Source organism: Dendrobates tinctorius, unplaced genomic scaffold, assembly GCF_039654945.1.
Source record: "Dendrobates tinctorius isolate UK_male_01 unplaced genomic scaffold, ASM3965494v1 ptg000104l, whole genome shotgun sequence".
Classification (NCBI taxonomy): domain Eukaryota; kingdom Metazoa; phylum Chordata; class Amphibia; order Anura; family Dendrobatidae; genus Dendrobates; species Dendrobates tinctorius.
Genome location: NW_027361772.1, coordinates 13620120 through 13764298, shown reverse-complemented (window position 1 = coordinate 13764298; position 144179 = coordinate 13620120). Strand labels below are relative to the sequence as shown.

Here is a 144179-nt window from a genome sequence, read left to right as displayed (position 1 = left end):
AGACATGTAACTTATTTTTAGATTTAACAAGTGTCCTTCAGTCCAGCATCAAGATAAGGGAAACAGTGGTGATGAGATCAATTAGCATTACTTGATTATTTATTCTATTTGCATATTTTTTCCCTCTCTGCTTTCGTAGTCAACAAACTGGCTCCATAATACAATGCATAATTAGCATATCTGCAAACATCACTTGTCATCAAAGATAAGCGCACACTATGTTATATGGAATTTCAACTTGCAAGTCACCATTACAGGCTTACACAAGCAAAAGTGTAGATAACAGCATATTCTTCTTGGTTTGCTAAAAATAATCATCTGGGTAATTAAGATATAATCCGGCTTTTGGTAGGACTCTGGGGGCCATGTCAACCTACTGATCCCAACAATCACTTAGCGGGAGCGGGATGATGGGCATCTAAATGAAACATGTTCTGGACCGCAACAGTTAAATGAGGCTGTCAGAGGCAGCTGGTGGTGGTAAAATGCAGCCGACACCTGCCTTGTAAGGGGTGAGCTCAGCTCCTTGACCCCCTCCATATCATCACACATGTATAGAGCATGTCAAAAAAGTGCTAAAGAAGCTGTCCAGTATGGAAAAGCATGGCTACTTTTTCCAGAAACAGCATCACACAAGTACATGTCATATTTGTGTCTGATATTGCAGCTTAGTTGAAACAATGAAGGCTCACCACAGTACCACTCACAACCTATGGCAAGGGCATATCTAGGGAAGGGTGCGAGCATGGCATTTGCCCTGAGCGCAGCCGGCAGCGGTGCGCTGTTGTGTCACCTGATGCTGCAGTCCACAGAACCGCTGTGAATGTCGGTCTGGTAATATACAGAAAGATTTAAGGAGACTCTTCCCGGAGTCGGTGCAGGCCAAACATCTGCCAGCACTCAGGAGCCTGATGGCGCTACTACTGTACAGCAGAGATGGCAATGGGAAAGAAAGGAGCGACACACGATACATGCCATTGAACTTTGTTAATAAAATAAATATATAAGTATTAATCAGCCTGGAAAGGAGTTGTGCACGTTGCACCATGTTTGATATGGGACTGTTGCACATCCCCACAGGGCAGGGATCCCTGTCATGCTCGACAAATTAAAGAGCTACACGGCCTTTGCAGCCTTTAACAACGCTGAAAGTGAAGCATTGTCTGTGTTTTTTGTGTTTGTGTGTGTTCGGCCTAGAGGACTGCGAGCAAGGTGGATTATATGGAGCTTATGGACTCTTTTTATTTTTGTTGCGCCCATTGCGCCCATTCTGCTGCAAAAGGAGAGACTGTCTTCTTAACCAGAGACCACTGGAAAGACTGTACTTCCCTCAAAGGAAGGGGGGAGCTTGTCCTTAGAACTACTGTCCTATGCGTAGGACACGAACTTCGGTGCGTACCCGATACGGCTTAAATTAAGCCAAATGACTTGCATTTTCTATGTTAAAAAAATTATTAGTAAAGTTTGAATCATGCCTTGGTCGAGGATGACCAAGTTCAAGGAAAAGAGGAGTGTAAGGGGGTGAGATAGAATTAGTTCCTTGTTTCCCTTCCTCTAATTGTTCTCAGTGTGTTGATGTTTACGTGTGCTAATGTTGGTAATGTCTATGTTAATATTTGTGGTACTGCTACATACTAATATGTATTACCGCTTACATTTATGGTACTGCCACATTCATGTATGTTTTACCATTCTCTGTAGGACTATTTATATAATGTGTTCCTTTTGTCATGCCCGCCTTGTCTGTTATGCCGCATGAACCCTAGAGCAGTGTGCACGCGCACCGAACTATCATGCCCGCCATGTCTGTTATGCCGCATGACCCCCTGGAGCAGTGTGCACACCCACCGAACTATCATGCCCACCATGTCTGGTATGCCACATGACTCCTGGAGCAGTGTGCACGTGCACTGAACTATCATGCCCGTTATGTCTTATGCTGCAAGGTCCCTGGAAGCAGTGTGCACACGCACCTCGTGACTGTTGTGCTGCAAGATGCCTGGAGCAGTGTGCACGTGCGCCTCATCTCATGGCTGCCTGCCACTGCCAGTGCGCATGTGTGTCTTTACCTCATGGCTACATGCCGTTACTGTGTGACCAGCCATCTCTGCTGTGCCTGCAGCAATCCTCTCTGTGTTCCTGGAGACCCTGATCATGTGACCTTTCCTATGTTCCAGCACAGTCTTATCCAGCTATCCTCTCTGTGATCCTGGAGACCCTGACCATGTGACCTTTCCTATGGTCCTCTTTATGGTCTTGGAGGACTCGACCATATGATCCTCTCTATGATCCTGAAGGACTGAACCGGAAGTCCTCTCCTGGTCCTGACCCAGAAGTGCAGGTGCTAATGCCCTATATCAGACCGCCCCTTCCTATGGTCGGGGCCTGAGTATTGTGTTACTTCCCTGCATGGCTACTTGGTCTGCTTGGTCGCTCTCTGTATTCTGTGCCCCTGCACTCTGCCCTGTAGTGCTTCTCTGCACACACTCTGTGCTTGTATTCTGCCTCTTGTCTCGTGCCATGCCTTGTGTTGTCTTTTGTGCCATGTCTTGTCTTGCTATGCTTTGACTTGTAGTACTTCCTATGTTCTCTGCCTTTGCCTGTTTTCGCCATGTTGTGTCCTTGCTATGCTTTGCCTTGTAGTACTTCCTATGTTCTCTGCCTTGCCTGTTTCGCCATGTCTAGTCTTTGCTATTCTGAGCCTTGTTGTACTTCTCATGTTCCCTGTCTTTGCCTGATTTTCCTTACTCTGTCTTCTGGTGCTCTCTAGCACATTTCCTGGTTAGTCTCAAGGTTCTCCCTTGACCCAGCTCTGGGCTTCGGCCTACGCTACGCTGCTAGCCCTTTACTCTCGCTGACCCCGCTCCGTGCTTCTGCCTATATTCCGCTCCTTGTTCTGAACTTTGCCTAGCCTTGCCTTGTTTCTTGCCTTATCTTGCCTTGTTTCTTCCTGTGCTCTTTGCATGCGCCTGGCCTTCCCTAGCCTCCTGTTCTTGCTTCAGCCATGCCACGCTATATGTGCCCGCCTGTTTGTGTCACAGCCGTCCTCGTCGGCCAGTGACTAAGCTGTGTCCGCCTGTTGTACTTCAGCCATGCTCGCCTCAGTCTTGCCTGCCGGTTTGAGCCTCAGCCCGACCAGCTAGCCAGTGCCCCTGCCATGCTCTCTGTGCTTCCTTGCACCCAGGCTGTCTCTGCACTGTGCTTTGCCTGCTTCTCTAATAGCACGCGCAGGCCCTAGCTTGCTCCTTGGCATACCTCCCCGTGCTTCTGTAAAAGTACGCGCAGGTCTTGCCATGTACCCTGTCATGCCCTCTACCACGCATAAGCCCTAGCCTGTACCCTGTCGTGTCTCCTAGCACGCGCATGCCCCTGACTTGAACCTGACCCTGGCGTTCCCCACTGCACACACAGGACTATGTCTTGTACCCTGATCCTGGCGTGTCCCTCGGCACACGCAGGACCTTGCCTTGGATCTTGAACCCTGGCGTCTCCCTACACACGCACCATGTCTAGTACTTTGAACTTTGAACCCTGGCGCATCCCCTACACACGCACCGTGTTTTGTACTTTGAACCTGGCATGTCCCCTACACACGCACCTTGCCTTGCACCTTGCCCTGGTGTGCCCCTAGCATGCACCCTGCCTGGAACTTTGCCTTGGACCTTGGCGTGTTCCCTAACATGCACCATGTCTGGAGATCTGTCGTGCCTCCTTGCCTGAACCCTGTTTTGCCTGCCGGATGCCCGGAACCTGCCGATCGCTGCAAGAGATTGTAAGCCTGACGACTGCGGCCTGATGTCCGCAGCCTGATGCCCTGATCCTGTCGATCGATGCCAGCTGTCCGGAGTCTGATGCCATCGAGCCTTGCTTTTACCTAGGCGTGCCATCTAGCACGTACCATGCCATGGACCTTGGTGTGCCCTCGCACGCACCTTGCTGTGTTTTTCCTGTTATCACGTTTTGCACCTGATGTAACCCTGAGTTTGCCTTAATGAAGATACCTTGAATTCACGTCTTGTCTTGTTTCCTGCATGTCCTTTGTCGTCAGACACTCGTGTCTTCCTTGAGCTGTCTGGTTCCAGCAGTCGTGGTGGCTCACCCCCTTGGTCTTGCCCCTGACACTCCCTGTATAGGGGGTGTTTCCTCACAAGGTTAGCTCGCCCTAGGTGGGTGGGTGCCACGGCCCAGAAGGTCCACTCCAAAGAAAACGACTCAGCGTAAGCTGAGTCCGTCACACCTTTAATGTAATATAATAAAGTGTTGTCATGCTCTTCACTGTATATAATGTTTACTACCGTTTAGGGAAAGTGAAGTGCACCCTTCGGACAATAGTGGGGACATTATAGTGTTTGCAGTTCTTTATTACTAAGGGTAATTGTAGTACTCGGGGGAACCACTAGATGGGGGCATACTAGTGTGCATTGTAGGTATAGTTCATAGTATGGTTATAGGGGGTTAAGTGAAGGAGGGGCTTACTGGGTGGTAAGACAGGAGTTTTCAGGAAGTTAGTTCAGACGGGCCAGGGTGCCCGAAGTGTCCACATGGGCTATAGGCCCAGGACCACTCGGCAGCCACGCAACGTTTAATAGCTGCAGACCATGTTATCCATGACCACTGGGCATCTCAGCAGTAGGTCAGTACAGGAACAGAAAGATGTGGCGACTCATAGACTGGGCGGACGCCTTTAGGGCAGGAGTCGGTTGGAGTGAGGAGTTGAAGGAAGTTGGAGCTTTGACGAGAACAGTACAGACAGGCCGGATGCTTTACCAGAGGCAACCAAACCGGGTGACTGATGATTTTGAGTCTGGGGCGAAACAGGCAGAAGGAATTGTCATCACGGCGAGGTTAGGCCAGGAAGGAAGTGGGGAGCAGTCTAAGACGGTCCAGTCCGGACGTATGCCGCACAGAAGCGACAGCAAATCAGGGAAAGATGACGAGACAAGTGAATTTCATGATGTGCCAACTGTGGAAGAAACGTATGAAGTATTATGTAAAGAGAAGGTTCAAGTTATCCTGGACTGTGTCTCCTTTAGTGGTGGTCTCCTGGAAGAGGAACTGTCGCCGCCTGGGAAGTGCCTGGGGGGACCTGAATCTGGAGATTCAGGTACACTGAGAAGAGGAATACAGTTTTCTGTGAGGGAAGGTCGGGACACAGATGCTTCAGTTTCTCTGGTGACGACTACAGTCCTGGCCTCCCCTTACAGTATCTGGACAAGAGGAAGAAGAAAAGAAAGAGAACCACTCCAATAAGAGACAATGTTGTCTATGAGGTACCTGGATGTAAATGTTTATTTGCGATGCTGCCTGCATATGGGCAACAGTTTTCTTTTTTTTTTAAACCTTCTTTATTGAGTGTAATACAAAGTATACATATAATGTCCAATAACATAACAGAAGAACATTTATGCAATATTATTAACATTAGACGGCATTTTTTCAACTATAACATAGATATGGGAGCAGAACCGAGCTTACTCCAGAGATATGGGAGCAGAAAAGAGCTTACTCCAGAGATATGGGAGCAGAACGGAGCTTACTCCTGATAAATGGGAGCAGAACAGAGCTTACTCCAGAAATATGGGAGCAGAACAGAGTTTACTTCAGAGGTATGGGAGCAGAACAGAGCTTACTACGGAGAAATGGGAGCAGAACTGAGCTTACTCCAGCAATATGGGAGCAGAACAGAGCTTACTCCAGAGATATGGGAGCAGAACTGAGCTTACTACAAATATATGGGAGCAGAACTGCGCTTACTCCAGAGATTTGGGAGCAGAACTGAGCTTACTCCAGAAATATGGGAGAACAGAGCTTACCACAGAGATATGGGAGCAGAACCGAGCTTACTACAAAGATAAGGGAGCAGAACTGCGCTTACTCCAGAGATTTGGAGCATAACTGAGCATACTCCAGAAATATAGGAGCAGAACAGAGCTTACCACAGAGTTATGGGAGCAGAACCAAGCTTACTATAGAGATATGGGATATATATAGTATATATAGTACGATGGCCCCAGTTCCCACCATAAAGTGCGATGGCCCCAGTTGCCCACATATGTATTATGATGGCCCCAGTTCTCCCCACATATCTATTATATGGCCCCAGTTCTCCCCACATATCTAGTATGATGGCCCCAGTTCTCACATAAATATAGTATGATGGCCCCAGTTCTCCCCATATATATAGTATGACGGGCCCAGATCTCCCCATATATATAGTATGATGGCCCCAGTTATCCCGATATACATAGTATAATAGCCCCAGTTCTCTCAGTATATATAGTAGGATGGCCCCAGTTCTACATATTAAAAATATTGAAGTTTATATATATAAGTTTATATATTCATTATATAAACTAGGGGGGCAGGTTAGTGATCTGTCAAGTCATACTGATGAATACCCAATCAGAGCACCACATGAAGACCCCCCCCAACCACAGGCCGCTCCGGAGCACAAGCATATCATTAACTAAACACTGAAAATGAAGATTAAACAACAACCACAAGACGGATTTCATCACGAGGTATCATTGCAATCAGTATAATGGCGCCGACCTGACACTGTGTGTAGATTACTGAGCAAAATCCTGCTGACAGGTTCCCTTTAAGTATTGTTGGGAAATTGAGAAATTGCTGATCAACTTTAAACCCTTCTAACTTCCGAACAAAAAATACTATGTTTCAAAAATTGTGCTGATGTAAAGTAGACATGTGGAAAATGTAATTTATTAACTATTTTGTGTGACATAACTCTCTGGTTTAAGGGCATAAGAATTATAAGTTTGAAAATTGTGAAATTTTCAGTTTTCGACTAACTTTTGATATTTTTACAAATAAACGCAAGTCGTATTGAACACATATTACCACTATCTTGAAGTACAATAGGTCACAAAAAACGATCTCAGAATCAGTGGGATCTGTCGAAGTGCTCCAGAGCTATTACCTCGTAAAGTGACACTGGTCAGATTTAAAAAGTGAGGCCCAATCATTAACATACAAAGTGGCTCATCCTTTAAGGGGCTAAGTTTGTAATGAAAGGCACTCTTTGCTACTGTAGATTTCTCAATCCTTACAGCAAGCAGATTCTCCATAGGAATTAAAAAAAAAATAATAAAATGTGTCTAAATGAAACATAATGCCACCCAAACACAAGTTAAAAAAAAATGGCATTTTATACAGGCCAATAAAAAAGGGCAAAAAACACAAATATGCTTTGTGCGCTTTGATGAATCAGAGGCCCCAGGGAAGAGGGGAGCTATCATTACTATGGAACTGGAATACAAGCCAAAACAACATTAATCATAAATCTGGCAGAGAGTGTTTTATCAGGAATGTGGAGTAAGAGCGCAGTGGTAGGTTAGGGAGTGTCTCAGATTTTATGCAGACTTTGGCCAAGAACTCCTGGAGGGTTTTTATGTTTTATGTACTTACATAGATATTTCTATTATTCTTCTCATCTATCAGTTTAGAAATTGGACATTAGGGACCTATGAATTAGTGAGACGTGATAGAGGCAAATTTCTTTGGATTTTTTTCTTCTGCAGGGTGGATCTACTTTGAGGATACTCTCCTAAACTGTGGATTTTCCTCGTTCTTCCTCTAGAAATTAACATTTCTCTCAATTTATAATTGTGTTTCAATTTTTCAATTGCGCACTGCTTTTAACATTGCCCTCTGTCTGTGAATCATAATTTCATTCAATGCTAGCAAACCAGGGGCAGAACAAGTAAATGTGGCGCCCCTGAAGGTTCAGTCGCCACAGAGGTACTGCACCTCCTCCTGAGGTGTAGTATCCCACTTCCCAGGTAAGATGGAACACCTGACCAGACTCCACCACTCACATCCCACACGCACACAAGTAGTGTAGGAGGGCAACCTTTGTGGCTCCCTGCTTGGAACACGAAGAGTGCTGGGAGGTGGGTGGAACTTAGATGACACAAGAGAGCGGGAGAATGTTAGGAAGTAGTCAGTTGGTGAGAGAAGATTCCAAGAGAGGGATGGAGTGAAGGGAGGTGCTGCAGCAGACTTCAGTGACCTGGAGATGCTGGCATGGGAAACAGCAATAGAAGGCTTGATTCTTCTGAGGGAAGAGAGATTAGTATGGAACGTAAGGAGAAGAGAACTAAGGACTAGGGTCAGGGCAGAGCCCTTCCTCAAGTTTGAAGCGCATGGCCGGAGTCCGGTCTCCGAGGCTGTTTGTGAAACTAACGTTCCTGCAGCAGAAACCGGAGGAATAGGAGTTGTGACCACTCTATTCCCCCAAAAGACTCGAAGACACGGTGGCAACCTAAGTGTGAGCCGGGACATGATGGATGGAGTCCCCGAAGCAGGCTACAGTCACTTGTCATATGAGTGGAGTTTGAGTAACATCAAGCAAGAGGAACTTCAGTGTAACTCAGTACTGCAAGTACCTCAGATAAGCGCTAGAAAGGATACGTTCAGAACAGGCACACGAAAGGGAGTGCTGGAGAGGTTGATTCCATCTGCCTGGGAATTGGCTGAGCCCCTTGTCTGGAGACAGCGGCATTGAAGCAGACACATGTCTGTGCCAAGAACGTGAGTAAAAGAACTGGAACTGCACTCAGCTGTCTCATTGCCTTCTTCCTGCACCAACCCACTCAGCGCTGCTACATCCCCGTGCCTAACACTGCACCCTTTCCCTCAACACCGATTACAACTGCCCTGGGACTACAGCTCCACCTGTGGGGAGCTTCAACATCATTGCTACACCACACCATCTGTCCCAGAGAAGCAACCCTGCAGCGCTGGTCACACTGACCAGAAACCACAGGTGGCGTCACGAATCATCTCAATAACTTTATCCCATCACTCTACCCCTTTTACATTGACCGCCTGAGGCCACGGACCGGGTCACTGCCACTGTGACATCTCCCATTGAAATCAACAGGCCTGGCATCGAGTACCCCACGGTCTCTGGGGGCGAGTCATAACATAGATGTCCTAACAAAACTTGGAATTGGGCCCACCATGACCTCTTTCGGCAAGGGTTTGTTTTCTTGCGGGTAGAGTTGTAAATCTGAATGACACCAGGTAAAAAGGTAAAATAAAAACCAAAAACAAGTTGAGTAAAATGTGAAAAAAATCCCTCCAAAAAATGAAAGAAAAAGGCAACCAGCAAATGTTTCGCCATTTAAAACACTTGTTTCATGTTAAAAAAAAAAAAATTACACATATTTGGTACTGCTGCATCCAGAACATCCCGAGCTATAAAATGATCACATTACTTTACCAATACAATGAACACCGTATTAAAAAAAGTCAATAATGTGTTTGTATTTTTTATCAGACCACCATACAAAAAGTGGAATGAAATCTGATCAAAATTTCGTAGGTAAAGAGCAAAGGTATCATTGAAAATGTCCAGTCCTGCTGCAATAAAAGGTCTGATTTAGTTAGCTTTGGCCCCATCATTTGCTCAGCCTTTCTTTCTATCTGTGGGAGTGTTTTTTCATCTTGCTTCACCGTCATTATATGTTGGGGGCTGCCTATTGCTTTGGGGTCTGCTCTGGGGCAGTTTAGATTTCCCTTTCTGTCTTTAGGCTATTTAGTTATCCGGCTGTGATCGAGGGGTCTAGGGCACCGTAGGAACCCCCCACGGCTACTGCTAGTTGTTGTTGATAGGTTCAGGGGTCTGCAATCCGATAGCTGCCAACTTCTCTGGTTTTCTGGACTTAGCTAGTATTTCTGTTTTTGCCTCCTACGGTGACTCATTCATAACACCCGACGCTCCGGACTGTAGGCCTCAGCTCCTCCTCTTCTCGCGCTGTCCTCTCTTCCTGCGCGGCACTTCACTTCTTCGTGCTCTGTGGCAGGCTCCGCCCACGAAGGCCTGCCTTTTCTTCATCCCGTGCGCGCCAAGCAGCGCGGTAATGGCGGCAATTGGCGCCAATTTCACACAGTCTTTTACACAAACACAGTCTATGGCACACAGGACCTGGGGATACCGGGCTCCGTAATCCTGTTTGTGATACCAAATTGGGTCTGTGGGGTTCTCGGTACCAGGCCGGTGTCAGGGGAATGTGTCACAGCAGCGGTGACCTGGTCCGTGGCCCTGGGCGCATAAGTAATGGGGGAATGTAGTTAACGGAAAGGAATAGTTTGTGACGCCACCTGTGGTGTTCGGCAAGTGAGATGTTAAGCCGATGCTGCAGACAGATCCACTGGGAATGAAGGTAGGGTGCAGCAAAGGTGTAAAAGCTCCCCACAGGTGAAGCTGTAGTCCCAGGGCAGAGTAGAAGTGGTTGGCACGGGGATGTAGCAGTGCCGTAAGGGTAAGAAGCAGACAAGACACAGCGGGGTGCAATTTCTGTACTTTTACTTGATAACTGCAGTCCAGGGTCCTGATTACAGATGGTAACGGAGCAGGCTAGCCTGGAAGCAATTCAGGAATTCTCTCTCAGCAGATGGGCTGTGCAGTCTCCTTCCTAGCGCTTGTTTGAATGAAGTACTCCAAGTACTAAGATACCCTGAAGTTCCTCCTGTCAGATGTTCCCAAGAACCTTACTTGCATGGTAGACAGCTGTAGCTTTTCTCGGGGCTCCTTTCTCCTGAGTCCCGGCTCCCCGGCTCTCTATCCAAGCTGCTGTTGTGCCCTCAAGTCTTAGATGGGAGTAGGGCATTTACAGCCTCCTACTCCTCTGGTATCTGTTGCAGGACCGTTAGTATCCGTACAACTGTGGAGACTAGGCTCCAGTTCATGCGCTCTCACTGTGAGGGAGCTCTCCTTTCCTAGCTCAACCTCCAGCTTCTCTCTACACGTCTGCACACTTCACCCTCCGCAGACTAACTGACCACTCCTTCCTCTTGGCCCTCAGAGAGCACTCCTCCCCTTAATCCTGGTTCAGAGTTCCCCCTGCTGGCCTGGAGTGGAACTGTGTTGCATGTATGGATTGACTGCGAGAAAGACCCATCATTGCCTCCAAGCCTGGCATTCCCTCCCCTGGAGGAAGGCAAAGCCACTGTGGCGACCATACTCCTGGGGGCGCCACAGATGCAGTAGAAATTATGACGTTTTGGGGGCCCGTTCCTTCACATGGGGTTAGTGAAGAAGCCAGAACTTTGGCAATATTGGAATGTTGACGTTGTGTATAACTGTTGGAATATGTTTGATGCAACAACTCCATTCCTGTCTATGAGTGTTTAGTTGCTACATTTGTATGCTGCAGATAGAGACACACACATTATTTATTCCTGATCTATTAAGCTTATCATATATTGTTCCTGTTTGTTCCTGAATAAAGAAGCTCTGTTGTCACAAGCAAATGGGGGTTAAGGGGTTAAAGCGGCATTGGGTTCCAGGCGGGGGGCAACATAGGTGCCTAGGATAGGGACATTAAAGGCGGCTGTGACGCTTCAGGGGTTTAGTGCGTCCGAGAGTGGACCCTCTGGGTCGCGGAACTGAGGCCCCCGGGACGAGCGCACCAGGTGGAACCGACCCCTATACAGGGACCGTTAGGGGCAGGCCCGCGGGGGATCAGACACCGCGACAGCTGGAACCAAGAGGGACGGCTCGAAGGACCGGGGAGAATACAGGCAGGACTGAGAGGCCGCACCGGAACTAAGGTACGGGGCTCCGTGAGGAGCGGCGAGGGGAAATACAGAGCAGTTAGTGCCAGAGGCAACGAGTAAGACAGACAGACAGCCGGAAAAGGGACAGGACAGGGAAATGACCAGACACTAGGGCACGGGAAAGTAGGAGGGAGGAGGGAGCGCACGAGCCGCAGGGTAAGTGACTGCCGCGGGGGAACCCGGTGCCCGTTGGACGGCGTCGCCCACGGCCGCTGCTGTTAGACCGGCAAAGATGGGGACATTAAATAAAGGGTCTCAGGATCTGGGACCTTATTCAATAAAGGGGTGACATAATTACTGCATAGAGGTCAGTGTTATGATTGAGTCACCGTAGGAGGCAAAAACAGAAATACAAGCTAAGTCCAGAAAACCAGAGAAGTTGGCAACTATCAGATTGCAGACCCCTGAACCTATCAACACAACTAGCAGTAGCCGTGGGGGGTTCCTACGATGCCCTAGACCCCTCGATCACAGCCGGAGAATTAAATAGGCCTAAAGAAAGAAAGGGGAAATCTAAACTGCCCCAGAGCAGACCCCAAAGCAATAGGCAGCCCCCAACATATAATGACGGTGAAGCAAGATGAAAACACTAACACAGACAGAAAGATAGACTGAGCAAAGCCGGGGCCCAAAACTACCTAGATAGGAAAGGACAGGAAGGCTGCTGTCTGCAATCTGCCAAAACCCTATCAAAGACATAAGCCAACAAGCTGATATGAAAAAGACCCTGAAGCAGCTAGGCTTCAAAAACTAAATCAGCACTCAGGTATTTTCAGAAGACAGAGCTAAAGGAATTCAGCACACCCCAGCAGGGAATGGCAGAAATCCAGAAAAACAAAGCAAAACAAAGTCAAAGCACAAATGCAAAAAGCCGAGCAGCAAACTTAGCTTCAGAGGAGCAGGAATTCAGACTGGTCTCCAAGGATCCCACAGAGAAATCACCCGCAGGGCAGAAGGGCGTCGGCAGCCTTATATCCAGTCAGTAACTCCGCTCAGCCAGTCATCATCATCAGCCTCAGGTGTTTGATAATCAGGCTCACTACCTTTCTTTACCAGAAGAGGGAGTTCCTCAGGCCTCAGTAGTGAAGGGGAAAATGAACTCACAACAGGTCAGTATGAGGAACATACATTATTAATTTATGGTGGCAAATGGTAACATTATTACTGTTATTATTAATCAGAGAACATTATTGCTGCTGTAATTTAATTTACTTTTGAGGATACTATCTTTTATGGGTGGGAATAAAAAGGGGATCCTGTTACTGTGCAGAGCGGCACTATGTCGCTTTTTTCTTAATCTGATATAATGTAGAAGTCAGGGTAATAGTGAGGAATGTGCTCTAGAACTGATCAGCTATAGATAACTGTCTGATGGCAGTCTGCACCGGATGAAGAAGAAAAGCGAAGATGAAGTACTTCAACTACAGATGTCACTGGTGAGTCAGTGTGTTAATTATACACTAACACTAGACACTGTATATGTTCAGAGCTTCTGTGTATTATGTCACTGGTGGACACAGTATTACCTGTACACTGACACTATATGCAGAGCTTCTGTGTATAATGTCACTGGTGATTCCTGTCTTACCTTTACACTATATACAGAGCTCCTGTGTATAATGCCAACCGGGATTCCTGTATTACCTATATGTTATGCACTATACACAGAGTTCCAGTGAGCAATGTCACGGTGATCACTGTATTACCTGTATATTGACACTATATACAGAGCTCCTATGTATAATGTCACTGATGATCCCTCTAATACCTGCACACTGACACTATAAACAGAGATCCTGTGTATTATGTCACTGTATTGCCTGTACACTGACACTACATACAGAGGTCCTGTGTATAATTTAATTAGTGATCACTGTATTACCTGTACACTGATACTATATACATAGCTCCTGTGTGTCACGTCGGCGGTGGTAGCCGCTGCCGTCCCAGCAACGGCGGGGCCCGCCGCCGCCTATACTCACCGGCGCGCGCCTCACCGCACTGTGCCCGCCTCCTCCTCATTCCCATCAGTCCGGCGCGTGCCTGCTTCGTGCGGGCGCCTTAGGCCGCGGGCGCTCGCTCTGCAGGTCTCTTAACCCTGCAGCGCCCAGAAGCCTGAGCGCCCAATCAGCCAGCAGCACGAGGTATATCAGGCGTCTCCAACATGGTGGAGACGCCTGATTATCGAGTGCCTTTCCTTACGGTATCCTGGCCAAGTGTTTAGGGGTTTCCCTCTCCTTTGTCCTGTACTCCGTGTCTCCGTCCTGCACTCCAGTGCCCAGTCCTGTACTCCGTGTCTCCGTCCTGCACCCCAGTGCCCAGTCCTGTACTCCGTGTCTCCGTCCTGCACTCCAGTGCCCAGTCTTGTACTCCGTGTCTCCGTCCTGCACCCCAGTGCCCAGTCCTGTACTCCGTGTCTCCGTCCTGCACTCCAGTGCCCAGTCCTGTACTCCATTTCTCCGTCCTGCACCCCAGTACCCAGTCCTGTACTTCGTGTCTCCGTCCTGTACTCCAGTGCCCAGTCCTGTACTCCGTGTCTCCGTCCCGTACTCCGCTCTCTGTGCCTGGTCCTGTACCCCGTGTTTCCGTCCTGCACTCCACTCTGTACTTCCTACTCCGCTCTGCATTCCGTTCTCAGTCCTGTACCCCTCACTCAGTCCTTTGAGCCGCCCCTCTTGGTTCTAGCAGTCGCGGCATCTGTCTTCTGAGGGCCTGCCCCTAACGGCCCCTGTATAGGGGTCGGCACCACCTGGCGCGCTCATGCCCGGGAGCTCCAGTGCCGCGATCCAGAGGGTCCACTCTCGGACGTAACCTACCTGCCGTCACAGTATAATCAGGCCATGGACCCTGGTAGCGCCTCGGCGGCCACCCAGAAGGAATTGCTCTTTTTGCGTGAAAATTAAACTAGAATAATGTCCTTTATGAAATCCATAGACACCCGCCTTTCCGCCTTACAAACTACCGATCCGGGGAACGCCCCGTTACTAGCGGGACTCCAGCAGGAGCTCGCACAGCAGCGTGACGCCCAGTCCCATATTCTGAGCTACATGGCGTCCGTGGACGACCGACTCCAGTCCCTACAGTCCTCTGCTGCCGCTTCAGCTCTACCTCGGGACCCCCTATCCCATCCGCCACCACGCTTGGGGAAACCTCCCAGGTTTAGTGGCGACCCCAAGTTGTGTCGGGGGGTTTTAAACCAGTGCCGCTTGCACTTCGAGCTCCTGCCTCAGCAATACCCCTCTGATCGGGCCAAGGTAGCTTTCATTGTGTCCCATCTTGAGGGGGAGGCCTTAGCGTGGGTAAATCCCCTGTGGGAGAGAGATGACCCGGTGGTATCAAGCATCCACAACTTCTTGGATACTTTTCGCAGGGTCTTTGATGAGCCTGGCCTTGTGGCCTCCACCACTGAGGCTCTTTTCAATCTTCGCCAAGGCTCTCTCACTGTAGGACAGTATGCCATCCGCTTACCGACACTGTCCTCTGAACTGGGGTGGAATAATGAGGCTTTTGTTGGGGCTTTTTGGAGGGGACTCTCCGGTAAAATAAAGGATGAGCTTGCCGGCTGAGACACTCCTACCACTCTGGAGGATCTTATATCCCTAGCTACCCGTATAGATTTACGGTTTCAGGAACGCACCCGGGAGTCAGATAGGGAAAAGAGATCTTTTAGGCTATACCAAGCGCCCATTCCCCGCTCTCCGGCATCTTCTAGTAATTCCAGTCCTGAGCCCATGCAAGTAGACCGAGTAAGGTTGTCCGAGCAAGAACGCAGGGAGAGAAGGACACAGGGCCTATGCCTTTATTGTGGTGGGGCTAATCATTTTGTGCATACTTGCCCAGTGCGGCCAGGAAACGCCTCCGCCTAGGCCAGGTAAGAGAGGCCTTCCTAGGTGACACCGATTTCTCTCTGCCCCTTACTATTTCGGCTTTGATTGTTTTAGGTCGGGAGCATAGATCTGTGGAGGCGTATGTGGACTCGGGTGCGGCTGATAACTTCATCCGGCTCAAAGAAGTGGACCAGCTCCGGATTCCGGTTGTTACGTTAGAGAATCCACGCTCCATCGCCTCCATGGATGGCAAACCACTACCTGAACCCATCACCATGGTCACTGTCGAGGTGGAGATACAAGTTGGAGCTCTTCATCGAGAAAAAAAATCGCCTTTTATGTTTTGCCCAGTTTGTTCCACGCCGTGCTCCTCGGCTTACCCTGGCTTCGTCTACATGAGCCCGTTCTAGACTGGCGTTCCGGGGAGATCCTCCGCTGGGGACACTTCTGCCATGAACGCTGTCTGTTGCCGGTATCTCGCCCAAGTCCGCAGCAAGCTCCTATCGATCTTCCTGGGCTTCCTACGGCTTACCACTTGTACACCGACGTCTTCAGTAAGAAGGAGGCTGAGACACTACCGCCGCATCGTGCCTACGACTGCCCAATTGAGCTGTTGCCAGGAGCGATTCCTCCCAGGGGAAGAATTTATTCTCTGTCTCCGGCAGAAACCGCGGCCATGTCTGAATATGTCCAGGAAAACTTGGCTCAGGGTTTTATTCGGAAGTCATCTTGGAAGTCATCAAACAGAGGCTGGACAGACATCTGACTGGGATGATTTAGCGAATCCTGCTTTGAGCAGGGGGTTGGACCAGATGGCCCAGGAGGTCCCTTCCAACTCTACGATTCTATGATTCTATGACAGTTAGAGTGATCAATGAGTGGAACAGGCTGCCACGAGAAGTGGTGAGTTCTCCTTCAATGGAAGTCTTCAAACAGAGGCTGGACAGTCACCTGACTGGGATGATTTAGCGAATCCTGCTTTGAGCAGGGGGTTGGACCAGATGGCCCAGGAGGTCCCTTCCAAATCTACGATTCTATGATTCTATGATTCAGGGTTCTTTTTCGTCCGGAAGAAAGACGGATCCCTTCGGCCATGTATTGACTACCGAGGCCTGAACGGTATCACGGTCAAAAATAGGTATCCCCTTCCCCTGATCCCAGAACTCTTTGACCGCTTGAGAGGGGCCCGGATCTTTACCAAATTGGATCTGCGGGGAGCCTATAACTTGATCCGAATCCGTGCCGGGGATGAATGGAAGACGGCCTTCAATACTCGGGACGGCCATTACGAGTATTTGGTTATGCCTTTTGGTCTCTGTAATGCCCCGGCGGTTTTCCAGGAGTTCGTTAATGAGATCTTTCGAAACCTACTCTACTCATGTCTCGTCGTGTACCTAGATGACATACTCATCTTTTCCCCTGACTTATCCACTCACAGAAGGAGTGTTCGGCTGGTTCTGCAACGTCTATGGGAGAACTGACTCAACGCTAAACTAGAAAAATGTCTGCTCGAGCAAACATCATTGCCCTTCCTAGGGTATATCATCACAGACTCCGGAGTAAAGATGGACCCTGAAAAATTGTCTGCTGCGCTCAAATGGCCACGTCCGGTTGGAGTAAAAGCCATCCAACGGTTCCTGGGTTTCACGAACTATTACAGACAGTTCGTTCCCTTCTTTTCCTCGGTGACCAAGCCCATCTCTGCTTTGACCCGGAAAGGGACCAAACCAAATGCCTGGACTCCAGAGGCTGAAGAGGCCTTTCTCGCCTTGAAACAGTCCTTTGCTACCGCTCCGATTTTACATCAGCAGTTAGTCAATAGGCCCTTCATCCTAGAGGTGGATGCCTCCTCTACTGGTGCGGGAGCGGTCCTTTCTCAGCGGACAACTTCTGGTCAAGTGGTGCCTTGTGGGTACTTCTCTAAATCATTCTCTCCCGCAGAATGCAATTATGCAATTGGAGACCGGGAATTACTGGCCATTAAGATGGCTTTGGAGGAGTGGCGGTATCTTTTAGAGGGGGCAGTTCATCCATTCATAATCTTCACGGACCACAAGAATTTGGCATATCTTCAGTCTGCGCAAAGGCTCAACTCCAGGCAAGCCAGGTGGTCGCTATATTTCTCCTGGTTGACTTCAAACTTCATTTTCGACCTGGGGACAGAAACATCAAGGCAGATGCTCTGTCCAGGTCCCTACAGTCACCTGAGGTTGAGGAGGGTTTGTCTCACATCATTGAGCCTGCCAAAGTTATCACCGTGGCGCCCGTGACGCTCTCCCCCATTCCGCCAGGCAAGACCTTCGTCCCACAGAATAAGAGGTCGGAAGTCCTGGATTGGGGGCATTCCTCCAAGGTTGTGGGTCACGTCGGGGTCAAGAAGACCCTCAGCCTTCTTTCGCGCTACAACTGGTGGACTTCCCTTCGCCAAGATGTGACTGATTTTATAGCCTTCTGCACGACTTGTGCTCTGAACAAGGTACCAAGAAGTCTACCGTCCGGTCTGCTCCACCCTCTGCCTCCTCCTGAAGCCCCTTGGCGACAGATTGGTATTGATTTCATTACCGATCTACTACGCTTTTCCGGGTGTACTACCATCTTAGTAGTGGTCGATCGCTTCTCCAAAATGGCCCATTTCATCCCGCTGCCCGGGTTACCTACGGCATCTGAGCTGACCAAGGTCTTCATACACCAGATCTTTAGGCTTCACAGACTCCCTCAACGAATTGTCTCCGATCGAGGGGTCCAGTTTACCTCCCGTTTTTGGAGGGCACTCAGCAAGCTCATGGGTATATCTCTGGACTTCTCCTCTGCTTATCACCCTCAGTCCAATGGGCAAGTGGAACGGATCAATCAGGTATTAACAGCCTACCTGCGTCACTTCTCTAACGCCCATCAAGACAACTGGGTGTCTCTTCTGCCGTGGGCAGAGGTCGCCCACAACAACCATCCTAATGAGTCCACCACCAAAACGCCGTTCTTCGTGGTTTCTGGCCAGAACCCTGGTGTTCCATTACCTCTCTCTATGCCTTCTGGTGTTCCCGCAGCAGATGCCCTCGCTACCGAATTTTCTCAAGTCTGGAAGGAGACCAGAGAGGCACTAGAAAGATCCAGTATCCGGATTAAGAGACATGCAGACAAGAGGAGCAGGGATCTTCCGCCATACCAACCTGGCGACAAAGTTTGGCTGTCAACTAAGCATATCCGCTTGAAGATACCTTCTTACAAACTGGGTCCTCGGTACATCGGCCCGTTCGAGGTTCTGGGACGCATTAACAACGTGGCTTATAAATTGAGGTTGCCGGCTTCGCTTCGGGTCCCTAACGCCTTCCATGTCTCGCTCCTCAAACCTGTTGTTCTGAATCGGTATCGCTCAGTCCCACCTCCTTCCCCTTAGCCAGTAGGGGCCGATAACGACTTTGAGGTGAAAGAAATTCTTGCCATGAAAAAAGTTTGGGGGCGTACCCTCTTCCTCACTAATTGGAAGGGTTTTGGTCCCGAAGAGAGGTCCTGGGAACCCAAGCAGAATGTTAATGCTCCTCTTCTTTTAAGGAGGTTTTTGTCCAACCTCAGGAGAGGGAGACGTAATGGGGGGGTACTGTCAAGTCGGCGGTGGTAACCGCCACCGTCCCAGCAGCGGCGGGACCCACCGCCGCCTATACTCACCGGCGCTCGCCACGCCGCACTGTGCCCGCCTCCTCCTCGTTCCCATCAGTCCGGCGCGTGCCTGCTTCGTGCGGGCGCCTTAGGCCGCGGGCGCGCGCTCTGCAGGTCTCGTAACCCTGTAGCGCCCGCCCAGAAGCCTGAGCGCCCAATCAGCCAGCAGCACGAGGTATATCAGGCGTCTCCAACATGGTGGAGACGCCTGATTATCGTGTGCCTTTCCTTACGGTATCCTGGCCAAGTGTTTAGGGGTTTCCCCTTCTCACTCTCTCTCCTTTGTCCTGTACTCCGTGTCTTCGTCCTGCATTCCAGTGCCCAGTCCTGTACTCCGTGTCTCCGTCCTGCACCCCAGTGCCCAGTCCTGTACTCCGTGTCTCTGTCCCGTACTCCGCTCTCTGTGCCTCGTCCTGTACCCCGTGTATCCTTCCTGCACTCCACTCTGTACTTCCTACTCCGTTCTGCATTCCGTTCTCAGTCCTGTACCCCTCACTCAGTCCTTTGAGCCGCCCCTCTTTGTTCTAGCAGTCGCGGCATCTGTCTTCCGAGGGCCTGCCCCTAACGGCCCCTGTATAGGGGTCGGCACCACCTGGCGCGCTCACCCCCGGGAGCTCCTGTGCCGCGATCCAGAGGGTCCACTCTCGGACGTAACCTACCTGCCGTCACACTGTGTATAATGTCACCAATGGCATTTCCTGTACACTGACACTATATACTGTATACTATGTATCGAGCTATGTATAATGTCACTGGTGAGCACTGTATTATCTGTACACTATACACAGAGCTCCTGTGTATAATGTCACTGGTAATCCCTGTATTACCTGTACACTATACACAATATACAGAGCTCCTGTGTATAACGTCACTGATGATCCCTGTATTACATGTACACCGATGCTATATCCATAGTTCCTGTGCATAATGGGAGGCACTTGGCTTTTTCTGAAAGCCCCCATCCCACCTGCCACTCCATTTTAAAATGAGGATAAAATCTGGGAAAAAGTTCCCTGTCAGGGATAAAAGTTCCCCATTCTTCCGATCAATGCAGTTTCCAATGGTTGGATTCCACTGATCAATAAGTTATCACCTATTTAACCTGTGGATCGGTGATAGCTTGTTTTCACCAAGTAATTGTACATCCCAGTTATATAGTGTACGCATAGTAGATGTGCAGGAGCCTCCTGTGTTTTACAGTCGACGTTCCACTCTAACAGGGATAACGGCTAACAGATGTTTGCAAATAGCTGTGGGGTGGGTCCCTAGAGTCAATTCTCCCTGTGGTCCCCAGACACCCCAGCCCGATCTTGACTATATCAATATAGTTTTGTCAAAGTCAAATACTATATTAGGAAGCATCAAAAACAAAGCTGCTTTGTTTAAAACATGACATACCAACAAGAGAGAAATCTGCAGAATGAAAAACAGGTTAAAAAAACGCATATTAAAGACGTACACAAAAATGCAATGAAAAAAAACGCAAGTAACCTAATTTACATAATAGGTGCAGAAAATCTGCAACGTCAAAATCTTACCAAAAGCTCATAGCGGGAACGTAGCCTTAGAAATAGTTTTCTTCTACATTTATGCTATGTCGATAAATTAATGTCAGTCCATATTCAATTTTGAAAAATATAATTCCTTTCTTAAGTGGTTACCTGGGCCTTTTTTTTCCTTATGGGGCTAAGAACTGCAGATACTTGTTAACTACTTCCTTGTGCAGCCTTGCGGTGACCTCTGCAGGCTCAGAGTGATCACTGACGTCTCCTCACAGCCATTCTCCACTGATGTCACGTTGACTCAGCAGCTTCTTCTCTTATGCTCTATTGATGAGTCATCACTGCCAACATCATGTAGATTGATAGCGGGCTTAGTTTAATGCAATGGTGAGCTGGCCGGCGCTCTTTTTTCAATAACTGTAATTTTTATTAAATTTTATAATCAGAAATAAGACAAAACCATCACAAGTTGGCTTACAAATTAGAAGATCAGAAAGAATGGAGTACAATTAGGGCCCCGTTACACTTAGCAATGCACCAGCGATCCCGACCACGATATGACCCGGTCTGGATCACTGGTGCATCGCTAAATGGTCGCTAGTGAGCTGCCAAACAGGCCGATCTCACTAGCGATGCAGCAGCGGTCGGCGGTCGATACTTACCGTCAGACGCAGCGATGATGACTTCTTCCGCCCGCGTCCATGGCTCGCTCGTCGGCGCCAGCAGGAAGCCGATGACGAGAAATGGACCAGGCCAATCTCGCGCGATCACAGATAACCAGCGAGGGAGCCGGTCGGAGGTGAGTATCACATGTAGCGATATCGCTGCTGCGTCACAAAATCGGTGACGCTTTAGTGATATCACTAGCGATATCGCTATGTGTAAAAGGCCCTTTAGAATGAACTCTTGGAAGATGTTTCCACCTAATGGCATCAAAACATATTGTGCAATGGAACTGAAAAAGACAAAGTCCAACAGCAGTTCTAAATGATGCCAAGTTAAGATTACTCCACCCCCATACACCTTTTACAATTCTTAAATACACAATCTTTGGAGTTATATATTGAAAATTAGCCGAAAAAATTGAAGAGATTCAAAAAACAATAAAAAATCATATTTTATTAATGAATATAAAAGTTAATTAAAAAGATAAACAATAATGCCCAGTTGGAGGCACTCAACCGCCTAACTATAATCAAATGTCACATGAAGGTACAGTAAGCACTAAATTCTGAAGTAAATTACTGGAATACCAACAATTTGTGCAAATAATACAATATTTCTTAAAAAACGTGCAAAAAGTGCCAAAGATTCAGTGAAAAATGTGCCAAATTACTTAATCACAGCAGTAACATGACAAAAGAATGTCTAAGGCCGGTTTCACATTAGCGCTTTTTAAGCGCACGCACGGCCGGGGGTAGCTCCGCCCCCGAGCCGGCTCTCTGCCCGGCGTGCCCGCCCCTTGCTTGTAGCGCCGCCTACTAGCGGACAGCGGCGCCTGTGATCGGCGCACCCTATCTTTAGCATAGGGTGCGCAGATCGTGCGCAGGCCGTGCGCTAGTTGCGCTTTGACCTGCGCTGCGCACTTTTGACGGTGCGCCGTGCGCGCCAAAATCAAACTTTTCGGATTTTGGCGCGCACGGCGCACCGTCAAAAGTGCGCAGCGCAGGTCAAAGCGCAACTAGCGCACGGCCTGCGCACGATCTGCGCACCCTATGCTAAAGATAGGGTGCGCCGATCGCAGGCGCCGCTGTCCGCTAGTAGGCGGCGCTACAAGCAAGGGGCGGGCACGCCGGGCAGAGAGCCGGCTCGGGGGCGGAGCTACCCCCGGCCGTGCGTGCGCTTAAAAAGCGCTAATGTGAAACCGGCCTAAGTACCTGTGGCAATCAGAGCCTGAAACTAAAGGGGGTTTTACACTAAGCAATATCGCTAGCAATATAGCTAAAACGTCACTGGTTTTGTGACGTTATAGCGATATTGCTAGCGATATCGCTATGTGTGATACTTACCAGCGACCGGCTCCCCCGCTGTCCATCGCTGATCGCGCGAGAATGTCCGGCTCCATTTCTCGTCGTTAGCTTCCTGCTGAGACTTCCTGCTGTGACGTCCAGCGTCGCGTGGAGGCGGGCGGGAGGACGCAGGATCGCTGTGTGTGAAAGGTGAGTATCGTGCGCTGCGTCGCTGCTGCATCGCTGTGAGATCTTTCTGTATGAAAGCTCACTAGCGATCATTTAGAGATGCACCAGCGATCCTGACCGGGTCGGATCGCTGGTTGGATCGCTGGTGCATCGCTAAATGTAAAAGGGCCTTAAGGGTACCGCTACACCTAGCGATGCACCAGCGATCCCGACCAGCGATATGACGCGGTCAGGATCGCTGGTGCATCGCTAGGTGGTCGCTAGTGAGCTGCCACACAGGCAGATCTCACCAGCGACATCGCAGGGGACGGGGATCGCTACTTACCTGTCAGACGAGGCGATCCTGACGTCCTCCCGCCCGGCTCCACGCGTCGCTCGTCGGCGCCACAGGAAGCGCCACAGGAAGTGACCGACGAGGAATGGTCCAGCAGCTTCTCGCGCGATCAGCGATAACCAGCGGGGGAGCCGGTCGGAGGTAAGTATCACATGCAGCGATATCGCTAGCAATATCGCTGCAACGTCACAAAATCGGTGACATTACAGCGATATTGCTAGCGATATCGCAGTGTGTAACGGGGGCTTAAGCTGAAAAATAGGCTACAGATGAAAAAAAGAAGTAAAGAAATAAAACGCAATCAAATGGTAACTGTACCTAAAGCGTATATGAGTGACAAAGATGGCGCGGCCTCCTCACCCCAACGCGTGTTTCGCACCTAGCTTCTTCCGAAAATTGTTTACGAAGGAAACCAGCGTGCACGCTGGTATCTAGGGTAAACAGCGGGTATCTAAGAGCCGCGCGGCTCTTGGTTACCCGCTGTTTACATTGGAAACCAGCTTGCTCGCTGGTCCTGATCGCTGGAGGGGCTGTCTATGTGACAGCTCACCAGCGATCAGCCTAACGATGTCCCAGCGATCCCATCCATGTCGGATCGTTGGTGGGATCGCTGGGACATCGTTATGTGTAACGGGGCCTTAAGTCTACGAGAGCCAGAACGAGGTTCTGGTAGACTTTCATTGAGAGCATGTGACAGGTATAATAATTTTTATAGCTCTATCATATTCCGCAACACTTTACAATTTTAGCGGTGACTTGTACAGACAATAAAGACATTACAGAGTAACACATTAACTCAGATATCAAAAGGAGTGAGGCTCCTGCTCACAAGCTTACATTTATGAGGAAATAGGGTAGCCTCAAAAGGTAAATGGTAAAATGTGCTTATATTGCACAATACAGCCATAATATAATAAATCGATTCATGCAGCGTTTTGTGCATACCCTGTCACCAGCCATTATGTGTACAGACCAGACATAGAGGGCTATTAAGTGCATGGAGGGTGTGAACAAGATGCTACGGGGGGTCATGATTTTGAAGAAAATTTTGTATGGGCCAAATGGGGATAGTTAGATAAGTAAGGTGGGGTGATAGGCCAGTCTAAATAAATGCGTTTTTAGGCCACACTTAAAACTGTGCGTACTGTGAATTAATTGAATTGTCATGGGTAGTGCATTCCAAAGAACTGGCGCAGCACACGAGTAGTCTTGGAGACGGGAATGGGAGGTTCGGATTATTGAGTATTTTAGTTTTAAGTCATTAGTGGAAGGGAGGCCACTGGAAGGGTGATAGACTGAGATGAGGTAGGAGATGTAGCGTGGTGTGCTGAACCGTGGACTGCTTTGTGGGTGAGAGAGAGGAGTTCATATTGGATTCTGTAGCGAATGGGCAACCAGTGCAATGACTGGCACAGGGTAGAGACATCGGTGTAGCGGTTGGAAAGGAATATTACCCTGGCTGATGCATTCATGATGGATTGAAAGGGGGGGCGGGGGAGATTAGAATGAATAAAGGGCCTGTCACACTAAGCGATATCGCTAGCAATATCGCTATAACGTTACTGGTTTTTGTGACATTATAGCGATATTGCTAGCGATATCGCTATGTGTGATGCTTACCTCCGACCGCTCCCCCACTGGTTATCGCTGATCGCGCGAGAACGTCCTGGACTGTTTCTCGTCATCAGCTTCCTGCTGGGCTTCCTGTGGCGCCGACGAGCGACGCGTGGACGCGGGTGGGAGGACGTCAGGATCGCCTCGTCTGACAGGTAAGTAACGACCTCCGACCGCTGCTATGTCGCTGGTGAGATCTGCCTGTGTGGCAGCTCACTAGCGACCACTTAGCGATGCACCAGCGATCCTGACCGCGTCATATCGCTGGTCGGAATCGCTGGTGCATCGCTAAGTGTGACACTACCTTAAGAGCTACAGTAAGAGTTTTTGCCGAGTTAAAGATAAGAAAAGATCTAATTATAGAGACGTTTTTGAGGTGTAGGTGACATGAGCTAGCGAATTATCAGATGTGGGGAGTGAATGAAAGATGTGAATTAAATCAGACATGACACCAAGATAGCGGGCATGTTGCTGGGGAGTAATGGTAGAGCCACACATAGAAATGGCAATAATCGGGCATAGGTAGGTTAGTGGAGGGGGAAACATGAGTTCAATTTTTGACAGATTCAGTTTTAGATAGAGGGAGGACATAAAGTTGGAGACAGCGGAAAGACAATCACTGGTATTTTGTAGTAACACAGAGTTAATGTCAGGAGACCAGGTATATAATTGGGTGTCGTCAGCATAGATTGTACTGAAAACCAAATCTACTGATTGTTCGTCCAATAGGGGCGATGTACAAAAGAGAAAAGGACGAGGTCTAGGACTGAACCTTGAGGAACTCCAACAGTAAGGGGAGAAAAAGAGGAGCCAGAAAAAGAAACAGTGAAGGAGAAGTCAGAGATGTAGGAGGAGAACCAGAAGAGAAGAATGTCCTTGAGGCTGTTGGAGAAAAGCATAGTGAGGAGAAGCTGGTGATCCACTGTGTCAAATGCTGCAGAGATTCAGGAGAATCATCAAGGAGTAGTGACTATTAGATTTAGTAGATTATATGAGACTTTAGTGAGGGCATTTTCAGTAGAATTTAAAAGAGGTCATTAAGAAAGTGATCTGAGAGATAGGGATTAGAGTTGACCAAGTTTTCCAGGAGTTTAGAGATGAAGATAAGATTGGAGACAGGTCTGTAGTTAGCTGCACAATTTTGGTTGAGGGATTTTTTTAAGTAATGGATGTATGCTGGAGTTAGGGTACCGTTACACCTAGCGATGCACCAGCGATCCCGACTAGCGATATGACGCAGTCAGGATCGCTGGTGCATCGCTAGGTGGTCGCTAGTGAGCTGCCACTCAGGCAGATCTCACCAGCGACATCGCTGGGGACGGGGATCGCTACTTACCTGTCAGACGCGGCGATCCTGTGTCCCCCGCCCGGCTCCACGCGTCGCTCGTCGTCACAGCAGGAAGCGCCGCAGGAAGTGACCGACGAGGAATGGTCCAGCAGCTTCTCGCGCGATCAGCGATAACCAGCGGGGGAGCCGGTCGGAGGTAAGTATCACAAGCAGTGATATCGCTAGCAATATCGCTGCAACGTCACAAAATCGGTGACTTTACAGCGATATTGCTAGCGATATCGCAGTGTGTAACGGGGGCTTTAAATGAGAACAAAATACCAGATGAGAGGGAGAGATTAAATCTTTTAGTTAGGTGAGTGGTGACCGCCAGGGAAAGGGACTGGAGGAGAGGTTAGGGAATAGTGTCACTGGTGCAGGTAGTAGGGCGAGAAGATGCAAGGAGCCTGGTCAATTTTTCTTGCGTGACTGATTCAATGACAGAAAATGAGCTAGATGCAGTGCAAGAGGGAGAAGAATGCATAACCTTAGGGGATTGGGAGAAAATTTCCTGTCGGATATGGTCAATTTTTTCTTTGAAATAACTGGTCGTATCATCAGCATTGAGGACAGTGATGGGAGTCTATACTCTTTGATTGAGTAGAGAGTTAAAAGTATCAAAGAGTTGTTTAGGATTACTGGATAGTGAGGTAATGAGGTTGCTGGAGTAGGTTTGCTTGGAGAGGTGAAGGGCAGAGTTGTAAGTTTTAAGCATTAACTTATAATTATTATTATTATTATTATGCATTTATATAGCGCCATTTATTCCATGGCGCTTTACATGTGAAAAGGGGAAATATAGACAAGTATAATAAACATGTGTAAGACAAGGGACACACAAGTACATAAGGAGAGGGGACCCTGCCCGCGAGGGCTCACAGTCTACAGGGATGGGTGAGGATAGAGTAGGAGAGGGTAGAACAGGTCGTGCGGTGGTTCAGTAGACCGAGGATCATTGCAGGCTGTAGGCCTGTCGGAACAGGTGGGTCTTCAGGTTCTTCTTGAAGGTTTCCGTTGATGGTGAGAGTCTGATATGTTGCGGCAGAGAGTTCCAGAGTATGGGGGAAGCACGGGAGAAGTCTTGTATGCGGTTGTGGGAAGAAGAGATAAGGGGGGAGCAGAGAAGGAGATCTTGAGATGATCGAAGGTTGCGTGCGGGTAGGTACATGTCACAGATGTATGGAGGGGACAGGTCGTGGATGGCTTCGTTTGTCATGGTTAGGGTTTTGAATTGGAGCCTCTGGGCAATAGAAAGCCAGTGAAGGAGGGGAGGGGGGAGGCTGGGGAATAGCAGGGAGACAGGTGGATTAGTCGGGCAGCAGAGTGTAGGATGGACTGGAGCGGAGCCAGAGTACTAGAGGGGAGGCCAGAGAGTAGGAGGTTGCAGTAGTCAAGGCGGGAGATGATAAGAGCATGCACTAGTGTTTTTGTGGTTTCGTGGTTGAGGAATGAGCGGATCCGGGAAATATTTTTGAGTTTGAGGCGGCAGGAGGAGGCGAGGGCTTGGATATGTGGTTTGAAAGAGAGCGCAGAGTCGAGGATCACCCCAAGGCACTGAGCGTGCGGGACTGGGGAAAGAAAGCAGCCATTGACATTGATGGATAGGTCTGGTGGAGGGGTAGAGTGAGATGGGGAAAGATGATGAATTCTGTTTTGTCCATGTTCAGTTTGAGAAAACGAGCAGAGAAGAAGGCTGAGATAGACATTGTGGGATTTCAGTCAGTAAGGAGGCGAGGTTGGGTCCAGATAGGTAGATCTGCGTGTCATCGGCATAGAGGTGATACTGCAAACCGTAGGATTCTATGAGCTGTCCCAAGCCAAAGGTGTAGATGAAGAATAGTAGGGGTCCTAGGACAGAGCCTTGAGGAACACCAGCAGACAGGGAGCGAGGTGAGGAGGTGGTGTGTGAGAGGGAGACACTAAATGTTTGGTCTGTTAGGTATGATGAGATCCAGGATAGGGCCAAGTCTGTGATGCCAAGAAATGAGTCTGTAGCAGGAGGGAATGGTCTACGGTGTTGAAGGCAGAGGACAGGTCCAGGAGAAGGAGGACAGAGTAGTGTCACTTGCTCTTGGCGGTTAGTAAGTTGTTAGTGACTTTAGATAGGGCAGTTTCAGTTGAGTGATGTGGTCGGAAGCCAGATTGTAACCGGTCAAAGAGGGAACAGGAGGAGAGGTGGGAGGACAGTTCAAGATATACATGCTGTTCCAGTAGTTTTGAGGCATAAGGGAGAAGAGATATCGGGCGATAGTTAGACACAGAGGATGGGTCAAGGGAGGGCTTTTTGAGGATGGGTGTGATTGAGGCATGTTTGAAGGATGAGGGAAAGACACCATTTGTAAGTGAAAGGTTGAAGAGGTGTGTTAGAGATGGGATGAAGACTGTGGCCAAGTTAGGGATGAGGTGAGACGGGAGTGGGTCGAGGGCACAAATGGTTTGATGTGATCTTGACAGAAGGGTGGAGAGCTGATCTTCTGTCATGGTGGAGAAGCTGGCTTTTGCAGAACAGGGCTGAGCGGCTAAAAGGGGCATTGGGGGCTGCGGGCCAAAGTTTTGTCTGATCTTGTCGATCTTCTGCTTAAAGGAGGAAAAGTCTACAGCAGAAATGAGAGGAGGGGGAGGAGGTGCTGTGGGACGGAGTAGAGAATTGAAAGTGTTGAAGAGTTGTTTAGGGTTGTGAGACAGGGAGGATATGAGAGATGCAAAGTAAGTTTGTTTAGCAGCAGAGAGCGTGGACTTAAAGCTGGCAAGGGACTGCTTGTACGCGCTGAAGTGCTCAGTAGAATGGGTTCTCTTCCATCTCCGCTCAGCGGCCCTGGAAACTCATCTCAGTTCTTTGGTCAGGCTGGTCAGCCAGGGCTGCCTGTTGATTGTACGAGTTTTGCTCTGCATGAGGGGGGCAGCCGAATCAAGTGTTGCTGTTATTGTGGTGTTATAAAAAGTGGCAGCAGCATCTGTGTCATGAAGGGAAGCTATGTCTGTAAGAGGGAGAAGGGACTCAGAGAGTGATTGTAAATTGAGGTGTTTGAGATTCCTGCGAGGGTGAGCGAGTTTATGGAGTGGGGGTTGCGCAGTAGGAGAGGAGAGGGAAGAGAATGTCAGTAGGTTGTGGTCAGACAAGGGGAGGGGTGAGTTATTGAGATTAGTGAGGGAACAGAGACGGGTGAAGATAAGGTCCAGCGTGTGACCATCTTTGTGAGTGGCCGCAGAGGACCATTGAGTTAGGCCAAGGGAAGCCGTGAGCAATAGAAGTTTAGAGGCAGCTGGGGTGGAAGTGTCAATGGGGATGTTGAAGTCGCCCATGATGATGGTGGGGATGTCAGCAGAAAGGAAATGGAGTAGCCAGGTGGTGAAGTAGTCGAGAAAGGTGGAGATGGCTAGTTCTGGGGGGCGGTAGATGGCAGCCAGTTGGAGGTTGGAGGGGGAATAGATGCGGACGGAGTGCTCCTCGAATGAGGGAAGAGTAGCAGAGGGTGGCAAAGGAATTGGGGTAAAGGAGCAGGAATTGGAGAGGAGCAAGCCATGTTTGTTGCTGGGACGAGGGGTGTGAGAGAGATGGAATCCGCCATAGGAAAGCGCAGCTGGAGAGGCTGTGTCAGAGGGAGTAAGCCAGGTTTCAGTGATGGCAAGGAAAGAGAGTTTGTTGGTGATAAAGAGGTCATGGATAAACGATAGCTTGTTGCAGACAGAGCGTGCGTTCCATAGTGCTTCAGGTAGGGGGACCGGGGGAGTGCGGGCTGGATGAATAGGTATGAGGTTGTCATGGTTGCAAAAAAGTGTAGAGGATCGTGGCAGGATTTTAGAAATGAGTGTGGGGATGTGTTGAGGAGGGCCAGGATTTGGGGATACATCGCCAGCAATGAGGAGTAGTAGATAGAGCATTAGAAGGTGGGAGCAGGATAGGACATGATGTGGCCGTGTGTGTCTGGAGAAAAAGGATTGTATGTGGAGGAACAGTTGTGACGAACAGGTGAGATGGCTGGGAAGGATGGAGGGGAAAATGACTAGTTCCTTACTGGGTGGAGGGATTGCAGGAGTTAGGGAGAAATAGAGTAGTATGGGGGTGATATTAAAAAGGTGAAACATTGTTGTGGTGTTATAGTCCGTTACCTTACAGTCAATTCCAGTCCAATTCTAGTCTAATTCAGAGTACTTAGAAATATGTACCTTGAAGTATGGATTTTGAAGTAGATGGAGCCGACTACGTCTGGAGCAGACCCATGGTGCTGAATATACGTTCAGCTAAACACAATCAGCTGTGAGTGAAAGTGGGGTGTGACTGCCCAGGCCAAATGCACAGAGTTAAGCAGAGGTCATAAAAGGGGGAAGGGGTTATACAGACCACTTAGATGTGTGGCAGAGATAACAAGAATGAAGTACAATTATGGATACAAGAAGATGGGTAAGCAATGCATACCATATAAAAATACAATGCAGTTCACATGGGGCATTCAGGAGCATGGGAGAGAGGAGTGGAATTCAGCAATGCATACCATATAAAAATACAATGCAGTTCACATGGGGCACTCAGGAGCATGGGAGAGAGAAGTGGAATTCAGCAATGCATACCATATAAAAATACATTGCACAATGGATGAAATCTTCAGCCATTAAAAACGTTCAGCGCACCTGGGGCACCGCTGAACAAAAAGTGTTTGCAGCTTGTGCCAGGGTTGACGCTATCTGTGCCAAGTTGTGCCAAGCGTAGGAGGTGCATGTTCATCCAGGGCACATTGCAGTGTTTCATTATAATGTCTCAGTGCAGAGTCAGGACATTAGAGGGAGGAGATTGGGAACAATGATGACTGTAAATTCTTCACAAATTTCTTGGTGTTAATGGCATGTATATCTCTATATTTGCGGAAACTGGAGGTGTCCTGAGTGAGGTGACAAATCTTGACAGAGAATGAAAGAAGCTTGTGGTCAGATAGCGGAAGAGGGGAGTTAGTGAACTCATACACTAGGCAGAATCGGGAGAAGACCGGGTCCAGCATATTACTATCTTCATGAGTAGGAAAGTTAGTAAGCTATGAAAGGCCGAAGGAGGAAATTAGCGATAAAAGATGGGGATCACCAATGTGGATGTTAAAGTCCCCCATGATGAGAGTGAAGGGTAGAATGTTTGGAAGCCAGGTGGCAAAGTGATCTGGGAACTGACAGAGGAGGAGCCCAAAGGGTGATACACAAGCGCCACTTGTAGGAAGAAGGGTTGGTAGAGTCTGACAGTGTGGACCTCAAAAGAAGGGAAGATAAGGGACGGCACTAGGGGGATGACTGGAAAAGTACATTTTGTTGAAAAGAGCAGGCCAATACCTCCATCTGATCTGTTGTGAGATCTTGGGGTATGAGAAAAGTTTAGGCCACCATATACACATGGTAAGGTTTTTAAATACATCGGTTAGGGACTGCTCTGAGATGGGTATACCTTGACGTTTGGTAGAGCGGCTTAGTATACATTTTTTTGCAAAAAACGTATCAACCAAATACCCTGTTTTCTTATCATCTTTTTACTGGCACTTGCTGTTTATTGTTACTTTTTTACAACAGAGTATTTTTATACATTTTTTATACTGCATTTTTCTGTGTTTCACCATATGAGAACGCAGCAGCGGCGATGGTGTCTGACTGCAGGATCCAGGTTTCAGTAAGAGCCAGAAAATTAAGGGAATTTGAAAGGAAAAAGTCATTGATGCACGAGAGTTAATTACATACTGACTGCGCGTTGCAAAGGGCACAACTAAAAGAGACAGAAGGTATGGAAGGAATATTAATGACATTAGCAGGGTTTTGGACTATAGCAGGGAAGGAGTAAAGGCCCCTTTACATTTAGCGATGCACCAGCGATCCTGACAACGATACGACCCGGTCAGGATCGCTCGTGCATCGCTAAATGGTTGCTAGTGAGCTGCCACACAGGCAGATCTCACAACGATGTAGCGACGCAGCAGCGGTCGTTACTTACCTTTCAGACGTGGCGATGATGACGTCCTCCCGCCCGCGTCCACGTGTCGCTCATCGGCACCAGCAGGAAGCACCCGACGAGAAATGGAGCAGAACGATCTCGCGCGATCAGCGACAGACAGCGGGGGAGCCGGTCGGAGGTAAGTATCACACATAGCGATATTGCTGCTGCGTCACAAAATCGGTGATGCTTTAGCGATATCGCTATGTGTAAAGGCCCCTTTAGTCTTACTATTACAAGAAAGGTCTGGATTAGGAGAGATATCTCCTGCGACTAGAAGGAAAAAAGATAAAGTGAGCAGATGGTTGGATGATTTGTGAAAGCGTCTCTTGTGTTATATGGTAGGAATGAATGAATCTGTGCAGTTTAACATTGTAAAGAGAGCTGTACATAGGAGAAGAGAGGGGTTGATATGGATGGAGTGTGCCGAGTTGGTGAAAGAACGGTAGATATGAGCCATTGCAACAGCCAGAACACAAATAGCACAAATACATATATAACAAAAAAAATACATTTGTCCATCCAGTTCAGCCTATATTCCGTCAGAATAAATCCCCAGATCTACGTCCTTCTAAAGAACCTAACAATAACTGTAAGATACAATAGTTACGCTCCAGAAAGACATCCAGGCCTCTCTTGAACCCCTTGACTGAGCTCGCCATCACCACCTCCTCAGGCAGGGAATTCCAGATTCTCACTGCCCTAACTGAAAAGAATCCTCTTCTATGTTCTTCTCCTCTAGACGCAGAGAATGCCCCCTTGTAACCGTCACATTCCTTGGTATAAACAGATCCTTGGAGAGATATTTATATTGTCCCCTTATATACTCATAAATGGTTATTAGATCGCCTCTCAGTCGTCTTTTTTACTAGACTAAATAATCCTCATTTTGCTAATCTCTCTGGGTATTGCAGTTCCCCCATCCCCTTTATTAATTTTGTTGCCCTCCTTTGCACCCGCTCTAGTTCCATTATATCCTTCCTGAGCACCGGTGCCCAAAACTGTACACAGTACTCCATGTGCGGTCTAACCAGAGATTTGTACAGAGGCAGTATAATGCTCTCATCATGTGTATCCAGACCTCTTTTAATGCACCCCATGATCCTGTTTGCCTTGGTAGCCGCTGCCTGACTGCTCCAGGTAAGTTTATCTTTAACTAGGATCCCCAAGTCCTTCTTCATGTGAGATTTACCCAGTGGTTTCCCGTTCAGTGTGTAATGGTGATATTGATTCCGTCTTCCCATGTGTATAACCTTACATTTATCATTGTTAAACCGCATTTGCCACCTTTCGGCCCAAGTTTCCAACTTATCCAGATCCATCTGTAGCAGAATACTATCTTCTCTTGTATTGACTGCTTTACATAGTTTTGTACCATCTGCAAATATCGATATTTTACTGTGTAAACCTACTAGATCGTTAATATGTTGAAGAGTATAGGTCCCAACACCGACCCCTGCGGTACTCCACTGGTCACAGCGACCAAGTTAAAGAATATACTATTTAATGTTTAATCTGGGTTTTATTGAAAAGAAATTTAGACCAATCCAGTAACAAAGGATTCAACAACATAACGATTACTGAGTACATAAAGAAATCTCATTTATAACTGTATATCCGGATCTGTAGCCAACAAGTCCCGAAATAATAGAACTTTCAGGTCAAAAGTCATTTCCAATCAAGTCCAACAAAATCTGAAAAGAAAAATAAATCCATGGGGAATGTAGGAATCCCCTATCCAGGGAGACTGTATGACCTTTGTCAATATATATGAAGTTTACGCTGAAAGAGAATGACCCAAACCAGAGAAGCTTGGTCACTCCAAATAATAATGGTGTAAACACGAAAGGAAAGAGACGAAGAAGAAGAGGAATAAGGAGAGGAGGAGAGAGAATGAAAAAAAGGGGGGAGAGGGGGAAGAACCATGAAGTCTGATATAAATGGGGGCAACTTGCACCCCTATATTGACGTCCATTTAAGGCTGGGTTCTCACTGCGCTATGGCAGTCCGTTTAACGGACTGCATTACCATGCGGTGTAACGCAGTCTGTTAATGCTGCCATACACCACCATTGTGTGGCGCATCGCGACGTATGCCGTAAAGTGGCACGCGTTCGCGATGTGCTGTTAAGCACTGACGGAGCCTCGGACGCGGCCTGCAGCGTCTGAGGCTCTGTCACAGCTAGCGCAAATGAATCATCAGCGTTAGCGGTACAGCATAACGCATATCGCGTTATGCTATAGATTTAACGCAGCCCGTCAACGCTATGCGTAGATAGGGCTGGTTAACGCTATCTGAACCTGGCCTAACCCGTATTGTTCAATCTATCTTCCTTATAGTTTAGAAAAGAGGGATTGAAAATCCTGAGAGTCCATATAAAAATCCAAGGACTCCAAACCTGCAGATATTTCTACATTGAACCATTAACCTCAGCGGACAATACTTTGAAGGCTGGTCATCTCCTTAACCCATTCAGACATATTTGGAGGATTTCCAATGTCTCGGGATCACAGTGCGTGCAGCAGTTAAGCAAAATCTTAGGAGCCCCTTTTTCTGGAACCGAAATGAGCCCAGGAGGATAGATAATAAAGCCACCTGGGGGCAGTTGGTCCGAATGAACGCTAATGGTTTGATAAGTGGAAAAGACAGAATCCCAAAATGGCTTAAAATGATTACATTCCCATCAAATGTTTAGCATGGTACCTCTCTCTACTCCACAACGCCAGCACCTATCGGAGATGGAGGGAAAAGCAGTGTGTAAAGGGGGCTTCACACACAGCGATATCGCTAAAGCATCACCGATTTTGTGACGCAGTAGCGATATTGCTAGCGATATCGCTATATGTGATACTTACCTCCGACCGGCTCCCCTGCTGGCTATCGCTGATCTCGTGAGAACGTCCTGGGACGTTTCTCATTGGCGGCTTCCTGCTGGCGCCGACGAGCGACGTGGGCGGGAGGACGTCATCATCGCCGCATCTGACAGGTAACGACCGCCAACCACTGCTACGTCGCTGGTGAGATCTGCCTGTTCGGCAGCTCACTAGCGACCATTTAGCGATGCACCAGCGATCCTGGCCGGGTCGTATCGTTGTCAGGATCGCTGGTGCACCGCTAAATGTAACGGGACCCTAAGACATCAGGACAGTGATACCACCTGGTGAGAATTTTGAAATTCTTTTTCTATGCGGCACAGGCAATAGAGAATTTATGTGAGCATACGAACGCTTTCCTCCACTCTGCCTCCGATATATCAACTCCCACCTCACCCCTCCACCTCTCTGATAATATACCATTTATAACCACCCCCTGCTTTCTATCACTAAGTCAATTACTTACCCATTTACATATATATGATAACTACTCTTTGCAAATCAGATGCCCTGGAAACAAGTTTAATTGTCTTACCTGTCTCCTGCCCAACTGCCATGTTTAACTGCCCTGGCACTCTGAAAAATGTCACTTTGATAAATTCTGCACAAAATGGCTTTCCCCTTGGCTAGATCTAAATATATAAAGTATGTGCTTAGATCTAACACAAAATTTAACTTGTTAGAAATCAATCAACTATCAGACTTCCAGTCAGTCAGGAGAAGAACAAAGTAAGGAGAAACAGCGAAATTACATTATATTAAAATAATAATGTGAATAAACAATAATATATCGCTGGAGAGTGTTGGACTGTTAGTAGGACAGTCGTGTTGAAAACACCAAACTTACAGAAAAAAACGACCAAAAAGTCCCAAGAGATAATATATTTATTGAGTCATTATAAAAAATTGTTAAAAAACATACCATTAAAATATATAATACATATACTGAACAAGAAAGAGGGGTTATGCTACCCAGATATGAGGCATAAAATATATATGACAAAAATGTGTGAATATAAGTGGTGATTAAACAAAATAGGTATTGATATTTATAAAAAATAATAATAAATAGTAAACAATATAAAGTGCACAGACACCAAAGAGTATATACTATAAACCATAAACATAAGTGTAAACCACTACCACCATAAACCTATATATATCAATATACCAATATAGTGCATCTGTGTGGTAAGACTGAAAAAGGACACAGTATGTGTCACCGTGAATTACGGTGTCTACCGACCAGGAAAGGAAAAATAGTGCAGAAATAATAAAAATATATGTGAAAATACATACAACCTCTCCTGGTCTCCTGGGAAAGCAACCCGGTCCCGACGCGCGTTTCGGCGCTAAGCCTTCATCAGGGGGTGGCGTCTCACAAGGAGAGGTAAGTATAAATACTAGCACAAACCAGTAACAAATGTGGGTGTGTAAAAAAAGGACCAATCATTACAAAGGGCATATGCAAAAAAATACAAACGTCATAGCGCAATTGCGCAGAAGCAAAGACTAAATGCTGGTAACCCAGAACCAGTAATCAGTATAAAACCGGAAGAAAATGTCCGCCAACCGGAAGTTATCGTTACCCGGCAACCAGACGCTTGAATTGTCATGTGACTAGGAGAATAAAGCCAGCGTGCAATAACCATCATAGTTGCTGAGGGACAAACGATCCTATGACCAAAAGAAAAATGGCCAACATATAAAAATAACATTACTAGATGACCACCAAAAATCCGTTAACCGGAAGTGACCATTACCCGGCACCAAGACGCATAAATTATCATGTGACCAGGGCAATAAAGCCAACATTAAAAAGCGTCATAGTTGCTAAGGAGCTGGTGGTCACATGACCGGAACAGAGATGAACGGTATAAAATATCCTCACCAGAAAACCGGACATGTGAATTGTAATGTGACAAAAACTATAACACCAATTCCAGGATCATTGAAATTAGCAGGTAATAAACAATCATAGATCTGGAAAAAAAAATTTTAATCACATAAAACAAGCGATCACTTGGCCGAACCATTACGGCTATCAGGTCATCCCGGTACTAAATATATAATATATATATATTTAGTACCGGGATGACCTGATAGCCGTAATGGTTCGGCCAAGTGATCGCTTGTTTTATGTGATTAAAAATTTTTTTTCCAGATCTATGATTGTTTATTACCTGCTAATTTCAATGATCCTGGAATTGGTGTTATAGTTTTTGTCACATTACAATTCACATGTCCGGTTTTCTGGTGAGGATATTTTATACCGTTCATCTCTGTTCCGGTCATGTGACCACCAGCTCCTTAGCAACTATGACGCTTTTTAATGTTGGCTTTATTGCCCTGGTCACATGATAATTTATGCGTCTTGGTGCCGGGTAATGGTCACTTCCGGTTAACGGATTTTTGGTGGTCATCTAGTAATGTTATTTTTATATGTTGGCCATTTTTCTTTTGGTCATAGGATCGTTTGTCCCTCAGCAACTATGATGGTTATTGCACGCTGGCTTTATTCTCCTAGTCACATGACAATTCAAGCGTCTGGTTGCCGGGTAACGATAACTTCCGGTTGGCGGACATTTTCTTCCGGTTTTATACTGATTACTGGTTCTGGGTTACCAGCATTTAGTCTTTGCTTCTGCGCAATTGCGCTATGACGTTTGTATTTTTTTGCATATGCCCTTTGTAATGATTGGTCCTTTTTTTACACACCCACATTTGTTACTGGTTTGTGCTAGTATTTATACTTACCTCTCCTTGTGAGACCCACCCCCTGATGAAGGCTTAGCGCCGAAACGCGCGTCGGGACCGGGTTGCTTTCCCAGGAGACCAGGAGAGGTTGTATGTATTTTCACATATATTTTTATTATTTCTGCACTATTTTTCCTTTCCTGGTCGGTAGACACCGTAATTCACGGTGACACATACTGTGTCCTTTTTCAGTCTTACCACACAGATGCACTATATTGGTATATTGATATATATAGGTTTACGGTGGTAGTGGTTTACACTTATGTTTATGGTTTATAGTATATACTCTTTGGTGTCTGTGCACTTTATATTGTTTACTATTTATTATTATTTTTTATAAATATCAATACCTATTTTGTTTAATCACCACTTATATTCACACATTTTTGTCATATATATTTTATGCCTCATATCTGGGTAGCATAACCCCTCTTTCTTGTTCAGTATATGTATTATATATTTTAATGGTATGTTTTTTAACAATTTTTTATAATGACTCAATAAATATATTATCTCTTGGGACTTTTTGGTCGTTTTTTTCTGTAAGTTTGGTGTCAGTCAGTCAGGAGCCGCGGTCACAAGATGGCAGTGCCAGGAAGCGCTGAAGACAGCAGTAATTGTATGTTCTCCCCGTGTGGGTTTCCTCCGGGTTCTCCGGTTTCCTCCCACAGTCCAAAGACATACTGATAGGGAATTTAGATTGTGAGCTCCATCGGGGACAGTGATGATAATGTGTGCAAACTGTAAAGCGCTGCGGAATATGTTAGTGCTATATAAAAATAAAGATTATTATTAATTATAATACTAGGGGTAAGGACCTTAAGTTACTAGCAACACTCCAGCACTGAAATAAAAAACAACGCTGGAGTAGTGCTTAAAGCACTCATTCAGGTAGGTTTTGGCTTAAAGGGAACCTGTCAGGTCCCGTGCCCCCATAACCACCAGCAGTTGTGTCTGCATTTATAAATTCCCTGCATTACATAAAGAGATCTTTAGAATAAAGCCCCCGTCACACACAGCACACTGTGTACACACGCTGCTGAGTCACAAGATTTGCCTGGTACCTGCCAGGTATCGCTGATCGTCCTGGAATGGCCAAGACATTATTTTGATCGCTGGTATCCCGCTGGCCAGCACGCATCACTGCGTGTGACAGGCAGGAGACCAGTGATCAGCGAGCTGGCGCTGGTAACTAAGGTAAACATCGGGTTTCTAAGTGCCGCGCACCGCTTAGAAACCCGATGTGTACCTTGGTTACAAGCTCCCTGTACCAGCGCGCTGGTAACTAACGTACACAGTGGGTAACTAAGGCTAGAGTCACACATAGTGACTCACCAGCGCGCTGCGTCGCTGTGCACGTTAGTAACCAGCGCGCTGATGCAGGAAGCTGGTAACTAACGTACACATCGGGTATCTAAGGACGCACGTTCCTTGGATATCTGATGTGTACATTAGTTACCAGCAGATCGCTGGTCTCCCGCCTGTCACACGCAGCGATGCGTGGTGGCCAGCGGGAGACCAGCGACCAAAAAAAAGTCCTGGCCTTTCCTGCAGCGATCAGCGATACCGGCAGGGGGGCCGGTCGCTGATAGGTGTCACACACAGCGATCTCGCTGGTGAGATCGCTGTTGTGTCACAAAAATTGTGACTCAGCAGCGATCTCGCTAGTGAGATCGCTATGTGTGACGGGGCCTTAAGTGACGTGTGTCGCTTGCCCGCGTGTCGCTGATCGCTGGTGAAGCTGCCTGTTTGGCAGCTCACCAGCGATCATGTAGCGACACACCAGCGATCCTGACAAGGTCTTATCATTGTCAGGATCGCTGGTGTGTCGCTATGTGTGACGGGGCCCTTAGTCTTTATAAAGTTTGTTTCTGTTATGCAAATGAGGGCTTTGACTAGTTGATGAGGCGTTAGTGTTCCCAGACCAGTTGGCCTGCTTAGCAAGTTATCACGCCCCTGTGGGAGTGGTAACTTACAAGTGTCCATCACTTACCTTGTCCATGTGCACGACTTCTTCCCCTAACTTGATTGATCCTCTAAAGCCGAGTGTACACGTCCCAGCTTCAGAGAGGCGCACTGCGCATGATCAAAGTACAGAGATATGAAATGACATTATTTGAGTCATGCATGAGAAAAAAAATACAAAATTGCAAATGTACAACCAGGAGGGGGGGGCAAGTTGAATCGGTCAGGCTATACAGCGCTAACATATTCCACAGCGCATTACAGACATTATCATCACTGTCCCCGATGGGGCTCACAAAATCTAAATTCCCTATCAGTATGTCTTTGGAATGTGGGAGGAAACCAGAGTACCCGGAGGAAACCCACACAAACTCCTTGCAGATGTTGTCCTTGGTGGGATTTGAACCCAGGACTCCAGCGCTGCAAAGCAACAATGCTAACCACTGAACCACCGTGCTGCCCAATACCAGTAAAAGCTATGGTATTTCAGAAATCTCATGCACTCACATTGGTTTATATTCCTGACTGAACTGGAAAACTGCTGTGCTTTTGAACATGGCAGAATGTCCCTGTTTTCACACAATAAAAGCAGTGATTAAGTGCAAAATTGCAGCAAAAAAAATGCAGGTATCAATTTTTTGCTGTGTTCTTTTTGGTGCAAAAGCCTAAGGAAGTTGCATCATGATTCTTTTTTTTTTTTTTGGTGGGGGGGGGCACTACACTTTATCAATATGCAAGAGAACATACAAAAGCAGCAAAACCTGCTTCTTTACTGCCAAGAAAGCAGGTTTCGCCTGCAGAAAAACAATGCAGCGTGTAAACACGGCCTAACACATCTCACTAATTTAACTAAACTATGCATGGGGGGAAAAACAAAAGAAATGCTCTAGAAAAAAAAGGGTAAATTACATTACAAAAAAAAAAAACAACAAAAAAAAACCCCTGCGCCCTCTTTTTCCCCACCGGGCGTTTTTCAAGACCTGCAATGGAAATGTTTTTTTTCAATGGAGATAAATAGGCAGAGTCTTTTTAGCATGACAAAAAAAAAAAATAGAAAAAAATATAGAAAAATAATTATAAAAGTCAGTACCGTCCTTAATTTTCCCAAAATGAAAATGTAAAAAATATAAATAAAAATACATCATCACATCTGGAAAAGTCTATACTATAAAATGCTATTTTTAAGTCTTAGAAGAATAAAAAGTGTCCCCCTCCCCCCTACAAAAAAAAATGGCGACAAGGCAGATTTTCCACTACTTCATCTTTTTACTTGGTAACATGAACCATGTTATCAAAAACTAAGTCGTCCCACAGCAAACAAGCCCTAATACGGCCATATTGATGGAGAAAAAAAAAGTTATGGCTCTTGGAGTAAGGCGAAGAAAAAAATAAAAGTGCAAAAAAAAAAAAAAAACAAGTAAAAAAAATTAGGAAACTGTCCATGAAAAGCAACTGTGTGTGACCAAGCACAGGGTCTTCTTCTTTTGGGCTTGGTATCTAGGAGCTGAGCCTGGTTGCTAGGGGTAACCAAGCCATGTCTTGTTTCTCAGGGTTGAGGTGTAGGAACAGAAAGAGGCGGAAACAGGAAGAGGAATCAGCGGCGCATGCGCAGTAGGGAAGGAGCTAGACGAGGCGGGTTTCGAACGACGTGGGTGTATGCGTGTGACGTCACTGAGCGTAGCGGCGGCGCTGTGTGAGGAAGGAGCCGTGGGAGTGCGCTCTCGGTGCGTCTCCATTAGTCCCTGTCGGTGATCGCCCGGTTGTCCCGGTTCTGTGGCTGAACTGGTTAGCGGCCCGTCCCTTGGTATTGTCGCTACGTCGCCCCGCCTCCCGGAGAGGCCTTGAAGGTGAGCACAGGGCCAAGAAGCCTGAGCTATTCACTGTTGCCGGATACGCCGGGCCCGCATTGCATAACCAGGGCAGTTTTGTGGCTGGGCGGAGTTGGCGTATCGCTCTGTACATGTTCTTACTCTGTTTGCGCACATTTTCCTGTGTTGTTCTTACCGTAGGGATGGAGCCCAAGTCTGCGGTAAATGTATTATTGACGTAATGCTGGGAAAATCCCGCACGTACGCAGTTTACGTAGCGCTTGGATATGTGTGGTGTGGCCAAGTCTTCTGCCCTCGCTCGGTGTGACTCAGCCCGGGGTCGCGCACACATCCTGGGAATCCGCCTCGGTTACGTGTTGGCGGGAGCTGTGCTGTTTACCAGTGTGCGGGCTGGCCTCACTATGTACGTTCTTTGCGTACAGCAGTGGGCCGGCTTTGCAGGATGGGCGGGTTACGCCAGATTCGTAAGTCTATACAGGAAAAGCGCTGGGGGGTGGGGATGGTTTACGCTATTGGCGTAAAATATCCCGGATGTTCGCCAATGTTTACGTAACTTGCGTAAATCTGTTCTATGGCTGTTCCAGGACACAATGTCTCTTATTTTGTAATCGCTGCCTGTTCACATGGAGCATCTACTTTATAGCAAATAGTGAACTTCAGGTTTTTTTTGTATGATTTGGTTAATCTGTAATTTTGCAGTGTATCGATTTTTTTTTTTTTTTGCATCTGGATGGGTGTTTCTGAACCTGCTGTTACCTTATCAATTAACCCCATCCAGACCCACCTTCAGGACCTGCCGATGTTGCTTTTTTATTTATTTGTTATATAAATAATTTTCCCAAAAATGTTTTGGCTCATCATGGCCAAATGAGGGTCGGCCGGCCTTTTGTGACCCGTGCCGTATTTCCTAATGTTGCCATTTTGGAGCACATTCAATTACGTAGGATGAAGGAGTTAATTACAATTTCTACGCTTTTTTTTTTTTTAATGAGCGCGTAATTTTTTTTTTTTTTTTTTAAGCAGTGTTGTTTTTTATACTTTGGTTTTCAGACCGTTCCCATGTTGAAAGGAGGTTTGAAATTTATCCCACTATCCTCTTTGATCTCCGTGGCCCCCCAGCGATCATGAGATCCTAGGCTGAATGGAGCGGAGGTCGATCGGGCGCATTACCGCTCCATCCATTCTATTGGCAGGCGCAGAGATTGCCGACTTTCGTAGCTGCCATTAAAACGGAACGATAATGCGTCTGATCAACACCAGCTCCGTTCAGCCGGAGGTCTAGAGAACCCCTGTTCTTGTTATCTCTGGGCCACGTTAGTCTGAGACATAGCAGAAAGGGGAAAACTTTCAGGGTGAGTGCACACGCTGCGGTTTTGGCCCTGCGGATCCGCAGCAGTTTCTGCTGCGTTGTACAGTACCATAATATCCTATGGGAAATTCTGATCCACAGAAAGAATTGACATGTCAAGTCTTTCTGCAGATTCCGCTGCGGTTTACCATCTCCTCCATTGTAGAGGTGATAAACCGCAGATTTTGCAGAATCCGCAGCATGTGCACACACCCTCAAACTTCAGAATACCCCTTTAAATTGACTCTTCTTTCTATTAGAGGGTCGAAGCATTTTGCATCCGGGAGCCACAGGACACGTAGAATAGAAACCCGTCACCACTTCTGTATTTATCACCCACTCCTGGTTTTGGCTTACAAATACTGATGTAGGATACTGACCGTGTGAACGTGGCCCAAGATAGAGCACTCGGATCGCAACGTGTGAATGGGATGAGTGGGCAACGATGGCGTGACAGCGAGACGCCTCCTAACTGCTTAAATGCCACTATTGCTTGCGGCATTTAAGGGGTTAAAATTCTGGGATCCTAACAAGCAGAAGCAAGGCTGTGCACATACAGCTCCTGCCACTGGACATCATTATGCGGAATCGGACCCCCCCCACTACCACCAAAACGTCTGTTTATATCATAGGTAGTTAAGCAGGTAAAAAAATATATATATATATATAGATAATATACCATAGTTCTAGAATTTTCCTTTTTTTCTACTTCATTATGTTCAGTGCTTTGCTTGATAGTCCAGCTCTTCCTCTGGGAGGGCAGCATCTGTTTTGTGGCCTGGATCAATATTCCCCATTCATTCCTTGGGGAGTTGTGACTGAGAGCCGTCTCTCTCCTGTGTCTGCTTTGCTGTATCTGTGTACCGTAATCATTGGTCTGGCCAGCAATGCGGCCTCACGCGCGTCCTCTAGACGTCTTGTTTTTAGGGCAATTATATAGTAAGCTTTGCGAATTCCAAAAACTAATGTGAAGTTAAATTAAAAATTCTCAGGAACTTTTATTACAATTAAAACTTTTAAGTTCAGCGTCTGGAATAAACTCATGTAAAGCATAAGGGATAAATTGAGGGTTGGTGGGTTTCTAAACGCTTGGGCCCCCAACAGTCTCTTGAACGGGGCTCTGAAATGTAAGTAAGTGCACCCCTGATCCATTCATTCTCTATGGTCCTGCCACAGATGGTGGATTACAGCGCTCACCTATCTTACTCAGACCTGTAGAGAATGGATTTACTCGGAGCCCGCCTGTCTCAGGATTAGGCAGGAGAGGTGAATCTAAATTTTAGGAGTCAGTCTTTAACCATTGTAGAACGAAGAAGCATATCATTTCAAGCTGGTGTGAGGATTTTGGGTCATGTTCTTTTATTTTCCAGTGTTTTGCTCCTTCAGAGCCGCACTACAGTGAAGATGCTAGCGGTGCCGAATCTGTCTCGCAACGGTCACCATTGGTGCTCGAACCCACCCTACTGACCACATTGGGGTCTCCCTTCTGGCTAATAGATGGACAGTACGGCCACTGCACCCTGTGGAGTTAGCGCAGCATAAGGGTCCCGTTACACTAAACGACGCACCAGCGATCCCGACAACGATAAGACCTGGTCAGGATCGCTGGTGCGTCGCTACATGATCGCTGGTTAGCTCTCATATAGGCAGCTTCACCAGCGATCAGCACCAGCGCGGATGCTGGTAACCAGGGTAAATAGCGGGTAACTAAGCGCGCGCGTCCCTTAGTTACCCGCTGTGTACCCTGGATACCAGCGTGCTCGCGCTGGGAGCTGGTATCCAAGGTAAACAGCAGGCAACTAAGCGCGCGTGGCCAAGGACATTCCTGCACGATCAGCGATACCCGGCGGGGTGGCGGTCGCCTATGCGTGCCACACACAGCGAGATCGCTGATGCGTCACAAAATCGGTGACACATCAGCGATCTCGCTTAGTGTGAAGTACCCCTAAGTGATACTTATTCAACCAGTTGGGTGCTGCATTAATAAAATCAAATCCGCCTGCAATGGGTCCACAGAGTAAGGCCTTATTCTGACATCCGATTTTCGCGTATGGGTGCGATCCATGTTTCTCAAGGACCGCACTCGTACCTGTGATAGTCTATGGGGACATTCATATGTCTGCGGAAAATCATTGAGACATGTCCAATTTTGACTCAATCGTCAGATCAAGTGGCAATGCAAGTCTATGGAAACAAGAAAAAAGAATCACATTGCATTCGGATGATGTGGGAGCCGTCGATTTTCATAGACTGATAATGGAGAAGGTGGAGAAACGTTTCTTCCTTTTTCTCCGCGTACGAGCAAACCAATGCCACTCTGATCAAAACGATTGGTCCATTTTTCTCTAACGTGGAGAACAACAGACGTGTGAGCGAGCCCTCAGTATTCGTCATTGATCCCATTTTCGGTCTGTCCTTGGACAGCGTGCTATATAATGATAGATTAAGTTTTGGTGGCTGAAAGTTTGATGAAGTTAGTGTCTCGATGTACAAAATGTAGCGGGACGTTGGGTCTAGAAAGTATGGCTGGTGATCTGTCGACGTGCAAGATGCCCTGTGATCGCCATTTACTGTCATCCACTTCCATGTCCCAGGGGGCTTCTGTGTAGAGTGGATAATGAGATCCCCACCAGCAAGTTTTATCTGGAGGTTTTCTATCCCCTTAGTAAAGACCCCGTCACACTAAGCGACTTACCAGCGATCCCGACACCGATATCAAGGTGTCAGGATCGCTAGTAAGTCGCTATGTGATCGCTGGTGAGCTGTCACACAGACAGCTTCACCAGCGATCAGCACAGCGATGCCGAGCGCCCGGCATCGATGGCCATCCTGTAAAAAATAGAATCAAAATAAAAAATATAGTTATTCTCACCTTCCGATGTCCCGTTCAGCCATCCCGCCTCTCTCCACGCTCCGGTCCCAGTGATCCTTTGCACGAATGACCGCGAGATGTCACAGTCTCGCGGGATAACAAAGTCTCGCGGTCATTCGTGCAAAGGCTTACTGGGACCGGAGCGTGGAGAGAGGCAGGATGGCTGAACGGGACGTCGGAAGGTGAGAATAACTATATTTTTTATTTTTTTAATGATTTTTTACACCTGATCGCTGGTCTCCCGCCTGTCACACACAGCGATGCGTGCTGGCCAGCGGGAGACCAGCGACCAAAGAAATGTCCAGAGATTTCTTGCAGCGATACCGGCAGGGGGGCCGCTCGCCGATCGCTGTCACACACAGCGATCTCGCTGGTGAGATCGCTGTTACGTCACAAAAGTTGTGACTCAGCAGCGATCTCGCTACTGAGATCGCTTAGTGAGACGGGGCCTTAAGTGTCGTCCACATTTTAAAAACCATGTCTTTATTTGTAACAGCAAATGCATGTAGTAAAATGTAATTGTTTTAATTTTTACTGGCTCGTTGTTTCCCTGCACATTCAACTTTGTTGTGGTCAATGATCAGGTGAGAAGGGCTAAAACAAAACAGTTGCAAAACCTCAGAACGCGCTCACTGACTATTTTTCAGTGAACTCATTTTATTGCCAGTAGTAGTGTAAGGGTATGTGCACACGCTGCGGATTTTTCCGCCCGGATTTGCAGGTAAAGCCACAGGTAAAGTGACCCGTGGTTTTCCTGCGGATTTGCCAGCGGGTTTCCCCTGCGGATTGACATCTGGACAATGGAACAGGAGGCAAACTGCTGCGGAATCCGCAGAAAGAATTGACATGCTGCAGATTTAAAACCGCGGAAAAATCCGCACTGTAGATTTGAAATCCCATTGGCTATCATTGTACTGTACACTGTCTGCGGAACTGCTGTGGATCCGCAGCGTGTGCACATACCCTTAAGCCCCCTTCACACATAGCGAGATCGCTAGCGATATCACTAAAGCATCACCGATTTTGTGATTCAACAGCGATATCGGTAGCGATCTCGCTATATCTGACACTTACCTCTGACCTGGCTCCCCACTGGATATCGCTGATGGCACGAGAACGGGATGGTCCATTTCTCGTCATCGGCTTCCTACTGGCGCCGACGAGCGACTCCATGGACGCGGGCGGAAGACGTCACCCTCGCTGCGTGTGACAGGTAAGTATCGACCGCCGCTGCATCACTGGTGAGATCTGCCTGTTTGACAGCTCACTAGCGACCATTTAGCGATGCACCAGTGATCCGGATCGTATCGTTGTCGGGATCGCTGGTGCATCGCTAAATGTAACGGGACCTTTAGTCTGCAAGGAGGCAAACAGGGCAAAATCTGTAAATGCCAAAATGGTTTTCAGACCCAAGTACATGAATTTAAGTTAAAAAAAAAAAAAGAAAGGTCTAAAATGTCTTATACATGTGGCTGACTTACATGCATCAGTTTTTCCGGACTCTATTCCATTCTTCGTGGCTGCTGCTCGGAGCAGCTACATGTCCGCAGTCGCAGGCAGCTCCTGAGTCTGCCATGTGCCATTTACTTTCACTTTTGCTTCCTTCTCCCTGAAATTAGCAGGACAGATCGCAGCAGCACTGTCAGTCTTGTCATAGGGACATCGTGCTTCTGAGCTGCTGCATGCCTCTGTATCCACATCCTAATCACTCAGGGATACATTGTCCCCGTGATCATTTTGACCAGAGCAGTAAGTGTTGTCATGTGGACATAGGACGGGCAGACATCAGCGCTATTATTCCAAGAGCCAATGTTTCAGAAATAAAAAGATAGACTAAGGGATAGTGACCAGTCCTAGTAGTTTTGTTTTCACTTCTATAGCAAGAACATCTGGTGTGGCCTCCTCTCCTCATTTTCTAAAGTGCGCTTCTTCTTTTCTCTCTCCAAACACTGCGGCTGCAGAATAAGGGCAGCTTCTGTGGTTGTGATTTCTGTCTGCACTTGTAGATGCAAATTGCCTCTTCAGAGAGAAAGAGGACTTGAACTCTATAGCGCCACCTGTTGAATGTAGCGATCCTACAAGTCCAGAGCCTCTCACCTACTCAAATCAGTTCTCATACTTTGCACTGATGAGGGCCAATAGCCCGAAACACTGTCTGCAAATTGAGATTCTTGTTTGGCTTTAATCCAAAGTCATATTGCAAAACTCATTAAAGGGTCGATTGTTACTTGTAGGATCGCTACTTCCAACAGGTGGTGCTTAGAGTTCAAGTCCTCTTTCTCTCTGAAGAGGCAATTTGCATATTAAATTTCCCAGAGGAGCATTGCACGTCGAATAAGCCTCCTCACCTTGACAAGCCAGCGCTGGTATGTCCCTCTGCACTTGTAGATGACATTGGTCAAATACTAAATCGAGGCGAAAGATTCCCTGGACTTTATCCCCATTTGCTGGAACAATAATTATGCTTTGCTTATACAGCGCTATTATTTTCTGCAGTGCATCATCACCACTGACTCCACAGCCCAGATGGCTAGAAAAGACAACTTTTCACCCATGGCTTTAAGGCTAAGTGCACACGTACCGGAACTCTCGCGGAAATTACCGCGAGAATTCCGGAATTCCAGTCCGCGGGAAAATCGCATTTTAAATTCCCGCGATTTTCCCGCGGAAAAACTTGCATTTTGCAAGCGTATTTAGCTTGCAAAATGCTAGCGTTCTCCAAGCGATCTGTAGCATCGCTTGGAGAACTGATTGACAGATTGGTCACACTCGTCAAACACAGTGTTTGACGAGTGTGACCACCTTTTTACTACTGAGGCCGCCTATGCAGCATCAGTAGTAAAAGATAGAATGTAAAAAAAAAAATAAAAAACGGTGTTATTCTTACCTTCCGACGTCCCGCGCATCCGTTCCCAGTAGTCCTTTGCGAAAATGCCCGCGATGACGTCAGTTCTCGTGGGAATGCGACGTCGCGCGAATTACCGCGAGACTTCGCGATCCCGTGAAATCGGACGTCATCGCGAGCATTTTCGCAAAGGACTACTGGGAACGGGAGAGTGAAGAGAAGCGGGAAGGCTGCGCGGGACGTCGGAGGGTAAGAATAACAATATTTTTTATTTTAAATTCTTTTTTTTACAGGGATATGGTACCCAAAGCCCGGAGGACAGTCTCCTCTCCTCCGGACCATGGGTACCATCCGCAATTGTTCTGCTTACTTTCCGCATGGTGTGCACAGCCACATGCGGGAAATAAGCGGAACAATGCATTCCTATGGGTGCGGGATCGCCGCGATTCCGCAAAATAATGAGCATGCTGCGGTTTTTACCGCGAAGCGATTCCGCCGCGGTAAAAACCGCAGCATTAGCACAGCATTGCGGAATCCCATAGGAATGCATGGGATGCTTATTTTTCGCGTTTTCGCGGCAAAATTGCGCGGTTAAAACTGCCGCGGAAACGCGAAAAAAAGCCACGTGTGAACTCAGCCTAACGGATAGCGCTTGCACCTATGGTATTCTAACGAGCTGTCCGCATGTCTGATGTCCCCCCCCCGTCAGACCGAATGGTCTGCAGTAGTGATGAGCAAATAGCATTGATGCTCTGGTTTTTCTCGAGCATGCTCGGGTGTCCTACGAGTATTTTGGCATGCTCTGAGATTGTTTTCCTCGTCTCAGCTGTATGGTTTGCGACTGTTGGGCTGATTACATGTGAGGAATGCCTGTTTGTTAGGGAATTCCCACATGTATTCAGCTTGTCAAGTAGCCTTAAATCATGCAGCTGAGACGAACGAAGACTAAATCTCTGAGCACGCCAAAATACTCAGAGGACACCCGAGCAACTAGTATGCTCGCTCATCACTAGTCTGCAGTGATAATTGGAGACATGTCTGATTTTGATATGATTGTCAAATCAAAATTGGCACTGCAAGTCGGAGTCTGGGGGAAAAAAAAAGAAAAACAGAACACACTCAGATGACATCAGAGTGCAGTCCGATCTTCACGGACTTACAGGAGAATGTTGAGAAACTTACTTTTTCTCGGACGTGGAGAAAAAAAAAAAGATTCTGATCTGAATAATCGAAGCATTTTTCTCTGATGTGGAGACAACGGTCGAGTGACCCGACCCTAAGGTCGCCTTCTAACATGTCTAACTCGTGGTGGGGTTTTTTTCCCCACAAAGGCAGTTTTCTCTAGGTATATATTTGTTTTTCATGTGCGTTTCCATAGATCTCTATAGTAAGGGCCCCATCACACACAGCGAGATCGCTGATTTTGTGACGCATAGAGTCATAGAATCATAGAATCGTAGAGTTGGAAGGGACCTCCTGGGCCATCTGGTCCAACCCCCTGCTCAAAGCAGGATTCGCTAAATCATCCCAGTCAGATGTCTGTCCAGCCTCTGTTTGAAGACTTCCATTGAAGGAGAACTCACCACTTCTCGTGGCAGCCTGTTCCACTCATTGATCACTCTGTCAAAAAGTTTTTTCTAATATCTAATCTGTGTCTCCTCCCATTCAGTTTCATCCCATTGCTTCTAGTCTTTCCTTGTGCAAATGAGAATAAAGTTGATCCTTCTACAATGTGACAGCCCTTTAGATATTTGTAGACAGCTATCAAGTCTCCTCTCAGTCTTCTCTTTTGCAAACTAAACATTCCCAAATCCTGCAACCTTTCCTCATAAGACAGGGTTTGCAGACCGGTCACCATTCTGGTCGCTCTTTTCTGAACTTGCTCCAGTTTGTTGATGTCTTTTTTAAAATGTGGTGCCCAAAACTGGACACAATATTCCAGATGAGGTCTGACCAAAGAGGAGTAGAGGGAAATAATGACTTCACGTGATCTAGACTGTATGCTTCTGTTAATACATCCTAGAATTGCATTTGCCTTTTTTGCTGCTGCATCACACTGTTGACTCATATTCAGTCTGTGATCTATTAGTATACCCAAGTCTTTTTCACATGTGCTGTCACTTAGCCCTATTCCTCCCATTCTATATATGCTTTTTCCATTTTTATTGCCCAGATGTAGTACTTTGCATTTCTCCCTGTTAAAAACCATTCTGTTAGTTGCTGCCCACTTCTCCAGTTTATTTAAATCTTTTTGAATCCTCTCTCTCTCTTCTCTAGTATTAGCTATCCCTCCTCGCTTTGTGTCATCAGCAAATTTAATCAGTTTACCCTCAATTCCTTCATCTAAATCGTTGATAAAGATGTTGAACAATACAGGGCCCAGGACAGAGCCCTGTGGTACCCCACTTGAGACATTCTTCCAACTGGATGTGCAGCCATTTACGACCACTCTTTGGGTCCGATCACTAAGCCAGTTATGAATCCACCTAACAGTTGCCTTGTCCATTCCATACTTAATCATTTTTTCAATAAGGATTGTATGAGAGACTTTGTCAAATGCTTTGCTGAAGTCAAGATATACTATATCTACAGCATTTCCTTGATCTACCCAATCAGTGATACCGTCGTAGAAGGAAATTAAGTTAGTCTGACATGACTTATTAGTTACAAACCCATGCTGACTCTGTTTAATCACTTAATTCTTATCCAGGTATTGACATACATGTTGTTTAATAATTTGTTCAAAGATCTTTCCTGGTATAGAAGTCAGACTCACCGGCCTATAGTTACCTGGGTCCACCTTCTTCCCCTTTTTGAAGATAGGAACAACATTTGCTCTTCTCCAGTCTTCTGGCACTTCTCCTGTTCTCCAAGAATTTTCAAAGATTATAGAGAGGGGTTCAAAAATTTCTTCTGCTATCTCCTTCAGTACTCTGGGGTGTAATTCATCTGGACCTGGAGACTTGAATTCATTTAGGCTAGCTAAGTGTTTCCTCACTATCTTTCTGTTTATAGATATCCTGGATTCTTCTATTCCCTTAATAGGACAGTGAATAACAGTTGATGTTACATTTCCTTTCTGAGAGAAAACAGATGCAAAATAGGAATTTAAAAGTTCAGCCTTCTCAACATCCTGTCTTACCATTTCATCATTTTCATCCTGTAAAAATCCTATAGCATCTTTGACTTTTCTTTTACTTTTGACATATCCCCAAAATCCTTTATTATTGCTTTTGACATCTCTTGCAAGCCTCAATTCATTTTCAGCTTTAGATAATCTGATTTGTGCCCTGCAGGTTCTGCAGACAGCATTATATTCTTCTTTAGATATGCCTCCCTCTTTCCATTTTATAAACATTTTTGCATGAGCGATCTCTCCAGCGATCTTGCTGTGTGTGATGGGGATCAGCGACCGGCCCCCCTGCCAGGTATCGCTGATCGTGCAGGATCGTCCTGGGCCATTTTTTGATCATTGGTCTCCCGCTGGCCAGCGCGCATCGCTGCATGTGGCAGCGAGAGATCAGCGACGCTGGATTCCAACGAGAACTTCGGGTAACTAAGAGCTGTGCGGCTCTTAGATACCCGATGTTTACATTGGAAACCAGCTTGCTCGCTGGTCCTGATCGCTGGAGGGGCTGTCTATGTGACAGCTCACCAGCGATCAGCCTAACGATGTCCCAGCGATCCCATCCATGTCGGATCGTTGCTGGGACATCGTTATGTGTAACGGGGCCTTAAAAATAACATTTAAAGAACACGCGTGTGGACACAACACAAAAAAACTGCTTGTAAAAATTGATTCGTTTTTATTTTTACATACGAAAATGCTGCAAAGAGAAAAAGCGTTTTAAAGAAGCGCACGTGTGAGTGACCTGAAGGCGAACCCTTTGCACTTAAGTGACTTTCACATCCGCGAGATTCATTCTAAGCGCTTTCAGACCGATTTATCACTATGATCTCCACATAGGAGGCTGAACAGCAGAAATAGCAATTCCTAAATATTGGTGTAAGATCACTACCCCTTCCAGTGCCTTACAATGCATTCTGTAGAAACCCTCATCTTCCACCCATGGTGTCCTGTATTGTGGCGATAGCGGATCAGTCAGAATAGATTGTAAGCTCTTCCAGGTGAGGGGGTCTTCTGTTTCTGGAGGGGATGGGAATTGGCTGTATGTGTAAAGCGTGCACATTCTCTTGTGGGGTGCTGTCGTCTGACCTCCGATTTCCGTCCTAAGGGCTCGTGCAGACTGTATAATCGGTCTGATTGCGATCCGACAAAACAACGGATCACTTCCAGACCAATGTTCTACAGGAACATGCACGTGTCTGGTTTTCTTCCTCGGACAGAGCTGGTATAGGGGAAAAAAAAAATAAATCGCTGCATTCCACAGTATGATCTGCTATTCGGATTGAACTTGGCCATGCAAATCCGTGAGTCCGTGGAAAACATTGGACTGCACTCTGGTGGCATCTGAGTGTAGTCTGTTTTCCACGGACTGACAGAATGGAGCAAACGGAGAATTTTTTTTTTTCTTCTCCTCAGCCTGATTCTCTCGAGAGATTATACGTTCTGACCGGAGCCGTTTGTTTGTCGATGGCTCTTACCCCTGTCAGTATTGGGAAGGCTCCTGGTATGGTGTGTCTTCATGTAACACACAACTGTGCCTTGTTGTCCCACTGCTGCCGCACCTTCATACCTTGCATTTATATAATACGATATGTAACCAATAAATGATGTATTTCATGTCCGATGTGCCTGGGGGCTCTCAGATGCGCAATACGTCCTCCTCATAATCAATGTCTCACAGATGAAACTCGGACAAGTCTCAGATTTTTTTCCCGTAGACTACTCGGTCCGAGGAATAAAAATTGGATGTGTGCACAGCACCATAGACTGTCATAGGTACGAGTGCTATCCGTGAAAACTACGGGTAACGCTCCTCCAAGAATGTCAGTCATGGGCCGGAACCCGCAGAGGCCGATACATCCCAGCGTCTCACTAATCTAGAGCCGGATTATGTAACTGGATGGACTTCAAACTGCACAGAAGGAAGACGCCTATTCGCCAGCACTTTTCAAGCTTTTCTTTCTATGGGGGGGGGGTTAAGAACATATTCTTCGAATAAACTGGTTTTGCACAGTCAGTGTCTGACATTGTCCGGTGCAGAAAGGTTTAGGCAGGGTGTCCACGATGTGAAACTAGCAGCACTTTAGACGCTGTGTGTCTTTGCGGCATCCAAAGTGCAGCCTTATTTTGAACGCAGGTAAATCCACATGTGATCACGGATTTCCAGCATTCAGTATATTCTATTGATGTAATTTGTCTGGTGGAGACTAGCGTGTCCGCAAGAGAAATTGCCATGCTGCGGACTGGAAGGACGTGGTGATCCGTAGGTGTCTGGACGCATAGTGGGCATGGGATTTCTTTCTGTAACATCTGGCCGCTGTGGTAAATGCGCAGCGCCAAATCAGCAGCAGTTCCCAATCGTGGGCACGTGCCCTTGTGGTGGGAAGCTTTGTATGTCCCCGGCCTGTAGACTTGAATATCAGACACTCAGTTTTTTGCAGAACTCTCAGACCACTGAAAATCACTTGCAGGTGTCGCTTCCTGTGTGTCCTGGGTTCAGAGGCCGTGGTGTTGGGCTGAGCCATGTCATAGCCTAATCTTGTGGCTTTCTAAATGTCTTGATGAATATTTTCCTCCAGAAATGCAGGTTAGCGAACTTTTTTTTTCTTTAATTGGATCCTGTAGATTGCGCTACATAAAGTCTGCATGGTGGCGTGATTTCAGAGATGCATTAGACTCAATTTTGAGGTGTGTCATTCAGGAAAGAAATGGTAACACTGTACACCATAGTCATCTGGAAACATTGTAAAATTGCAACAGTTTTTTCCTTTTAAAGGGAATCTGTCACCCTATTTTTCGACTATCAGCTGCTGGCACCGCCACTAGGGGCTTATCTACAGCATTCTGTAATGCTGTAGATAAGCCCCCAATGTAACCTGAGAGAGAAGAAAAACGAGTTATATTATACTCACCCAGGGGCGGTCCGGGTCTGGTTTTGGTCTGATGGGTGTCGTGGTCCGGGTCATGCGCCACCCATCTTCTAGCGATGACGTCCTCTTCTTTGCTTCCCTTCGTGGCTCCTGCGCAGGCGCACTGTTAAGGGCAGAGTACTGCAGTGCGCAGGCGCCGGGAAAAGTCAGAGAGGTCCAGCGCCTGTGCACTGCAGGACTCTGCTCTGCCCTTAAAAGGGCAGAGCAGTGCGCCTGCGCAGGAGTCGCGACGGGAAGCAAAGAGGACGTCATCGCTAGAAGATGGGAGGTGCCGGACTGGACGGCGACACCCTCGGGACCCGGACCGCCCCTGGGTGAGTGTAATATAACTCGTTTTTCTTCTCTTTCAGGTTACATCGGGAGCTTATCTACAGCATTACAGAATGCTGTACACTGTGTTCCAAATTATTATGCAAAAAATATTTCCTCCTATTTTCTCTAAATTACCTATATGAATTGCAGTCAGTGTTATTTTCCAGTCATCTAATATTCTAGTATAATTGCAATGTTTTTGAACAAACTGCCTATGAAAACAGTATATTTTTAAAAATAAGAAACACTCAAAATGCATGTTCCAAATCATTATGCACAGCAGAGTTTTCAACCTTTTTTATTTTGAACAAAAAAATGGTCAATTGTGAAATAATAAGCATTATCAGCTTATTACAAAATGAAATCAAACAGTTTTCAAGTCAAACCTTTATTCTAGGTGATGTTACATTTGCACATAGGACCCCTTGTTGGAAAGAAGCTTCTGAACTCTCTCGTCCATTGAATTTGTCAGTTTTTGGATGGTTTGTGCTTCAGTTGTTTTGCATGTGGACAGAATACCCTCCCAGAGCTGTTGCTTAGATGTGAACTGCCTCCCGCCATCATAGACACTCCTTTTGATGATGCTCCAGAGGTTCTCAATGGGGTTGAGGTCAGGGGAAGATGGTGGCCACACCATAAGTTTGTCCTCTTTTATGCCCATAGCAGCCAGAGATGCAGATGTGTTATTTGCAGCATGAGACGGTGCATTATCAGGCATGAAAATGATCTTGTTGCGGAAAGCACGGTTCTTCCTCTTGAACCATGGCAGGAAGTGCTGTTTTAGAAACTCCACATAGATTATGGAGTTCATCTTTACCCCTTCAGGGATCCTAAAGGGGCCGACAATCTCTCTCCCCATGATTCCAGCCCAAAACATTACTCCACCTCCTCCTTGTTGGCGCCTTAGCTGTGTTTTCATGGGGTGTCCATCAACCAGCCATCCTCCACTCCATCCATCTGGACCATCAAGCGTTGCACGGCACTCATCGGGGAACAAAACAGTTTGGAAGTCAGTCTTCATGTATTGTTTGGCCCACTGGGGCCGTTTCTGCTTGTGTGCAGTGGATAGAGGTGGTCGACAGGATGGCTTACGCACAGCTGCAAACCTCTGAAGGACCCTGCATCTTGTTGTTCGGGGGACGTTGGAGGCACCAGCAGCTTCAAAAACTTGTCTGCTGCTATGACAAGGCATTTTTGCAGCTGCTCTTTTAACCTGACGCAATTTCCTGTTGGAAAGAGTCCTCAATTTTTCCTTATCAGCACGCACACGTGTGTGCTAGGAATCAGCTACATACTTCTTGATTGTGCGATGATCACGATGAAGTGTCTTGGCAATGTTGATTGTAGTCATGCCTTGACCTAAATACTCCACAATTTGTTGCTTCTCAGCAGCCGACACATCCTTTTTCTTTCCCACTTTGGCAAAAAATGTAGGCTGCTTAATAATGTGGAACAGCCTTCAGTAGTCTTGCCTTTATTTGTAAAGTGCTCTCAGTGAGAGAAACAAAATAGGAATCTTGTGGGTATGATACCTTTTAATGGCTAACAAATAATAGTGAATGTTGTTACAAAGCAAGCTTTCGGGACTGCTGATATATTCATCAGGCTGATGAAGGGACATAAACAGTCTCAAAAGCTTGCTTTGTAACAACATTCACTATTATTTGTTAGCCATTAAAAGGTATCATACCCACAAGATTCCTAATTTGTTTCTCTCACTGAGAGCACTTTATATATTTTTTTCTACTGGCTAACACGGTACCAAACCACTTTTTTCGTTTTGCCTTTATTTGGACACACCTGCCAAACTAATTTGCACAGGTATCTGCAATTGCTTTCAGTGATATAAAGATCCCTGACACACATCACCATCAATGAGTTTAAATGACAAACAAAAAAAGTCTAACCTTATCACTCCTAAACTCTTTTTGCATAATAATTTGGAACACAGTTTAGATAAGCCCCTGGTGGGGTGCCAGCAGCTGATAGTCGAAAAAATAGGTGACAGATTCCCTTTAAAAAAAAAAAAAAAGTCTCTGATGCCAGGGAGCAGTTGTCAGAAAAAGCAGATTTATCAACATCTCAATATAAACTGCATACATTACATAGATCTCATAGACCTAATGAGACAGATGGACCAATCCACGTTAAAATGGCTGTAAAATCAAATTAAAATTAATAGTTTTGACAACAGGCAGGTTCACCTAAATAATTGTATTATTGTTTTATTATTTATATAGCGCCATTAATTCCATGCTGCTGTACATGAGAAGGGGTTACATACAAAGAAAGTATTACCAAGAAATGGTTGACGTAGAACTTTAGGCGATCTCCAACCTGTCTCCGTGTTTCTCTTGAACCATTTGATATCGTGACCACTTCATTTCTCAATTTTTTTAAATAGGATTTCCATAAGGCTAGGTTCACACGTAGCGGAACTCACGCGGAAATTCCCGTGGGAATTCCATTCTGCGGGAAAATCGCATTTTAAATTCCCGCGATTTTCCCGCGGAAAAACTAGCATTTTGCAAGCGTAATTAGCTTGCAGAATTGCTAGCGTTTTCCAAGCGATCTGGAGCATCGCTTGGAGAACTGATTGACAGGTTGGTCACACTCGTCAAACACAGTGTTTGACGAGTGTGACCATCTTTTTACTATTGAGGCTGCCTATGCGGCATCAATAGTAAAAGAATGTAAATAATAATAATAATAATAAAAAAATATATTGTTATTCTCACCTTCCGACGTCTCACGCAGCCTTCCCGCCTCTCTCCACGCTCCCGGTCCCAGTAATCCTTTGTGACAATTACCGCGATTACGTCCGTTCTCGCGGGATCGCGACAGTCTCCTCTCCTCCGGACCGTGGGTACCATCCGCAAATGTTCTGCTTACTTTTCGCATGGTGTGCACAGCCACATGCGGGAAGTAAGCAGAACAGTTGCATTCCTATGGGTGCGGGATCGCCGCGATTCCGCGAAATTAATGAGCATGCTGCGGTTTTTTACCGCGAAGCGATTCCGCTGCGGTAAAAACCGCAGCATTAGCACAGCATTGCGGAATCCCATAGGAAAGCATGGGATGCTTATTTTTCGCGGCAAAATCACGCGGTTAAAACCGCTGCGGAAACACGAAAAAACGACACGTGTGAACTCAGCCTTAGAGTATAAAATTTAATTTCCAAACTAGTTATGATGCATTGAGTCTTTAAATTAGAGAGTCGTAATTGATCTAGTGTGGCCTGATTCCGCCATTTGTAGGTTGATACGGTTTTCTTTTGATGAGTAATTTTTATTTACTGTCCTCAGGAAGCTGCATGGTCTTTCAGCACTAGAAGTCCAGGGGTATTGTATTCTTCCTTTATTATGAGTGTAAACAAACAGTCTCAAATAAGGAATTGTTAAACAAATGGTAGAAGTGTTGTAGGAGCCACACATGTATTGACTAACCAGAAGAAGGCCATTTGCATCTTCCAGGGCACAGTGGCTGCTTCAGGCTGGTTTACAAATGAATGACCCAGACCAGAGGACAACACTTCAGAGATAATACAATAGGACATGTGTGCATGGGGTGATGCCTCCTAGAGATAAGCCAAGGAAATCAAACAGATTTTAATGTCTTAATACTGAAAGATTGGTTTATTGATGACAGGAAGATCTGGGAATTTAAACTGATTCAGAGGTAAAATTCTTAGACAATGGGACCCAAATGTAACACCTGATTTCATAGGTCCCTACATGGACAGTTCACACCTCCACCAGGAGGGCTCCAGATCACAAAGTCATCATCACCTCTCTGTTTGATTTCATTAGCTTATCATTAGGAGACATCCCCCCATCCACCCTCTGTGTACAAATGCCCTGTCATGTCCCTTAAATGTTGTCCACTTGTCTCAGTCATTCATTTGTAAACCTTTCCATTAGAAGAAACTGCTGGGCCCTGAAAGCTGCAAACATACCTTTACTGGCTATCCCGAAGGATCATCACTCCTAGAAATCTTTGGTCATTTTTTTGGCATAAGTATTTAGTTTTTTTCATTCCCTCTGGCTAACACGGTGCCGCAATATAATTTTATATTGGACGTAGACATCGGGCCAGAAAACTCACAGAAGGATTACACAGTAAGTACATCACCCTTGTCAGGTCTGAGAGACCAGTGTAATAACATGCAACTTGCGTCCTGGAATCTGGTGGCAGATCCACTCTAACCCGGAAGCCGCATCTTACCGTGTGTGTGTGCAGGTTACAGCTGAGACATCTTTTATAGCTGCCGTAATGTCGTGTTAAGGTTTAGGCTGCTTATACACTTACCAAATTTTTGCGGGCCGATTTTGCAGCCCAAATAGATTCTTATGGGGCCGCAAAAATTTCACGATGCGCCGTGTGCTGTACGGCCGTGATAAAATATAGAGCCTTCTCGATCTTTTATATAGCGTACGGACATAGCCCTCATTGAAAAACAATTTACTATTTACATAGTATTGGGGAAAAAAAACACGGCGAGCCGCAAGCTTTTTTGCAGCCCGTTATTGCAGAAGACCGCTTTTTTTGCAGCGATATGGCCCGCAAAAACAGCGGCAAGTGTAAAAGTAGCCTTGCACATCTTGCAGCTGCTGTCTGTGTGATAGGGGATCTGTCATGCATGTGGGAGTCTGTGCTCCTTGTTATATGGGGTTTTCCAGATCCTTGGAAAGTATAAGTTATTGGTATGCTGTCCTTCTATGCATCTGGTATTGTTCAGCCCTTGGTAAGTGTGTGTGGGGGGCATTTAATATTTAAAGGGGTTGTCCAGAGTGGATTTTAATTTTGTATTATGGCTTTCTACCTGCACAAAAAGATGAAATGTAATTGCCCAGCGAACATGCGTCCAAAGCTTCTAGATCCGCATCGTCTGCACATGGCCTCAACCCAAAAAAAAAATAAATTAATAAATGTTGGAATTGGAAAACCTCTTAAATGAGTTGTATGCCCCTGGTTGGTCGGGGCTGGGAAACAGCGCAGTCTGCTCCATGGCAACGCTTTCCTGGTTGTTTGCCTCAACGGAGGTTTTGTGATTGGCTGCAGAAGTCTGTGTTTACACAACTTTAAACTGCCTGGGAAGTGTTGCCATGGAAACTTTTTTATTATCTGCGCCAATTCCCAACATAAATTCATATGCCGGGGACTGAAATCTGTTTCCTGGGGGATGACCTTTTTCCCCAAGTCTCTTGCACTTTGTTGCTAGTGAAATACATTGCCGAATTTCTGACTGTAAATCCCCAGCCTTTCCGTCCGATATGGACGCACCCATGCAGACTGACCATTTTACCGTGTGCTCATGGCTTTGGCCCAGACAGCAGGCAGAGGGCTGAAGCCCTTCAGGTCTTCCCAGACAAGGAGGCTCCCGGCAGCGCACTTGTTTGCTCAGCACTTCCCGTCCCCACGGATCATATACTAGGCCACCTGTGTCCTTCGAGGGGTTGTTTTCAGGAGAGCCTCCTCTCTCCTATCTCCCCGCTTACATGAGGGCAGTGCGCTCCCAACGATTGACAGTTCGCTTCCACGGCCAATCGCTGGTCCAGATGGACGCTCTTTCCCAGGCAGCTTCAAAAACTGGTGGGATCCAGCCATCTTTAGAGCTGCTGGAATAGCAGAACGCTGGAAAGCGACATGTATGGTGGTCGGTAGCCTTGGCAACGATCTGTAGACTACTAGAGAATTTAATTTTTATATTTATAATCTTCTTAGTTAGCACTGAGAATTGTAATAAGAGGTAGATTGCAAAGTTGCACATATAGGTTAGATAGTGGTTGGCAGAATAAATCTTTCCCAACTATTCAGATGCTTTGTCTCATATGAATATATATAAATATATGTATAAATAACCATAGTAAAAATGGTCACCTCATTGTTCCGAAGGGTCAAATGTATGACTATGCTTCATAAACACTGGATAATAAAGGTTAAAATAGGTGCGCCCAGCAATATTAATAAAACACTTAGAAAAACAAACAAACAAAAATTCTAAACCTGTTATAAAGATGGGAAGGATTCTTAAGCTATTTCCGTAGCTGGCCTCCTTTACGATTTACGCAATTTACGTAAATGTTCTACTAGCGTTTATGCAGCGCCTGGACTTGCATTCAGTTGCATCACCGCGCTCCTGCTGCGCATGATGTCACTTCCGCAAATAGGTCGAACGCGTTCGTGAATCGGCACCTTTACGCCGCCAGCGTGACGCAGCTTCCAGCCTCCTTCGCTGCGGTGACTACCCAGTTCTTTGATCCGTCACGTAGCCGTCGTAGCTACGCCATTAGCGCTGATCGTGGTGGTGAATAAAGAACTTACGCTTGCTGTTGTGTATCTGGCCCGCGCCGCTGCGCAACTTTCGTAAAGCCGCTTCTCCTTGGCAGGCCCTGTGTCGGACGGGTTGGAAAGCGGCCACCGGTGGCGCACCCTCGGCGAGAGGATGACCGCGTCTCCTCGCCGCGGAGCTCCGCCGCTGCTTGCAGGTCTGCCGGACACTTTATAGGTAGTGAGAAAGGAGAGGAATACCCGGGGGAGGAGGAGCCGGGGGCCTGGAGAGCAGCCCGGAGCCGGCGCCATTTTCTGGGAGAGGAGGCCCGGGGGGACGGGCCTATATGTGGGGGAGATGATATGGAGAGATGGCCCATGGTGCAGCGTGTGCACGGTGGTGTATGATGTGCGGCCACAGGAGGGAGGAGGCGGTGTATACCGGCCATTATCTGTACTGTATAGGGGGAAGGGTGTATATATATGTATACATAGTGTGTGTATAATATATACCCTGTGTAATGTGCGGGCACTGCAGGGAGGAGGCGGTGTATACCGGCCATTATCTGTACTGTATAGGGGAGGGGTGTATATATGTATACATAGTGTGTGTATAATATATACCCTGTGTAATGTGAGGACACTGCAGGGAGGAGGCGGTGTATACCGGCCATTATCTGTACTGTATAGGGGAGGGGTGTATATATGTATACATAGTGTGTGTATAATATATACCCTGTGTAATGTGAGGACACTGCATGGAGGAGGCGGTGTATACCGGCCATTATCTGTACTGTATAGGGGAGGGGTGTATATATATGTATACATAGTGTGTGTATAATATATACCCTGTGTAATGTGAGGACACTGCAGGGAGGAGGCGGTGTATACCGGCCATTATCTGTACTGTATAGGGGAGGGGTGTATATATGTATACATAGTGTGTGTATAATATATACCCTGTGTAATGTGAGGACACTGCAGGGAGGAGGCGGTGTATACCGGCCATTATCTGTACTGTATAGGGGAGGGGTGTATATATGTATACATAGTGTGTGTATAATATATACCCTGTGTAATGTGAGGACACTGCAGGGAGGAGGCGGTGTATACCGGCCATTATCTGTACTGTATAGGGGAGGGGTGTATATATATGTATACATAGTGTGTGTATAATATATACCCTGTGTAATGTGAGGACACTGCAGGGAGGAGGCGGTGTATACCGGCCATTATCTGTACTGTATAGGGGAGGGGTGTATATATGTATACATAGTGTGTGTATAATATATACCCTGTGTAATGTGAGGACACTGCATGGAGGAGGCGGTGTATACCGGCCATTATCTGTACTGTATAGGGGAGGGGTGTATATATGTATACATAGTGTGTGTATAATATATACCCTGTGTAATGTGAGGACACTGCAGGGAGGAGGCGGTGTATACCGGCCATTATCTGTACTGTATAGGGGGAGGGGTGTATATATGTATACATAGTGTGTGTATAATATATACCCTCTGTAATGTGCGGGCACTGCAGGGAGGAGGCGGTGTATACCGGCCATTATCTGTACTGTATAGGGGAGGGGTGTATATATGTATACATAGTGTGTGTATAATATATACCCTGTGTAATGTGAGGACACTGCAGGGAGGAGGCGGTGTATACCGGCCATTATCTGTACTGTATAGGGGAGGGGTGTATATATGTATACATAGTGTGTGTATAATATATACCCTGTGTAATGTGAGGACACTGCATGGAGGAGGCGGTGTATACCGGCCATTATCTGTACTGTATAGGGGAGGGGTGTATATATGTATACATAGTGTGTGTATAATATATACCCTGTGTAATGTGAGGACACTGCAGGGAGGAGGCGGTGTATACCGGCCATTATCTGTACTGTATAGGGGAGGGGTGTATATATGTATACATAGTGTGTGTATAATATATACCCTGTGTAATGTGAGGACACTGCAGGGAGGAGGCGGTGTATACCGGCCATTATCTGTACTGTATAGGGGAGGGGTGTATATATATGTATACATAGTGTGTGTATAATATATACCCTGTGTAATGTGAGGACACTGCAGGGAGGAGGCGGTGTATACCGGCCATTATCTGTACTGTATAGGGGAGGGGTGTATATATGTATACATAGTGTGTGTATAATATATACCCTGTGTAATGTGAGGACACTGCATGGAGGAGGCGGTGTATACCGGCCATTATCTGTACTGTATAGGGGAGGGGTGTATATATGTATACATAGTGTGTGTATAATATATACCCTGTGTAATGTGAGGACACTGCAGGGAGGAGGCGGTGTATACCGGCCATTATCTGTACTGTATAGGGGGAGGGGTGTATATATGTATACATAGTGTGTGTATAATATATACCCTCTGTAATGTGCGGGCACTGCAGGGAGGAGGCGGTGTATACCGGCCATTATCTGTACTGTATAGGGGAGGGGTGTATATATGTATACATAGTGTGTGTATAATATATACCCTGTGTAATGTGAGGACACTGCAGGGAGGAGGCGGTGTATACCGGCCATTATCTGTACTGTATAGGGGAGGGGTGTATATATGTATACATAGTGTGTGTATAATATATACCCTGTGTAATGTGAGGACACTGCATGGAGGAGGCGGTGTATACCGGCCATTATCTGTACTGTATAGGGGAGGGGTGTATATATATGTATACATAGTGTGTGTATAATATATACCCTGTGTAATGTGAGGACACTGCAGGGAGGAGGCGGTGTATACCGGCCATTATCTGTACTGTATAGGGGAGGGGTGTATATATGTATACATAGTGTGTGTATAATATATACCCTGTGTAATGTGAGGACACTGCAGGGAGGAGGCGGTGTATACCGGCCATTATCTGTACTGTATAGGGGAGGGGTGTATATATGTATACATAGTGTGTGTATAATATATACCCTGTGTAATGTGAGGACACTGCAGGGAGGAGGCGGTGTATACCGGCCATTATCTGTACTGTATAGGGGAGGGGTGTATATATATGTATACATAGTGTGTGTATAATATATACCCTGTGTAATGTGAGGACACTGCAGGGAGGAGGCGGTGTATACCGGCCATTATCTGTACTGTATAGGGGAGGGGTGTATATATGTATACATAGTGTGTGTATAATATATACCCTGTGTAATGTGAGGACACTGCATGGAGGAGGCGGTGTATACCGGCCATTATCTGTACTGTATAGGGGAGGGGTGTATATATGTATACATAGTGTGTGTATAATATATACCCTGTGTAATGTGAGGACACTGCAGGGAGGAGGCGGTGTATACCGGCCATTATCTGTACTGTATAGGGGAGGGGTGTATATATGTATACATAGTGTGTGTATAATATATACCCTGTGTAATGTGCGGGCACTGCAGGGAGGAGGCGGTGTATACCGGCCATTATCTGTACTGTATAGGGGAGGGGTGTATATATGTATACATAGTGTGTGTATAATATATACCCTGTGTAATGTGCGGGCACTGCAGGGAGGAGGCGGTGTATACCGGCCATTATCTGTACTGTATAGGGGAGGGGTGTATATATGTATACATAGTGTGTGTATAATATATACCCTGTGTAATGTGCGGGCACTGCAGGGAGGAGGCGGTGTATACCGGCCATTATCTGTACTGTATAGGGGAGGGGTGTATATATGTATACATAGTGTGTGTATAATATATACCCTGTGTAATGTGCGGGCACTGCAGGGAGGAGGCGGTGTATACCGGCCATTATCTGTACTGTATAGGGGAGGGGTGTATATATGTATACATAGTGTGTGTATAATATATACCCTGTGTAATGTGAGGACACTGCAGGGAGGAGGCGGTGTATACCGGCCATTATCTGTACTGTATAGGGGGAGGGGTGTATATATGTATACATAGTGTGTGTATAATATATACCCTGTGTAATGTGAGGACACTGCAGGGAGGAGGCGGTGTATACCGGCCATTATCTGTACTGTATAGGGGGAAGGGTGTATATATATGTATACATAGTGTGTGTATAATATATACCCTGTGTAATGTGCGGGCACTGCAGGGAGGAGGCGGTGTATACCGGCCATTATCTGTACTGTATAGGGGAGGGGTGTATATATGTATACATAGTGTGTGTATAATATATACCCTGTGTAATGTGCGGGCACTGCAGGGAGGAGGCGGTGTATACCGGCCATTATCTGTACTGTATAGGGGAGGGGTGTATATATGTATACATAGTGTGTGTATAATATATACCCTGTGTAATGTGAGGACACTGCAGGGAGGAGGCGGTGTATACCGGCCATTATCTGTACTGTATAGGGGGAGGGGTGTATATATGTATACATAGTGTGTGTATAATATATACCCTGTGTAATGTGAGGACACTGCAGGGAGGAGGCGGTGTATACCGGCCATTATCTGTACTGTATAGGGGGAAGGGTGTATATATATGTATACATAGTGTGTGTATAATATATACCCTGTGTAATGTGCGGGCACTGCAGGGAGGAGGCGGTGTATACCGGCCATTATCTGTACTGTATAGGGGAGGGGTGTATATATGTATACATAGTGTGTGTATAATATATACCCTGTGTAATGTGCGGGCACTGCAGGGAGGAGGCGGTGTATACCGGCCATTATCTGTACTGTATAGGGGGAAGGGTGTATATATATGTATACATAGTGTGTGTATAATATATACCCTGTGTAATGTGCGGGCACTGCAGGGAGGAGGCGGTGTATACCGGCCATTATCTGTACTGTATAGGGGGAGGGGTGTATATATGTATACATAGTGTGTGTATAATATATACCCTGTGTAATGTGAGGACACTGCAGGGAGGAGGCGGTGTATACCGGCCATTATCTGTACTGTATAGGGGAGGGGTGTATATATGTATACATAGTGTGTGTATAATATATACCCTGTGTAATGTGCGGGCACTGCAGGGAGGAGGCGGTGTATACCGGCCATTATCTGTACTGTATAGGGGGAAGGGTGTATATATATGTATACATAGTGTGTGTATAATATATACCCTGTGTAATGTGCGGGCACTGCAGGGAGGAGGCGGTGTATACCGGCCATTATCTGTACTGTATAGGGGGAAGGGTGTGTATATATATGTATACATAGTGTGTGTATAATATATACCCTGTGTAATGTGAGGACACTGCAGGGAGGAGGCGGTGTATACCGGCCATTATCTGTACTGTATAGGGGGAAGGGTGTATATATATGTATACATAGTGTGTGTATAATATATACCCTGTGTAATGTGAGGACACTGCAGGGAGGAGGCGGTGTATACCGGCCATTATCTGTACTGTATAGGGGGAAGGGTGTATATATATGTATACATAGTGTGTGTATAATATATACCCTGTGTAATGTGAGGACACTGCAGGGAGGAGGCGGTGTATACCGGCCATTATCTGTACTGTATAGGGGAGGGGTGTATATATGTATACATAGTGTGTGTATAATATATACCCTGTGTAATGTGAGGACACTGCAGGGAGGAGGCGGTGTATACCGGCCATTATCTGTACTGTATAGGGGGAGGGGTGTATATATGTATACATAGTGTGTGTATAATATATACCCTCTGTAATGTGCGGGCACTGCAGGGAGGAGGCGGTGTATACCGGCCATTATCTGTACTGTATAGGGGAGGGGTGTATATATGTATACATAGTGTGTGTATAATATATACCCTGTGTAATGTGAGGACACTGCAGGGAGGAGGCGGTGTATACCGGCCATTATCTGTACTGTATAGGGGGAGGGGTGTATATATGTATACATAGTGTGTGTATAATATATACCCTGTGTAATGTGAGGACACTGCAGGGAGGAGGCGGTGTATACCGGCCATTATCTGTACTGTATAGTGGAGGGGTGTATATATGTATACATAGTGTGTGTATAATATATACCCTGTGTAATGTGAGGACACTGCAGGGAGGAGGCGGTGTATACCGGCCATTATCTGTACAGTATAGGGGAGGGGTGTATATATGTATACATAGTGTGTGTATAATATATACCCTGTGTAATGTGAGGGCACTGCAGGGAGGAGGCGGTGTATACCGGCCATTATCTGTACTGTATAGGGGAGGGGTGTATATATGTATACATAGTGTGTGTATAATATATACCCTGTGTAATGTGAGGGCACTGCAGGGAGGAGGCGGTGTATACCGGCCATTATCTGTACTGTATAGGGGGAGGGGTGTATATATGTATACATAGTGTGTGTATAATATATACCCTGTGTAATGTGAGGACACTGCAGGGAGGAGGCGGTGTATACCGGCCATTATCTGTTCTGTATAGTGGAGGGGTGTATATATGTATACATAGTGTGTGTATAATATATACCCTGTGTAATGTGAGGACACTGCAGGGAGGAGGCGGTGTATACCGGCCATTATCTGTACAGTATAGGGGAGGGGTGTATATATGTATACATAGTGTGTGTATAATATATACCCTGTGTAATGTGCGGGCACTGCAGGGAGGAGGCGGTGTATACCGGCCATTATCTGTACTGTATAGGGGGAAGGGTGTATATATATGTATACATAGTGTGTGTATAATATATACCCTGTGTAATGTGCGGGCACTGCAGGGAGGAGGCGGTGTATACCGGCCATTATCTGTACTGTATAGGGGGAAGGGTGTGTATATATATGTATACATAGTGTGTGTATAATATATACCCTGTGTAATGTGAGGACACTGCAGGGAGGAGGCGGTGTATACCGGCCATTATCTGTACTGTATAGGGGGAAGGGTGTATATATATGTATACATAGTGTGTGTATAATATATACCCTGTGTAATGTGAGGACACTGCAGGGAGGAGGCGGTGTATACCGGCCATTATCTGTACTGTATAGGGGGAAGGGTGTATATATATGTATACATAGTGTGTGTATAATATATACCCTGTGTAATGTGAGGACACTGCAGGGAGGAGGCGGTGTATACCGGCCATTATCTGTACTGTATAGGGGAGGGGTGTATATATGTATACATAGTGTGTGTATAATATATACCCTGTGTAATGTGAGGACACTGCAGGGAGGAGGCGGTGTATACCGGCCATTATCTGTACTGTATAGGGGGAGGGGTGTATATATGTATACATAGTGTGTGTATAATATATACCCTCTGTAATGTGCGGGCACTGCAGGGAGGAGGCGGTGTATACCGGCCATTATCTGTACTGTATAGGGGAGGGGTGTATATATGTATACATAGTGTGTGTATAATATATACCCTGTGTAATGTGAGGACACTGCAGGGAGGAGGCGGTGTATACCGGCCATTATCTGTACTGTATAGGGGGAGGGGTGTATATATGTATACATAGTGTGTGTATAATATATACCCTGTGTAATGTGAGGACACTGCAGGGAGGAGGCGGTGTATACCGGCCATTATCTGTACTGTATAGTGGAGGGGTGTATATATGTATACATAGTGTGTGTATAATATATACCCTGTGTAATGTGAGGACACTGCAGGGAGGAGGCGGTGTATACCGGCCATTATCTGTACAGTATAGGGGAGGGGTGTATATATGTATACATAGTGTGTGTATAATATATACCCTGTGTAATGTGAGGGCACTGCAGGGAGGAGGCGGTGTATACCGGCCATTATCTGTACTGTATAGGGGGAGGGGTGTATATATGTATACATAGTGTGTGTATAATATATACCCTGTGTAATGTGAGGACACTGCAGGGAGGAGGCGGTGTATACCGGCCATTATCTGTTCTGTATAGTGGAGGGGTGTATATATGTATACATAGTGTGTGTATAATATATACCCTGTGTAATGTGAGGACACTGCAGGGAGGAGGCGGTGTATACCGGCCATTATCTGTACAGTATAGGGGAGGGGTGTATATATGTATACATAGTGTGTGTATAATATATACCCTGTGTAATGTGAGGGCACTGCAGGGAGGAGGCGGTGTATACCGGCCATTATCTGTACTGTATAGGGGGAGGGGTGTATATATGTATACATAGTGTGTGTATAATATATACCCTGTGTAATGTGAGGACACTGCAGGGAGGAGGCGGTGTATACCGGCCATTATCTGTACTGTATAGTGGAGGGGTGTATATATGTATACATAGTGTGTCTATAATATATACCCTGTGTAATGTGAGGACACTGCAGGGAGGAGGCGGTGTATACCGGCCATTATCTGTACAGTATAGGGGAGGGGTGTATATACAGTGCCTACAAGTAGTATTCAACCCCCTGCAGATTTAGCAGGTTTGATAAAATGCAAATAAGTTAGAGCCTTCAAACTTCACACAAGAGCAGGATTTATTAACAGATGCATTTATCTTACAAACCAAAAAGTTATGTTGCTCAGTTAAATTTTAATAAATTTTAAACATAAAAGTGTGGGTCAATTATTATTCAACCCCTAGGTTTAATATTTTGTGGAATAACCCTTGTTTGCAATTACAGCTAATAATTGTCTTTTATAAGACCTGATCAGGCCGGCACAGGTCTCTGGAGTTATCTTGGCCCACTCCTCCATGCAGATCTTCTCCAAGTTATCTAGGTTCTTTGGGTGTCTCATGTGGACTTTAATCTTGAGCTCCTTCCACAAGTTTTCAATTGGGTTAAGGTCAGGAGACTGACTAGGCCACTCCAACACCTTGATTTTTTGCCTCTTGAACCAGGCCTTGGTTTTCTTGGCTGTGTGCTTTGGGTCGTTGTCTTGTTGGAAGATGAAATGACGACCCATCTTAAGATCCTTGATGGAGGAGCGGAGGTTCTTGGCCAAAATTTCCAGGTAGGCCGTGCTATCCATCTTCCCATGGATGCGGACCAGATGGCCAGGCCCCTTGGCTGAGAAACAGCCCCACAGCATGATGCTGCCACCACCATGCTTGACTGTAGGGATGGTATTCTTGGGGTCGTATGCAGTGCCATCCAGTCTCCAAACGTCACGTGTGTGGTTGGCACCAAAGATCTCGATCTTGGTCTCATCAGACCAGAGAACCTTGAACCAGTCTGTCTCAGAGTCCTCCAAGTGATCATGAGCAAACTGTAGACGAGCCTTGACATGACGCTTTGAAAGTAAAGGTACCTTATTGGCTCGTCTGGAACGGAGACCATTGCGGTGGAGTACGTTACTTATGGTATTGACTGAAACCAATGTCCCCACTGCCATGAGATCTTCCCGGAGCTCCTTCCTTGTTGTCCTTGGGTTAGCCTTGACTCTTCGGACAAGCCTGGCCTCGGCACGGGAGGAAACTTTCAAAGGCGGTCCAGGCCGTGGAAGGCTAACAGTAGTTCCACAAGCCTTCCACTTCCGGATGATGCTCCCAACAGTGGAGACAGGTAGGCCCAACTCCTTGGAAAGGGTTTTGTACCCCTTGTCAGCCTTGTGACCCTCCACGATCTTGTCTCTGATGGCCTTGGAATGCTCCTTTGTCTTTCCCATGTTGACCATGTATGAGTGCTGTTCACAAGTTTGGGGAGGGTCTTAAATAGTCAGAAAAGGCTGGAAAAAGAGATAATTAATCCAAACATGTGAAGCTCATTGTTCTTTGTGCCTGAAATACTTCTTAATACTTTAGGGGAACCAAACAGAAATCTGGTGGTTTGAGGGGTTGAATAATAAATGACCCTCTGAATAAACTTTTCACAATTTAAAAAAAAAATAAACAAAGAAATAACATTCTTTTTTGCTGCAGTACATTTCACACTTCCAGGCTGATCTACAGTCCATATGTCACAATGCCAAGTTAATTCCGAATGTGTAAACCTGCTAAATCTGCAGGGGGTTGAATACTACTTGTAGGCACTGTATGTATACATAGTGTGTGTATAATATATACCCTGTGTAATGTGAGGGCACTGCAGGGAGGAGGCGGTGTATACCGGCCATTATCTGTACTGTATAGGGGGAGGGGTGTATATATGTATACATAGTGTGTGTATAATATATACCCTGTGTAATGTGAGGACACTGCAGGGAGGAGGCGGTGTATACCGGCCATTATCTGTACTGTATAGGGGGAGGGGTGTATATATGTATACATAGTGTGTGTATAATATATACCCTGTGTAATGTGAGGGCACTGCAGGGAGGAGGCGGTGTATACTGGCCATTATCTGTACTGTATAGGGGAGGGGTGTATATATGTATACATAGTGTGTGTATAATATATACCCTGTGTAATGTGCGGGCACTGCAGGGAGGAGGCGGTGTATACCGGCCATTATCTGTACTGTATAGGGGGAGGGGTGTATATATGTATACATAGTGTGTGTATAATATATACCCTGTGTAATGTGCGGGCACTGCAGGGAGGAGGCGGTGTATACCGGCCATTATCTGTACTGTATAGGGGAGGGGTGTATATATGTATACATAGTGTGTGTATAATATATACCCTGTGTAATGTGAGGACACTGCAGGGAGGAGGCGGTGTATACCGGCCATTATCTGTACTGTATAGGGGAGGGGTGTATATATGTATACATAGTGTGTGTATAATATATACCCTCTGTAATGTGCGGGCACTGCAGGGAGGAGGCGGTGTATACCGGCCATTATCTGTACTGTATAGGGGAGGGGTGTATATATGTATACATAGTGTGTGTATAATATATACCCTGTGTAATGTGAGGGCACTGCAGGGAGGAGGCGGTGTATACCGGCCATTATCTGTACTGTATAGGGGGAGGGGTGTATATATGTATACATAGTGTGTGTATAATATATACCCTGTGTAATGTGAGGACACTGCAGGGAGGAGGCGGTGTATACCGGCCATTATCTGTACTGTATAGTGGAGGGGTGTATATATGTATACATAGTGTGTGTATAATATATACCCTGTGTAATGTGAGGACACTGCAGGGAGGAGGCGGTGTATACCGGCCATTATCTGTACAGTATAGGGGAGGGGTGTATATATGTATACATAGTGTGTGTATAATAAATACCCTGTGTAATGTGAGGGCACTGCAGGGAGGAGGTGGTGTATACCGGCCATTATCTGTACAGTATAGGGGAGGGGTGTATATATGTATACATAGTGTGTGTATAATATATACCCTGTGTAATGTGAGGGCACTGCAGGGAGGAGGTGGTGTATACCGGCCATTATCTGTACAGTATAGGGGAGGGGTGTATATATGTATACATAGTGTGTGTATAATATATACCCTGTGTAATGTGAGGACACTGCAGGGAGGAGGCGGTGTATACCGGCCATTATCTGTACTGTATAGGGGGAGGGGTGTATATATGTATACATAGTGTGTGTATAATATATACCCTGTGTAATGTGAGGACACTGCAGGGAGGAGGCGGTGTATACCGGCCATTATCTGTACTGTATAGTGGAGGGGTGTATATATGTATACATAGTGTGTGTATAATATATACCCTGTGTAATGTGAGGACACTGCAGGGAGGAGGCGGTGTATACCGGCCATTATCTGTACAGTATAGGGGAGGGGTGTATATATGTATACATAGTGTGTGTATAATAAATACCCTGTGTAATGTGAGGGCACTGCAGGGAGGAGGCGGTGTATACCGGCCATTATCTGTACTGTATAGGGGGAGGGGTGTATATATGTATACATAGTGTGTGTATAATATATACCCTGTGTAATGTGAGGACACTGCAGGGAGGAGGTGGTGTATACCGGCCATTATCTGTACTGTATAGTGGAGGGGTGTATATATGTATACATAGTGTGTGTATAATATATACCCTGTGTAATGTGAGGGCACTGCAGGGAGGAGGCGGTGTATACCGGCCATTATCTGTACAGTGTAGGGGGAGGGGTGTATATATGTATACATAGTGTGTGTATAATCTATACCCTGTGTAATGTGAGGACTCAGCAGGGAGGAGGTGGTGTATACCGGCTGCTATTTGTACTGTATAGGGGAGGGATGTATATATGTATACATAGTGTGTGTATAATATATACCCTGTGTAATGTGCGGGCACTGCAGGGAGGAGGCGGTGTATACCGGCCATTATCTGTACTGTATAGGGGGAGGGGTGTATATATGTATACATAGTGTGTATAATATATACCCTGTGTAATGTGCGGGCACTGCAGGGAGGAGGCGGTGTATACCGGCCATTATCTGTACAGTATAGGGGAGGGGTGTATATATGTATACATAGTGTGTGTATAATATATACCCTGTGTAATGTGAGGACACTGCAGGGAAGAGGCGGTGTATACCGGCCATTATCTGTACTGTATAGTGGAGGGGTGTATATATGTATACATAGTGTGTGTATAATATATACCCTGTGTAATGTGAGGACACTGCAGGGAGGAGGCGGTGTATACCGGCCATTATCTGTACAGTATAGGGGAGGGGTGTATATATGTTTACATAGTGTGTGTATAATATATACCCTCTGTAATGTGAGGACACTGCAGGGAGGAGGCGGTGTATACCGGCCATTATCTGTACTGTATAGTGGAGGGGTGTATATATGTATACATAGTGTGTGTATAATATATACCCTGTGTAATGTGAGGACACTGCAGGGAGGAGGCGGTGTATACCGGCCATTATCTGTACTGTATAGGGTGAGGGGTGTATATATGTATACATAGTGTGTGTATAATATATACCCTGTGTAATGTGCTGGCACTGCAGGGAGGAGGCGGTGTATACCGGCCATTATCTGTACAGTATAGGGGGAGGGGTGTATATATGTATACATAGTGTGTGTATAATATATACCCTGTGTAATGTGAGGACACTGCAGGGAGGAGGCGGTGTATACTGGCTATTATCTGTACTGTATAGGGGGAGGGGTGTATATATGTATACATAGTGTGTGTGTATAATATATACCCTGTGTAATGTGAGGACACTGCAGGGAGGAGGCGGTGTATACCGGCCATTATCTGTACAGTGTAGGGGGAGGGGTGTATATATGTATACATAGTGTGTGTATAATATTTACCCTGTGTAATGTGAGGACACTGCAGGGAGGAGGCGGTGTATACCGGCCATTATCTGTACAGTGTAGGGGGAGGGGTGTATATATGTATACATAGTGTGTGTATAATATATACCCTGTGTAATGTGAGGGCACTGCAGGGAGGAGGCGGTGTATACCGGCCATTATCTGTACTGTATAGGGCAGGGGTGTATATATGTATACATAGTGTGTGTATAATATATACCCTGTGTAATGTGAGGACACTGCAGGGAGGAGGCGGTGTATACCGGCCATTATCTGTACTGTATAGGGGGAGGGGTGTATATATGTATACATAGTGTGTGTATAATATATACCCTGTGTAATGTGAGGACACTGCAGGGAGGAGGCGGTGTATACCGGCCATTATCTGTACAGTGTAGGGGGAGGGGTGTATATATGTATACATAGTGTGTGTATAATATTTACCCTGTGTAATGTGAGGACACTGCAGGGAGGAGGCGGTGTATACCAGCCATTATCTGTACTGTATATTGGAGGGGTGTATATATGTATACATAGTGTGTGTATAATATATACCCTGTGTAATGTGAGGGCACTGCAGGGAGGAGGCGGTGTATACCGGCCATTATCTGTACTGTATAGGGTGAGGGGTGTATATATGTATACATAGTGTGTGTATAATCATAGAATCATAGAATCGTAGAGTTGGAAGGGACCTCCTGGGCCATCTGGTCCAACCCCCTGCTCAAAGCAGGATTCGCTAAATCATCCCAGTCAGATGTCTGTCCAGCCTCTGTTTGAAGACTTCCATTGAAGGAGAACTCACCACTTCTCGTGGCAGCCTGTTCCACTCATTGATCACTCTAACTGTCAAAAAGTTTTTTCTAATATCTAATCTGTGTCTCCTCCCATTCAGTTTCATCCCATTGCTTCTAGTCTTTCCTTGTGCAAATGAGAATAAAGTTGATCCTTCTACAATGTGACAGCCCTTTAGATATTTGTAGACAGCTATTAAGTCTCCTCTCAGTCTTCTCTTTTGCAAACTAAACATTCCCAAATCCTGCAACCTTTCCTCATAAGACAGGGTTTGCAGACCGGTCACCATTCTGGTCGCTCTTTTCTGAACTTGCTCCAGTTTGTTGATGTCTTTTTTAAAATGTGGTGCCCAAAATTGGACACAATATTCCAGATGAGGTCTGACCAAAGAGGAGTAGAGGGAAATAATGACTTCACGTGATCTAGACTGTATGCTTCTGTTAATACATCCTAGAATTGCATTTGCCTTTTTTGCTGCTGCATCACACTGTTGACTCATATTCAGTCTGTGATCTATTAGTATACCCAAGTCTTTTTCACATGTGCTGTCACTTAGCCCTATTCCTCCCATTCTATATATGCTTTTTCCATTTTTATTGCCCAGATGTAGTACTTTGCATTTCTCCCTGTTAAAAACCATTCTGTTAGTTGCTGCCCACTTCTCCAGTTTATTTAAATCTTTTTGAATCCTCTCTCTCTCTTCTCTAGTATTAGCTATCCCTCTTAGCTTTGTGTCATCAGCAAATTTAATCAGTTTACCCTCAATTCCTTCATCTAAATCGTTGATAAAGATGTTGAACAATACAGGGCCCAGGACAGAGCCCTGTGGTACCCCACTTGAGACATTCTTCCAACTGGATGTGCAGCCATTTACGACCACTCTTTGGGTCCGATCACTAAGCCAGTTATGAATCCACCTAACAGTTGCCTTGTCCATTCCATACTTAATCATTTTTTCAATAAGGATTGTGTGAGAGACTTTGTCAAATGCTTTGCTGAAGTCAAGATATACTATATCTACAGCATTTCCTTGATCCACCCAATCAGTGATACCGTCATAGAAGGAAATTAAGTTAGTCTGACATGACTTATTAGTTACAAACCCATGCTGACTCTGTTTAATCACTTCATTCTTATCCAGGTATTGACATACATGTTGTTTAATAATTTGTTCAAAGATCTTTCCTGGTATAGAAGTCAGACTCACCGGCCTATAGTTACCTGGGTCCACCTTCTTCCCCTTTTTGAAGATAGGAACAACATTTGCTCTTCTCCAGTCTTCTGGCACTTCTCCTGTTCTCCAAGAATTTTCAAAGATTATAGAGAGGGGTTCAAAAATTTCTTCTGCTATCTCCTTCAGTACTCTGGGGTGTAATTCATCTGGACCTGGAGACTTGAATTCATTTAGGCTAGCTAAGTGTTTCCTCACTATCTTTCTGTTTATAGATATCCTGGATTCTTCTATTCCCTTAATAGGACAGTGAATAACAGTTGATGTTACGTTTCCTTTCTGAGAGAAAACAGATGCAAAATAGGAATTTAAAAGTTCAGCCTTCTCAACATCCTGTCTTACCATTTCATCATTTTCATCCTGTAAAAATCCTATAGCATCTTTGACTTTTCTTTTACTTTTGACATATCCCCAAAATCCTTTATTATTGCTTTTGACATCTCTTGCAAGCCTCAATTCATTTTCAGCTTTAGCTAATCTGATTTGTGCCCTGCAGGTTCTGCAGACAGCATTATATTCTTCTTTAGATATGCCTCCCTCTTTCCATTTTATAAACATTTTTTTCTTCCTTTTTAGCATGTGCTTAAGTTCTGTGTTCATCCATCCTGGTTTCCTTAACTGCTTCCTATTCTTCCCTCTTTTCGGAATTGTTAACAACTGTGCTTTGAGAATTTCATTTTTCAAGATTTCCCATCCTTCCTGGACATTTTTGTCTTTAAGGATATCCAGCCATTGGATCCCTCCAATTCTCTTTCTGAATCCCTTAAAATCTGCCTTTCTGAAATCTAACCTTGACGTCTGAGTCTTCACAGGTCTTCCGCCTCTAGTTATCCAAAATTCTAAAATAGCATGGTCGCTACCTCCTAGGGTCCCAGCCACTTTTACCTCCTCAACCATTTCCTCCCTGTTTATAAGGATTAGATCCAAGGTAGCAGTTCCCCTTGTTTTCTCCCTTACCTTTTGGAAGATAAAGTTGTCAGCAAGAGAGGATAAGAATTTCCTTGACCTGTTAGTTTTGCCTGAGAGAGATTCCCAACAAATGTCTGGATAGTTGAAATCTCCCATGACAACTATGTCATATTTTTTGGAGAACTTGGCCATTTGATGCATAAAGAGTTCATCCATATCTTCAGCTTGCACAGGCGGCCTGTAGTAAATGCCTACAATGGTGTCCTTTCCATTGTTCTGTCCTTGTATTCTTACCCAAACAGTTTCCACAGAACTCCCAGTCTCTGAAGCTTCAATCTCTGTGCAGATATACGCATTTCTAACATACAATGCGACACCCCCTCCTCGTTTATCAAGTCTGTTTCTTGCAAATAAGTTGTATCCTTCTAGTCTTGTATTCCAATCATGTGTATTGTCCCACCAAGTTTCAGTGATTCCAATGACATCATATTTCTTTTCCTGTGTTAGTAGTTCCAATTCTCCTTGTTTGTTGCCCATGCTTTGTGCATTAGTATAGAAACATTTTAGTTTGTGATTGGTTTCTCTTTCTCCAATATTTTTATTAATTAGATTCTTTCGTCTTTGTTCTTCCTTTCCACTTCTAATAGCAGAGTTCTCAATAGCATTTGTCAGGTGTATGGCTTTTTCTGGTCTTTTGCTTCCCTTCCCATGTTGTTCTAGTTTAAAGCTCTCCTTACAAGAGTAGCAAGGCGACTTCCAAATACATGCTTTCCAGTCTTCGTAAGGTGCACCCCATCTCTAGCAAGTAGTCCATCGTATAAGTAGTTCACTCCGTGATCCAGAAATCCAAATCGTTGCTGACGGCACCATCGACGTAGCCAGTTGTTCACCTTCAGAATCTTATTCCACCTCCTTGTTCCATGGCCATCCACTGGGAGGATGGAAGAGAAGACCACCTGCGCTCCCAGTTCTTTCACTTTCTTGCCTAAGTCTTCAAAGTCTCTGCAGATGGTTTCCAGGTCGTTTCTTGCAGTGTCATTTGTCCCCACATGTAGTAGCAGGAATGGGTAGTCATCTGTAGGTCTGAAGAGTCCTGATATCCTGTCAGACACATCTTTAATTTTTGCACCTGGAAGACAACACATTTCTCTTGAAGTTCTATCCGGTCTGCAGATAGCGGCCTCTGTTCCTCTCAACAGGGAATCCCCCATGACCACCACTCTCCGTTTCTTCTTCACAACATTTTTCTTTCTCCATCCAGGAGGACTCTGAAGGCGTACAAGGTTGCTGCTTGTTGGCAAAGTCTTATCCTGATGTATTTCTTCATTGTTTTCCTGCGTGAGAGCCTGGTACTGGTTTCTGAGCAGTATGGGTGCTGACTGCCTCCTGATCCTCCTGCTTCTCTGGGTCACATGTCTCCATTCCTCTGTTTCTTCAGGTGCACTTCGAATTTCTTCTCTTTCTGTAACATGAAGAGATAATATACACCCTGTGTAATGTGCGGGCACTGCAGGGAGGAGGCGGTGTATACTGGCTATTATCTGTACTGTATAGGGGGAGGGGTGTATATATGTATACATTTTGTGTGTATAATATATACCCTGTGTAATGTGAGGACACTGCAGGGAGGAGGCGGTGTATACCGGCCATTATCTGTACAGTGTAGGGGGAGGGGTGTATATATGTATGCATAGTGTGTGTATAATATATACCCTGTGTAATGTGAGGACACTGCAGGGAGGAGGCGGTGTATACCGGCCATTATCTGTACAGTGTAGGGGGAGGGGTGTATATATGTATGCATAGTGTGTGTATAATATATACCCTGTGTAATGTGAGGACACTGCAGGGAGGAGGCGGTGTATACCGGCCATTATCTGTACAGTATAGGGGAGGGGTGTATATATGTATACATAGTGTGTGTATAATATATACCCTGTGTAATGTGAGGGCACTGCAAGGAGGAGGCGGTGTATACCGGCCATTATCTGTACTGTATAGGGGGAGGGGTGTATATATGTATACATAGTGTGTGTATAATATATACCCTCTGTAATGTGCGGCCACAGCAGGGAGGAGGCGGTGTATACCGGCCATTATCTGTACTGTATAGGGGGAGGGGTGTATATATGTATACATAGTGTGTATAATATATACCCTGTGTAATGTGAGGGCACTGCAGGGAGGAGGCGGTGTATACCGGCCATTATCTGTACTGTATAGGGGGAGGGGTGTATATATGTATACATAGTGTGTGTATAATATATACCCTGTGTAATGTGCGGACACTGCAGGGAGGAGGCGGTGTATACCGGCCATTATCTGTACAGTATAGAGGGAGGGGTGTATATATGTATACATAGTGTGTGTATAATATATACCCTGTGTAATGTAAGGACACTGCAGGGAGGAGGCGGTGTATACCGGCCATTATCTGTACTGTATAGGGGGAGGGGTGTATATATGTATACATAGTGTGTGTATAATATATACCCTGTGTAATGTGCGGGCACTGCAGGGAGGAGGCGGTGTATACCGGCCATTGTCTGTACAGTATAGGGGGAGGGGTGTATATATGTATACATAGTGTGTGTATAATATATACCCTGTGTAATGTGAGGACACTGCAGGGAGGAGGCTGTGTATACCGGCCATTATCTGTACTGTATAGGGGGAGGGGTGTATATATGTATACATAGTGTGTGTATAATATATACCCTGTGTAATGTGCGGACACTGCAGGGAGGAGGCGGTGTATACCGGCCATTATCTGTACTGTATAGGGGGAGGGGTGTATATATGTATACATAGTGTGTGTATAATATATACCCTGTGTAATGTGAGTACACTGCAGGGAGGAGGCGGTGTATACCGGCCATTATCTGTACAGTATAGGGGGAGGGGTGTATATATGTATACATAGTGTGTGTATAATCTATTCCCTGTGTAATGTGAGGACTCAGCAGGGAGGAGGCGGTGTATACCGGCTATTATCTGTACTGTATAGGGGAGGGATGTATATATGTATACATAGTGTGTGTATAATATATACCCTGTGTAATGTGCGGGCACTGCAGGGAGGAGGCGGTGTATACCGGCCATTATCTGTACTGTATAGGGGGAGGGGTGTATATATGTATACATAGTGTGTGTATAATATATACCCTGTGTAATGTGCGGGCACTGCAGGGAGGAGGCGGTGTATACCGGCCATTATCTGTACAGTATAGGGGAGGGGTGTATATATGTATACATAGTGTGTGTATAATATATACCCTGTGTAATGTGAGGACACTGCAGGGAGGAGGCAGTGTATACCGGCCATTATCTGTACTGTATAGTGGAGGGGTGTATATATGTATACATAGTGTGTGTATAATATATACCCTGTGTAATGTGAGGACACTTCAGGGAGGAGGCGGTGTATACCGGCCATTATCTGTACAGTATAGGGGAGGGGTGTATTTATGTATACATAGTGTGTGTATAATATATACCCTGTGTAATGTGAGGACGCTGCAAGGAGGAGGCGGTGTATACCGGCCATTATCTGTACTGTATAGTGGAGGGGTGTATATATGTATACATAGTGTGTGTATAATATATACCCTGTGTAATGTGAGGACACTGCAGGGAGGAGGCGGTGTATACCGGCCATTATCTGTACTGTATAGGGGGAGGGGTGTATATATGTATACATAGTGTGTGTATAATATATACCCTGTGTAATGTGCAGGCACTGCAGGGAGGAGGCGGTGTATACCGGCCATTATCTGTACAGTATAGGGGAGGGGTGTATATATGTATACATAGTGTGTGTATAATATATACCCTGTGTAATGTGAGGACACTGCAGGGAGGAGGCGGTGTATACCGGCCATTATCTGTACCGTATAGTGGAGGGGTGTATATATGTATACATAGTGTGTGTATAATATATACCCTGTGTAATGTGCGGGCACTGCAGGGAGGAGGTGGTGTATACCGGCCATTATCTGTACAGTATATGGGGAGGGGTGTATATATGTATACATAGTGTGTGTATAATATATACCCTGTGTAATGTGAGGACACTGCAGGGAGGAGGCGGTGTATACCGGCCATTATCTGTACAGTATAGGGGAGGGGTGTACAGTGCCTACAAGTAGTATTCAACCCCCTGCAGATTTAGCAGGTTTGATAAGATGCAAATAAGTTAAAGCCTTCAAACTTCACACAAGAGCAGGATTTATTAACAGATGCATAAATCTTACAAACCAAAAAGTTATGTTGCTCAGTTAAATTTTAATAAATTTTAAACATACAAGTGTGGGTCAATTATTCAACCCCTAGGTTTAATATTTTGTGGAATAACCCTTGTTTGCAATTACAGCTAATAATCGTCTTTTATAAGACCTGATCAGGCCGGCACAGGTCTCTGGAGTTATCTTGGCCCACTCCTCCATGCAGATCTTCTCCAAGTTATCTAGGTTCTTTGGGTGTCTCATGTGGACTTTAATCTTGAGCTCCTTCCACAAGTTTTCAATTGGGTTAAGGTCAGGAGACTGACTAGGCCACTCCAACACCTTGATTTTTTGCCTCTTGAACCAGGCCTTGGTTTTCTTGGCTGTGTGCTTTGGGTCGTTGTCTTGTTGAAAGATGAAATGACGACCCATCTTAAGATCCTTGATGGAGGAGCGGAGGTTCTTGGCCAAAATCTCCAGGTAGGCTGTGCTATCCATCTTCCCATGGATGCGGACCAGATGGCCAGGCCCCTTGGCTGAGAAACATCCCCACAGCATGATGCTGCCACCACCATGCTTGACTGTAGGGATGGTATTCTTGGGGTCGTATGCAGTGCCATCCAGTCTCCAAACGTCATGTGTGTGGTTGGCACCAAAGATCTCGATCTTGGTCTCAACAGACCAGAGAACCTTGAACCAGTCTGTCTCAGAGTCCTCCAAGTGATCATGAGCAAACTGTAGACGTGCCTTGACATGACGCTTTGAAAGTAAAGGTACCTTACGGGCTCGTCTGGAACGGAGACCATTGCGGTGGAGTACGTTACTTATGGTATTGACTGAAACCAATGTCCCCACTGCCATGAGATCTTCCCGGAGCTCCTTCCTTGTTGTCCTTGGGTTAGCCTTGACTCTTCGGACAAGCCTGGCCTCGACACGGGAGGAAACTTTCAAAGGCTGTCCAGGCCGTGGAAGGCTAACAGTAGTTCCATAAGCCTTCCACTTCCGGATGATGCTCCCAACAGTGGAGACAGGTAGGCCCAACTCCTTGGAAAGGGTTTTGTGACCCTCCACGATCTTGTCTCTGATGGCCTTGGAATGCTCCTTTGTCTTTCCCATGTTGACCATGTATGAGTGCTGTTCACAAGTTTGGGGATGGTCTTAAATAGTCAGAAAAGGCTGGAAAAAGAGATAATTAATCCAAACATGTGAAGCTCATTGTTCTTTGTGCCTGAAATACTTCTTAATACTTTAGGGGAACCAAACAGAATTCTGGCGGTTTGAGGGGTTGAATAATAAATGACCCTCTGAATAAACTTTTCACAATTTAAAAAAAAATTAAACAAAGAAATAACTTTCTTTTTTGCTGCAGTGCATTTCACACTTCCAGGCTGATCTACAGTCCAAGTGTCACAATGCCAAGTTAATTCCGAATGTGTAAACCTGCTAAATCTGCAGGGGGTTGAATACTACTTGTAGGCACTGTATATATGTATACATAGTGTGTGTATAATATATACCCTCTGTAATGTGCGGCCACAGCAGGGAGGAGGCGGTGTATACCGGCCATTATCTGTACAGTATAGGGGGAGGGGTGTATATATATGTATACATAGTGTGTGTATAATATATACCCTGTGTAATGTGAGGGCACTGCAGGGAGGAGGCGATGTATACCGGCCATTATCTGTACAGTATAGGGGGAGGGGTGTATATATATGTATACATAGTGTGTGTATAATATATACCCTGTGTAATGTGCGGGCACTGCAGGGAGGAGGCGGTGTATACCGGCCATTATCTGTACAGTATAGGGGGAGGGGTGTATATATATATGTATACATAGTGTGTGTATAATATATACCCTGTGTAATGTGCGGGCACTGCAGGGAGGAGGCGATGTATACCGGCCATTATCTGTACAGTATAGGGGAAGGGGTGTATATATCTATACATAGTGTGTATAATATATACCCTGTGTAATGTGAGGGCACTGCAGGCAGGAGGCGGTGTATACCGGCCATTATCTGTATTCTATAGGGTGGGGTTTATATACAGTACTTGTAATATATACACTCCCTTGTCCTGCAGATATACACATGACTGCTCATCCATACGTGTGATGTAGTTGAGGTTCGGCTTTCTCCTACACCTTCCCGGCACAGGGCCGATGATTTGGGTCATGGATTACAGGCAGCCGCTCGTGTCGTTGTGTTGGGCACACTGGCCTCCGTTCCCTGTGTGCACATTACGTCAGTTATTCATCTGACGGCTAAATGTGATGTTCAGACGAGCTCTCATCCGACCTCTCACCCATAAAGTGACGGACTTCGCTCTGTACTGAGTTTGCAGCTTAGGAGAGGATGTTAGATGGAGCAGGAATCATCCGCTCCTTTCCTCAGCCACCTCAGGTAATAAAAGATGATGTTTCTGGGGTGTAAACAGATTCTCGTTTTGTGAATTCACATGACTTTGGTAATCATGTATACCTCCCAGCAGAGGCCAGATTTGTCTTTCTGGCTTAGGGCCCCGTCACACATAGCGACTCACCAGCGATCCCGACAACGATATGAACTTGTCAGCAGGGCTGTGGAGTCTGTAAGCCAAACCTGCGACTCCGACTCCTCAATTTCCCTTACACCGACTCCGACATACATTGCTTATATTCAAGTGAAAAATTTATTGTAGTACAGTGTGAACATCAGACACTTAATCATTTTTATGATACAATAATCAATATATTTAGATAGAACATAATATATATTTATTGGAATACAACCTTAGAACACAAATAACTGTAATAAATTGTAAATACCTAATACACTATGTAATATCGATTACATATATAACACTATGTAATAAACTATGTAAGTGGCAAAAAAACAGTTTTCAACAAAAACATACTAAATAACATTTGTGCAGTCTATGAATTTGTTCTAAGAAATAGAATTGCCTCCATCAGATCCTCCTTCATGGATGACCTCAAATCTGACCTAATAATTTTAAGGCCAGAGAACAACCTTTGTACACTAACTTTGGGTTGGAGGCAAAGCCGTAACCACATGGGCAACATCTCTAAAGGCCCCGTCTCACTAAGCAATCTCGGTAGCGAGATCGCTGCTGAGTCACAACTTTTGTGACGTAACAGCAATCTCACCAGCGAGATTGCTGTGTGTGACAGCGATCAGCGAGCGGCCCCCCTGCCGGTATCGCTGATCGCTGCAAGAAATCTCTGGACATTTCTTTTGTCGCTGGTCTCCCGCTGGCCAGCACGCATCGCTGTGTGTGACAGCGGGAGACCAGCGATCAGGTGTAAAAAATAATAAAAAAAATAAAAAATATAGTTATTCTCACCTTCCGACGTCGCGTTCAGCCATCCTGCCTCTCTCCACGCTCCGGTCCCAGTGATCCTTTGCACGAATGACCGCGAGACTTTGTTATCCCGCGAGACCGTGACATCTCGCGGTCATTCATGCAAAGGATCACTGGGACCGGAGCGTGGAGAGAGGCGGGATGGCTGAACGGGACGTCGGAAGGTGAGAATAACTATATTTTTTATTTTGATTCTATTTTTTACAGGATGGCCAGCGATGCCGGGCGCTCGGCATCGCCGTGCTGATCGCTGGTGAAGCTGTCTGTGTGACAGCTCACCAGCGATCACATAGCGACTTACTAGCGATCCTGACACCTTGATATCGGTGTCGGGATCGCTGGTAAGTCGCTTAGTGAGACGGGGCCTTAACAATTTCCGGGTATAAAGGAATTGCCTCATGCACAGTCAGTTTTGATGAACAGTTGAATTTTTCTATTTCTTTGAGAGCAAGGGAAACATTTTACTGAAATATGGTCAATCTGCTTGCTATAGGAGACGGAGTGAAGTCTTTTTCCTTGCGGCAATGCTTTGCCTGCTCCATGTCATCCAAATACTTGTCAAAGTCAATCTCCTCATCTGATGAGGATGAAGATATGGCAGCAGTATCACTGTCAGGACCCAAGTCCTCTTGCGCCTGGCAGTCCTCCTGTAGGCCTCTCGTCCTAACTGCTACCTCAGTCAGAGCTTCTTTTCCTTTAGTAAGCTGTTGATCATCAAGCAGTATACAATGACTTGGGTCCACATAAACAGCTGCCAGAAAAATTTTAATTTCCAATAGCTGTGTCTCTCTCCGTTTCATTGAAGCAGAAATGCCATCTGCGATTAAACCTCTTCTTTGGGACAGGCAAAATAGCAAGTTCTTCCACTCCCTTATGAAAATGCCTGGAGTTAAATCCTCATCTTGTAATTTTTTAGTCACGGTAAATGGGTGGTTAAGCAATTCCTTCAATTCAGCCACCTGTTTCCATTGACCTTCATTTAGGGTTACCTGAGGGTTCGCCATATCTAGTAGAAACGGTTTTAGTTCAAGCAATCGCTCAATCATTAAATAAGTGCTGCCCCACCGAGTGGCTTGATCGACAATTGCCCCTTTCCCAGCATGTCTCTTCAAGATGGAATCAATTTTAGGGGTTCTGGTGGCAATAGCCAATTTCCTCACTTTTCCATTCAGATTTCCAGCATGTCCCTCTTGCGGACTATCTCTTATTGCCAGCTGCAGCGTGTGCACAACACAGCGCATGTGATGAATAGGAAAGTGTTTTGAAGCAGCTTCAGCAAGATCATCTATTTCTACAGTATAATTTTTCTGTTCTTCTGTTGTAATATCTGTTTGTTCCTCAGTTACATGAACACCACTGTGGCCTTCCATCTCAAACACACTGAATCCTGAATTTTCTTCTAGCTGTTGCTCATTACTCTTATTCATCAGTTTAATTGTACTTATGTTTGAAGCATTGTCCGTTACAATAGCAAGAACCTGTTCTTTTTTGAGTTCGTAATCTTGCAGAACTTTTTCCACTAAGGCCTGGAGAAACTGGCTGCTGTGATGAGCTTTAGTATCTTTAACTGCCAGTGTCTTGGTAACAATTTCTTTGCTGTCACAAACATATCGAGCATTGATGGCAAAATAGTTCACTCTGTGACGTGTGCAGGCATCCATTTTAAGAAACATGAAGTGTCTTTTGAGAGTCTTTTTAAGATGTTCCTTTTGTTTAAGGGCTTCTTCAATCACTAATTTTCTAATACTTTCTCTTTCCAGAGAAACATCAAGTTTGCGGGCCATTTCTCTATTAAGAGCTGTAAAAGCTGATTGTGCAAATAATGATAATGGTAGACAGTCCTTCACAACAAGCTGCATGAGCTGTCTTTTTAACATATCTGCTGTCATTGTTTCAGTAACTTTGTCACTTACAAAATATCTTGTTAATGATGTTTGAGATGCTCTTTCCTCCTCATTTGCCTGGCAGGAAGTGCTGGGCACGGGTTTCTTGGTGCTGCTGTTAGCTTTCTCAGTCAAAGCTTTGAAAACTTCTGGGTGGAAGCATTGTAAATGTGTTTTTAGATTGGAAGCTCTTGCAGGAGCAATTTTTATCACTGCCTGAGTATGCACTGATTTTGGCATCACAGCATTTGTTTTCCTCTGGGTCACTTGTCATACATTGACACAAATTTTTCATCTTGAGTCACTGTGAAATGCTCAAATACAGCTGACTTCATGGAGTGCTTCTTAGACATTTTGTAATCATTTAAATTCACTCTCAAAATAATTTTGTCCTATAAAATAATGTATATTATAATTCCAGCAACAACAGGGAACCATGTACAGTGGAGAAAATAAGCATTTTCATAAACTGACAATTTTGCAAGTTTTCCCACCTACAAAGAATGGAGAGGTCTGCAATTGTACACTGCTTCACCTGTGAGAGACAATACTGAAAAAATCCAGAAAATCACATTGTATGATTTAAATAATGTGCATTTTATTGAATGAAATACGTATTTGATACAATACAAAAACAGAACTTAATATTTGGTACAGAAACCTTTGTTTGCAATTACAGAGGTGAGACATTTCCTGTAGATTCTGTTTCTCTCAGTTGAAGTGTGCCTATGATTAAAAATTTCCGACCTCTCCATTCTTTGTAGGTGGGAATCGACAGTGTATCAAATACATACTTTCTCCACTGTATAATTTTAGATAGAAATAAAACAAACTTTGCATAAATCAATAGTACAGATGACAAATATAAACTTTGTAAAATATGTTATTAGATAGCTTTACTTTGAATTTCCAAGGCTTTTCTTGTTATGGTACAGCTCACTAAATGCTTCACAGTCTATGAAGAGGGGAGGAGGGAGGGAGCAAGTTTGTTGTGTATCATACTCCAGGAACAAAGAAACTGATAACAGAGCTAATAACTTGATGTTTTGGCTTCTATACCTATACAAGTCCTCATATAAGTCCTCATCAATCCTGTTGCTGTATTTTCCCTGTATATTGTATGTATATTGTATAAAAGCTACCTTCCCAAAAGTATATGAGCTCAAAGAAAAAACAAACAAGCATCAAGCATACAGCGAGAACATACAGTATACTGGACTATTGATTTATGCAACAGTACATATTGAAAGTTTAAGTATGCTTTAAGAAGTAATTACCTTAATCTTATTATCCTGTTCACTCAAGCAATTCTGAGATGAGTGCAGGCCTTCCTTTCTGAGTGTGTTAAGGGCATGTCACACTAAGCGATATCGCTAGCAATATCGCTATAACTTGTGACGTTACAGCGATATTGCTAGCGACATCGCTGTGTCTGATACCTACGACCGGCTCCCCCGCTGGTTATCGCTGATCGCGCGAGAACAGGCTGGACTGTTTCTCGTCGTCAGTTTCCTGCGGCGCTTCCTGCTGTGACGACGAGCGACGCGTGGAGCCGGGCGGGAGGACGCAGGATCGCCTGGTGTGACAGGTAAGTAGTGACCCCCGTCCCCAGTTATGTCGCTAGTGAGATCTGCCTATGTGGCAGCTCACTAGCGACCACTTAGCGATGTACCAGCGATCCTGACCGCGTCATATCGCTGGTCGGGATCGCTGGTACATCGCTAAGTGTGACAGTACCTTTACTTTGTGCCCTTGTCTGTAGAGGAGGAGCTTCACTGGTGCTGAAGTGCAGCACTGACTTATTTCAGCTAAGACAAAGCTTAGATCCGCAGGCTACATTCACACCATGGGAGTAGCCAGGATCAAACCTAGGGGGGCAGAACCTCATACTGTTCCGCAGAACCTCATACTGCACACCTCAGTATGTTAGTCTGTGTGCTACCCGGCTTTCATTCTTTTTGGTACCGATAAGATGTGGATAGATACAGCAGATTTCTAATCTGCTTTTGCTATTGAAAACATTATCTATGAGCTCAAAAACCTTTCAGGTGATGCAGTTTTTTAAAAATCTGGTCTGCTTTTGCAGCTGAAAAACATATCCTCAAAAAACGCACCAAAAACGCTGTGTGTGAATGTAGCCTTAGATCAGGAATAGAACAGCCATTTATAGGGCATTTCATTACTTTCCCAAATTCCTGTGAAAAAATATTCAGCACATTCTGCATTGAACTACTGTACCGAATTTATTATATATTTTAGGAGTCGGTCCATTTTACGTCGCTTAGTTACCCGCAGTGTACGTTAAGATACCAGCGCGCTGGTGCAGGGAGCTGGTAGCCAAGGTAAACATTGGGTTTATAAGCGCCGCGCGGTGCTTCGAAACCCGATGTTTACCTTGGTTACCAGGCTCCAGCTCGCTCATCGCTGGTCTCCCTCCTGCCACACCCAGCGATGCGTGCTGGCCAGCGGGAGACCAACGATCAAAAAAATGTCCAGGCCATTCAAGCACGATCAGTGATACTCGGCAGGGGGCCGGTCGCTGATAAGTGTCAGGCTATGTGCCCACGTTAGCGTTTTTAAACGCTCAGGAAACTGAGCCCCTTCCCAGAAAACGCGCGTTTTATTTCCGCATGTTTCTTGCACAAAAGACGCGTGTTTTCTGGGAACATTGGAAAAGGCTAAAAACGCTCAGCAATGCGGAAATCGATGAGCATGCTGCATTTTTAGCCGCTAAGCGATTCCTGAGCGTTTAAAAACGCATGCATTGGCACAAAAAGCCAAAAACGCATGCAATTTAATGTGAAGCACACTAGCTGAAGAGCCCGGCACTGCCCGGGCATAGTAACTAACTGTGGTTAGTTATAACAAATCATAATTATCCTCCATCCCACAGTCCCGTGCCCATATACCCATCACACATCCTCCATCCCATAGTCCCATGCCCATATACCCATCTTACATATTCGCCATCCCATAGTCGAGTGCCCATATACCCATCACACATCCTTCATCTCATAGTGCCGTGCCCATATACCCATCATACATATCCACCATCCCATAGGCCCCTGCCCATATACCCATCATGCATATCCTCCATCCCATAGTCGAGTGCCCATATACCCATCACACATCCTCCATCCCATAGTCCCATGCCCATATACCCATCTTACATATTCGCCATCCCATAGTCGAGTGCCCATATACCCATCACACATCCTCCATCCCATAGTCCCATGCCCATATACCCATCTTACATATTCGCCATCCCATAGTCGAGTGCCCATATACCCATCACACATCCTCCATCCCATAGTCCCATGCCCATATACCCATCTTACATATTTGCCATCCCATAGTCGAGTGCCCATATACCCATCACACATCCTTCATCTCATAGCCCCGTGCCCATATACCCATCATACATATCCACCATCCCATAGGCCCATGCCTATGTACCCATCATACATATCCTCCATCCCATAGTCGAGTGCCCATATACCCATCACACATCCTCCATCCCATGCCCATATACCCATCTTACATATTCGCCATCCCATAGTCGAGTGCCCATATACCCATCACACATCCTCCATCCCATAGTCCCATGCCCATATACCCATCATACATATCCTCCATCCCATAGTCGAGTGCCCATATACCCATCACACATCCTCCATCCCATAGTCCCATGCCCATATACCCATCATACATATCCTCCATCCCATAGTCGAGTGCCCATATACCCATCAAACATCCTCCATCCCATAGTCCCATGCCCATATACCCATCTTACATATTCTCCATCCCTTAGTCGAGTGCCCATATACCTATCATACATCCTTCATCTCATAGTTCTATGCCCATATACCCATCATACATCCTTCGTCCCATAGTCCCATGCCCATCATACATATCCTCCATCCCATAGTCGAGTGCCCATATACCCATCACACATCCTTCATCTCATAGTCCCATGCCCATATACTCATCATACATATCCTCCATCCCATAGTCGAGTGCCCATATACCCATCACGCATCCTCCATCCCATAGTCCCATGCCTATATACCCATCATACATATCCGCCATCCCATAGTCCCGTGCCCATATACCCGTCATACATATCCTCCATCCCATAGTCCAGTGCCCATATACCCATCACACATCCTCCATCCCATAGTCAACCATTATGACGACATAATGAGCGGCAGGGCTTGCAACCTATGATGATATCAGCGTCGCCATGACAACCATTATGACATCATAATGAGGGGCGGGGCTTCATATGCACACACTTTTTCCCCATTATGTAGATAGGGGCAAAATTGTTTGGTGAATTGGAACGCGCAGGTTTAAAATTTTGCCTCACAACATAGCTTAGGACGCTCTCGGGGTCCAGACGTGTGGCTGTAGATGCGACGGTGCGGATGCCAATTCCGGACACACACACACACACACATTCACACATTGAGCTTTATATATTAGATACACACACTGCTCAAAAATATAAAGGGAACACTTAAACACAATGTTACTCCAAGTCAATCACACTTCTATGAAATCAACCTGTCCAGGTAGACAGACAACAGGTAGAAATGATAGGCAATTAGCAAGACTACCCCTATAAAGGAGTGGTACTACAGGGGGGTGACCACAGGCCATTTTTTGGTTCTCATTCTTTTTGGCTGTTGACTTGGTCACTTTTGCATTATGTCATTGCTCTAACCCCTGCAGGTACTGTACAGTAGCATGAGGGACTTACTTTTTGGCAGTGATATGAACAGTCACTCTGCTAGTTGAGGCACCCAGCCATTGCAGGGCCCTTATTTATTTCTTTATGGACACATATATTTAAACCCCCTTATATTCATCTATATAACTCCCCTGATGAATCCCCGCTACTGGGGAGGAAACGCGTAGAGAGCCAATACCCCTTCTAACGACTGGGGGTGACACTATAGGGTCCATTTGGGGCCTGTCCTTGTAAGGGCAGGAGTAATACTTGGGCACGACAGGGAGAATAGGGAAAACTGCACACCTGTAACCCTATTAACCTTCTTATCCATACGCTGTCATGTGCTGTTATATGGACCCAAATACCCGGCAGGGGACCGCTGAAAAATACGCCGGGGCGCCTATGTCCATGAGCAATGGTGAGACTGAACCATTTTTTAAATGAGCACTGATACGCACGAGCACTGTTATGTTTGTGTTGTTTCTGTGATGTCTCAGGTTTTAATGAATTATTAAAGGTTATGTTTTATTTATTTTTGGGAATCCTCCAAGCTACTGACATTTAACCCTTGAGGGTTGTATATGTGGTGTTAGGCATTCTTTACCACAGCTGATCTTGACATCATGTCTCGTTCCATCCATCAACGCCACGTTGCACCACAGACTGTCCAGGAGTTGACTGATGTTTTCCAGGTCTGGGAGATCCTTCAGGAGAACATCTTTTGCCTCATCAGGAATATGCCCAGGCATTGAAGGGAGAAGGTTATACAGGCACGTGGAGGCCACACACACTACTGAGCATCATGTCCTTGTCTTGAGGCATTCCCACTGAAGTTGGATCAGCCTGTAATTTGATTTTCCACTTTGATTTTCAGGATCATTTCAAATCCAGACCTCCATGGGATATTAATTTTTTGATTTATAGTGACCATTTTTATGTTTTATTGTTCTCAATGCATTCTACTTTGTAATGGATAAAGATTTGCAACTGGAATGTTTAAGTGATATCTAGGTTGTGGTATTTTAGTGTTCCCTTTGTTTTTTGAGCAGTGTCTTATGTATATATTTTATTACTCCATGCAATTTCCGTGTGAGATCTCACAATAACAATACACTGGGGTTGTGGAAATGGTGAGGAACTGAAACCTAAAGAATAGTAGAAAACTCCAGGTTTTTTTTTTATTAGCTGCATTTAGAAAACCCCTTTTCCTCAAATATTTCTCTCATATATTTAATCTTTTTTCTCCAGGTCGCCTGGCCCTGCATGCGATGGGAGCTTTACCATGTCAACCGAGACTGGGCTAGGTACACGTCTGAGGGCCACATCTGGAATGGGCGACGGAGTTGAAGGAGTCCCAATGTCAGGGGCTCCACAGTCTGCACCTCCTCAACCGCAGCCACAAGTCCCCTTGTTAGTCAACCCTCCACCTCCTGAAACTACCAGACCAACCCAACCAAAGCGCCAGACCAACCAATTACAGTACTTATTAAAAACCGTGCTGAAGACACTATGGAAGCACCAATTTGCTTGGCCTTTTCAGCAGCCTGTGGACGTTATCAAACTAAACCTGCCTGTGAGTACAATCGTATAAGTGTCTGTCCATAGACGTAATCTATATGGTGAGACAATCTAGTCTCCACAGTACAACTTATGATAGAGCACATTGTATGTCCGTTTTCTGGTGTTAGGCTGACGTTTAAAAATCAGTTTTTTTCTCAAAACTTTTTAGTTATTGAAATTCCTGAACTTTCAGGTACCAGAATATCCAACTTTCAGTTTTGCGCTTTACCTTTTTTTTTTCCCCCTCTTTCTTCTACGAGTCATAATGTTTGCAAGTTGTATTTTTGGATGACACCATTCACCTTACCATATAATGTACTGAAAAATGGGTGGGAAAAATCCAAATAGGGCAAAATGCTTGAAAATATCGCAATTCCACCGTTGTTTTTTTGGTTTTTGTTTCTACAGTATCATTGTGCAGTAAAAATGACCTGGCAGCATGATTCTCCAGGTCAGTACGATTACGGCAATGCCAAACTTGTATAGGTTTTTTTTTTTTTTTACATTTTTATTTAATTGGGTTATAAAAAAAATAAAAGTTTTCTTTGTCTCCCATTTTCTGAGATCAGGACCTTAATTTTTCAGAAGAAAATAGTGTAAAAAAATATATTTTTTAACCTGCCAGCAGGATCAGGCATATCAAAGGTCACAGGTGCATCTGACAGCCAAATGTAGCTTACTAGATGGGGGATGGTGTGGGGGGGTGCTGTGCATGCATGGGAGCGGGGTCACAGGAGGCAGGAGCAGGGTCACCCATTTACATTGTTTGACAGCAGGAGTGGGGCTGTTGTCCCCAGTCAGTGAGAGGCAGGTGCGCAGTTTCCTCTGCACACATTGATCAGTAAAATGACGCTGGTTGACGTCATGCACAGATTGAGATCTCTGCTTGTCTTTGTGCCGACAACCGACGCCATTGTCCTTTCTCCCATTGCGAGGTGTGTGTATATTATTTTGTCGGACGTGTGTGTGTATATATATATATATATATATATATATATATATATATATATATATATATATATATATATATATATATATGTATGTGTGTGTATATATGTGTGTGTATATATATATATATACACACACACACACACACACGCAGGGGTTGGACAAAATAATGGAAACACCTAACGTTTTAGGGCATCATAATCTTCGAACATGTTATAAACATGCAAACCGTGACATATGGTAATGTTTTGTAGTTGATTATTTGTGATGTGTATGTAAATTAACTGTTTGTTTTGCAGAATTGTAAGAACATTTATGAGAACCTGATACCAATGACAGACCTCTCGGATTTTCAAAGAGGCCAATTTGTTGGTGCTCGTATGGCAGGCGCTAGTGTAGCAGAAAGTGCCCGAATGCTTGGCGTGTCAAGAGGTACTGTCTCCAAAGTAATGACTGCATTTGAAAGAGAAGGAAAAACGTCCGCAGCAAAGCACAGGTCCGGCCGAAAGTCGAAATTGACTGAGAGAGACCGTCGGACTCTAAATCGAATTGTGAGAGAGGATCGCAAGTCGACGGCTCCGAAAATCACTGCTGAGCTCAATGAACACCTACAGAACCCAGTTTCCATGAAAACTGTTCGTAGGGAGCTGCACAAATCTGGATTCCACGGAAGAGCTGCAATTCGAAAACCGCTGCTCTCAATGACAAATGTTTCCAAGTGTTTAGAGTGGTGTAGAAACCTCCAGAATTGGTCCCTCGAGCAGTGGAAACAGGTGAGATTCTCAGACGAATCATCGTTTACCCTGTTTCCGACCTCCGGCCGAGTGTACGTTTGGAGACAGCCGAAAGAAGCATTCCATCCAGACTGCCTTCTCCCAACCGTAAAACATGGCGGAGGTTCTGTGATGATCTGGGGTGCTATTTCGTGGAGATCCGCCGGGCCAATGATATCCCTTCATGGAAGAATTAACAGCCGCGATTATTTAGGCATTTTGGGCGACCAAGTGCATCTTATGGTTCAAGCACTGTTCCCGGAGGGGAACGCCATCTTTCAGGATAATAATGCACCAATTCATACAGCTAGAATCGTTAAAGCATGGCACGAGGAACATTGTAATGAAGTTGAGCATCTCATCTGGCCCCCACAATCCCCAGACCTCAACATTATTGAGCATTTATGGTCGATTTTAGAGATTCAAGTTAGACGTCGATTTCCACCGCCATCGTCGCTCAAAGAACTGGAGTGTGTGTTAACTGAAGAATGGGCTACAATTCCTTTGGAAACAATTCACACCTTGTATGAATCCATACCTCGGAGAATTGAGGCTGTAATCGCCGCAAAAGGTGGACCTACACCATATTAAACTAACTTTTGTTGATGTTTCCAGGTGTTTCCATTATTTTGTCCAACCCCTGTATATACACACACGTTCGACACTCGGCCGGAGGTCGGAAATAGGGTAAACGATGATTTGTCTGAGAATCTCACCTGTTTCCACTGCTCGAGGGACCAACTCTGGAGGTTTCTACACCACTCTAAACGCTTGGAAACATTTGTCATTGAGAGCAGCGGTTTTCGAATTGCAGCTCTTCCGTGGAATCCAGATTTGTGCAGCTCCCGACGAACAGTTTTCGTGGAAACTGGGTTCTGTAGGTGTTCATTGAGCTCAGCAGTGATTTTCGGAGCCGTCGTCTTGCGATCCTCGCTCACAATTCGCTTTAGAGTCCGACGGTCTCTCTCAGTCAACTTTGACTTTCGGCCGGACCTGTGCTTTGCTGCGGACGTTTTTCCTTCTCTTTCAAGCGCAGTCATTACTTTGGAGACAGTACCTCTTTACACGCCAAGCATTCAGGCACTTTCTGTTACACGAGAGGTCTGCCATTGGTATCAGGTTCTCATCAATGTTCTTACAATTCTGCAAAACGAACAGCTACTTTACATACACATAACCCAAATAATCAACAAAACATTACCATATGTCACGGTTTGCATGTTTATAACATGTTCGAAGATTATGATGCCAAAACGTTAGGTGTTTCCATTATTTTGTCCAACCCCTGTATATACAGTATGTGTATATGTGTGTGTGTATACATACGTGTGTGTGTGTGTGTGTGTGTATATATATATGTGTGTATGTATATATATATATATATATATATTATTTTTTATTTTTTTTTTATTTTCTTCGCTTTATAAGACACACCACAAATTTTGAGGAGAAAAATAAGATTTTTTTTTTTAATAAAATGGTGGTGCTTCTTATAATCCATGTGTTTTATTGCTTACCGGGGGTGGTTGCTGTGGTGAAGCGGGGTCCCAGGGTAGCTGCTGGAGGAGGCAGAGGTGGGGTGATGCCGCAGGCAGGGATGAGGGGGTGCTCCGATGTGCAGCGTGCTGCAGTGGGGTTCTTGTGCTGCTGCCGGGTGTGCCCGGGGCTCTGCCAACTGTGATGGACTTGGGCAATATGGCTGGGGGTGGTGCATGCGCACATGGTGATCTCGGGACTAAGATCTCCAGAGATGAGATTTCAGTGCTGAGATCTCATCTCTCGAGATCTTAGTCCCAAGATCACCATCAGTGCATGCGCTGCCCCCCAGTGGCAGACATATTCCCGGAGTCCATCACAGTCACAGAGGGAACCGAGAAAGTGCCCCGGGGCTCTGACGTGTCGCAAAATGTTGGCAGAGCCCCGGGCAGTGCTGGAGACACCGCTGGGCACTGGAGACACCCACAGCACCGCCGGGCTGCTTCTCTTTGGTGCAGCTGTGATGTTATGTGATAATGATCATGTTCTTCTCACAGCTGCTTTTCCAGGTTTGTGTCGGCCAAGAGAGCAGTCAACTTTTTGCCATAAGTTTTGTAAATCATATACATCACCATAGGAGACGATGGGACAGCTGTATATACACCACATAGGAGATGCTGAGACAGCTGTATATACATCACATTGGAGAGACCAGGACTGCTGTAAATACATCACACAGGAGATGCTGTGACTACTGTATCGATATTATATATAGGACGCCGAGACAGCTGTATATACATCACACAGGAGAAGCTGGGACTGCTGTATATACATCACATAAGAGATGCAGGGACTGCTGTACAGTCATGGCCAAAAGTTTAGAGAATGACACAAATATTAATTTTTACAAAGTCTACTGCTTCATTTTTTCTAATGGCAATTTGCATATACTCCAGAATGTTATAAAGAGTGATCAGCTTAACAGCAATTACTTGCAAAGTCAATATTTGCCTAGAAAATGAACTTTATCCCCCAAAACACATTTCAACATCATTGCAGCCCTGCCTTAAAAGGACCAGCTAACATCGTTTCAGTGATTGCTCCATTAACACAGGTGTGGGTGTTGATGAGGACAGGGCTGGAGATCAATCTGTCATGATTATGTAAGAATGACACCACTGGACGCTTTAAAAGGAGGCTGGTGCTTGGCATCATTGTTTCTCTTCTGTTAACCATGGTTATCTCTAAAGAAACACGTGCAGTCGTCATTGCACTGCACAAAAATGGCCAAACAGGGAAGAGTATCGCAGCTAGAAAGATTGCACCTCAGTCAACAATCTATCGCATCATCAAGAACTTCAAGGAGAGAGGTTCCCTTGTTGCCAAAAAGGCTCCAGGGCGCCCAAGAAAGACCAGCAAGCGCCAGGACCGTCTCTTAAAAGTGTTTCAGCTGCGGGATCGGGCTACCAGCAGTTCAGAGCTTGCTCAGTAAAGGCAGCAGGCAGGTGTGAGTTCATCTGCACGCACTTTGAGGTGGAGACTCTTGGAGCAAGGCCTGGTCTCAAGGAGGGCAGCAAAGAAGCCACTTCTCTCCAGAAAAAACATCATGGACAGACTGATATTCTGCAAGAGGTACAGGGAGTGGACTGCTGAGGACTGGGGTAAAGTCATTTTCTCTGATGAATCCCCTTTTCGATTGTTTGGGACATCTGGAAAACGGCTTATTCGGAGAAGACCAGGTGAGCGCTACCACCAGTCTTGTCTCATGCCAACTGTCAAGCATCCTGAAACCATTCATGTGTGGGGTTGCTTCTGGGGTTGCCAAGGGAATGGGCTCTCTCTGTCTTGCCTAAAAACACAGCCATGAATAAAGAATGGTACCAGAATGTCCTCCAAGAGCAACTTCTCCCAACCGTCCAAGAGCAGTTTGGCGATCAACAATGCCTTTTTCAACATGATGGAGCACTTTGCCATAAAGCAAAGGTGATAACTAAATGGCTCAGGGAACAAAACATAGAGATTTTGGGACCATGGCCTGGAAACTCCCCAGATCTTAATCCCATTGAGAACTTGTGGTCAATCATCAAGAGACGGGTGGACAAACAAAAACCTTCAAATTCAGACAAAATAAAAGCATTGATTTTGCAAGAATGGACTGCTATCAGTCAGGATTTGATCCAGAAGTTGATTGAGAGCATGCCAGGGAGAATTGCTGAGGTCCTGAAGAAGAAGGGTCAACACTGCAAATATTGACTTGCTGCATTAACTCATTCTAAGTGTCAATATAACCTTTTGTTACTCATAATATGATTGCAATTATATTTATGTATGTGATAAAAACATCTGACAAACACACATAAAAACCAGAGGGCAGCAGATCATGTGAAAATATAATATTTGTGTCATTCTCTAAACTTTTGGCCATGACTGTACATACATAACATAGGAAATACTAACACTGCTGTATATGCATCACAGGAGACTCTGGGGTCATATAAATTACATGAGGGGCTGGGGGGCCATAGACATCACAACATCACAGGAGATGCTGAGACATATTCATCACCGGGGAGGCTGGGGGGAATAGACCTCACTGAGGGGCTATATACATTACTAGGAAGCACAGACAGCACTGGGGGTATATATGTCTCTGGGGGATTATACATCACTGGTAGGGTCACATACATCACTGGGGGCTATATACATCACAGGTGGGGGGGATACGCAGCACTGTGGGCAATATACAGTACTCAGTGGGATTTACAGCACTTCCGGGGGAATATACATATCACTTGGGGCATATACAGCATGGGAGGGACGGGCTTCGCCGGAGAGGCTCATAGATCATCACTGGGGAGACACTAAGGTCACAGAAGGGAGCACAAAGATCACAGGGGGGCACATAACTGGGGGGCACAGATCACCGTGGGGTGGCATGAAGATCACGGGGGGGAGGGGCACAGAAATCACAGGAGGGCACAGAGATCAGAGGGGCTCATAGCTGGGGGGGCCACATAGCTGGAGGGTGCAGATCACAGGGGGCACATCGATAACAAGGGGGGATAGAAATCTGGGAGCCACAGAGATCACGGGTGCATATAGCTTATTGGGGCACATAGCTGGGGGGGCACAGATCACCAGCAGAAAGTCACAGAAATCACCAGCAGACATGCACTGAGTTGCGGGCACAGATATCGCTCTGGACTCTCTGTCAGAAGCTCTTCTTCCGGGACAGGAAGGCGGGAGAGCATTGGGCGCTAACCCTGCTCACCCCGATGCAGTCTTCATTCATGTGCAGGCAGTGTTCTGTAATGAACGCTCTGTGCACTTGGGGGTTAAAGGGCTGGCAGGATACGGCTGCCGCCCGAGCATTTTGGACTCTGGGGACATGCCCGCGGGCCGCATGTGGCCCGTGGGCTGGAGGGTTCCCCACCCCTGATATATATATACTCCCTGACAGAAGTTATGTCGCTTATCTATGTTATGTAAATAAAATCTTATAACCTGACGTTAAAATCATCCATTGGTTGTATAAATTATTCTTTTGAAAGCTGAAACTTTCCGAACCCACTAATCGATCATTTACCATTCTGTGTCCATTAAATGATCAATATTTCTGCATTGATGCCAATTTATTTTCTTAACCTAAACCACATTTCAGAGGGTTTCAGCTTTCAAAAGAATAATTTATACAACCAATGGATGAATTTAACGTCAGGTTATAAGCTTTTATTCACATAACGTGGATGAGCGACATAACTTCTGTCAGGGAGTGTGTGTGTGTGTGTGTGTATATATATATAAAAATTATATGTCTCCTAGGACCCATCAGCTCCTGCTCCGTCCGTTGGCCCAGCGATCTCATGACTGGTGGGTCCAGAGGAGGAGGTGCCATTCGGCGCTGTGTACAGAGCGATTGAGAGGATAGAGACAGTGATGAACAACCTGTGCCTCAGATCCTCAGCTGTGTCTGACCGCATCCTGCTCGCACAGCTGCACAATGATGTTTTAAAACATCACTGCAGAGTAGAATGCAGACTCTTGGATGTTTTAAGTCTATAAACAGTCTGAAAGTAGTTAATTTTGCAGATGAAAGGGAAAAAAAAACAGCTTGGCTATGCTTGGCCAGCACACTTCCTGTGCCACCTCCCTGGTGAAATCAGAACTGCTCGAACCCAAAAATTCACTGAAAATCAGGTTGTTCATGTAAAGTGATAACATTATCACTGCAGCCTGTCAGTAAGGACTGGTGGCCGTGAGGAGGCAGCGCTAGATCTGAGAGAGGCGGTAAGTAAATCATGGTTTTTATGTCAGCAGTGTTACAGAATTAAGAGAGAACACCTTTCCAACTTTGGGTACCGTTACACCTAGCGACTCTCCAGCGATCCCGACCAGCGATATGACGCGGTCAGGATCGCTGGTGAATCGCTGGGTGGTTGCTAGTGAGCTGCCACTCAGGCAGATCTCACCAGCGACATCGCTGGGGACGGGGATCGCTACTTACCTGTCAGACGCGGCGATCCTGCGTCCTCCCGCCCGGCTCCACGCATCGCTCGTCGTCACAGCAGGAAGCGCCGCAGGAAGCTGACGACGAGAAATGGTCCAGCAGCTTCTCGCGCGATCAGCGATAATCAGCGGGGGAGCCGGTCGGAGGTAAGTATCACATGTAGCGATATCGCTAGCAATATCGCTGCAACGTCACAAAATCGGTGACTTTACAGCGATATTGCTAGCGATATCGCAGTGTGTAACGGGGGCTTTAGAATGTACTGATCGCTGTTATCTGCAGTTTCCAACGACTGCCACTCCATTCCTCTCCTGCATTGTGTGACTGCAATTGTGACTAGTTGGCTTACACATTGTCTTCTTAGTGGTCCAAAAGTCACTTTCTGAATGAGACTCGGACTGGCAATATAACTTTGACAAGGATTTCAATGCTTGAACTGGCTGTCTGCTCTCCCGTCCCAAACGTGGCATCAAGTATTTTTATGCAGCTGTCACTTTCTGGTCGAGAGAGCAGACAGCCAGTCCGAGCATTGTGTTGCAATCCTCGTCTTGGTTCTATGGCCGTATGACTCTTCCCTAAAGGCCCTTTTACATTTAGCGATGCACCAGCGATCCGACCCGGTCAGGATCGCTGGTGCATCGCTAAATGATCGCTAGTGAGCTTTCATACAGAAAGATCTCACAGCGATGCAGCAGCGACGCAGCGGACGATACTTACCTTTCGCACACAGCGATCCAGACGTCCGCCCGCCTCCATTTGTCGCTCGTCTCACACAGCAGGAAGCCCAGCAGGAAGCAGACGACAAGAAATGGAGCCGACCGATCTCGCGTGATCAGCGATGGACAGCGGGGGAGCCGGTCGGAGGTAAGTATCACACAAAATCAGTGACGTTTTAGCGATATTGCTAGCGATATCGCTATGTGTAAAACCCCCTTAACTCTGATACTCATAATCCCTGACCTCTGGTAGTATGGCTTTGAAGAATGGAGCGGTGGATGATCATTTGCACTTACAGTGCCTTGTGAAAGTATTCGGCCCCCTGGAACTTTTCAACCTTTTCCCACATATCATGCTTCAGTTCAAACATAAAGATACCAAATGTAAATTTTTGGTGAAGAATCAACAAATGGGAGACAATTGTGAAGTTGAACGAAATTTATTGGTTATTTTAAATTTTTTTGTAAATTCAAAAACTGAAAAGTGTGGTGTGCAGTATTATTCGGCCCCTTTGCTTTCAGTGCAGCAAACTCACTCCAGAAGTTCATTGTGGATCTCTGAATAATCCAATGTTTCCTAAATGACTAATGATGATAAATATAATCCACCTGTGTGTAATCAAGTCTCCGTATAAATGCACCTGCTCTGTGATAATCTCAGGGTTCTGTTTGATGCACAGAGAGCATCATGAAGACCAAGGAACACAACAGGCAGGTCCGTGATACTGTTGTGGAGAAGTTTAAAGCCGTATTGGATACAAAATGATTTCCAAAACCTTAAAAGTCCCAAGGAGCACTGTGCAAGCGATCATATTCAAATGGAAGGAGTATAATACCATTGCAAATTTGCCAAGACCTGGCTGTCCCTCTAAACTTTCATCTCAAACGAGAAGACTGATCAGAGATGCAGCCAAGAGGCCCATGAACACTCTGAATGAACTTCAGAGATCTACAGCTGAGGTGGGACAGTCTGTCCATAGGACACAATCAGTCATACACTGCACAAATCTGGCCTTTATGGAAGAGTGGCAAGAAGAAAGCCATTTCTCAAAGATATCCATAAAAAGTGTCTTTTACAGTTTTTGCAACAAGCCACCTGGGAGACACACCAAACATGTGGAAGAAGGTGCTCTGGTCAGATGAAACCAAAATTGAACTTTTTGGCAACAATGCCAAACGATATTTTTGGCATAAAGGCAACATGGCTCATCACCCTGAACACACCATCCCCACTGTCAAACATGGTGGTGGCAGCATCATGGTTTGGGCCTGCTTTTCTTCAGCAGGGACAGGGAAGATGAAGCCAAATACAGGACCATTTTTGAAGAAAACCTGTTGGGAGTCTGCAAAAGACCTGAGACTTGGACGGAGATTTGTCTTCCAACAAGACAATGATCCCAAACATAAAGCAAAATCTACAATGGAATGGTTCACAAATAAACGTATCCAGGTGTTAGAATGGCCAAGTCAAAGTCCAGACCTGAATCCAATCGAGAATCTGTGGAAAGAGCTGAAAACTGCTGTTCACAAACGATCTCCATCAAACCTCACTGAGCTCGAGCTGTTTCCCAAGGAAGAATGGGCAAGAATTTCAGTCTCTTGATGTACAAAACTGATTAGAGACATACCCCAAGCGACTTGCAGCTGTAATCGCAGCAAAAGGTGGCGCAACAAAGCATTAAGTTAAAGGGGCCGAATAATACTGCATGCCCCACTTTTCAGTTTTTTACTTTCCACAAAAATTTAAAATAACCAATAAATTTCGTTCAACTTCACAATTGTGTTCCACTTGTTGATTATTCACCAAAAATTGACATTTGGTATTTTTCTGTTTTGAAGCATGATATGTGGGAAAAGGTTGAAAAGTTCCAGGTGGCCGAATACTTTAGCAAGGCACTGTAAGTGGTGAGGAAAAAAAAAAAAAGAAATTCATAACACAAGCAAATTTTATTGAAACCATTTTTAGGCTGCCCACAATGCGCCAATTCCGGCACTTAGCCCCTCTCTTCCCACTGCCGTGTAGCGGTGGCTTATGGGGTAATAAGGGATTAATGTCACCTTGCTATTGTAACACCTATCCATTATTATTATATTAAGAAAGGGATAAAAACACACAAGAATAAAGTATTTTAATGAAATAAAACACAACAGTTCTTCTTAATTTTTATTTCACGCCTAATCCATTCGAAGCCATCGATCACCTGCAAAAAAAAAAAAGTATACTCCCTGATCCGACGTAGTCCTTCTTTAATAACGAGTGTCCCACGACGATCTCCCCTATAGAGCGGTCACATCAGCAGATCTCTGATGACACACTGACTGGAGATATCCCTCGCGTAGTGTATCATCGGAGTTAAGCCTCTCGTTTTACTGCACTACAGCGTGGGAAAATTCTCACTCTTGTAGTGCCGCAAAGTGACAGGATGAACTCCGGTGACCTGTCGGCAACAGAGTGATACAATGCGGAGGATTATCTCCGTCACTGTATCAATGGAGCCCCTGGAGAGCGGTCGTTTTTGCTGATGTGACAGCTCTCCACGGGAGATCATTGTGGGACAATCTTTATTAATTGGATTACGTCGGACACAGGGAGTATATTGTTTTATTTATTTTTTTTCAGGTGAGCGAGGGCTTCGGGATTAAGCAGTATATTGTAAGTATGGACTATGTGTGTTTTTTTTTTTACATTCATCACATTAGCCGGATGATGGGACTACTACTTTCCCATCATTGGCTAACGGTGTCACTGTAGCAGGCATAGCCAGATGGGACTAGTAGTCCCATCAGACGATGCCTGCCCACACACAAATTCATGCAGACCCCGCACACATACACGCTCATAGCTCTGCCCACACACTTCCCTCCTCTCAATCTGCAGCGTTTCTCACACCCTCATCCGCAGCAAATCTGCAGATCTTTTTTACGCCTGCGGCTGTGCCTGACTCAGTGCAAGTCAATGGGTTCCGAAACGCTGCAGATCCTCACAAAGAATTGACATGCTGGGGAAAATAAAACGCTGCAAATCCGCTCTTTTTTTTTTCCCCCCCACAGCATGTGCACAACAAAACTCCATTTCCCATAGATTAACATTGGCTGTGCACTAAACTGCGGATTTCATGCAAATCCGTGCGGCCAAAAACGCTGCGGATTTGCATCCAAATCCACAACGTGTGCACACAGATTAACAGGACCACTCCACTCTGGTGGGGTTTTTTTTGCTTTTGTTTTTGCTTTTTGTTTTATTGTCCCCTATGTTGCCAGTTATTGTCAATGTCGATGAAGTGGAGAGTCATCTAATCAGGTAATTTTCCCCGTACAGTGAGCACTGTAAAAACTATTGCAGAATTGCATATTTTGTGCAGTTTCACTGCATTTGGATTTTTTTCCCCCCGTTTTCCAGTATGTTGAATGGTGTCACTCAAGTACAGCTCGTCCCACGGGCAAAACAAGCCATCATACATTTGTCGATGGAAAAACAAATTTTAACTCTTCGAAGAAAAGGGGGGGGGGGAACCGTAAAATTTGTTGCTCAAGAAAGGGTTGATCAAAATCAGGATTTTTAACTTCCAGGCCATAACCCCTGTGGTCCATAGCCTATTTTGCCATATCTCATTCATGTGCTTGTCAGGATCTGAGCTTGAAACCAATGCCTGATCAAATAAATCTTCAGTATGTGAACATGGTCTGACAGGAGCTGCAGAGACTGGCACAGACTGGAAGTAGAGTAGTGACCCTTGCATTTTCTGAACCTTTAATACCTTTTTACTAGTTGTGACTAGTGATGAGCCAACGTTCTAGTAAGGTGTTATCTCAGCATGTTCAGGTGCTAACCGAGTGTCTCCAGCGTGCTCGAATAATAAGTCCAAGTCCCTGTAGCTGCATGTCTCGTGGCTGTTAGACAGCTGCAACACATGCAGGGATACCCTGTTCGTTAGACTATCCCTACAAGTGTTGCGGCTGTTGAAGGTACTCTATTAGCACACTTGAATAACAGCTAATGACGTTCTCTCATCATTCTTTGTGACTAAATGATTCTTGGCGGCTTCGTATCGCGGCTGTAATGACACGGAGCGGTAATACCTGACCGACCGCTGCTCAATAGTCAAGACAGGATCTCACAGCTGCCAGTCACAAGATGAAGCTGGAGAATGTAGAGGCCAGAGATGCCCTTGGCATTCATTATTTTATGTCCGGATAATGAATGAAACCTGGCACCGAATGATAAATTGGTCAGTCTCATTCCTCCACCCAGGACATGTTCACATCCAGCAAAAAAACGACCTAAAATCCTTCTGCCTGAATCTGTTTCCATACATCAAAGAAGATCTGAAAATTCCGTCTATAAAGATGTATAAAATCTATGAGCCTGCATTCTTATTTATCCTGTGTATTTGTTTTGTCCACAGGATTACTATAAAATTATCAAGATCCCAATGGACATGGGCACCATTAAGAAACGTCTGGAGAACTATTATTATGTCAATGCCCAGGAATGTATCCAGGATTTTAATGCAATGTTTACAAACTGCTACATCTATAACAAGGTAGGGTCTACGGGTCGCCCGTGTTGTCGACAGTAATTGGTTATTGGGGAGATGGGATCTTGTCGTTTTATGGGCCTCAAACTCGCCCTTTAGTGATAGGTTAAAGGTTTATTGTTCGGGATTCCTCAGTTGGTGGACGGTCTGATATGAAACAAGAAGGAAACAATTTACCTGATCTCCGAGACATCATAATTAAGGACGATGAAGTATGTGCAGCCATTACTACCAGTTCTATTGGTAGTTGGCCATTTTTCCATGTTACGCCTTTTCTATGCAAGACATGAGAACCTTGCAGACAAGCATGGAGCTAGGATCTGTGTACTGATCACAGTGAAATCCACAGCAGTATCTAGAGGTTTAAAAGTAGTCCATTAAAACGAGCATCTAGGAGAATAAACATTAGTGACTGACCACTGGGACTTTCAGCGATCTTGTGCATCAGGCTCTGCAGTTTGTCCTGAATGGCCCAGAGGTGCACATGCTCCACCTCTGCTCTTCTTGTCTATGGGACAGTGGAATACAACGATCTTGTATATGTCACCATACATTTTTTACTGTCCATGTGACCTGGGACCTAAGTCCCAAGGACGGAATACTACGTCACACGCGATCAGCGGCGCTCACGGAGGGCGTACAGCTCATCGCAGCCCGGGTGTCAGCTGATTATCACAGCTGACACCCGGCACTATGTGTCAGGGGCGGTCACGGACCGCCCCCGGCACATTAACCACTGGCATAGGAGAGAAGCGCGCAGGGAGGGGGCTCCCTCCGTGCTTCCTTGTGACCCCCGGAGCGACGCAATGTGCTGCGTCGCTCCGAGAGTCGTCCTCCCTGCAGGCCCCCGGATCCAATATAGCCGCGGGGGCCTTCGGTGTCCTGCAGGGATGCGTCTTCCTCACTGCCTGCTGAGAGCAGGCAGGAGGAAGCCTGCAGCAGCGCCTGTCAGATCGCCGATCTGACACAGCGCTGTTCTAAGTGTCAGATCGGCGATCTGACAAAAGACAGTGATGTCCCCCCTGGGACAATATAATAAAGTAAAAAAAAAAGTGTAAGAATAATTTTAAAAAAAATCACAAAATAAAAAATAATAAAAAAAAAATAATCCCTAATTTTTTTTTTCTTACTAAATATGTGCACTTTTTTTTTTTATCGCCGCGTCCGTAACGACCCATCCTATAAAACTATCCCACTAGTTAACCCTTTTAGTGAACCCCTTTAAAAACACAAAGCAAAAAACAATGCTTTATCATACCGCCGAACAAAAAGTGCAATAACGTGCAATCAAAAAGACGCATATAAATAACCATGGTACCGCTGAAAACGTCATCTTGTCCCGCAAAAAACATGCCGCCACACAGCATCATCAGCGAAAAAATAGTTATAGCTCGCAGAATAAAGCAAAAATAATTTTTTATATAAAATTGTTTTTATTGCATAAAAGCGACAAAACGTAAAAAAAGACATAAATGAGGTATCGCTGTAATCGTACAGACCCGAAGAATAAAACCGCCTTATCAATGTTACCGCACGCGGAACGGTGTAAACACACCCCCAAAAGAAATTCACGAATTGCTGGTTTTTGTTCATTCTGTGTCCCGAAAATCAGAATAAAAAGCGATCAAAAGATATCACATGCCCAATAAAAACGTCAACTCGTCCCGCAAAAAATAAGACCTCACATGACTCTGTGGTTCAAAATACGGAAAAATTATAGCTCTCAAAATGTGGTGATGCAAAAACTATTTTTACAATAAAAAGCATCTTTTAGCATGTGACAGCTGCCAAACATAAAAACCCGCCATAAATAGTAAATCAAACCCCCCGTTATCACCCCGGAGTGAAGGGGGCGACGGTTCCTTTCTACGGGCCGCTCTCCCCCGAACCAACAACAGGCAAGCATGTGGAGTATACATCCCCGTACACTTTCCTGCGACGAATGGGGCTGATTCCTCTGACGATGGTTCCCTTACGGTCAGTACTCCACGGATACGAGGGCAAGCGCAACAGGGCTTAGCACAGGAGTGCATGGAGAAGGACTTGAACAGCGCTTTTTCGGATGCCCTGAATCAGCCCCAGAGATCTCCATCGCCCTACCACAGGGTGGATCGATTGAGCATACCCCTTTAAGACCTCCTCCAGCTCTGCTACATCGCCCGGAGGATGAGACAAGAAGACCCCGACAGCGACGACCTGCCTGAGCACAGGAGTGGAGGTATGGGGTCGGGTCCTGCCTCCTGGGAGAAGCGCTGACTTAACGTCAGCAGCAGTGCACCGGCGTTCCATCGCGGCCCCTCTCCCCCTGCTCTCTGCGCTCGGGAAGGTCAAAAATTTAGTCCCCGGCTTTTCTGGCCTGCTAGGCCGCAATTTAATCAGTGCCTCCCGCGCCAACGTCGCTGCCCCCTTCTCTTGGCGCCTCTCATTACTTACGAGACGTGCAATTTTATTCTCGGGGGCCATGTCTTCAGCTGCCGTTAACCCTTTCATGAGTGCTATGCCTGCTCTGGACAGCCGGATACCGGGTGACACCACAAGGCCACCGTTTTTTCCTCCCAGGGGGACCCAGCACAGGACTGGGTAAGCTGCATCTGCCCGCAGATTAAAGCTTAACCCCTTCACGGCACATTCCCTGCAGCTGCAGACAGACTCTGCCGTTAACCCTTTCAGGAGCGCTGTGCCTCAATCAAAGGAAGCTAAACGGGCTGTTAAAAAGCACACTGCGTTTCTTACCGTGTGTACCACTTGCAAGTCTGCCTTACCCAGTGCACAGACTAATCCGTTTTGTACAGACTGCGACCCGCACTGCGCCCTGACCTGCGCTCCAATGTCCCTCGCCGCCGCTTCTGACGGGCATCCTGCGTTTAGTAACCCTGAGTGGGCTGCGTCCCTGTCACGGTCGGTGGAGTCTCTGACCCAGGCAGAAAGCGTCCTTACCTCCCGAGGAGGGCTCTGACGTCGGCTGGCCTCCAGCAGGGGCCATACTCATCCAAGGGACGGTCAGCGCGTCAGCATCGGCGACTCCTGTATGTCAATACCTGGATAAGAATGAAGTGATTAAACAGAGTCAGCATGGGTTTGTAACTAATAAGTCATGTCAGACTAACTTAATTTCCTTCTATGACGGTATCACTGATTGGGTGGATCAAGGAAATGCTGTAGATATAGTATATCTTGACTTCAACAAAGCATTTGACAAAGTCTCTCATACAATCCTTATTGAAAAAATGACTAAGTATGGAATGGACAAGGCAACTGTTAGGTGGATTCATAACTGGCTTAGTGATCGGACCCAAAGAGTGGTCGTAAATGGCTGCACATCCAGTTGGAAGAATGTCTCAAGTGGGGTACCACAGGGCTCTGTCCTGGGCCCTGTATTGTTCAACATCTTTATCAATGATTTAGATGAAGGAATTGAGGGTAAACTGATTAAATTTGCTGATGACACAAAGCTAGGAGGGATAGCTAATACTAGAGAAGAGAGAGAGAGGATTCAAAAAGATTTAAATAAACTGGAGAAGTGGGCAGCAACTAACAGAATGGTTTTTAACAGGGAGAAATGCAAAGTACTACATCTGGGCAATAAAAATGAAAAAAGCAGATATAGAATGGGAGGAATAGGGCTAAGTGACAGCACATGTGAAAAAGACTTGGGTATACTAATAGATCACAGACTGAATATGAGTCAACAGTGTGATGCAGCAGCAAAAAAGGCAAATGCAATTCTAGGATGTATTAACAGAAGCATACAGTCTAGATCACGTGAAGTCATTATTTCCCTCTACTCCTCTTTGGTCAGACCTCATCTGGAATATTGTGTCCAGTTTTGGGCACCACATTTTAAAAAAGACATCAACAAACTGGAGCAAGTTCAGAAAAGAGCGACCAGAATGGTGACCGGTCTGCAAACCCTGTCTTATGAGGAAAGGTTGCAGGATTTGGGAATGTTTAGTTTGCAAAAGAGAAGACTGAGAGGAGACTTAATAGCTGTCTACAAATATCTTAAGGGCTGTCACATTGTAGAAGGATCAACTTTATTCTCATTTGCACAAGGAAAGACTAGAAGCAATGGGATGAAACTGAATGGGAGGAGACACAGATTAGATATTAGAAAAAACTTTTTGATAGTTAGAGTGATCAATGAGTGGAACAGGCTGCCACGAGAAGTGGTGAGTTCTCCTTCAATGGAAGTCTTCAAACAGAGGCTGGACAGACATCTGACTGGGATGATTTAGCGAATCCTGCTTTGAGCAGGGGGTTGGACCAGATGGCCCAGGAGGTCCCTTCCAACTCTACGATTCTATGATTCTATGATTCTCTCGCTCGCCCTCTCCCGAGGTTCACAGCGAGCACGGATCTGAATTTGAATCTGACATGTCAGCCCCTCCAAATCCCCCAACTCCTCAAGAGTTGCTTGATTCTCAAATAGAATCAGTCAACAGGATTCTGAGGTTGGATGAGGAAAATATTCCCTCTCCAGCACACCCTAGCTCATTTAAGAAAACCTAGCGGGTGCGCACGTTATTTACCTGCCGTCCAGAAACATAGGGATCGGCCACATGAGCGGTTCACAGGGAAAAAGTCTACTCAGGCTAAATACCCTTTTCATCCAAACCCAATGTACGATTGGTTACAGTCCCCTCCGGTGGACCCTCCTGTATCGCGTCTTGCTTCTAAAACGCTCCTATCTGTTTCTGAGGGTTCCTCAGTCAGAAACCCCTCCGATTGCCAAATTGACTACCTTGCCCGTTCAGTTTTTGAAGCTTCAGGAGCAGCGTTTTTTTCCATCTTTCGTGGCAATTTGGGTCACTAAGGCAATGGCCACTTGGGCAGAAGTTCTGATTACTACCTTCTAAGGCACCAATCTTCCTCCGGAGGCAACCACTGTCGCCAGGCAGATAGTTCACGCAGCTAACTTTGTAGTAGATGCTTTTGATGCCGCCAATTGCGCGGCTCAAACTGCCGCTAATGCGATCTCCATTAGAAGAGCCCTATGGCTCCACGGCTGGCGGGCAGATGCCACACCTAAAAGATCGTTGTCTTCTCTCCCCTTTCAAACGGGTCGTTGTTTTGGAGAGAAAGTGGACCAACTCATTTCTGATACTACCGGGGGAAAAAGTAAATTCCTTCCTCAACAATCGGGGCTGTTCGGCCGTTTCGCACTCAACAGCCGACGAGTTTTTGATCTTCTTGCAACAATTCCAGTTGGTCCTCCTCTACCTTCTCTTCCGGATCAGGTCGGTCCCCGCGCGGAGACTGAGGCTTCCAGGTCTCATACAGACCTAACCGCTCTTGGAAACCCAGGCCTAGGGCTTCTGGATCTAGGGGAACCAGATCTCATAGATCTACCCAATGACGACAAGTTGGTCAGGGAGCTGGTGTCCTCCGGGTACAAGATAGAATTTTCTTCTCCCCCTCCAACTCGGTTTTTCCTTTCCTCTCCCCCCAAGAAAAAGACAAGAGCCTTCCTTCGGGCTGTTCAGGCTCTGCTAAGGGTCGGAGTCATCATTCCAGTCCCTCCTCATGAAAGGTTCAGAAGATTATATTCAAACCTTTTTGTGTTTCCAAAAAAGGACGGGACGATGTGACCCATTCTGGATCTCAAACTGTTAAATCAGTATGCCAGGGTACGGCGACTCCGAATGGAATATCTCCGAACAGTTGTCGCTTCCATGGAAAAAGGAGAGTTCCTAGCATCCATCGACATCAAGGACGCTTACCTTCACATTCCGATCTGCCCGTCCCTCCAGCAGTTCCTGCATTTAGCAATTCACAAGGAACACTGCCAGTTCGTTGTCTTGCCCTTCGGACTCGACACCGCCCCCAGGGTCTTTACCAAGGTCATGGCGGCTGTCATGGCCATTCTCCACTCTCGGGGAGTGGTGGTGTTACCGTATCCGGACGACCTGCTCATCAAGGGTCCGTCCCTTCCAGGCTGCGAGGAATCCATGGATAACAGTAAATGCACTTTCTCGCCTGGGGTGGAAGATAAACTTTGAAAAGTCTCCCAAAACCAGCTCAGCAGATTTCCCTTTTAGGGATGATCTTGGACACTTCCTGCGGATTGGTCATTCTCCCTCCAGGAGAGACCCAAGCAGCGTGACTGTTTTCTCACTCCATTAATTTTGGCATGAGAGTTTTAGGAAAGTTGGTGTCAGTGATGGAAGCAGTTCCATTTGCACAGTTCTACCTCCGTCCCTTACAGCACGCGTTGCTGTTAGCTTAGGACAAGTACCCGTTCTCCCTGGACCGTTGGGTCCCTCTGTCCTTGCGGGTCAGGCAATCCCTCAGGTGGTGGACACTGAGGTCCTCCCTGAATCAAGGGAGGTCTTTTCTCCCAGTAAGATGGTTGGTAGTAACCACCGACGCAAGTCTCCTCGGCTGGGCAGTGGTCTTTCGTCGCCACACGGCACAGGGTCATTGGTCAACCCGAGAGTCAGTCTCCTCATCAACATTTTGGAGATGCAAGCGATCAGATAAGGCTAGTTTCACACTAGCGCTTTTGAGCGCAGCGACGGCCAGCGCACGGCCGCCGCTAAGCCCCGCCCCCTGCCGCGTCTCCGCCGGTAGCTCCGCCTACCGGCGCAAGACGCTGCATGCGTCCTGCGTCCCCTATCTTTATCACTGGGGGCGCAGGCCATGCGCAATATGCATTTGGCGGCGCATGCGCCTTTTTGACGGTGCGCCGAGCACAACCAAACTGCAGCAGGTTGCGTTTGGCGCAGGTCGGCGCACCGTCAAAAGGACGCATGCGCCGCCAAACGCATATTGCGCACGGCCTGCGCCCCCAGTGATAAAGATAGGGGGCGCAGGACGCATGCAGTGTCATGCGCCGGTAGGCGGAGCTACCAGCGGAGGCGCGGCGGGGCTTAGCGGCGGCCGTGCGCAGGCCGTCGCTGCGCTCAAAAGCGCTAGTGTGAAACTAGCCTAAGCTCTACAGAGTTTCCACCGTCACCTCGCAGGTTTCATCAGGATCCAATCCGACAGCGCCACGGCTGTAGTGTATATCAACCGCCAGGGAGGTACCTGGAGCAGGATGGCCGTGCACTAAGTGAGTCACATCCTCCATTGGGCCGAGCGTAGAAAATTGGCCAGCAGATTTTCTCAGGCACCAAGGCATTGCCTCGGGGAAGTGGTCTCTTCATCCGGAAGTCTTTCAACAGATTTGTCATCGTTAGGGGACTCCGGATGTGGATCTCATGGCCTCAAGACTAAACAACAAGGTTCCTCGGTTCATTGCCCGATTGCGTGATCCATGCGCCATCGGAGCGGACGCCATAGTTCTGCAATGGCACCGGTTCCGCCTCCCGTACATCTTCCCTCCTCTTCCCTTGCTTCCAAGGGTCATTAAGAAGATCAGAGCGGAGGGAATGCCAGTGATCCTTGTCGCACCAGATTGGCCGCGCCGAGCATGGTATGCAGAACTAATACAACTAGTTGCCGACGTCCCCTGGCGACTTCCAGATTGCATGGATCTTCACTCGCAGGGCCCAATTTACCACCAGAACCCCGGGGCCCTGTCTTTGACGGCATGGCCGTTGAATCCTTGATTTTAGCACAGGCTGGGTTCTCTCATGAAGTGATTTCCACCATGATTAGTGCTAGGAAGCCTGTGTCCATGTGCATCTATCACCGCACCTGGACATCCTTCTTTTTGTGGTGCAAGGATCATGGTCGATCACCTCTGGTGCTTTTTCCATTCCGGCCATATTGGAATTCCTTCAATCTGGTTTAAAATCAGGCCTCGTGCTTAGCTCACTCAAGGGCCAAATTTCACCCTTGTCGGTGCTTTTCCGACGCAAAATTGCCACCAAGTCAAGACGTTCATTCAGAGAGTTTCCCATGTGGCGCCTCCTTATAGAAAGCCATTGGAATCATGGGACCTTCACCTGGTTCTCGGGGCCTTACAGGACGCTCCTTTCCAACCGCCGCAAGATGTGTCATGGTGTTTTTTCTAGTGGCAATTATGTCAAACGAGTTTTGGAATTGGCAGCTCTGTCCTGCCGTTCTCTGTTCCTGAATTTTTCATCAGGAAAAGGTAGTTCTCAGGACGTCCCCGTCCTTCCTGCCCAATTTCATCTCCTCTTTCCATCTCAACGAGGAAATTGTTTTGCCTTTCCATTTTGTCCGGCGCCAGTCCATCGCATTGAGAAGGCCCTCCACACCCTGGATGTGGTTGGGGCGCTGAGACGGTACATCTCGCGGACGGCTCCCTTCCACAAGTCAGATGCCCTGTTTATGCTTCCAGAGGGGCATAGGAAGGGTCTCGCCGTGTCAAAGCAACGCTAGCCAGGTGGATTCCCCTGGTGATTCAGTAGTCCTACTGTATCAGGAACGCGCCTGTCCCACTGGGGATTAAGGCGCACTCTACCTGGTCAATGGGCGCCTCTTCGGCCAATCGGCACCAGGCCTCGGCAAAACAGGTCTGCAAGGCTGTGACTTGGTCCAGTCTGCATACTTTTTACAAAATATTACCAATTTCATTCTCAGGCTTGTCCGCAAGGCTGCAACTTGATCCAGCCTGCATACCTTTACAAACATTGCCTAATTCATTCTCAGGCCTCTGCGGATGCAGCCTGCAATCGGCAGTACCTCACTGTTGAATCAGTGGTACATGGGGTATTAGCAGATGTATGCTCCCCACCCAGGGACTCCTTTAGGACGTCCCACTGTCTGTGTCCCCCAATGAGGCGTAGGAGAAATAAGGATTTTTGTGTACTCACCGTAAAATCCTTTTCTCCGAGCCAATCATTGGCGGACACAGCACCCACCCTGTTTAGCCTATTGGCTCACTGTTGTATTCTTAGGCTTTGACTTAGTTATGGTTATTATTGACTGTTTATGCTCCTACTGCTTTTTTCACCGAACTGGAGAAATCTCATCCAGCGAGAGGGTGTATATTGCAGGGGAGGAGCTAAGTTTTTTTTCTGGTTTACTTAGTGTCCTCCTAGTGGCCAGCAGCATAACACCCACTGTCTCTGTGTCCCCCAATGATTGGGTCAGAAAAAAGGATTTTAAGGTGAGTACACAAAAATCCCTATTTTGTGAAGATTCAAAAAATTCCTGTGAAGCACCTCAAGGGTTAATAAACTTCTTGAATGTAGTTTTGAGGACCTTAAGGAGTGCAGTTTTTAAAATGGTGTTACTTTTGGGTATTTTCTCTCATATAGACACTTCAAATGTGATATGATTTAATAAACGAGTTTAGAAAAAAAAATGGTGTTGTAAAAAGGAGAAATCGCTGGTCAACTTTTAACCCTTATAACTTCCTAACAAAAAAAAAAATTTGGTTCCAAAATTGTGCTGATGTAAAGTAAACAAACATGTGGGAAATGTTATTTATTAAGTTTTTTTGTGTGCCATATCTCTGATTTAAGGGCATAAAAATTCAAAGTTGGAAAATTGCGAAATTTTCGCCAAATTTCCATTTTTTTCAAAAAATAAACGCAAGTTATATCAATGAAATTTTACCACTAACATGAAGTACAATATGTCACGAGAAAACATTGTGAGAATTAGCGGGATCCATGGAAGCGTTCTAGAGTTATTACCTCATAAAGGGACAGTGGTCAGAATTGTAAAAATTGGCCTGGGCATTAACGTGCAAACCATCCTTGGGAGTAAAGGGGTTAAAAATGTCTTCGGCAGGTCTCGTCACTTTCTTTGACAGGTCTCTGCCTATGGACGCAAGCAGGGAGAGACCTGTCACTCTAGGGCATCGGGCGTAGCGAAGCAATTTTTTAACTGTTTTTCTCAGCATTTCTGAGTTAAACATGTATGGCTGGAATTGTGCAGCCACTGTTTGATATGTGTTGGCCAATCCATGGGCAGCACATATCAGCTGTTGGTTCCCTTCAAACCCCTTCACGACCTTAGACTTAAGTTTACGTCATGGCTAAATAGCGGTTCACGACCTATGATGTAAACCTAGTTCTTGACAATTGTGCTTGGACAGGGGCTGTGCACACGCTATCGCCACCGGGAACTCTGTGTAAGTAATAGTCTAGACCCAGCTCTCACAGTCAGGAGCGGCGGCCGCACTACCCCTGGGCCATTTAACACTCTTAAGTGCCGTGATCAATATCGATTGCAATATTTAGGAGCCTGGGAGAAGGAGGGGGCTCCCTTTCCCTTAGGCTGTGTGCACACGATGCAGATTTGCAGCGGTTCCGCAGCGGATTTTACCGCGCAGAAACGTTGCATATCCGCATTGTGATGTACAGTAGCCTTAAAATCAATGTAAAAAAAAAAACGTTTGTGCAGACGCTGCGGATTTTTCCGCGAAACAAAATCCGCAGCATGTTACTACTTTTGTGCGGTTTTCCATCTCCCCTGTCACCAAATCCGCAGGGGGAAAACCGCGATGGAAAACCGCACAAAAACCGCAAGAAATCCGCAGGAAAAATGCAGGTCATTTGACCTGCAGATTTCTTCCATTCTGCGCAGAAAAATCCGCAGGGCCAAAAAGTCCGTCTGCACTCAGCCTCACAATTGGCGCCCACTAGATACATTTCTCAAGAGGTGTAGTTTCCAAAATTTGGTCACTTCCATGGTTTTCTGCTGTTTTGGCATGTCAGGGGCTCTCCAAATGTGACATGCATCCGCAGTCTATTTGAGTCAAAATTGTGCTCCAGAATTCAGTTGGAGCTCCTTTGCTTCCGAGCTCTGTCATGCACCCAAACAGTTTTCTACCACGTATGGGGTATTGGCGTACTCTGTAGAAATTGTACAACATATTGTACAGTCCATTTTTTCCTGAAAAATAAAAATTTGGGGCCAAAACAACATTTTTGCTGGGAAAAAAAAATGTACCGTATTTTTTCATTGCTCAACTTAATAAAATTCCATGAAGCACCTGGGTTCAAGATGCTCACCACACTGCTAGGTAAGATCCTTGAGGGGTGTAGTCTCCAAAATGGGATCACTTGTGGGGGTTTCCACTGTTTAGGCACATCAGGGGCTCTGCAAATAGCGTCCTCTATCTATTCCAGCCAATTTTGCGCTCCAAAAGTAAACCTGTGCTCCTTCCCTTCTGAGCTGTGCCGTGCGTTCAAACAGTAGTTTTCCTCCACATATGGGGTATCTGCATACTCAGAAATTGCTCAACAAATTGTATCAGTTAAATAGTACACTGAAAATAAGAAACTTTGTGATAGATCTCGTCAGCGAAATCTGCTTCTTTGTCATTCTAGACTGAACATTCTCAAAATTCTCAATTTATGGGTAAAATCTGTATTCAGTGAAGACAGATTGTTACATTACTGAGATAAGAGATGAAAGCTACAACTGATGAGTCAATGGAGGAGCTGGAGGCAGAGCTCCTCTGTCATCCTCCCCTTCCCATCTATGTAGACTCTTACAATCTGTCTTCACTGAATACAGATTTTACCTGTAAATTCAGAATTTGGACAATGAATGATCAGTCCAGGAGGAGAAAGGAGCAAATTTCTTTAATAACATCTATTACAAAGTTTCTCACTTTCATGTGTGCTATTGATTTATGGAATTAAAATTACAGGCAATCTGTCTCCAGGTTTTCCAAATATAAAGTAGGGCCAGCATTTTTCAGCCCTCTGTTACCATATTCTGTCCCCAATCTGCTAGGCGGGAAAAAAAAAGACCTTTTGTTTTACTCACATACCCTCCTGCCTTCCTGCGATCACCGTCCTGTTTCACTTCTTTGTGTGGATGACGCGTCCTAAGTCATCCCCACCGTGATTTCCATTGCAATCCTGCGCTGGCACCCTTCTCTCTGCCCTGCCAAGGACAGAGTAAAGTAATACACGTGCGCAGGGAAAGGTAAAAGAGCTGCAATGTACCTGAAGGTAAAGCCGTCGCATGCGCACTACAGCAGGGCAGAGAGAATTGCGCCTGCACAGGAGCGCGATGGAGGGTCACTGAAACCTCCTCGCTCAGAGGAGACTGACTTCAGGAGTCATGTCACCCAGCCCATTTATCCTCTATGGACAGGAGGGGAGGAAAGGGAACAGACAGACAAGGATGGTGCAGAGCTCTGTAACAAGTGTTTTTCATCACATTAAGATCAAGACAGCTCAGCTCTGCTGAATAATTCCCTGCATGTTGCTGCCGCTCATCTGTGAGCTAAAAAGTGAATGAAGAGCAACTGCTCTCTATGGGAGACATCCCTGCAGCTCATCTCCTCCCCTTCAGCTCCCGGTGGCTTGCAAATTACAGATACAGCATGCAGAGGGGAAAACTGGTGAGAATACAGGACATAAGTCACATAATGGCAGAAAGTGTTATTCCTCATGTACACACAGCACGGCTTATTCAGAATAGTTACTTGAAATCACAGTTGCCATTTAAGCCATACATTGGTGATGGGTCTTTTTTGAGGATTTATGACCAGATGATAGATTTTGATGTCCTAAACCTGTGTATAGAAGATCACTTGTTGTATTTGGATTATGCAGAAGTCTCAGTTTTGTGGTTATTCAAAGCTCACGTCTTAATAAATTGTTTTTTTTTTGTTTTTTTTTTCTCCTTTAGCCTGGGGATGATATAGTTTTGATGGCTGAAGCCTTGGAAAAACTCTTCTTACAGAAGATTTCTGAGATGCCCCAAGAAGAAACCGAATTGCCAATTGTTCAGAGCAAAGCACGTGGTCGTGGGAAGAGGGAACAAGGTGACTGGGAAACCATGGGGTCTTCTTGGGAATTGGGGGGGGGGGGGAGGGATATAGCGTGGGATTATTATTTGGAGGAATAGGCCAGGTGACGTGTGAGAGTTAGTACAATACATGACTCTTGGGTTACGACATACAGGTGGTTAAGTGTTTTTTTGTGTATTCTAGATGTATCAATCACCCCAATGAGAACCCGGCTCCCTTCAATAAGCCAAGGAGACAAGCCCATCGTTAAAAAACCCATCACACGTAAGTTGACCTGAATTGAAGTATTTATCCGCCTGATGTCCTGACGCATTAGGAAATATGCAGAAATACTGGGTCAAAAAAAAAATCCACCTTCAGTTAGCAGCTGCAAAATCTGCAAAATATTTTGACTCTCATTTTAGTTTCCTTGGTCCCCCTATGGGGACTAAACCTGCCCTCATTTGATCACTTGTACTCTGTAGCTCAATAGTTTCTTATCCTAGTGCATAGTGGAAACATTGATTTGTGATGAGACCCAGTGTGTGACACGTGTCCCCGAGCACTCTCCACACACCGGCTCGCTCTCTAGGACCTTCTGTTAACTCCCGAGGATGGGAAGGAGTCACTCATTCTAGATTTGTCACACTGATTCATGCAAAGTAGACATTTCTCTACTGTATCTGATGAAGTAGCAGAAGTCAGAAAACTAAGTTACTGTTTCAATCATGTTTGCACTTCCTTAACCACTTGTTCTTTCCTCAGCTGTGTCTAAGCCTGCAACCCCTACTACTCCTGTGACCCAGGCACCTACCCCTCCGCAGACCCGTACCCCACCTGCCCACACCCCTACCATCACGCAAGCGCCCCTCACGTTTTCACCTACCGTCACTCAGGACATGGTGGTGCCCACAACAATACCCGCTGCTCCACCGCCTGTACAGACTCACCCACCCATCATCCCAACTGCAACCCAGCCCGTAAAGGTGAGAAGAACGGTGAGTTCAATGAGGCCGATTATGATGATGGGTTACTATTGTCTGCCATTGATAAGGATTCAACGCAGGACCAAAATAAAATCCGGATAAAATTGTAAATCCTGCTAGAGCTTGATTAGTTATGTGGTTCATTCCGCTACTGACTTATTTATTTTCCACTATAGAAAGGAGTTAAAAGGAAAGCTGACACCACGACGCCAACCACCCATGATCCACTTCATGAATCTTCTCCGATTCCTAGTGACTCTAAGCCACCCAAGCCTGCGCCGCGGCGGGAGAGCGGTCGCCAGGCTCGGCCTACAAAGAAGACTGAGGTGCCTGACTCCCAACTTCCCACGCCTCCTGTCCTACAAATTGCTGCAGGTCCAGCATCTATCCCAGCAAATAGCAGCACCAAAATCTCTGAGCAACTGCGCCATTGTACCGGAATCGTCCGGGAAATGTTTGGAAAGAAACACACTGCCTATGCCTGGCCGTTCTATAAACCGGTGGATGTGGATGCTCTCGGGCTACACGACTACTGCGATATCATCAAGCATCCGATGGACCTGACTACCATCAAGGTATGGAAAAATGCATGATACTTAACCCCTTAATGACCTATGATGTGTATATCCATCATATATTGCCTCCCCCTTTTTTGGCACAAGGCAGCTGATCTGATCAGCTGTCATGTCCCCCTAAATTGCGATAAACTTGTGGCTGTTAAATACCGCTGTTAAATGCCGCCGTCAGATTAACTCGCGCAAACCATATGCGCGTCTTGGCTCCGATAGTTTGGCATGACAACCTGGGGTCTGCAGTAGACCCTTGTGGTTATCATTGCCGAACTGCTGTGAGATAGCAAATGAGCATTTTTGGTAGACATAGCTTCGCTGCAGCCCTGCTGTGTGCGTGCAACACAATCGATCAGAAGATCGCAGCTTCTAGTTTCCCATGGAGAATATTGAAACAAGTAAAAAAAAAAAGTAAGAAAAAAAAATATAAAAGCTGAAATCACCCCCTTAGGCTCCATTCAAAATACAACAAAAAAAATACACATTTGGTATTGCGTCATTCAGAAACGCCCAATTTGTCAAAATATAAGAATTACGTTTTTGGTCACTGCAACATTACAATAAAATTAAATAACAGGCAATAAAAACATCGTATCTACCCCAAAGTGGTATCAATAAAAACGTCCGCTTGGTATTCAAAAAATAAACCCTGACCTAGGAAAATGGCCCTTTTTTTTTTTTTTTTTTTTACAAACTTTACATTTTTGTTTCCACCACTTCATTAAGAAATAGAACCTAGACATGTTCGGCATCTACGAACTCATAATGATAGGTCAGATTTAACGTTTAATGAACATGGTGAAAAAATATTGTGGAATTGCCTTTTTTTTTAAATTTCCCCATACTTAGATTTTTTTTACCCAGAACTCGATATGATAAAAGCAATGGTGTCGTTCAAAAGTAAAACTCGTCCAGCAAAAAAAAAAAAAAAAAACAAGCCTTCACACGGCCGTATTGACTGAAAAATAAAAAGGGTTATGGCTCTGGGAATAACGGGAGCAAAGAACGGAAATGCAAAAAACTGAAATACCCCTGGTCGTTAAGGGATTAATCCTCGGTGTCAAATTATGGAATATTGACAAGTTTCCAATAGCCCCGCATGCCACTAGCCATAGAATACAACTATGACTGCACCTGAGAAATGACTGCCAATCTATAGGACTAGTATCTGCATAACACTAAGCTCGTGTTATATGTCCCAGCTCACTGTTTATGACCAGCTAATGTCTTTTGGTTACCACAGGGCAAGTTGGAGAATACGGAGTACCGAGATGCCCAGGAGTTTGCCGCTGATGTGCGGCTTATGTTTTCTAACTGTTACAAGTATAACCCACCAGACCATGAAGTGGTAGCCATGGCCCGAAAACTGCAGGTAAACTGTGGGGTGGTGGTCAGCGAGCGGGGAGCAATTTGGACTGGAATGTGTGTCAGTGGAGCATGCATTGTAAAAATCCATTGCTTGCAAGAACTGGGGCCAGTAGGCGTTAAAATGTTATATTTGCTTTCCGTAATAAAGAACCTTTTTTTTTTTTTAAAGGATGTGTTTGAAATGAAATTTGCCAAGATGCCAGATGAACCTGAAGAAACCCCTGCGCCAGCACCCTCGCAAAGCCCTGGTCCTCCTGCTCCCTCCATCAAAGGTCCCTCTCACGTCTCTAGCGATAGTAGCAGCGACAGCTCTTCCGATAGTGAAAGTAGCTCTGATAGTGAAGAGGAGAGAGCGCAGAGGTTAGCGGAGCTTCAGGAGCAGGTGAGCACAGACAGATCATTTTGGTCCGTCTTGACGCGCTTTTCTGCTGGAAAGTAAGCAGTAATAAGGGATTTAACACATCCTGATTTCTTCTTGTAGTTGAAAGCTGTACACGAGCAATTAGCGGCCCTCTCTCAGCCACAGCCAAACAAACCAAAGAAAAAGGAACGTGAGAAGCGCAAGGAAAAGCACAAAAGGAAAGAAGAGGTTGAGGAGCCTCGTAAGAACAGAGCTAGAGAACCTCCAGCTAAGAAACCCAAGAAAAGTGCTCAAGCGCCAGTGGGAACACCAAGGTACGATACTAACCCTATTGACGTCTGGCCAAGGGTTAAACAACAATGATCAACTGATTGTCGTATAAAATTGTGAATATGACCTTTAACGTGGCATTGTCTGAAATCCACTGCAAATTTCAGGTGTTCCCCATTTCTTTATCCTGGAGTTCCCTATTAATATTTTGTGCAAGTTGCGCACGCAAAAGTGACAAAGATCCAAATAAATTCCAATCTCTAAAATTTGTGTTTCCTTTAGAGCTGTAAAGGGGTGTTCCCATCTCCAAGATCCGATCCCAATATGTAGTAGGTGTAATAATATTTGCAAATAAACCTCTTATTAGAAATGTAGTATAGTTTTTCTGATTCGCTATGTCTTTCCTCATGTGCAGGGATTGCAGGACCTTCGGTATCCATGGTTACAGTCACTGATATAGTAACATCTAGTTTCTAGTGGTCTTAACCATGGATACTGAAGGTCCTTTGATGCCTGCACATGAGGAAAGTGACATAGCGAATCAGAAAAACTATACTACATTTCTAATTAGAGGTATTCAAATATTATTACTACACTTTCTACATATTGGGATACGATCTTGGAGATGAAAGAAATTTTGGCAAGTCCCAAAAATAGATAAAATCCTCAAATTTATTTCAAATATTTTAAAATATCATATAGGTTGGGGATACATCTCAACGCGTTTCTGGCAAAAGCCCTTATTCACTGAGATGGGAATATCCCTTTAAACTTATCTTTCATGATCACGGAGCAGAAGGTGTTTTTTTTTTTTTTTTTTCTCTCTGGGGGGTGTTTTTTATATGTATTTATATTTTTATAATCATATATATTTATAAATTGTATTCATTTTTAGATTTAATATGTGTGTGTATATATATGTTTGTGTGTGTGTAAAAAAAAAAAAATAGCCAGCACTCCAAATTAAATGTGTAAAAAAGTGGATACTTTACTGATCCTCAGGTGGCAACGTTTCAACGGTGACCCGTCGTTATCAAGCCAAGCTTGATAACAACGGGTCACCGTTGAAACGTTGCCACCTGAGGATCAGTAAGGTATCCACTTTTTTTACACATTTAATTTGGAGTGCTGCCTATTTTTTTTTTTACTTTTATTAACTTGGCTGTTTGGACACTGCTGAATAGGTTTTGCACCAGTAGTATAATTTTGTTAGTGCTGCCCTTTTTTTGACATATATATATTTATTGAGAAATGGCTAATATCAATTACTTTTCTTTTTTTCCACCTGCATAAGTGTATTTCCTTTGAGAATCTCTTTCCTTGCCTTCTTTGAGTGATAGTAATTTAATGTTTTTTCCTCTTCCTTTTGTCATGATAGTATAAAGAAAGAAGCGCCCCTACCAGTGTCCCGCCCACCCCGACCTGCACCGCCACCCGCTCCCTGTGAGTCTTCAGAAGAGGAAACGCAGAGATGCCGGCCCATGTCTTACGAGGAAAAACGCCAGCTGAGCCTGGACATTAATAAACTTCCAGGGGAGAAGCTGGGTCGTGTAGTTTACATTATCCAGTCCCGGGAACCATCCCTTAAAAACTCAAACCCAGATGAGATTGAAATAGACTTTGAGACTCTGAAACCGTCCACTCTGCGAGAGCTTGAGAGATACGTCACCTCTTGCCTGAGAAAGAAGCGGAAGCCTCAAGGTGAGGTCATCTGTAACAGCGGCAGGAGTTGGCCATGCTTGCGGTGGAGTTAGCCATCCTCTGAATATTTCCATTTCGTAGCACGTGCACATTTATGGGTCCAATATTGGTGCCATGTATATATTGTGGAATACATGTGGGATGACTGATGTCTTCTGGCCTACTCACTGCTTTTGCCTGAAGCTGCTGTTCTATTCCCCAGATAAAATTGAGGCTCCGATCTCTGGCTCCGGTAAAGGGAAAGGCTTCTCCTCTTCAGAATCGGAAAGCTCCAGCGAGTCCAGCACTTCTGACAGTGAAGAATCTGATCCAGGTTAGATTACATATATACTGTATGGGTACAGTAAAACCCAGCACATCCAACAACCTTATTACAATTTCTTCTATATTTACAGAAATGGCCCCAAAACAGAAGAAAAAGAGTCACTCAGGGAGAGAGTCCAGAAAGGTAATCCTCACTATAGATAGCAGTAGACCAACCAGACTGCTCCCCCTGCACGTCTTGGCCACATTCATGACACTGTGAGGTTGTATCTACCTAATCTTAAGACTCCAGGCCCAATTCATCACTTGAGATTTATTGAAGACACTTTTTTTTCTCATAGTATTTGCACCAGGTTCTTAAGTAGTGCACGCGGTCCATGAAATTGTCCCAAGAAAATGCGTCAGATTGAAAATTCTTTCAGAAACTTTACTCCAGGCAGGGATTAGATTGAGGTGCACCAAAAAGTGCAACATTTGCTAAAAATCGCATTTCATGAATCTGTCTAAAAAAAATCTGGAAACAAAAATAAAAACTTTAAAAAGAAAGACGACTTAAATGTCGGAAAATGTATAGAGAATAAGGCCAAAATACTAAAGCTGCTAAAACGGGGCAAATCACTCAAGAAAACTGAAGAATCCTCAATGATGAATTACATTACAGGCCGGGTGTTTTTTTTTTTTTTGTTTTTTTTGTTTTTTTTTTCTCTCCTGATAAGCAAAATGAATGGGACTTGACTCCTTTAGAAATCAAACGAAAAAATAGTTTTCAATTCGTATGCAAATGAGGGGGCTTTAGTGCATCATTACGTCCCTTCACCTGCATATTGGCGAGGCTTTCCCCGCTTCTAATAGTGCTTGCTTTTTAGAGCAGACACTGAAAGCTGCCAGGGTGTTCACATGCGCACTGCTACTGCTTATGCACATCCTCCATTGTCTCCTTTCTGCTGACACTGTGCTATACACTAATACACCTGGAAGTGTAGCGAGCAGCTTCAGAGAAGAGGAGAGAGCAGAGAACTAATGCGTGCGGCTCCCAATTTTACTCCATCCCCGAATAGGTGATTGTTCACACCTATACTCACTATCATCATTGGTGGATTACTGAACAGTTCAGTGCCCCATGCATATGAAGCCCCATGACACTGTCAGTCAGAAGCTGGGGGGGGGGAGATATACAAATCAAGGGGCGTTAAACTGAGCTCTTGGCCACACCGAGGGTGCACTGAAGCACCCTAATTTGCATACAAATTAATTTTCTAAGGTACAGTGCTAGGATGATTTTTATAGGAGCTAAATCCCCTTTATCACCGTTGAGGTGATTTACAATGGTTTTTAGGGGTGACTGACTCTCTTTAAATGCTTGAATTTGGCTCTGCAAATAAGTTTTGCTGTTGGGTGTCATTAAAAATGTTGCACCGTTTGCCTTATACCTGCCTGTTGCGCTGTCAAGTGTAGGCTGCTAAAACGAGTTAACTGAGGAGCAGTCAGTGACATCATTCAGTTGTAAAGGGGGTACTCTGGGGAGATAGATTATTCTAATGGCCCAGCATTCATCTCTATATATAAAAATGAATGTATGTATGTGTGTATCACTAACCAATCACGAAGCATCTTTCGTTTCACTAGAGCTGTTCTAAAGAAGCTCAGCTGTGATTGGTTGCTATGATCAACAGTTTTCCTTGCAACCAATCACTAAGCATCTCATTACTCTTTCGCCTCATTGGGGGACACAGAACCATGGGTGTTATGCTGCTGTCCACTAGGAGGCGACACTATGCATTATCTGAAAAGATTAACTATTGCTCCTCCTCTGCAGTATACACCCCTGGACAGCGTTGGCCTTCTCCAGTTTTTGCTTAGTGTCGTATAGGAGGCACACCTAAAAAAAAATTTTTTCTTTTTTTCACTCCGTTTTTTTCCGACGGGATTACAGATGAAGAAAAGTGGGTCTCCTGTGAGACTCCCGGCATGGCTCCTTCCTCGGTCCCCTATTATGGGTGCCCAGTTGAAGTCGAGATGGCTATTCCCCATGTCGCTCCTTCCCCAGTCCTTCGGGTGCTGGTTCGAAGTCGAGACCCCCCTCCTTCCCCAATTCCTTTTGGGTTTCCGGGTTGAGGTTGAGGCGAGGATAAAGGCCCCTGATGGTGACAGCAGCACCCTCCCTAATACCCCTCTGGGAGAATTAGGTTGAGACACCTCAGGTAGGGTCTGTACAGGCAGCACTCTGCAGCTCCCAGCAGCCCCATCCCAGCTGCGGGCTCCTGTCGCGGCCGGGGGGGGAGTGCAGGCAGGCATGGCACAATAGAGATACAGGGCTCCCTGCGCCCCTGTCTCTGCGGCAGCACCAGCTCTATCGTGCCTCAGAGGGACCCCTCACAGGGCCCCCCTTCTGCTTATAGCCCCACCGCTATCCTGCCTTTAGATCCGGGGGAGTCCGGTTCAGATCCGACCCCCTCCCGGACTTTAGATAGAGTTCACTTCCAACCCACCAAACCGGTTCTTCCTCTCTGTTCCCCCAAAACCGCCAGCCAAGGCTCGTGCCTTCCACCAAGCGGTTTCCTCCCTTCTTCAAGCAGGAGTCATAGTACCGGTTCCCGCGGCCGAGCGCTTCCGAGGGTTCTACTCCAATCTATTCGTAGTCCCCAAGAAAGGAGGCAGCGTACGGCCCATATTGGACCTAAAACAACTCCACAAATATGTACGGGTTCGTCATTTTCGCATGGGACTGTTTTGGGACGTCCCATGGTTCTGTGTCCCCCAATGAGGCGACAGAGTAAAGGAGATTTTTGTGTACTCACCGTAAAATCTCTTTCTCTTAGCCTCTAATTGGGGGACACAGCTCCCACCCTGTTGCACCCGTAAGGGTTGTTACGGTTGAGATCTCATATTGTTCTTTGAGCTCGTACATAGTGGCCTTCTTACAGGCATGGTTATGTTTTCTGTTATATTCCTCCTAATGCTTTTGCACAAAACTGGAGAAGGCTAACGCCGTCCAGGGGTGTATATTGCAGAGGAGGAGCCATAGTTAATCTTTTTCAGATTATGCATAGTGTCGCCTCCTAGTGGACAGCAGCATAACACCCGTGGTTCTGTGTCCACCAATTAGAGGCTAAGAGAAAGATTTTACGGTGAGTACACAAAAATCTCCTTTTCAGCAGAGCTGGGTAAAAGAAGCTGAGCTGTGATTGTTTGCTATGAGCAGGTTTTCCCACTTGACAACACCTCAGCAGACATTGACATGGTGGGAGAAATCTAGCATCCCTGGGAACATAAGCTCCCAGCCATTGTCTGCCCTCCAGAAAGGAGCAGAGAGCACATGACCTAAATGAAAACCCCCTTCCCGTGGATCAATGGAATGCAAGTTAGGGCAAATCCATTCAGCGTTTTGGTACTGACCCCAGGCCTTTCTTACAGGGATCTCTGGTATGGAAGGCAGGGCAAATCCATCCAGTGCTTTGGTTCTGACCCCATGCATCTCTTAAAGGGATCATCGGTATGGAAGTCAGGGTAATTGCCTTCAAATGCTCTGGTACTGACCCCAGCCTTTCTTAAAGGGATCCCTGGTATGGAAGTTAGGGCAAATCCACTCAGCTCTCTGGTTCTGACCCAAGGCCCCTCTTAAAGGGATCCCTGGTATGGAAGTGGGGGCAAATCCAATCTACACTTTGGTACTGACCCCAGTCCTCTCTTAAAGGGATCTCCGGTATGGAAGTCAGGGCAATTGCCTTCAAATGCTCTGGTACTGACCCCAGGATCTCTTAAAGGGATCTCCTGTACATAAGTTAGGACAAATCCCTCAGCGCTCTGATTCTCACCCCAGGGTTCTATTAACGGGATCATTGGTATGGAAGTCGGGGCAAATCCACTCAGCGCTCTGGTTCTGACGCCAGGCCTCTCTTAAAGGGATCCCCGGTATGGAAGTTAGGAACGTTCCACTCAGCGCTCTGGTTCTGACCCCACGCTGACAGGATGATGTGGGATATTATGGGTAATAGGTGGCTCTGGCTGACGGGATGATGTGGGATATTAGGAGGAGTAGTCCGGTGGCTCTGGCTGACGGGATGATGTGGGATATTAGGAGGAGTAGTCCGGTGGCTCTGGCTGACAGGATGATGTGGGATATTAGGGGTAGTAGTTCAGCGGATGTGACGGGTTGATGTGGGATATTAGTGGTAGTAGTCTGGTGGCTCTGGCTGATGGGATGATGTGGGATAATAGTGGTAGTAGTCTGGTAGCTCTGGCTGACGGGATGATGTGGGATATTAGTGGTAGTAGTCCGGTGGCTCTGGCTGACGGGATGATGTGGGATATTAGGGGTAGTAGTCCGGTGGCTCTGACTGACGGGATGATGTGGGATATTAGGGGTAGTTGTCCGGTGGTTCTGGCTGACGGGATGATGTGGGATATTAGTGGTAGTAGTCCGGCGGATGTGACAGGTTGATGTGGGATATTAATGGTAGTAGTCCGGTGGCTCTGGCTGACGGGATGATGTGGGATATTAGTGGTAGTAGTCCGGTGGCTCTGGCTGACGGGATGATGTGGGATATTAGGGGTAGTAGTCCGGTGGCTCTGACTGACGGGATGATGTGGGATATTAGGGGTAGTAGTCCGGTGGCCCTTGCTGACGGGATGATGTGGGATATTAGGGGTAGTAGTCCGGTAGCTCTGGCTGACGGGATGATGTGGGATATTAGTGGTAGTTGTCCGGTGGCTCTGGCTGACGGGATGATGTGGGATATTAGTGGTAGTTGTCCGGTGGTTCTGGCTGACGGGATGATGTGGGATATTAGGGGTAGTAGTCCGGCGGATGTGACAGGTTGATGTGGGATATTAATGGTAGTAGTCCGGTGGCTCTGGCTGACGGGATGATGTGGGATATTAGTGGTAGTTGTCTGGTGGCTCTGGCTGACGGGGTGATGTGGGATATTAGTGGTAGTAGTCCGGTGGCTCTGTCTGACGGGATGATGTGGGATATTAGTGGTAGTAGTCCAGTAGCTCTGGCTGACGGGATGATGTGGGATATTAGTGGTAGTAGTCCGGTGGCTCTGGCTGACGGGATGATGTGGGATATTAGGGGTTGTAGTCCAGTAGCTCTGGCTGACGAGATGATGTGGGATATTTTAGTGAATGTGGCTATGCGGATGTGGGCGGGGCTCTACACTCAGAGTGTGTGTGTGTATGTATATATTATGTGTGTGTGTGTGTATATGTGTATGTGTGTGTGTGTATATATATATATATATATATATATATATATATATATATATATATATATATATATATATATATATATTCATTACAATTTGCTATAACTAAGGGTAGAGTTACATGTAGCGATGCACCAGCAATCCTGACAACGATATGGATCGCTGGTGCATCACTAAGTGGTCGCTAGTGAGCTGCCACACAGGCAGATCTCACCAACGACATAGCAGGGGTCGGGGGTCGCTACTTACCTGTCAGACGCGGCGATCCTGACGTCCTCCCGCCCGCGTCGCTCGTCGGCGCCGCAGGAAGCTGACGACGAGAAATGGTCCAGGAGCTTCTCGCGCGACCAACGATGAGCAGCGGGGGAGCCGGTCGGAGGTAAATATCAACGTCACAAAATCGGTGACTTTACAGCGATATTGCTACGATATCGCAGTGTGTAACGGGGGGCTTAACCGTAGTTAGTTACTATGCCCGGGCAGCGCCGGCTCTTCAGCTAGTAAACAATAAAGATAAGATGAACAGTGTTGTGTGTAACCCTCTGAGTACCTGTAATTCCATGTGACACTGGAGCTTCACTGCTAGTAGCCCTGCAGACAAGGAGACATTATCAGGGAGCTGCTGCTACTAGAAGGAGGGAGCAGACCACGCCTCCTGATCTGGGACGTAGCGTCCCATAAAGGAGGGTGAGCAGTGAGGAGCAGCTCCAGGGTCGCATGGAGTTAAGCCCCCCCTGTCACACACATCAATCTCACCAGCAAGATCGCTGTGTGTGACACTTATTAGTGACCGGCCCCCCTGCCGGGTATCCCTGATCACTGTTGAAACGTCTGGACATTTTTGGGGTCGCTGGTCTCCCGCTGGCCAGCACGCATCGCTGCTTGTGACAGGCGGGAGACCAGCGAGCAGGAGCTGGTAACTAAGGTATACAATGGGTTTCTAAGTGCTGCGCACCCCTTAGAAACCCGATGTGTACTTTGGTTACCAGCTCAGATACACTGTGGGTAACTAAGCGATGTGAGTTGCTATGTGTGACGGGGCCCTTACAGGTTCTCGGAGGTTTACAAACAGCACTGTTCATGTTATCGTTATTGTTTATGAATGCTGGGTCTTTAGAATAATTTTTTGTCTCTCCGGAGTAACAAAGAGCCTGTAAAAGCCAAACTGTGCAACATTTGTAATTAAACCCAATAGCAAAAATATTTGTTTTTCTCTAAATATATATACCGTAGTTATTAAAAAATAAAATGCTCTAAAGATGGACAACTTTCCTGCAGTAATGGACAGACACATGAAGGCTGTTTTCCCACCTGCATGTGGCTTTCAGGTATCATAGGAAGCACCATTTTGTGCTGGATCCATCTGAAGACTGATCTGAACGGCAGATGTCAGACCCCAGTGACTTATAATGGGGGCCCATTATACGGGGCTCCATAGGGGTTCTCTAGAAGAACGGCTGATACGAGGCTCCTGAATGGCAATGTGAACGTGACAAGTTTCATCCCTTTTCCAATCGTTCTTTGTTTCCATCCCAATAGCGGTGTCACATGATTGCTATATTCTTCTTTGTCAGATGATGGTGCTGTAACATCCGGCCACAATACTAGCAGCTTCTTTCTTTTCCTCGTAAACACGTGCGCCACCACGGGGAGGGGAGCTATAGCGGTCATCTATAGTGTAGCCGCAGCTCGCTAGACTGATGACTAAACTCACAATTGCGTGGAACAGAAATTAACCTTTACAAAGAGAGACACAATGTAAATTTTCTGTGCACATTTGGGGCCAGCTCTTTCTTAATTTTTTACTTTATTTATTTTTTGTCTCTACAGAATCATCATCAGTCCCACCCTCCTCAGCCGTCTCTTGCACCCCCTTCCAATGCCATGAAGCCACCCTCCCCTATCCCTCCACCCTCCTACGTCCCTCCTCCCAGCCTGGACTCGTCCCATCCATCCCTTCATCATCCTCTCCATCCTGCTAGTGTTTTTGAAGCAGTTTCTGCTCACTACGGGCAGGCAGGTCTGCACATCCCGGCACCTGATCTTCCAGCACATCTAACAGGTGGTCAGCCGGAACGCATTTCGCCGCCTCATCTCAACCAACATGCTCTTGTTAGTCCGCCAGGTAAACTGCATTTCTGTCTTACTTGCACACTGACTGTACCAAGTGTGAGAATATTTTCTGTGACTGATTATATATATATATATTTTTATTTACAGCTCTGCACAATGCCATGCCCCAGCAACCCTCTCGCCCTTCAAACCGTGCGGCTGCTCTCCCCCCAAAACCTATCCGACAACCCTCAGCTTCACCCCCTCCACCACAAACACATCACCAACCAGTCTCTCATTCCCACCATCATCATCCACAGCCCCCTCATGTGCTTTTAGAAGATGATGGTCCACCGTCTCCCAACAGCGATCTCCATCCTTCCCCTATTCATCTAGGCCCTGCACAGATGGCCCTTTACCTGCAGCAACTACAGAAATCACAGCAAGCTCCCGCTCAGTCTCCCCTGCAGCCACTCCTCCCTTCTGTCAAAGTGCAAAATCAAGCCCCACTGACCGTCCCTCCCCAGTCAGTGCGTCACCTGCCGAACCTGCCTTACCCTTCTCCTTCCTCTTCCTCTATAAGCACTGCCCCCCAACCTCCTCCTCCTTCCCATGTTCATCAGTTACAGAGTCCTCCTGCAACATCCCAACAGCAGCCGCCTGGGCCGGCACCACCTTCCTCACAACACCCAGCTCTGCAAAGCCCCTTGGTTCCTCCGCACCAACAGCTGGTGCAACACCAGCAGGCCAAGCAGCAGCAAGTGATCCAACACCATCACCCGTCACCTCGGCAGCAGAAATCGGAGCCGTACCCCGGAGGTGAGAAGATCAGGGGCATGCCAGGTATTTTCCAAAGGGATGACGACTCATGAAACAGGCACTTTCTATGCTACGTGTAATTTATTCTGATTTGTTCTGTCCAGGTCACATGAGAGAGGCTCCATCACCGCTTCTCCTCCATTCACCACAGGTGGCTCCATTTGCAGGCATGCCACATTCACCGTCACCACAGGCCATGCAGCCTAAGAAGCAGGTAAACTTGATTGCATCTCTGCTTTGTGTGTCTTTTTCAGCAGGTTCTTTTTTTTTTTTTTTTTTTTTTTTTTTTTTTTCTAATCCACTTGTTTACTCCTCCAGGAAATGAGAGGATCATCAGTGTTGCAGCCTCAGCCACTCGTGGTAAAAGAACAAAAGCGCCATTCACCCTCTCTGAGGCCTGAAGGCTTCTCTCCTGGCATGAGGAGTGAATCCCACAAACTTCCAGAGTCCCTTAAAGGTTCCAGCCATGACCAGCCCCGTGAGTGCAGATGTCATTTATGTTGCACATGCAAAGTTATTCAGATGTTGCCTAGTGATGGCTGATCCTTCACTGTATGTTTAGAGATTCTCAACGCTGAGAGATCAGAATCCATTCTTTGCTAGGTAGAGTGGATGAGTGAACATGCTCAGATAACATCTTATCCGAGCATGCTCGGGTGTTTCGGGCGTGCTCGTATATTATGTTCGAGTCCCCGCAGCTGCATGATTTGCAGCTGTTAGCCTGAACACATGCGTTGGTTCCTTAACAAACAGGCAATCACCACATGTGTTCAGGCTGTCTAACAGCCACAAACCATGCAGCCGCAGATACTCGAACATAATATACGAGCACACCCAGATGCTCGGAAAACATCCTGCACGCCTACGATCATTCCAACACCCGGCACTGATGTCCTGTCAATGAGATCAAGACCCATACAGAATATCTGCCAGGCGTTGGATGGTAGAATGTTGTGCAGGAGCAGTCTCTCCACTCAAGATGACCAAATTGTGTGGAAAAGATGGACGCAGCATGACCCCTTTAATTTTTCCCCCATCTCTTAAATTTTCCCTTTGCTTGCACTTAAACATTTTGCAAACCTCTACATCTCTTGCTTGTCTTGGGGACATTAGAGAGGGTATGATTACGTCTCATTAACAGGATGTTTGCATCAGCCTAATACGTGACTTCTCTCATTTTCAGGGCCAGAGATGAAACCGATTGATGGTAGCCGCCCTATGCGATCCTCTGAGCAGAGCATCCCCCCTCAAGGGATACTTGAGAAAGAGAAGCAAAAGCAGGAGCCCAAAACGCCAGTGGCCCCCAAAAAGGTAATATGAATACAGATTTTCAAAGGATTATTGGATTACCCTTCACAAAGCGAAGCCTGAGTCCAACACTACCACATTTAATGGACCTGTGAAAGTCACATGGAGGGTGGAGGATAGTGCAGTGCCCCCATAGTTTTTTGTCCCGTTCGTTCTTCATACTTGACCATGCTGCTTATTTGCGCTGCAGTGTATATCCGTGTCCTTCGACTGGACAAATTAATGCAGTGTGCACAGCGCCTATGAGTGTAATATGCATACATGTTTCTTTTATGACTTGTCATATTTCTCTGCAGGATATGAAAATTAAAAAAATGGGATCATGGGCGAGTCTAGTGCACAAGACCCCAGTCACCCCCACAGCAGCTGGGAAGTCATCCAGCGATAGCTTTGAGCAATTTAGACGAGTAGCACGTGAGAAAGAAGAGCGGGAGAAGGCTCTAAAACTTCAGGCTGAACAAGCCGAGAGGATGCGACGAGAGCAGGAGAGGATGAGGTAAGGCTTCTACTGCTATCTGTACATCAGCTTTAAAAAAAAACAAAACAAATGAACATATGCCCTACAGTGTAAGACTGGTAAAGAAGCCCAAAAATAGGTATCATTACTACTATACACAAGTCACTGAAGCGACTAAAAATAAGTCATAGCCACCCCAACAAGTTTCGCCTTGACAGGCTTCCTCGGGGCTGGGGATAATGATGAGTTACAAAAAGGGAAGTTGTATCTCTTAATGCCTTACAGCCATGGCTAATCAGGCTAGAGTAGTACTAATACCGTATATACTCGTGTATAAGCTGACCAGAGTATAAGCTGACACCCCTAATTTTGCCACAAAAAACTGGGAAAATGTATTGACTCGTGTATAAACCTAGGGTGGAAAATGCAGCAGCTACTGGTAAATTTCAAAAATAGATACCAATAAAAGTAAAATTAATTGAGACATCAGTAGGTTAAATGTTTTTGAATATCCATATTGAATCAGGAGCCCCATATTATGCTCCATACAGTTCATAATGGGCCCTATGAGATGCTCCATACAAAATACACCCTATATAATGCTGCACAAAGGTTAATAATGGTCCCATAAGATGCTCCATATGCTGCTCCATAAAGGTTATGGTCCCATAAGATGCTCCATAGATTATGCCCCATAAAATGCTCCATAGAATAGACCCCATAAGATGTTCCATAAATTATGCCCCCATATGCCGCCCCATAAGATGCTCCATAGATTATGCCCTCATAAGATGCTCCACAGATTATGCCCTCATAAGATGCTCCACAGATTATGCCCTCATAAGATGCTCCATAGATTATGCCATCATAAGATGCTCCATAGATTATGCCCTCATATGCTGCCCCCATAAGATGCTCCATTGATTGTGCCCCCATATGCTGCCCCATAGATTATGCCCCCATATGCTACCCCCATACGATGCTCCATAGATTATGCCCCCATAAGATGTTGCATATATTATGTTCCATATATTATGCCCCCATATGCTGCTGCAAATAAAAAAAAAAAAAAAAGACTCACCTCCGTTGCTGGGGGCCAGGTGCCGGTGTCACCGCTGGCTCAGGACCCGGCACCTCAGATATTCGCCTGTCCCCGTTCCATCGCTGCTCGCCGCTGTCTGCTGCCGGGTCCCTCTGTCAGTGATGTTCAGGCAGAGGGTGCAGCGTGCCCTCTGCTGCCTGGAATGTTACTGACAGAGGACGTGGCAGACAGCGGCGAGCAGCGTTGGATCGGGGACAGGTGAATATCGCATATACTTACCCCCCTCCTGGCGCGGTCTCTGCAGCCTCGCTTCTCCCACTGTCTCCCTTCCTTCCTTCCGCGGTCACTTGGTACCGCTCATTAAAGTCATGACTATGCACATGTTCATGTATTTAATTAGTGGTACCACGTGACCGCTGAAGGAAGGAGCCGGAGACCGTGGGACAAGCAGGGGGTGGTCAGTATGATCTGACACCCCCGCCGACCCCCTGGCCTATATGACTCGCGTATAAGCCGAGAGGGGGATTTTCGGCCCCAAAAAATGGGCTAATGGGCTGAAAATCTCGACTTATACGCGAGTATACACATTAATTAATTAGGACAGTTAGCATAAAAGGTAGGAGTCTCCAGTTAAGTAATCTGATTACATATGCAATATAATTTTAGCAACTTTTAAAAGTATTGACCACTTTTTTAATTTAGATTTAATAAAAGTCATGTTTTATTATATCTCTTAACATAGGGCTTATTTACCCGCAGCTTAAAAACAGCTCGCTGCACATATGTTCAGTGCTTTCAGCTTCTTTTCACTGCTTTATGTTTCTAAAGACGCAAAGCAGTTAAAAGAACCGAAACGTTGCCCCAAAAAAACCCCTGCTGTAGGCAAAATATACCAGTGTGTCCTGAAGAGTTTTCTTCTTTGCCTTATTGGAGGGGACACAGGACCATGGGTGTATGCTGCTGCCACTAGGAGCAGTTAAGACAAAAAAAAGTTAGCGGGGTGGAGCTATGGCTAACAGTGAAGACAATCTTGTAAATAGGCTATCCAAGCGTTATTAACCTCGTTTTGTTTGTTTTTGTTGCCATTTCATGAGATGCATACATTTTTTATTTTTACGGCTGATGGATTACTTCAGATGTGTCTCAACTGTCAGAGGAACAGAGTTGTAATCAAGCACACCTGATCTGCTCACTCAGATGTAGAGCAGGGCTGTGACAGGAAGGTAAGAACCTCCTTTGCTGATTTGGCACAACTGGCTTTTTTTTCTTCAGCTTCATCTTGGTCAGTTTTGCTTACCTATTCTGCCAGCTTTACAGCAAGACACGGAAACTGACACAATCTGGAGATAAAAAAAACCTTTTGTGCTCGGTACCCTGAGAAGTGTTGTTTTTTTTTTCCGATCACAGCCCTGTTCAATGGCTGAGTGAGCAGATCCAGGTAAGTTTGTCCACGATGCTGCTCCTCTGAGGGTTGAGACACATGCCTCGACCAATGTTTTTTCAGGCTGCAACTCATCCAGACAACCCCTTTTAAAGTGTACTTTTACTTTAGAGCATACCTTCTATTTTGGGAAGCTGTTTTTTTATGTACCTTGACTTGTCTAATATAACGTGTTTCCTCTAGATCTCGGGAAGAAGATGATGCTCAGGAGCAAGCACGTAAAGTGCACGAAGAGGCTCGTAGGAGACAAGAGCAGCAGCAACAACAGCAGCAGCATGTGCAAAATACTCTTCCTGCTGCTCCTCCGCCTACACAAAGCTCGCAGCCGATCATGGATCAGAGAGAGATGGAAAGGAGGAGAGAACAGGAGAGAAGACGGCGACAGGCGGTAAGCCCCCAAGCATCACGGTATTCGTGCGTTCGGTGTAGATAAGCTTGCAGCTTCTCATTTTCTTGTCCTCTGTTCTTACAGATGGCCCCCTCTATAGACATGAATTTTCAGAGTGACCTGATGGAGATATTTGAACAGAACTTGTTCTCCTGAGACTTCAATCTTCGCACCGTCACCACCTCCACCACTTTACTCCACTCAACCCTGTCCCATGATTTTCACCTTCTTGAGGGTTTTTTTTCTTTCTGAAAACATTTTTTTTTTTTTAATGTCGCTGCTGAGGGGCAAAAGGGACACCACCCTTACAAGAGACATTGACGTTCATGCCCCTCATGTATTTTTATCCCAGCCTTCGTACATGGAAACGTGGAGTCTTCTGAAGTGTTGATACGAAAGCGAGAGGAGACACATGGCCTCAGTATGGATTATCGTGCAGTAAAAACCTTCTGATTTCATACCAACCCCCCTTCCTCCTCTTGTGGCAGAGCAATTTGGAAAAGCAGAGACTCTCTGGGGTGGGTGGGGAGGGGTAGCAGAGGTTATCCCTCTATAACCCACTTTCTGTGAGAAGTGGGGGGGACTGGAGCGCTCTGCATTGAATGAGGTTCACGCGCAAGAGACAGGCGTTTGGGTACAGTGCAAAGTGTGCTTGTTTGTGTCGGGGCGAAGAGGGGCCGCAGAACATTGCTAATTGTGTGCGCAAACAAATCGCTACAGCAAGTAGAGATTACCTGGTGTATATAATCCAAACGCCCTCGCAGCTCTTGGGAGCCCATTTAGCCTTGTTTTATACTATTACATCTACTCACCTTTTCCGTCATTGCACTTTGAGTCCAGTCATCGGGTACCAGGCAGAGATGCACGTATTGTCGCGCGCCGCGATTAGGCAAGGTGGCACACTTACACAGCAGCCGTAGCTAGGTGTGGCATTAGAAGAGACCTGCTATGAGTGAAACGCGGTCAGTTAGTGTTCAGAGCATTCATCCGCAGCGTGCGTCATGTCCCGTACCCGATGTCGCTCACTCTGTACTTGTCGGCTGCATTTCACATACAGCAATGACTGCTCAATGACAGCCCATGGTTTTTGTACACATTTCCATGTGCCTGCAATGATTGTACTTAATTTTTTTTTTTCGTTTTTCTTTTTTTTTTTTTTAATATTGTATTCATATTCATGCTGTGTACGTGTGCGCGTATGTTTGTCCCTTGTACTCCCAAATTGCTCTTGAAACTCAGGTATTAATCCCCCTTTCTCTATACGGACGTAGAAAACGGCTCGGCGTGAATCCAGTAGAACGTAAGCAAAGCCTAGCGAAATAGTCGTGTCCCCCAGAAAAAGCCAGATTTCTCGTTCTGTACATCCATTGCATTGTATATCGCTTTCCACGTGTACATGCGGTGGGCCGTATACAGACACACACATGGAGTTGCATGGTTTATTACGTATTCTTATGACTTTGTTATAAAACACCATTCTATGTATTTTAATATCGCTCTGCTGGGCCGACCCATTTACATTACATTGCATGGCTGTCTTCACGCGAAAAAATTAGAAGGGAAAAAAAAAAGTGAAATAACCCTCCGTAGTCTACGTTTTCTCACCCAGCAAGGTCTTCTCCCATCGCTTGCTTGCGCGATCCTGTATATGAAGGGTGATGCTGTGCGAGCACAGTGCCGTGTCCTTGTATTCTCACAGGGATAGAACGCTTCAACACGTGGTCGTCCAACCCGCGAATGGGCTTTCTGGAGCGTGGAGTTTAAAAAAAATAAAAAATATTAACGTGTGTGTAAAAGTCGTAGACCAGGTCGGCCTGAAAAAAAGGCCCAAAAAGAAGTTCTGTATACACTGTAGCATCAAAAGTTCATCCGACCACAAAATGCTGTGAAATCTTGGAGTCCAGCTCGCCACCGCAGGTTAAACCTGGCGCAATGATCTGCTCGCACACAATACAATAGTCTGCAACAGTCCCTATGCCCTTAGTCTGTAGGCACTGCAGTAATGCAGAGTAGCTGTACCAGCCCCAAGTTTAGTGCGGGCCCTGTGAGTGAATGTGTATGTACGTGAGTGTGTATTTGTGCGTGCATGGCGGGGAGGGAGAGGGTGGTGGGAAGGGATCTTTAATTGTTTTGATCACCCTGTTAATTTGATACAAACTCGCCTTCCCTGGAACTTTCCGACCCATATCCTGTCTCTGTAATTTTACTCTGTTTTAATTTTTTTTTTGTTCTTTTTTTTAATTTTATTTTATATATAAATATATATAATTTGAACTGTTAAAAAAAAAAAAAAACTAAAATCCTTTTTATGTGCCATAAGCTCTGTTTCCTCTATTCTCCACCCAATCCCCTTCTCCTATTGTTTTCCTCATTTTTTTTATTTTTATTTTATTTTTTTTTTTTTAAATATAGAGCTCTCACCTCCCTCCTCTCCCCCCATTCATTTTCCTGAGCAAACAGGCACAGAAGTCTGTGTTGTAACTGATTTCATGCAATAAAGTCTTTTTTTTATTATATTTTCATTTCATTTTACTTTTGCTGCATATACAAAAAAAAAAAAAACACAAAAACTTAGTATTATTTATGTTGGTTTCAACCCGTTTGCCTCTGTCACCCACCTTAACTCCTGCCCACCCCTATATTGTTTCCTCCTTTTTTTTTTGTTAGTTACCCTGCACAAGGCTTGCTCTCTTCATCTACGGGGCATGGTGGTAAGTGCCCCGCAGAAGCGGTGGAGGGTGTGGGGATTGACACATTGGCAATATTGGGGAGCCATGTAAGATTGTGAGGGTGATACTTGTTCAGTATTTGCAAAGTGGTGATGGGGTTCGTGATGCTCTGCAGGGGCGGAAAACAATTTTTTTTTTTTTTCTTTTTGGGACCGTCATAATTGGAAGCGGGTTATAGGAAGGACACATAATACCGTGCACTAAGGCGTTCAGGACAGGATGTACTTCCATTTGTATTCATCCTTAATATATTTCTGGAACATACCCACTTATTTTCTGGTATTACTAAGCAATGGGCATTTGACCGAGATGTTATTCTAGAATCCTAAGGCCATTCACCTATTAAACAGTGTTCTTTCTCTCGTTCCCAAACTTCATCTGGATCCCTTTTTCCGATTGCCTTACAGCATCCGATCTCTATACCAGTCATGTCCCATGTCTTATCTGGTTTTTTTTTTAAATTATTTTTTATTCATCCTTTTTCACAAAATTACTGTCATGATGTAAATTATAAAGTCAATTAAAATGTATTAATTTTTTTTTTTTTTTAAGGAATAATTTGGGCTCTTGACCCCTTCAACTTTTCATGTAAGACTCTTGTCTCCTACTGAACCATTTAAATATGCTGGAAAAAAATAATTTCTGGTATCTGTGCAAAAATACACCCTCCCCATCCCCCCCCATATAAATGGACTATTTTCTATTTTTGTAATCAAAAAGTAAAATATTTAGCAGTATACTGGGTTGTCCTTTGAGGGAAGGAGCGATAAGATGTCAATGTGTTATGACTTCCTAATGGCTGCAACGATTCTCAGTAAAGACGCGCGTCGAGGACGTCTGTGCAACTTGTGTTCGACTCGACTATTTTGAGAGCTTTGAATTTGCTCTAAAATAAAAGGGACAAGTAGCCAGCGACTTGCATTCAAGTCCGCGGCAAGTGAGTCGCTTGCAACAGAAAATCCAACTCCTATGGACATCATAGGAAATCATTAGAGGCGACACTTCTGTTTTTAGTGACGCGCGACACCAAAAGGAGGAGGGCAGGGTACATCTTCCAAAATCCTGGAAATAATGTCAATGACTCATGCATGGGATTTCAGAAGTGACCGTGAGGAAATAGGCTCCCTTCCGAGATGGCCGTCAAGCCGTATTGAACAGATCAAGGACTTTTGATCACAGATTCACCAATTCCTTGACTTAAAGGGGTTGTCTGGTAAAGAGAAGTTACCACCTATCCACAGGTCGTTGTTGGGTCCGATCACTTTTACTTCCAAAGATCTGTAGAATGGGGCACTTTCTTAATTGCTTCATTGGGTGGACACAGGTAACCATGGGTGTATGCTGCTGTCGCTAGGAGGCATGGGGGCAATTTTAGCCCCGTTAGATTGGAGCGGCCGTGCCCACACTCTACTACCCGTCCATTTATTTACTATGGGACTGCTGGAGCGCTACGCTCTGCTTTCCAGCAGCCACATAGGTAATGTATGGAGCGGCGGTCGAGCAAGCGCACTGCCACTATATTATAATAGATAAAAGTGCCCTGCTCCTGTCTATCTTTAGAGGTTCCAGTGATCGGACCCCCACTAATAAGTTATAACCTAAACTGTGGATAGATAACTAGTGATGAGCGAGCGAGTTCGGATATAGTGTTATCCCATGCCCTGTTGTCAGAGTATCTCTGGGGCTCGGTAATATGTTCGAGTCCCCGCGGCTGCATAATTTGCAGCTTTTAGACAGCTGCGACACATGCCAGGATTGCAGCCGCAAATCATGCTGTCGCGGGGACTTGAACATATTATTCGAGCACACCCAATGTACTCCGATAACTCCCAAGCATGCTGGGATAGGGTGTTACCGGAGCACACTCAGGTGATAACTGAGTGTCTTCGGCGTGCTCGAATAATATGTTCGGGTCCCCGCGGCTGCATGTCTCGCTGCTGTTGCGAACCGTTCCACTACAGATCAAGCAGTTATAAATAAATTGTAAAAAAAAAATCCTTTTTTTTTTTTTTTCTAAATACTCTCCCATCCCTCCCCCTCAAAAAAAAAAAAAAAATTTCTCTAATTTGACAATATTAATCCAAAAGTTTTTTTTAACTATTTAATCTATATTTATTTTGCAGATCATTGTAATCTATTAATCCTGCCTAGGAAGTAATAGCTTATATATATTTAAAAAAAAAAAATGAGGTTATTCATTGGAAAGCCCTGCCATTTACTATAGATAGGATTATCTGGTCTTTCGTTATGTCATTTTTCACCACGACAATCATCATTTCTTCGTCCAGTCTCGCACCCAATGTGACTTCTTGACAGATTTGGGTGGGTGTTTTTGTATTTTTATATTTTCATGGGGTTTTTTTGGATTTGAAGAAGGGACAGTGTTAAACACTCCTCATTTGTGTATTCATTGGGATCCATTACATCCACGGTGATCTAATGATGTCTATTCATACCGCTTTTAAGTAAGCCAATCAAGCACTACTTCTGTGAATAGATGAGGTTTGTCTTTTTTTTTTTAATAATTACATGACTGGTAAAGTGCTTTGAGGCTTCCATAGGTGCACAATGCCGTCTTTGGTCGGCACTTGTACTAGTATCCATAACCCCCTATATAGCTTTTTTTTTTTTTTTTTTTTTTTTTTTTTTTTTGCAGAAACCCTGCAGAGCATCACAAATTCATATAAACACAAAATACCAAATTTATATCAAACTACACATGTATCACAGCTTGTATTACCATGTTCTTATAATTAAAGACTGTCTGTGAATTTAAGAAATAAATAGAATTTTTACTCTACAGTTGTGCAGATGTGCTTGTGATAAACTATTCAGGTATTTTCCTTTTTTAAAAAGAAACGTTAGATGTATGCTTTATTAAGTAATGTTTTTGCTGTATATTTTTTAATTAAAGGGGTTATCCAGGACTATGTATATTTTTTTTTTTTTTTGCTATGCGCCTAAGATCTAACAGCAGGTAGTTACTAACTACCTGTCTGTTGTGCCCGGCGCGGATCTCTACCGGCACAGAACAGTCACTGACCACTCCTGACGGCGATTCTGTGGCTTCTGCTGACATCACATAGATACAGCAGCGGCCTCTCTTCTGCTCTGCTATGTGTTGACAAGGCGCGACTGCCAACATGTTGATTGACTGTTGGCTCCTTAGCTGTGCGGAGCCAGCTGTCAATCAGCATGACCTCAGATGATTCTGTGGCTTCTGCTGACGTCACATCGATAGAGCAGCGGCTTTTCTTCCGTGCTGGTCTATTAACGAGGCGCGACTGCCGACATGTTGATTGACTTCTGTCAATCAGCATGACATCAGCAGTCAAGCCCTGTTGATTGAGCTGTCCGGAAGAGGAAGAACTGCTCTGTTGACTTGGAGCAGCTTAATCGCCGGTAGGAGCAGTTAGTGACGACAACAGGTAGAACAGGCTGTTGCTCCTCAGAAACTGCCAGTTAGTTCTTAGGCCCATAGTAAAAACAAAATTAAATAGTCCCAGATAGACCCTTTAAGAAATGAATAGACGTGTATATATATCAGGATATATACATGTGTGAATAAAATATATAATTTTCCAAAGTATGTGCCCCCTCCACAACCTGAAGGAGCTTTTATGAAATCTCATTCTAAAGAAATTGCTCTTAATAGAGAGTTGGTTCCTCCTTTTCAGATACAACAGCTTCCACTCTCCAGGAAAGTTTTCTACAAGATTTTGGAGGTGTCTGTGAGAAGTTTTGCCCATACATCCAGAAGAACATTTGTGAGGTCAGACCCTGATGTTGAGGAGAGGCCGAGCTCACAATCTCAGATATAGATCATTCCAAAGGTGTTGGATGGGGCTGAGGTCCTGACTCTGTGATGTTCATGTTCTTCCTCACCAAACTCCCTCAACCATGTCTTTATGGATTTTGTGCTCTGGACACAGTCATGGGGAAGAGAAAAGAACCTTTCCCAAACTGTACCCACAAAGTTAAAGGCTACAATTGTCCAAAGTGTCTTGTATGCTGAAGATGCTGAAGTATTAATATTATCCTTCACTGGTGCTAAGGGGCCTCAGCTGATGCCAGAAAAAGTATCCCATAACCCATCTCTCATTCAGACCTTACAGCTGATACAATGCAGCTAACGTTCTCCTGGCATTTGCCAAACTCCTACTCGTTCTTCATACTGCAAGATGGAGAAGTGTGATCTGTCACTGCACAAAACGTGTTTCCACCACAAAGTCCTTCAGGCCATACTGTCTTATGCTTGGCATTGTGCTTTGTGATGTAAGGTGGCATGAAGCTCCTGGTGGAGCGCAGTGTCTGCACTGATGTTAATAGAGGAGGTCTGGACTCTGCAGTTACGGAGACAGCAGAGCGCTGGTGACTTTTCTGCCCTCTGCTCCTCAGCACTCAGCCTCCTGCTTTGAAACAGTACAGGGTCTCTACTTTATGGCTGTCTCACTGCGGTTCCTTCCACTTCTCCATAATATCACTCACAGGAGATGGAGGAAGAAATGTCATGAACTGACCTTTTACCCCGGTGGCTCCGTGAGATCTTTACCACCAGCCAGTTTGCCACATGTTGATGAAGGAAACCAGCATCATGAGGGGGCCAGATGTTATACACTGGGAGGCGATGGTACTAAAGTAAAAACCTGAATTTTTGATTGACGAGTGCCCAATACTTGTGCCCATATAGTGTACTTACGCCCTATGTCGGGTCTGTACATATGAAGTGCTCCACAGGGAAATTGTGCATCACATTGGCTTTTTGTAGCGGTGGCACTCTGGTGCTAACCGAGTGTCTTTAGCGTGCTCAA

General features: G+C 45.7%; 1 protein-coding gene across 7 annotated transcripts; it reads left to right on the top strand.

Annotated features, from left to right (window-relative positions):
• The first annotated feature begins 41185 nt into the window (after positions 1–41185).
• BRD4 (bromodomain containing 4) lies at positions 41186–142010 on the top strand. Of its 7 annotated transcripts, none has more exons than XM_073588781.1 (21): positions 41186–41386; positions 92527–92851; positions 105665–105802; positions 118307–118442; positions 118611–118691; positions 119172–119404; positions 119569–119967; positions 121205–121333; positions 121499–121711; positions 121811–122004; positions 123339–123661; positions 123864–123974; positions 124057–124109; positions 130963–131257; positions 131353–132027; positions 132108–132217; positions 132322–132481; positions 133187–133314; positions 133608–133807; positions 136435–136639; positions 136724–142010. In XM_073588781.1, exons 2-21 carry the CDS (start codon positions 92561–92563, stop codon positions 136793–136795), a joined length of 4146 nt encoding a protein of 1381 aa, XP_073444882.1. In that variant the 5' UTR covers positions 41186–41386; positions 92527–92560; the 3' UTR covers positions 136796–142010. The 7 variants fall into 7 exon arrangements, with proteins under 7 accessions (XP_073444882.1, XP_073444883.1, XP_073444885.1 ...); XM_073588782.1 differs by lacking the exon at positions 41186–41386 and adding an exon at positions 61123–61310; XM_073588784.1 differs by lacking the exon at positions 41186–41386 and adding an exon at positions 61161–61290.
• Positions 142011–144179: the final 2169 nt, after the last annotated feature.

What these genes read in the sequence shown, in the direction of transcription:
- BRD4 (XM_073588779.1), top strand. Translation starts at nt 83,659, where the DNA reads ATGGAGCAGGAATCATCCGCTCCTTTCCTCAGCCACCTCAG. An exon ending in TGCTCTTGTTAGTCCGCCAG is followed by an intron (nt 131,258 to 131,352) that starts GTAAACTGCATT and finishes TTTTATTTACAG; the next exon opens with CTCTGCACAATGCCATGCCC. An exon ending in TTCCAGCCATGACCAGCCCC is followed by an intron (nt 132,482 to 133,186) that starts GTGAGTGCAGAT and finishes TCTCATTTTCAG; the next exon opens with GGCCAGAGATGAAACCGATT.